The sequence below is a fragment of the Petaurus breviceps genome, unplaced genomic scaffold (assembly GCF_028583685.1).
Source record: "Petaurus breviceps papuanus isolate PSGF00001 unplaced genomic scaffold, PetGlider_PUasm1.0 90925, whole genome shotgun sequence".
NCBI classification, from domain to species: Eukaryota; Metazoa; Chordata; class Mammalia; order Diprotodontia; family Petauridae; genus Petaurus; species Petaurus breviceps.
In genome coordinates, this window is record NW_027187380.1 from 17,905,953 (window position 1) to 18,037,653 (window position 131,701).

General features: G+C 36.8%; 2 pseudogenes; one reads left to right on the plus strand and one right to left on the minus strand.

Moving 5' to 3' along the window:
• Positions 1-4,680: 4,680 nt before the first annotated feature.
• On the plus strand, positions 4,681-5,743 carry LOC138152785 (aurora kinase A- and ninein-interacting protein-like; annotated as a pseudogene).
• Positions 5,744-16,926: 11,183 nt separating this feature from the next.
• LOC138152786 (N-acetylgalactosamine kinase pseudogene) lies at positions 16,927-62,087 on the minus strand (annotated as a pseudogene).
• Positions 62,088-131,701: the final 69,614 nt, after the last annotated feature.

The window sequence follows — 131,701 nt, forward strand, 5'->3', positions numbered from 1 at the left end:
CTTTCTTTCTTTCTTTCTTTCTTTCTTTCTTTCTTTCTTTCTTGCCACTGAACAGCTTGGCACTGGTAACTTTGCCTCATAGCTTTGAACTAAGTAGTCTTCTCTCTCCAGAAATGTGGGCATTTAAATGAAATTTTAAAATTATAGACCCATTATTCTCATTCTGATAAAATTCTGCATTGTTAATGCATACATTTATAAGAAATCCTAATAAAGGCATTTATTAAATAATTTATAACAATATATAAAATAATGAAATATATTCATATAGATAATGAATTTTCTATTTATTATGTTTCTATCTCTTATCTATCTATCTATAAATCTATCTATCTATCTATCTATCTATCTATCTATCTATCTATCTATCTATCTATCTATAACTATTTATGATAGAGGAGCTGACAGTTTTCACCAGAAGAGGGAATTAATATATTGGAAGATATGCTCACCTAGTTGCCTGGGTGCACAAAGAGATTAAATGATTTGGCCAAGGTATCTTGGAGGCAAAACTTGAACCCAGGTATTCCTAACCTGGGTTTTTATAGTGGTTTAGCCCACTAGCCACTATACCACACTACCTCTCAGATAAGCTATATGATATTTAGATAGCAATTTAAATCACAATGTTCCATAATCTAGATAAATCAAACATAACTTTTTCATATTCACTATGTTCTGCACAGTTACCTTTGGGTTTTCCTTAAATCTGTTTCTCAATGATGTTTAACTAGTTATTTTTTCAATAGCTAATTAATGCATATCTTGCTAAAAAGTAGTCTTTTATTAATTTAATAATTACAATAGTATTTTCTTAGTTCTTTAAGTTTAGCAAAGCACCTTACAAACATTACCTCATGTTATCTTTACAACATCCCTGGAACATAGGTCCTATTTTTATGGATGTGGAACCTGAGGCAGACAGAATTTAAGTATCTTGTCCAAAGTCATACAACTAGTAAGTATTTGAAGCCAAATTTGAACTTGGGATTTCTGGAATCCAGTTGGTCCACTGTACTTCCTACTTGTTTCTAATTTAAGAGACAGGAATTTTTTTCTTTCTGTGACCTTATGTCCCCAGGTAACATAAAACCAACCCAAACTGATATGGAAAATATGGGTTGTTGACTGCTTTATATGATCCATAAGATTATTTTATATTTGGAAAGTACCTTGGCAGCCATCTAGGCCAACCTGTATCTCATAAGGAATCTTCACTTTAACATATGTGATTAGTTGGCATCCTGCCCCAATGTGAAGATCTCCAATTAATGGAAACCCAGGGTCTTCTGAGGCAGCCCTTCTGTTTTTAGTTAGTTCTAATTGTCAGGAAAAGTTTCTTAATGTTAAACTATTAGGGACAAATGTGATGTCAGTACTGTTTAGTTCAGGTTTGATTTAGGGACCAAATGAAAAACTTGTACATCATTAAATGGCCACAAAAATGAGATGCACTTTGCCTTGTAAAGCAAGTGGCACTTAACATGCCCTCCTTTGTCTCCTTATGGAAACACATCTGATCATCTAGTTCTTGTGCCTGGCACGTAGTAGGTACTTAATAAATTTTTATTAATTGAATGACTGACTGGCCAGCAGGGCCCTCTTGTATGATAAAGTGTGATGACTTAAATGATTTCTGTCAAGGTTGAGAGGTCCAGACATCGTGGGTGAGACTTTTTATGCACTTAAGTGACCAAAAAGCTGCTTCAAGGGTAGCAGGGGTTAACAGGATGCTGGGGACACCTTTGTCACCTTTTAATGAAAACTAATTTCTGTAGAAGGAAAGGGAAAGGCATCAGACTAATCCATGTTGTGGAGAAACAGTGGTAGATTTTAGTCCTTGTACAAAAACTTTAATTTATCTTATTGCCTCTTCCACTAATTATTCATAATTCTGCCCTCTGGGAACAAACAGAACAGGTTGAATCCTTCTTTCACTTGACAGCTCTTCCAATACATGGAAATAATTATCACATCATCCCAGAATCTTCTTTTATCTGGGTGGCTCAGTGGGGCAAAGAACCTGTCCTGGAATCAGGAAGAGCTGAGCTCAAATCAGATCTCAAGACATTTACTATCTTTATGGGTAAGATATTCAGTTGCAATTTGTCTCAGTTTCCTCAACTGTGAACTAGGGATAATAATAGCACTTGTCTCCCAGGGTTGTTGTAAAGATCAAATGAGAAAATAATTAGAAAGTTCTTAGCACAGCTCCTGGCATATAGTAGGCATATTTTTGTATGTATGTATACATATGTATATATGATTCTTCCTTTCCCTTCTTTTATGCTGTACCTTAGATATCCCTCTCAGTTCTGTTATCACCTGGAAATTTGACAAGTCTACTATTTCTGCCTTAATCCAATTCATTATTAAAATTTGAATCCAATCAGTAAAAGAAATGAGCAAGTTAATTTTTCTTGGAAATTTTTGGACTATCTTCAAATATGCCTCAGATAAGTTTTTTTTTTTTTAGTTTTTCTTCTCCTTGCCAGAATTCCTGGATTATCAGAATTGTGTCTTAATTAGAATCCTTTTGGTAACCAAATGATGAAGTATAAACCTAATCTCTTCAAATCAACATGAATACAAATTACAAATCTCTCTCTCTCTGTCTCTCAACATATACAAATATATGTGTGTGTATTTCTATATGTATATATACATACTCCACTTTTTCATCTATTTTCTCTTGTTGCTGAGCTTATCATTCCCACCCTATCCATACACATTTTTTTTAAATAGGGTTAGGAAGTAGTCTTATTTCACTGATATAGAGAATTTCCTGATAAGGAAACTCTTTTTCTATTCCAAGGAACAAAATGCCTCTCCTAGGTTAAGTTCATCACTTCCGGTCTCATTGTTGTTCAGTCTTTTCAGTTCTATGGACTCTTTATGACCCCTTGTGGGACTTTCTTGGCAGAGACACTGGACTGGTTTGCCATTTCTTTCTCTAGCTCATTTTATAGATGGTAAACTGAGGTAAACAGGCTTAAGTGAGTATCCCAGGATCACACAGATACTAAGTGTCTGAAAACCTATTTCAGCTCAGGAAGATGAGTCTTCTTGACTCCCAGTTTGACACTATCCACTTCAGTTAACTCAAGCCTTTACTGACACTACTTTCCTCAGACTTTTCTTCCTTTTGTTGGAGAGGCTGGAAAACAGAGTACCAATGCCCTCCTTTATAGAAGGCAGAGACTTCTCACTCTGCTTTACATCTGCTACCCTCTCTGGTTTCAACTCCATAGAACAAAATGCTCCTGTGCTGGGTCGGTATAACATCTACCCTTACCCCCTTCCTGTCTTTTTTGTGTGTTGTTGTCTCCCCTTTAGGTTATAAATTACTTGAGGGAAGAGACTATCTTTCTTTTTATTAATTGTGTCCCCAATTCTTTGTACAGTACCTGGAACATTGTAAGCACTTAACACATGTTTGTTGGATTGGTTTACATCAGGGCAGGTTGGCTTAAAAATGAAGAAATAAAAAGTCTAATATTCGTAAAGTACAGTTTCTTGCTCAAAAAATCTTCACTGGGTCATTCTTCAATTGATAAATGATCAAAGGATATGAATAGGCAGTTTTCAGATGAAGAAATTGAATCTATAGTTATATGAAAAAAATATTCTAAATCAGTATTGATTAGAGAAATGCAAATTAAAACAACTCTGAGGAATCACATAACACCTGTCAGATTGGCTGACATGACAAAGCAAGAAAATTATAAATGTTGGAGAAGATGTGGGAAAATTGGAGCACTAAAGCATTGTTGGTGCAGTTGTGAACTGATCCAACCATTCTGTAGAACAATTTGCAACTATGCCCAAAAGGCAATAAAAACCGTGCATACCTTTTGACCCAGCAATACCACTTCTAGGTCTGTACCCTAAAGAGATCATAAAAATGGGAAAAGGATACACATATACAAAAACTATTTCTAGCAGTTCTTTTTGTGGTGGCCAAGAATTGGCAATTGAGATGATGCCCATCGATTTGGGAATGACTGAACAAGTTGTGGCATATGAATATAATGGAATACTATTGTCCCTTAAGGGATGATGAGCAGACAGGTTTTCTCAAAAATATTTCTGCAATATTTTTGTGCCTCTTTTGCAAAGTTGTTAATTTTCTTTTCACAGTAACAGTAGCATATGATAACCAATTTTGGTAGACTTAGCTCTTCTCAGCAATGCAATGATCTAAGACAGTTCCAAAAGAGTCATGATAGAAAATGCTATCCACATTCAGAGAAAGAACTATGGAGTCTGAATGCAGGTTGAAGTATACTATCTGTTCTTTTTTCTTCTTCTTTGTCATAGTTTTTCCTTTTGGTTCTAATTTTTCTTTACAACATGACTAATGTGGTATGTTTAATGTGAAATGTTTAATATGATTATACATGTATAACCTATATCAGATTGCACACCATCATGACAAGAGAAAAATGAGGGAAGGGGGAGAAAATTTAGAACTCAAAATCTTAAAGAAGAGAATGCTGGAAATTAAAAAAAAATTTTTTTAAAGCTTCACTGACTTCCAATTTCCTCTAGGATAAAATATAAAATCCTCCATTAATCATTTAAAACCTTGGAAAATCGGGAGCCTCAGCAGGAAGGTCTGTGTAGAGATGCAGCTGACAGCCGGACCCCACCCAGCCAAGACTGCTGGCTCTCCTGACCATGAGAAGAGGGCCTACTGAGGCTGAGGCCTGAGGCTTGTGGCTGATTGCAGCGGCACTAAAGAGATGGAAAGTTCAGATCGATTATCCAATCCCATCACCAGAATGCTGCCTCCATCTAGAGGTGACAGAGAAACTATTATTGGTTTTAGTCAAAGAAGAGCTCAACTTGTGGGTACCAGGAAGACTCTCATTGCATCATTTTCCACTTCAAAGTCAGGAAAGGCAAATGATGGCGGGCAGGGAAGGCCTTCACCTGTTATAGCAAGTCAGAGAAAGAAGGAACAGAAAAAAGATGTGTTGTGGTTGGATCCTCCTCCATTGGTCCCCGGGGATGAGTGTGCCCAGTGTCCTGAAACTGCAGCTGCCCCAGTCACTAAGGAACCTCAGGATCTCATCTGCCCCCCTCCATCTCCCAAAGAGGAGGTATCTGACTGTTGCAGAGAGGCAAGACCAGCTATGCTCAGTAGCCAAGACCAGAACCTACCTCTGCCCAAGTTAGACATTGTAGGCTCTACTGAGATGGGTTTTGCTTTCACACAGAATTCTGAAGGCCTTGGTGTGTTAGCCCATGGAAGAGAGGGTGGGAAAATACATTATAGACAAGGGAAAGAGACCAAGTGTCTAGTGGACAGGGCAGAATTGGAAAGGACAGTATTTTCCAAAGAAAAGGAACAGTTCCCTATCCTTCCCCAAGGCCACCAAGAAGACAAAGCAGGGAAGAGAGAAAACAGGGAGCCCCAGTGGGGAGGGGACACAGAATTAGTGGAACAAAGACCTCACCCCAGCCAGGCCTTTTCTTGGGATAGTGAGAGGTGTGACCCAGACTTGAGAAGCCAGTTGTTCACAGAAGATTCCCAGAGCCAGAGGGTCATTGCTCACCCTCCTCGAGCTGCTATCCAAGATATAGCCAACCTTCTAAGGAAGCCCCTGCATATGTCCCTTAGTTCTCAGGTTCAGTGCCAGGGCAGGTCTGTCTTGGGCACCTCTCAGTTAATTCCCAGCCGGATATGCTCTTTACCCAGGACTCTCAAGGTAACAGAGTTATCAAGCACTGCTTGTGAACTTCTGTTTTGGTGACAGGGCATTAGGCCCTTAAGTATCCAGATGACAGAAAAACTGGGTTGTGTAGTCAATTGGTGAGGGTGGGTGGTGGTCTCCATATGGGCCCTAATTCTGGATTTGAGGGAATGGAGGCAGTCAAGTGTTTACAGCTTCATCTTAATTTATGAGCATTTTCATTGTGAATGTAAATAAAACAGGCACTTTCACTTATTGAGGAAGTAGTTTTGGAATGATGGGGGACGGGATCCCAATAGGTTCAGCAGGAATTCTGATCTTATCTAAGACCAGAAAACCTGCAATATTGTCTGGAAAGAATTCAATGTCTCAGGCTTAATTGGAGTGAGAGTTGTAGAAGTTTATTGTAACGCTACCATGAGAAGCGGGTGAGAGTCCTTTAGGGGACCTGCAAGTGAGAGGGGTACATGCTTTTACCTTTAAAGGGTAGGGCTGCCATTGTCAGGGCTGACCAGATGGGAGGGGCCTCAGTGCATAGACAAAGGTCAGAGCTGACCAAGAGGAGAATGTGAATAGATAGTTTAGATAAGATTTGGGCCAGGTCAAAGGAAACAAAAGGCAAGGATAAAGGAGGGTGTGGGCCAGGCCCAGAAGAAATGAAGAGATTAAGTAAGAACAAAGGGGTCACAAGGTGTTGCCTAGGTGGAGTGTGGGATAGGGAGAAGGGGCAGATCTCAAGGGTAGGAAAGGACAAGTTGCAGTTACAACTTCACAGACTGGTTTTACAAGTTGGTTTGACCTAGACCCCAGGTACCCCATCAGGAAGAGACAGGTTGGCAGGTAACCTTTCTGTGAGAATTATTGATCTCTTAGCTCTTCTTGAAAGAGAATTACCATATTGCTCTGAACATAGCTGCATCTTCTCCTAAATCTAGTTAATATTAAAACTGAGTGTGGCCTATCATTGGTGTTATTTTTCAGTATATGCTTTTATGCCATTTTCTTTCAAAGAGATCTGTGGAGTGACCATGGTAATTATTCAAAGCAAAACACTTTCGTGTACAGACTTCTCTTAATCTGCAGAGAAACCGCAAGGTTGAACTTGAACCTTTCAAGTGCTTTGTGTCCAACTTCTGGCTTGGTCACAAATTGGGTTCACATCTGGCTGCAATTCCATCAGTATATCCCTCATCCATAAACCCAGAGCCTTGATCTCTAGAACTTTGTGTTTGTTTTAATCTCTGGTGAAAAGTGGCTCAGGGCTTTGAGGATCAGTTGGAACTCAGGTGCAAAGTGTGGTCTGTGATTCTCCCTTATTTGTTTTTAGTAAACTACTTTGTGGGATTGGAGTCATAATAAGCTAAAGTGAACCAAACAATTCAAGCACTTTGAAATGCTGGGGGGACAATGGCAGCCCCAGGGAGAATGCTTGAATATATAGGAGGTGCTGGGCTTCCAAAAGGCACACTTACCCAACAGCTTTGTGAGGCAAATTAGGGCATATGTCCAGAGGGAGATAAAGTGATTTGTCCAATAGTCACACTGTGTGCACCTAGGGCCAGACTATCATAATCCAAATCTCTTAGCCCCACTATTTAGTAATGCCAGATTTGTGGAGTGGGTATTTGGTTCAGGCCCCAAGTACAAAGTCTCCCTTACAATAGTATATTTCAGACTTGTGTGTCATAAAATTATAATCTCTTATCTGTTCCAACTCCGTGCTGGTTTGTAAATGTGTAGCTTGCACAAAGACAACAAAACTTTGTACAAAGATTAGAAGAAAAAGCAAATTATTTTGGAAAGTTTGTTTTTTAAAATGTACAGTTATGGTTTTAAGGTTTGGTTTGCTATTCAATTCCATATTGTTTGTTGAATTTGTAATAAAAATTTTGAAAATAAATAAACAAATAAAACCTTGGACAATCTGACCCCAGTCTTATTTTTCCCAGAAAAAAACTGGTCTACTTACAAACAGCCAATTACTCAAACCAGAAACAAATCAATCAATTGATCAACAAACATTTATTAAGGGTCTATTATGTGCCAGGCTCTATGCTAAGCACTGAGGATTAGAGCAAAAAGCTAAATATTCCTATGCTCCAAGAGCCTACATTCTAGCTAGAGAGAGATAATATGTAAATATACAAAGAAAAATGATAAATATAAGTATTATCAATGAATGATTTAGTGAGTATAAAAAAGTCATTTATTAAACACTTACTATGTACCAAGTGCTGCACTAAGCACTAGTTATTCAAATATCCCCTTCCGTACCTATTCCCCTGTTGGATAAGATGGATTTCTATACACAAAAGGGTATATTCCTTCCAGTGTATCCCTGTTTCTCACCCCTATAAATTTCTTTCTTTTTTTTTTTTTTGAGATTATCCCAACATAATCAACTTGCACCTGTGCCCTCTGTCCACGTAGCCTCCTTCTAACTGCCCTAATAATGATAATGTTCTTGGGAGTTACATGTATCATTTTCCGAAAAAGGAATGTAAACATTTTCATGTTATTGAGTCCTTTATGATTACTCTTTCATGTTTACCTTTTCATGTTCCTCTTGAGTCTTAGTTTCGATGTCATATTTTCTGTTCAGCTCTGGTCTTTTCATTAGGAATGCTTGGAAGTCCTTTATTTCATTAGATATCCAGTTTCCCCCAGAAGTATTTGCCTTCTGAAATATCATATTCCCAGCTTTCTGATTCTTTAGAGTGGAAGCTACTAAATTTTGTGTGATCCTGGTTTTGGTTCCATGATATCTGAAGTGTTTCTTTCTGGATGCTTACAATATTTTCTCCTTGATTTCGGAGTTTGGGAATTTGGCTACAAGATTTCTGTGAGTTTTCATTTTGTGATCTCTTCTAGGAAGTGATTGGTGGAGTATTTTAATTTCTACTTTACCCTATGGATCTATCAAGGCAGTTTTCCTTGATAATCTTTCCAAATATGATGTCTTTTTATAATCATGGCTTTCAGGTAGTTCTATAATTCTTAAATTATCTCTCCTTGTTATATTTTCAAAGTAAGTTGTTTTTCCAACAAGTTATTTCACATTTTCTTGTTTATTTTTTTCATTCTTTTTACTTTCTTTTATTGTTTCTTGCACTTTTTTGGCATCATTAGCTCACACTTACCGAATTCTAATTTTTAAACAATTATTTTCTTCAATGAGCTTTTGTACTTTTTTCCACTTGACCAATTATGCTTTTAAAGAAATTCTTGGGGCAGCTAAGTGGCATAGTGACTAGACCAACAGCTTTGGAGTCAGGAGGACCTGAATTCAAATCTGACCTCAGACACTTAATACTTACTAGCTGTGTGACCTTGGGCAAGTCACTTAACCCCAATTACCCTGCCCTCCCCCCTCCAAAAAGAAAAAAAAATTCTTTTCTTCCTTGACTTTTTTTGTACTTAAAAAAAAAACATTATGGCAATTCTCCTTTTTTATGTTGTTATTTTCTGCAGCATTTTTGTGCCTCTTTTATAAAGTTGTTAATTCTCTTTTCAAAATTTTGTTGCATCTCTCTCATTTATTTTTCTATTTTTTTCTTTACCACTCTTATCTCTTTCTTTAACTCTTCCAGAAATTCTTGTGAGTTGGTTCCAATTAGCATTTTTGTTAATGCTTTGCCTGTAGCTTTTTTTATATTGTTATCTTCTTCCAAGTTGATGTTGTACTATTCCCTGCCACCTTAGTAACATTTTATGACCAAATTCTTTTTGTTGTTGTTATTTCTGCTTGCATAGTTCCACAGTCTATTTCTTTGACTTTGAACTTTATATTTAAAGTTGAATTCTGCTTATTTGGAGTTGGAAAGCACTCTGCCAAATGTCAGACTTTTTTGGTTGCTTTTTTCAGAGATAGTTCTGTGGAGTCTCCAAGTATTCATTGCTTCCAAGGTGGTGTTATCCTTAGAGAGATATGGTCACCATACTCCTGTTCTGTACTCTGGTCTTTACACAGGAAGGGCCCCTGATCCCTTGCAGTCATAAATACTAATATTCTTCTTGGCCCTGGGACTATGACCAGTATCTCTGCTCCATTGTGTTCAATCACAAGTACTCTTCTTTGCCCTGGAACTGTTATGCAGAACTGGTTTTGAGGAATACATTTGCCAATAAGTGTCAGCTGCACCCAGTGACAGGAAAGGGTTCCCTCTTATCTCTTTTTGACCAGTTGTCCAATCCCGGTATCCTTTTTGGACTGAGAACTTCCAAAGCTGCTATAGTAGCTGCTTCTGTCACCTCCAAGTACCACCACTGGTACTTCTACCATGCTCCAGAATTGCACCCATCCTGGTGTTATAAATCTCCCCTGTCAACCTCCTGAGTTCTCTTAGGCTCTATAATTTTCTCTCTCTGACCTTTCATTATTTATGTGGATCTCAATTGTATTTGAGGTGTTATTTTATAGTTGTTTTGAGAGCTGGGGGAGTTCACCAGGGTTCTGACCTATACTCTGAAATCTTGTCTCCATTGCCTATCAAAATGAGAAATTTTAAAGAGGGGAAGAATGGAAAAAAAGGTTCAAAAGAGAGTTTTGGGTTAGAACCAGAAATAGCAGGCATGATATGAATGAGGATCCAGCAAAACAGACTTTTTAAGGAGTCGTCAGATAGATAGGAAGAGAATGATGTTATGAAAATCCATAAAGGAAAGAGTATTTAGGAGTTGAGCATGACCAATAGTGTCAGATTTTGTAATTGAATGATCATTGATTCTTTTGGAAAGAGCAGTTTCAATTGAGTGATGAAGTTGGAAGACATTATAGATGGCTAAAATAATGGTAGGAAGAAGAAGTGGAAGCATTAAGTATGAAAGACTTTCTCAAAGATTTTGGCTGAGAAAGGCCCATGGGTAGATATAAGGTGATGGTAGGGATGATAGGATATAGTGAAGCTTTTTTAAGTATGGGGGAGATTTGAATGGGTTTGTAGAAAGTAGAGAAGAAATCAAATTGAGGATTAGGGAGAGAAGAGGTAAAATTGTTGGGATGATATGATGGAATAGAGAGGAAGAGATCAGTTATATATATAGAGAGGGTGGTGTTGATGAGGATAAGTGTTACCTCTTTGTCAGAAGATTGATATAGTTGAAGAAATACTAGAAGGTAGACTTAAGAGGTTGTAAAATGTTGAAAAGGTAAAACTGGGAGCCTGTGTTGTCATATGACAGGATGATGGAAGTGCTTTGGGAAGCTTGAGGGCAGAAGAGTATATCTGGAAAAACCTCTGTGGTGGGTAGGTTAGAGAATTCATTAGAGAAGAGTAAAAGTATTTACCTTGATGCAATAAGAGCCCAGTGGAGAGTAGAAAATATAAACCTGTAGTGGACTCAGTCAGCATAGTCAACTCTAGCTTGGGCCAGTACCACATGAGTAGGATCACATGAAGTTGATATGGGAATAATCCATGGTTGGGGTTTGGCATGACAGAGCACAGGGACAAAGTTTTTGAGAGTAAAGCATATTATAGAGTTGAAATGACTGAAGTTTTAAGATTAGGAATGAAGGAGAGTATAGCTAGAGCAGAGGAAATGGCCCTAAAATAACTGGAAATTGGAGGAAATAGAGGTTAGAGTTAAAATGAAAAAATAAGTTTAGAAAGATTAAGGCTTAGGGAAGGATCAAAGAATAGAAGACTAGAAAATCATTGAAGTTCATTGTTCATGATCGTATATATGAAGCACTTATATGAGATGGTAAAATCAAGGTTTTGATCATCCCTGTGTGTAAATTAGATGAAAGATAGATAAAGGAAATTGAGCAGATTAAGAAACTCAGAATTTTGAATGTTTGAAGAAATATCAGACATAGAGAAAGAAAATTATATCTCAATAAATCTAATAGTGTCAAAATGTTGAATAAAATACTCAGAATCTGCAATGTAAAAACAAATTTCAGTATGACCAGGTTGCATTTATGCCAAGGAAGATAGATAGGTTTAACACTATGGAAATTATAAATATTATGGAATGTATCAATAATGAACTGGACCCAAAATTGAACAGGAGGAAGAGTGTAAGCTGGATTGATTTTTGGAAATTGTTCAATGCTTTTAATGAACCTACATTTCTCCCTGAAGCAAACCATTGAGTAGTTCTTCATGATGGTGAGTCAGAGATTATCAGTCCCCAAAGAATACAAATTGAATTAAAGGTCAACAAAATGGCAGTTGAAAGCCCTATGGTGTAAGAAGGTTGCAACATATCACAATATCACAATCACAAAGTAAAAGTGGAATAAAGGATTTCCTCAGAGAGATGTCTGTACAGGAAAAGGTGGGCAAACATTAAGAATAACATGGACAGTCCATATGATCCATTTGGATCCATACAAAATCAAAAGATACAGAGGAAGAGCTCCAACATGTTGGGTAATCAACTTTTAGGACATTTATAGGGGGAATTTGCCAGGATGAGAGAACATAGATAGTCCTGTATTATTGTGAGTGAAATTATTATTTTTCTTTTGTATCAATAACTAATTATTGAATTAGGATCAAGGTTTTCTCCCTTTTCTATTTCCTCATCCAGAAAGCAACCAGTGTGGGAAATATCTCTCAAATACTTACCCAGCCAGAAGGGCTGAAATCAAGACAGTGAAAGAAATTCTAAGTTGAAATATTGCAAATATGGAACCATAGTCACTCTCCTCTCCATTCTCCTTAAAGTAATTAACTAAAGCCTCTCCCACTGCTTCCCAATCAGGTCCTCTGATCTGAGAGCCACTAGGGAACCATGGGGCCTGATAGACTATTTAAAAAAATTTTTTTCAAAATCTGTTTCTTAACTGAAACCCATTTCTTACACACTACAAGTTGTAATATTCTCAGATCTTTTCCTTCATCTTTTAAGCCCTTCACTAAGCTTTCTCCCATACTTCGTCTCTGTGAGCTCTGAGCTTGAAAAATTGAGTGTGCTGATGTGAATGCCCTTCTAGAGCTTTCCCCTTACCTTGAAAGAAATCCATTGTCCTTCAGATTTCATGTGAGCCTGCTTCCTGCTGGAAAATCCTGGGGGTCCTTTGCTAGAGACTCAATTAGCAGTCCTGATGCCCCATGTTGGGCACTACTTTCTGCGGCCAGCGCAGTTGGTGGGCTAGCGAGCAGTAAGAATAACAAGACAGGGGTGTAATCAATAGTCTGTTTATTATAGGACTATTTCATACAGATACAAAGATGCAAGGAGCTCACAGAGTTTTTATGCCCCCCCAGAGAATGTAGACACCCCAAAAGAATGCAGACAACGTAGAAAGATCCTCCCTCAAGGGAATGCAGACAATGTAGAAGGACCCTCCTTTAATCTTGTTTACTATTTACCTTAATAGGTATTATTTAGGTTAAATTTTATTGTTATATATTATTATTATATTATATATAAATATATTATTATATTATTTAGCTTAAGGTTAGTTATTTATTAGGGTATTATTCTAGGACCATATCCTGATGCATAAACACAAAAAGATTACATGCCCTCTTGCTTTTCTGCCCTGTAACCTTGCAGGCAGGAGAAAATATCTCAAGGGACCCCAAAACATCCTCCATAATACATCCTCCTGTTTGTCTGCCCTGTAACCTTTCAGGTAATAATATAGGGGAGGGGAACATTTCATTAGTGAAGCCAGGGGACTTCTGAAAGTTCTCTACAGGCGTCTTCCTTCGTCACTGTGTTTGCTCAGCCAGGTCTGGGAAAATGTTAATTTTCCCTTTTATTAGACAGGTGATATGGAAATTGATAAGTCTCTTTGACCAAGATTTGGGTGATCCACATCACAAACCCCAAGACAGGTGTCTCATTGTAATATAGACCACTCCTCATTGCTATATCCATTCTCACATTAATTGTTAAACAACCAGAACCGATTGCCATGCTTAGGAACACTTAGTCTTCCCAGAGCATATAAACTGAGAGCCCACTACCATGAAATGTCTTTGGCATTTGAGGGGGCCACTGACCTCTTTTAATTAATAAACATGCTAACATTATTAATAAAATGATTAAATTACCCAGAAATTATGTCTTTTGAACTTTTTAATCAGCACAATTGGAAGCAGTATCCAGATCAATGAGAACAACAGTCCAAGAAAATGTTGAAGTTTCAGAACATATCACTTAAGATGCCAAAAAATATGTCCTTTGATGAGTTACTTAACATTCCACAGCTAGTAAGTCATAGAATATTAGAATTAGGAAGCAATTTAGAGTTAAAAGAAAAAGCCAGAGCAATTGAGGATCTCATTTAGGAAGCTCTACAGTGTCTGTGGACTTGAAGCAGTCACTATAATATCATCTGGAAACTGAAGCTTCAGGAGGACCCTACTATCCATAGAGAAACCCTCTTCTATTTGGACTGTGTATTGGCTATCTGTCAGGGTGGGAAAATACTTTGATGGCATGTCTTATATTATGACTCACTTGATAATAATAGGTGAAGCTTAATAGGTACCAAATTAAAAAAAGAATTTTTTTCTTTATCTCTAGAGCAAGAGTGTGAGGTATTATGTGTAAAATAAACTACCTCCCCCCACCAAATAATAAGACAGAAGGCACAAAAATGAAAACTCATGACTTGCTCAATAAAGTTAGTTCTGCTATTTTATCTTTCAAAACATATTTTCTGTTTTCTTGACATTCACTGAAGACACCAAATTGGCAACAGTTTTGGAAAGATGTAGTCTCACTCTTAAGGAAAAAAAATGCTTTTAAAAAATATTAAACAAAAACTAAGTGTAACAGTGTCTTTCCTGTTCCTTTTAGGAACCCTTGAAATCATACTTTATCTATTCATAATTCTAACCTTGAAAGTACTCCTGCAGGCAGAAGAAGTCTGCAAAGATCACTAAAGATCTTGCCATTTGTAGCTATGACCTTCCTGGAGAACATTGGAGAGTGATCACAGATTGTTGCATTGGAAGGCAGAGGATGGTTTTATTTCTCTTTTTTTGTCCTTTTTGGAGGGCAATTGGGGTTAAGTGACTTGCCCAAGGTCACATGGCTAGTTTTGGGGTTAAATGTGTGAGGCCAAATTTGAACTCAGGTCCTCCTTACTCCAGGGCCAGTGCTCTATTCACTGCGCCACTTAGCCACCCTGGTTTTATTTCTTTTTTACACCATACGGGGAGGTTTTATAGTGTTATAAAAGAGAAGGGGGAACAGAGAAAGACTAAGATGAAGCTTACAGGTTGAGCAACAGAAATGACAGTAGGAGCATCTGCCATCCAGAGACTTAACTGAGTTGCAATAGTAGTGAAGGAAGTAGCATCTTCTACTGATAGCCTAGCAGCAGGAGAAGATAACGACCTAACCTAACTGCAAGGATAATATAAACACTTGCTGACTCTGCTGATACAAACAATTGTGACATTTTACTCCTCCTCCTCCTCCTCCTCTTTCTCAGACTCTGCCTCTATCTCTTTGTGTCTCTCTCTGTCTCTATAGCTCTCTGTCTTTAATTCTCTCTGAGTAGCACATCCATTTTTTTTTTGTTCTTTAAAGTTGTATTTATATTTTCTGTTTTCGTTAGTCACAAAATTGGCTTTCTGATGGATAAATATAAAGTTATTTTCATTGTTTTGGGATTGTATATCTTTCTTAATAGAATGTAGATGGGGAGAAGTCAGTGATCATTTTAATACATAGTATGTAACAGGTTGGAGATCTTCATCTGTGGCCTCATGACTACAGATATCTATGATTTAACTGTTTTAAACTTTTGTGATTTTCATTAATAATCTCTATTTTTAAACTTTCCAACTTCGTAGAGAACAAAATCCATGTGGATTCTGGCAAATTTACCTCTATACTAAAACTGAGCTTCTTGTCTACAATGAGTTGACTTACTTGACTTCAGGTTAGGCAAATTCTACTGCCTCCCCTCCATCCTCCAACATGCAAAAAGGGAAGGGAGAAGAATGTAAGGAAAGGTTCATGGCTAAAAGCAAGGTCCTTTCCATAGTCTGCCCAATGTGATGGGATATCCGAGGGCTACAAATAATTAGGTTCTTTTACTCTTAGAAGGAGGGGGCAAATATCTTTCTCAGAAAAGTTCTAATGCAGAGTGACACCTACTGGTTACATAACTGGGATCTTTATTCTTGACATGATTCAGTCAATTATGTCACTGTATAGAAAAGATATCCTGTTGAATAATGGAAAAATCTGTTTGTATCAGTCCCATCCTTTTGTCAAATATGGATTCAGTATATACAGAAATTATTCTTATGAAGATTTTGTATTAGTGGGAAAGAAGGCATATGACCCAGTTCATATTGTTATTTCCATTTATCATTTTTGTTAATGTTTGATAAAGTTTGATTTATTTTCAGGTATAGGACAGCTATTTATTAGGGCCTGTGATTTTTCCCTCAAGTATCTCATGAAAATCATTTCTGTCAGATACCTTGCAAATTGATCCACCAATATCTCCAAAATTATCTCCTTCAACCTTGATTGCTGTATATATTTTTATCTAGTACAATGACTCTTCATATCTTTTTCTTTTCCATTACTTCTATTTCACAATGCAAATGACTGTCCAAACTTGACTTCTCTCTGTATTTCACATATGATATTCTATTTCTTATCTCCACATCTTTGCATTGGTTAGCCCACTCCAATATTCAATAATGACGGCAGTATACTCCCTAACATTTGCCTCAGAGAATACATTTTTTCCTTCAAAACTCTTCAGGCACAACCATCTGCATGAAGTTTTTCTGATCTCTTCAATTATTTATTCTTTCTCTCCAATTTACCTTCTATTTATGTTGTCTCCTCAAAGAGAATATAACCTCTTTGTGTCACCATTCCTTACCACCAGAATGGCTGAGTAGTAGATACTTAATAAATATTGATTGATTGATATAGCACATAGGAGTCTGTGTTGTTGTTGTTGTTTGATAAGCACGTTTTTATTTGCACCACTGATCTTTTAAATCTTTGACATTTTCACATTGGTAAGGTTCACTTAATCATTAGTCATTAAAAGGTCTATCCCAGCAATATCTTCGCCATTATTTGTAACAAACATTTTTAAGAGGGAAAAAAAGTGTTCATTATAAAGTGCAGAGGGCTTTCAACAATTTCTTTGGAAATATATCTTGATAATAGCAAACATTCACCATAAAAGAAAACAGAGAGGGGATTAATTTACCATGGCATAGGAAGTCCTGCCAGTTCCTAAATGCCCTAAATAGTTTCTCTGTGATTCTTACATTGTTTAGGCCTCAAGGAAAACCAAAGCCTCACCTCCAGGTTTGGTAGCAAATAGACAGCGCTTCTCTACAACTAACATTCCCTTACTGCTTTGGTAATAAGTTTCTTGCACATTTGCTAGAAGGTCAGGCAGCTTGTCAGTAGGTACCAATGATACAGTGCAGCCTCCCCATCCTGCTCCAGTCAGACGTGACCCTTGAGCCCCAAACTGCCGACAGACATCCACCAGCTGATCCAGTTTGAGACAGCTGCACTCATACAAGTTCTTACAGCTCACATGACTCTGGTTCATTAGATCTCCCAGCAGCTGGATAGCATTGGCAGGTGCTTCCTCACATATCTTCTTAAACTGCAACACTCTGGCTGCCTCACCGAACACATGCTTTGCACGCTGGTACAACTTGAAGAAAAGTTCATCTTGAGTGTTCTTGCAAAGGATTTTGGTCTTGAGCTCCTCCAGGCTACTTTCTAGGTAATTGCAGACTTCCACTGCCTCTACGATTCCAAATGAAAGACTTCTTCCACTAGCAGCAGCATTTCCTCCAGACTTAATCCTAGTTGGATCTGCATCTCCTCCAAGCACAGGGCTTTGTTCCATTCCAAGCCTTTGTACTTAGCCAGGAACTTTGCAGCCAGTTGACCCTCCATTACACGAGTATTGAAATGAGAAGTTGCTGCCTTACTCATTGCAACACAACTGTTAGCAATCACAAAACTTGCTTCACTTGGAAGCTGGACATCAGTTGACCTCAGAGGATTGAACTCTATTACCTTGGCCTTTCCTTCCTCTCCAAGAAAAGATATAGACTGATCCATGCCTCCTTCAACTGTCATTGAAGAAAAAAGTTAATTTTAGAAATCTTGACCTATTTATTCTATTTCTCATTTCACCTTGCTCTTCCTGGTCTATCTGTAAAAACCTTCAAAATGATTTGCCTTAGTTGGATCTCTTGCCATATTTTCTGAAAATGTGTTTATCCTCTTAGTGCTTCGCATTGCTTTTTGAGGTGATACTACTCACAATATTCTACTGCGCTCTTCTGCAAGAGTTGACAAATGAACTTATATTCTGAATTGACGTTGCCCTTGGCTATTATATCTCTTTTCTTGTCAAACTGATCAAACATTATTGAACTTGTTTTACATCTCTTTTGATCTTCCCATTGTAGTAAGTTATGTATTCTGCTTAATTTTCCTTTGGACATGGTAACAATCTGTATTAATGTCAATTTAAAAAATCTGTTTCTGATTTTTTAGCACAAACAACTTGTTGAAATAGTTAGTTTGAAGTTACCTTTATTATGTGACATATTTCCTTTTTTTTTTCTGATTCCTATAATTTGTGAATGACTTTGATCTATGTTCTGCTGAATTCATTACCCAACTTTGCATAGGTAGCTGATTTGGAAATGACTGCCATATTGATAACTGATTATTTTCCATACATTAGAATACAACCAATTTTACTTGTGGGAGGGCACTTTATCACTCACAATGTCCATTCGGTTCTTTCAAATTCTCTCATAAACAAAAAAAGTCATGGTGTATTGCATACTCCAAAAGCCTCAGTGCAGTTTCAAGCTATTAAAGCTGAAAATTATTAATATTTTAAAGCTTAATCCTGAATTAAAACTTTTGAGACATAGGAGTGAAGTTCCTATATGATTACAAACTTTCTCAAGGTCCTAATCTGATACCTCAACATAATGTAGAGCTAACCCATAGTTCTTTATGGCCATGATAGTGGAGTGAATAGTGTCTTCTTATTTTTCAAATTAAATTATTTTAATTTTCAACATTCACTTCCATGAGTTTTCAATTTTCTTCCCCCTCCTTCCCCATTCCCTCCCCAAGATGACTTGCAATCTTACATGGGCTCTACACTTACATTCCTATTAAACACATTTTCACATTAGTCATGTTGCATAGAAGAATTATATTGAATGAGAAAAACCATGAGAAAGAAAAATAAAAGAACAAAATAAAACAAAATAAAAAAGAAAATAGTCTGCTTTGTTCTGCATTCCCACTCCATAGTTCTGTCTCTGGATGTGGCTGCATTTTCCATCATGTGTCCTTTAGAATTGTTTTAGGTCCTTGCATAGCTGAGAAGGGTCTATAAAAATCAGTCCTTGTACATTGTAGCTGTTACTGTGTACAATGTTCTCCTGGTTCTGCTCCCCTCACTCAGCATCAGTTCATGTAAGTTTCTCTGAAGTCTGCCTGTTCTTCATCTCTTATAGCACAATAGCATTCCATTACATTCATATACCACAACTTGTTTAGCCATTCTGCAATTGATTGAACAGTGTCTTCTAAGCTAGTTTTTCTAGCATTGGACTAGGTCTGTTTTCTTTTCTTTTCTTTTCTTTTTTTTTTTTTTAAAGCAATTGGGGTTAAGTAACTTGCTCAAGGTTACACGGCCAGTTATTTCTGGGTGTGGTGCTGAGTATGCCAGCCCGGATTTGATCCAGGTCATCCCGACACTGGAGCCAGTGCTCTTACTCGCTGAGCCACCTGGCCGCCCCTAAGAAATTGGGGTTAAGTAACTTGCTCAAGGTTACACGCTCAGGTGTTTCTGGGTGGATGCTAAGTGTCTGAGCCCGGGATTCGATCTCCAGGTCTTCTCAACACTGGAGCCAGTGCTTTTACTCTCTGTGCTACCTGGCCGCCCCCAGACTAGGTCTGTTTTCTAAGGAAAAGCCTAGCTAAGTACTGAGGTGTTCATCCCCAGTAGGCTGACTATTTAATAGTGGGATTTTTAGTTATAGAATCTCATGGAATATAAACAAATATAAAATCACTCAAATCTTTGCGAGTTCCCTTTGCTTCTGCATGAATAGTGGCAGAAAAATGGATTGTGGATGCTAAGAATCATTCAATTTCTAAATCATATAAAAATATTAACTCTTGCCAATTTAAAGAAAGTGTACATGTTCTCCTTGGTGTGGCAATGAAATGATTTGGCAGAGTAGGTTTTCTTAAGTGTCCAAAGGCAGTAAGGAACACCATTTCATGGTATATCTGGTCATCTCTTTTTGAAGTACTCATGGTAAGCATTCACAAATATAAACTCCCATGAAAATAGTTTTGTTTTATGCAATAATACATGTTGGCAAGATAAAAGATAAACATTATTTATAAATAACTATAAGAACCTACAAGTTAAGTCAATATATACCTTAATATTGGTGAGTTAAAATCAAAGGTGAGTATTGGAGAAAATGGGGGGAAAACACTATTAGAAATCATTGTTCAGGTGTAAGAAATGAGAGGGCAAAGGCAAACCTTGAAGTATTATATGTCATTATTGTTATATAATCTTATTAGTTTGTGTGATAAGTGCCATGCTGACTGTGAATAGAAGTTTCTATAAGGTAAATCTGTACCATATGGATATTCTGACAAGGCACTAATCTCTAATATCTCATCAAATATTAAACAATAGTAATTTGTTTGGCCATATCAAAAGAAATAATAAAGTAAGGGACAGTGAGTAGAACACCAGCCCTGGAGTCAGGTGGACCTGAGTTCAAATCTGGCCTGAGACACCTAACACAAAAACTGGCTGTGTGACCTTGGGTAAGTCACTTAACCAAATTGCCCTCCAAAAAGAAAAACAAACAAACAAAAAGAAATAATAAAGTAACCTGGAGTTAACATTGCAGAAGATCTGTGTTATCTCAGTGGGTTAGAATGTGATGTTAATTAGTCAGGGTCATAGACTTCATTTCCCACATGAGTCAGTTGGTTTTACCAGATTTCATTTCCACAGGCTGTCTTCTCACTCTGGTCATCTAGATTGAAAATTAGTATTATTGGTCATGCAGCAATAGAAATAAGGGAATGTAGATGAGTCAGCACAACTCTTCAAATAACTCCTGTGCATGTTTTCTGATAGATTATGATAGGCATGTTGTTGTGAAGTCATTTTAGTTTTGTCTGACTCTTCATGATGCTGTTTGTTACTTTCTTGGCAAAGATACTTGGAGCGGTTTGTCATTTGCTTTTCCAGCTCACTTTACAGATCAGGAAACTGAAGCAAATGGGATTAAGTAACTTGCTCAGGGTCACACAGTAAATGTTTGAGCCCAGATTTGAACGCAGGAAGATAAGTCTTCTTCATTCTAGTCCTGGCACTGTAGTACCTAGCTTTCCATGATGAGTATATAGGTTGTTAGATAGAAGAATATTAGAGAATTTATTAAGTGCTAAAATACATCATACATTGTGCTATATGTTGGGAATGAGAAGCAATCAAATAAGAGAAGACAATTTATAAAGGGGAATTGTGCAGGAGAAAGGTTTATAGTGGCACAATGTGGAGATGGTTAGGAAGCGGAATAGAGGCCTAGTAACTGGCAAGATAAGGTGAAGGAAGACTCATCTATCAGAACCTGGGAAGAGTCAAAGGCTGAGAATAGGAAAGCCATCTGGAGAGAACAAGAACCATGACTCCCATCATCTTGTTGTTCAGTTATTTCAGTCATGTCTGACTCTTTGTGACCCCATTTGGGGTTTTCCTTGGAAAAGATACTAGAGTGGTTTGCCATTTCCTTCTCCAGCTCATTTTGCAGATGAAGAACTGAGACAAACAGGGTTAAATGACTTACCCAGGGTCACACAACTAGTAAGTGTCTGAGGTTGGATTTGAGTTCATTAAGATGAGTCTTCCTGATTCCAAGTCCTGTGCTCTATCCATTGTGCCAATTAGCTGCTCCTGTCATTATTCCATGCAGATATTTATATTGCGTCAACAAAAGATTTGTGTCATAGAATCAAATAGTCTTGGGTGAGAAGTTGAGGACAAAAATCATTAAAAAAAAACCTATTCCAATCAAGGATGCTATAGATGGACTCTCAAGCTGGCAGCCTTTTTTAATGTGAGTGTGGAGTTGTTTCCATGACAGAATCAGGGAAGATTTATCTGAGTCAGAAAGAAGAGTTAGGGGGAGGGTGGCAGTGAGGATTTAGTGCTGGGGGACTAGAGTTTGGCATCTTAGTTGTCTCCTTGTTAATGTTTTCATCAAATGTGCTAGTTTTGAAACACCAAATGAACAAAGCAGAGTTTTCATTCCAGCATCCCACTCCATTAATCAGAATATTGAAAATACTATATTAAAATAAATAATGTATCTGGGGATGGGCTTATGATCACTCAAATATTTTTTAACCAAAGAAATTATAGAGGCAAATAATTCCACCAGAGAGGGTAAGTTAGTGGTCTAAGACTCAAGTTAGAGCTGCACTCACTGAAACCAGAATTTGAGATTCCAGCTATGGTGACTCACCCTTTTGTCTTTCTGAAGTAGATAAATTGGGTTCCATTTGTTTTATGGTAGGCAGGACTTTCAGATGAGACCTTTAAACACCTAAGCCCTGTCTACTCTGCTTAGGCTATTATAGACCTGAGAATGAATCTGTATGTGCATTTAATATACGTATACGTGTGCATGTGTCTAAGAAAAGGAGGTTACTCTAACGTACTTGGCCCCAAAGACTGGTACTTGAATAAAAATGTTGGGAAAGCAGAGAACCAGCTTCTCCCTACAGTGTGTTAGTCACTCAATAAAATTCAGATGATTATGTGACCCTTTGCTCTTTCCAGCTGATGGCTTCAATTCCAGATGAAAACCTGGGGTTGGATGGGGAACACATGGAAAAGGAATGGGGTGAAAAAACTGAAGGATAGTGATGCCTGGAAAACAGGACTTTGTGTCTGGATTTTTTTTTTGTTGGAAAATCCACCCTCTGAAATTTCTTCATGGCAAGTGCCGAGACATAGAAACTTGAGGGCATTTATCTTCATAGAGATTATAGAAAAAGGAGAGTTTTTTGGATGCTTTCCTTTCTCTCTGTCTCTGGGATCAATAAAGAACAAGTTCTAAATTCAACCAAAGGAAAGGGAGCAGGACTGGACCTTCAACTTAAATGGTATAGGGAATTTCCATGTCAGGAAATTCTTGATTGCAATGCATGTCAGCACCTTCTTTGCAATTTAATAATAGAGAACTGCCTAGAGAAGCATGTGTTAGAAGGAGGGTTCTTATATCCAAATCTTCCTGGTTCTGAGGCCAGCTCTCTTCAATTATAAGATGTTGCCTCTCTGCCCCTCCCCCCCAAAAAGAATAACCTAATGAATAAGACAGTTGCAGTCTTTAGTTCATGGACAGTTTTCTATCTAAGTTTGTTTTGCTTGACAGAGAATTTTTTGAGTAGTAGCCAGGAGAAATAGAAAGTGAAGTTCACCTATTGAGAAAGTCAGACACATTTTGGGTAATTGTAGGAAAATAGATTGATTACTAGAAGGGATTCCTTGACTTTCTGAAATTTCATCAGTTAATTGTGTGAAAGAAAATCGTCCATTACCTTCTTATCCAAGGTGCTTAAAGTAGGAAGTCCCATTATGGAAGAGAATCTTCCTTCTAATCAGACATGAGATCATTTCTTCTCTAGGTGATTTATGTGAATTACAAATTTAAACTCTCATAAATCAAGCTTTAATAATCAGCTGTATCACTGGCCCATCCATGCCTCATTTTTTGAACTTGAACATGATTTTATCCATGTATAAAGGTGTGATAGTTTTGTAGATGGTATTCCTTGGATTATAAAATGCTAGTGCCAAAAAACCCTCCAGGGGGCCATCTGGTTCATCATCTTGCCTCTAATCAGGCTCCATCTAACCCAACCCAAATGGTTTTCTGGCTCTTAAAAGATCTCCAGAAACAGTGATTCAACATTCTTCCTTAATGATTTGTTTCACTATTTTCATTACCTCAAAGTCGTCAAGCTCTGGCTTTAAAGGATACCAAGAGCTTAGAGCTAGACACATAAAGAAAACTTGAAGGTTTCCCTAGTGGTCATCATTTTACAGATGAGGAAACTGAGACCCTTAAAAATAAAAAGCAGCAAATTAACAGCAGAGTTGGCATTAGGACTCATGTCTGTTGACTCCTAGTTCAATGCTCCTATCTAGTGTTCTTTTTCTGAATGAACCCCTGATAAATGCTGCTACAATAAATATGAGTAAGAATAGTTTTCTTACCCATACTTATGTAGCATCCCCTCTGGCCTCACTCTTCCAACTTACATGGCACTGACATGCTAGGTTCCCACAAGAAAGAATACTACTTCTACCCTTAGGATTCCAGAGATAACCTTGAGGGATTGTGACTTTTAGTGTTGTCACTTATGAACCCTAATCCAGCACCAAGATTACTCAACCAATTGCTATCATTAACTTGGACAAAAGTGATACTTACTGAAATGTTATGGCAAGAATGTAGGTTAGCAAAACATCCCCTAAATTGGAATTCACTCTCTTATTTACACACACCAAGTCCCTAGGGAGAGTGGGTTTGAATTTGTGACAAAACATTTTTCATACAGTGGGGACATTTAGTTGGTACAATGGATGGAGCATCGGGAAGACCTGACTTCAGATCTGGTCTCAGATACTAGCTATGTGACTGTGGGCAAGTCACTTAACACTGCTGGCTTCAGTTTTCTCATTTGTAAAATGAGCTGTAGAAGGAAATGGGGTCATGAAGAGTTGGACATGACTGAAATGATTAACAACAACAGCAGCAACACAACAAGAAAATTCTAGTTATCTAGGGAAATCATGATATATCTAAGATACAGGATGGTATAAGGTGGAGTCCTGGCCATGGAGTTAGGAAGACTGGGATATAAATCCCACATGTAACTGCTTCACCTCCCCCTTTATCTATTTATTTCCCAAGGTGAAAAAATAGTATTGTTCATTACTTCAATGAGGATGTTGAAAAGAGTTACAAAACATGATCCCCGTCCTCTAAGAATATATAATCTAGTATAATCATAATCTTGACAGGCAGTCCATTTCAGCATCAAAGTGTTTCAGAGCTTCAAAAGACCCCAATGCCATCTAGTACAATGTCTGTCTGACCAGCATCCTTTCAGCAAAGCCACAAGAAGTCATCTATCTTCTGCTTTTAAATCTCCTGCCTTGGGGACTCCACTATTTGCATTTGATCCATAGCATTTACTGGATCGTACTATCCTTATATAAATATAGTGCCTATGTTGGTAAAGTTGGAGCAGTTTTATGATGAAAGAGGCCAAAGAGATTGTCAAAGCTACCATCCTGAAGCATAAGTTCTTAGTAAACAGCCTTTTCTTCCTTTGAGAGGGTAGCTTTGATTTGAGTGTACTCTAGAGATGCAATGGCAGGCAACAGAACCCCAACACAAAAGGCAATATTAGCATATGATTAGGTCCATAGGTTTTTGGTTTGGAGTTCATGGGGTTTAAAACTGGAAGAACTAAGTAAACTCCATCAGTCCAATGGTCATCTGGTTGAATATAGTGCTTTATTACCCAACAGTAGTCTGGAAGAAAGTTGAAGGAAAAAATAGCTAAAGGGGGGAATATTTGTCAAATTAATGAATGCTTAATATTATGTAGTTATAAACATTTGGATTTTTCTCTGAATTGTTTAATTTTCCCAAGAGATTTTATGTAGAATCTCCCCTGAGTTGAAAATAAGTCCTTAAAGATTATTAGCCTGCTACAATGAATCGTTATCCTATATTTTCCCTAGGAAAAACACAGATCTTCAAATAATTTTAATAATCAAATTTTTTTCTTAACCAAAAATATATTCTGAATTCTAGAGAAATGGGCTAGAAGTTGTATAAACCATACCACCACCATATTGTATACTCCTAAATAAAATGAAAGTCTCAGTAAAATAGAATTCAAATAGCCAGTGAGGCCATTCATCCCACTCTGCTTGATGGGAATCCATTGGTCTACAAATACGGTTTTTGGGAGAACTGCTAACCTCTGACAAAAAAAGTCATAGAATTAAATTTGTGTGCATTTATGTAAACATATATGGATATATAAATGTGTATGTACATAAAATATATACAGACATACTCCAATATATTGTAATACCTATATGCATTTATATTTATAACTTAATCTATATATTATACATGTGCATTATATGTACATATGTACTAATGCATATATATGTATGTACATGTTATATATATGTGTGTGAATGTATATGTGTATATTTGTGTGTATATATGTATATACACAACACACACATATAGTCCACTCTTATTATTCATGGATTCCAAATGTGTAAATTCACCTACTCAAAATTTCTTTTTGACACCAACATTGAGGTGTTTTCTACATCATTCATGGACATGTGCAGAGTGGTGAAAAATTTGAGTCATGTGCACATTCTGAACTGAGATTAACCAAGGGGATGCTCTGCCTTCTTGTTTCAGCTCTCATTCTGTAAGTAAGTGGGTTTTTTCCAGGTCTATTTAGTGTCATGTCATTTACATTTTTTGTGCTTTTGGTTGGTAATTTCAATATTTAAAATGGTCCCCAAGTATAGTTTTGTCTAGTTCCTAATGAAGGCTGAGCTGCGCCTTGCAGAAAAAATACTTAAGTTAGATAAGCTCTATTCAGGCATGAGTTTATAGTTAATGAGTCAATAATATTGTACACCCAGAAAAAGTGAGAGAAAATTTGTCAGTCTGTATGTGAGGATGCTCTGGAAACTGCTAAAGTAAATGTTATGACCAGAGGCTCATGGGAATGTAGCCTTGTATTTACCCAAGGAGAGAGGGTTCAGTATTTGCCAGTTCAGTGTTTATGTTGACTGTATAGAACATAATTACAAAGACATGGAAGAATCAATTATGTCCATATGCATGTATAAATTTAGGCATATACAGTATAAGCATGCATACAAATGCATATCTGTATATACACATATATATGTATATATGTCTATTTGCATATACACAATATATACATGTACATATACATCTCTTTGTCTCTCTCTCTGTCTCTGTCTCCCTCTCTCCCTCTCTCCTTATGTCCAGTTGTTTCTGATTCTTCATGACCCTGTTTGGAGTTTTCATGGTAAAGATACTGGAATGGTTTGCCCTTTCCCTTCTCCAGTTCATCGTACAAATGAAGAAACTGAGGCAAACAGGGTTAAGTGACTTGCCCAGGGTCAAACAGCTAGTAAGTGTCTGAGGCCAGAATCTTCCTGACTCTAGGCCTGGTGCTATTTCCACTGTGCTCCCAGTTACCTTACCTCTTCCAATACCTATACCTGTACCTATACATATACCTATAGATATACCAATACCTATACTTATATGTAAATGTAAATGTCTAGAATAGGACCAGGAAGGGATCTTAGAAGTCACTGGGGTCAAACCCCTCATGTTACAAAAATGGAAATTGAAGCATCGAAAGATTAAGTAATTATCCCATGTTCCCCAAAATAGTAAGGAGTAGTTTTGAGAATTGAACTCAAGTCTTCTGATTCCAAGTATAGTGTTCCTTCCATTGTGCCAGAATCATATTTGAATCTCAAGTCTGCTACTTCCTATTTGTGTAATCTGGGAAAATTATTTGACCTCTTTGAGGCTCTTTTTCTTTATCTCTAAACTATAAAAATATAGCAAATATAAAAATAAATCTCTTGGAACCAAGAAAATTTAATTTCTCCTCTAGTTCTAAATTTGGATTCTAAATACATGCAAACATATTCGTAGGCACTTTCTAGCTGAGTGACCTTGGACAAGTCACTTGACCTCTATGTGCTTCAAACAACTCAAACAAGGAATGAAAATCATGAAGTGAGAGAAGAGGAAAGTGTCTAAGACATAGCAAGGCAGCAAGCATTTATTCAGTACAATGAGGTAAACACTTGAGGATACAAGCACAAAGGAAGTTAATACACGGCTTCAATAAGCTTACATTTTGGGGCGGCTAAGTGGTGCAATGAATAAAGCACTGGCCCTGGAGTCGGGAGGACCTGAGTTCAAATCTGGCCACAGACGCTTAACACAAAAATCTAGCTGTGTGACCTTGGGCAAATCATTTAACCCCAATTTCCTACCCTCCCCCCTCCAAAAAGGAAAAAAAAAAGAAGCTTACATTCTAATGAAGGAAGAAAATACACAAAAATCAATGGAAAAGTTGGGGAGAAAATAAAGGAAATAATGATAGTTGACCTTGTGGTTCAATCCTTTCTGATTCTTTATGACACCATTTGGGGTTTTCTTGGCAAAGATACTGCTATTTCCTTCTCCAGCTTATTTTACAGATGAGGAAGCTGAGGCAAACAGGGTCAAGTGACTTACCCAGGGTTACACAGCTACTAAGTGTCCGAGACTAAATTTGAACTCAGGAAGGTGAATCTTCCTGACTTCAGGGAAGCTATGTGACACTCTATCCACTGTACCACATGGCTTCCCTGGGTTGGCTTTGATCCCTCTTCAAAATGGAGACCCCAGGAGGAATTTACCAATAGGAATAAAAGCTCAAAGGACAAATGTTCCAGGATAACTATATCATAATCACCGAGGTATGTTCCAGGATAAATTAAAATGCAGCACAGGTGTAGTGTTGAAATCTGGAAAATCAGAAGCCTAACTAAGATAGAAATGATTTCAGGAGCCATCTAGTCCAACTTGTACATTCAAACTTAACTTACATTCTGAACAAAATAATCCCTTTGTCTCAAATGCCCTACTAAGTCATCAATGACCTGGGTAATTTGTATTTTTCCCTAATTGATAAGAGAGCAGACCCTTTCTGAGTACTTGCCAATTATCTATTTATGCTAAAGTACACAAACACTCTTCTAGTCTTTATATCTTTTATCATCCCTATCTAACAAGTTTAGTTAAACCATCTTCCAAAAATATATGCTTGTTAGATGCATCTTTTTTTTTTTTTTTTGCTTTTTCCTGCATGTACATCTATTGCTCCTTTTCAAGTTCAAGCTGTTTGAGGGAAGGAAAAATAACTTACTTGTCTTGGTGTCTACTCCAGCACTTATCACAGTACACCATTTGTCAAATGAATAACTTTGAATTTCAGTCTCAATTGTGGAGCTGCTCGTAGTGTGGGAAATTCCAAAGACACCAGCTTTCAGAAACTTTGGTGTGATGCTACTATTAGCAAATTTCCCATCACATAATTTTTCCTGATTAAATAAATGAAAAGAACATTTTTCCTATGTTTCCAAACAGTTTGGTTAAAAAAACTCCAATAAATATTCTCCATTAAGAAAACTTCAGATGACAATAAAGAGTAATAAGAGAGGGGGGAAAAAAGAGAAAGATAAAGGACATTCAAAAATTTTGCTGTTCTCTCTGCCAACATGTACAGAATATCTTCAAATAACATCTTAATTACATGCCTGTTAATTTTTTTTTCTGTCTATCTAAAGATTGAGCCCATTCTTAGCCCTTCCCCATTCTAACAAAAAAAGATAGAAAGATAAAGAAAAATATGACCATGCTAAACTGTTTTAATGTCTATCATCATGCCCATAACCCTCTCCATTAAAATTGATTCACTTACCACTGAAAGATTTATATGTGAATCACTCAAGAAAAGGATGCTCCCAGATTCTATTAACTAAAACGCATGCATTTTCTCTTAATAATTGTGTTTTTTTCCTTACGTGCATTTTGATTTAGAAGTTCAAATTCCTTCTCTATTGGTTTTGCAGAATTTCAAACAATTTACAGAATTTATAATTTGTAAGTGACCTCAAGAGTCAGCTAATGTAATGCATACCTCTCAAAAATCCCATTTATCATTAGATTAGATAAAACATTTATTAAGTGCTTACAATATTCCAGGTGCTATGCCAAGTGTTAGGAATAGCAATACAACCAAAAAAAGAAATACAACCAAAAAAACCTCTAAGAATTTTCCTTCTAATGGAAAAAGACAACACCTAAAAAGGAGGCTGAAAACTGGAAGGGTGAGGGACACACCCAAGAGGTCAAAAAGTCTAGAAAGTTAGGTGCTGAGCCAAGTTGGAGGTGAGCATAGATGTGTGAGGGCTTCCTCAAATGGAGGTTCCAAAGAGGAACTCTCCAGTCATTCCCCACAGGTTGTCATTGCCCTTCACCCTGAAGATCTCCAGTGAAGATGGGACATGTTTTCTTCGGAGGCCCTCCAACCTACCTCTAGGCAGCTCTAATTGCTAGGAAATTTCTCCTGACATCAAACTCAATTGACCTTATTGCTACTGTGTCTGCCTTCTGAGGCCAGAAAAAACAAACTTAATCAATTCCTCTTCTATATAATAGACAATAAAAACCATGAACATTACTATTCCACCCCCCACCCACATCCTTCTTCTCTCTCCTCAGGGCTAAACATTCCCAGCTTCATCAGATGGTACTTATATGTCATGGACTCAAGGGCCTTAACTTTTTTGGTTACTTTTCCAAAGATGTTTTCGAGCCTATTAATATCCTTCATAAAATATGATGCCCATAACTGAATACAATATTCTAGACATGCTCTAATTAGAGCAGACTGTTGTTTAGACATTTTAGTTTTATCTGACTTTTTATTACCTCATTTGGGGTTTTCTTGGCAAAGGTACTGAAGTAGTTGACCATTTCTTTCTCCAGTTCATTTTACAGATGAGGAAACAGAGGCAAATAGAGTTAAGTGACTTCTCCAGGGTAACATAGCTAATAAATGAATTAGGTCAGATTTTAACTCAGGCCTTCCTGACTTCAGGCCCAGTGCTTCTTCCACTGAACACCTAGCAGTCCAGCACAGAGTGATTGTTATTCTTTTTTCCTGAAGTGAACATAAATCACATTGCTACGTTGTGGTCAAGGTACAGTGTGTGTGATCAGACAAATATAATCCCAGAAGGCTCTACTACATGTTGGGCACAAATAATGCATATGAATATTTGGAGTGGAGATTTCTCTAAATTTGTGCATCTCATGTTTTTTGAGACTGATTGATTCATGTAATTTGCCATTTTCCCCTGATATTATTGTTTTTGGGGTCACTTTCAGTTTTTATTGGATTTTTTATAGCTAATTATATTGGTAAGTCAAAGTTTTTCTAAGAACATTCCAAATCCTTGGGTCCTCTCACGTTCCATAGTATGAGATGGTTTTTGTCTTGTGACTGGCCTCCATTGACTCTAGAGGAGAGAGTGAGGTTGATGACTTTCTGCAGCTCTTCCTCATTTAAGCGCAATTCACAGGCAAGTCAAGACATGATCCTAGTGATGCCATTGGTACTCTTCAAGAATGAAGAGTATAGCAACAACAACAAACAAGAATCTATGATGACCCTATACAAGAGACATCTAGTCTACCGACCCCTATTGGTAAAGAATGGTATGACACTCAGATCCAGGAGGAAAAAAGAGATTGCCTATATGTTGTAGACATAGAAGTAGAATAGGTAAGATGGAGGAGTATAAAAATAATTTCTGGGTTTTGAGGATGGGCTTGAGGGGTGAGAAGACAGAGAAGTTGACTATTTTGTAATGGACATTCAAGAATCAGAAACGTCATGGCATTCTGAAAAAGCATTCCTAATAACCACAACATTCCTTCATCACAGAAAATTTTTGATTCAGGAGGGCTTTCCCAGTTTCATAATAGAAGTCCAGGGGAATGATTCATTTGACATAACTTTACAGTTAAGTAGATTGTAATGTATTCATTTGGCAAAAGAGATGATGGGGCAATAGAAATAAAAGTCCTTAAAAATTATAAAATGTTAAATTCATGGCCATAGAATGTCAGATATGAAAAGACTTTTAAAGTCCAAATCCATCATTTTTCAGATGAAGAAACTGAGTCCCAGAAAGGAAATATGGTCTGATCAATGTCAGTGTGACAGAACTGGAACTATAAGCTTTCTTATTAGTTATCAAATCCATTTTTAAAAAAATCACTACTGCATAGTGGTTTCAGTCTTAATAGGTTTTTTTGTCATTTTTAATTATGGATAGATTTTAATAGGGATACAGCTTCAATCCCTTAAAATTACTTTGATTTACTCAAATTACTCAATCCAGTAGCATTTAATAATTTCTTACTATGTCCTAGACACTGTGTGATACAAAGACAAAGATGAAACAGTTCTTTCTCTAAAAAGGAGTTTATATTCTAGTCAAGAGAGAACATAATTACATATATAAATATATACAAAACACATATGAAAAATACGAAGAAATTCGAGAGGCAACTAGATAGGGCAGTAAGAGCAGCTATGTGGTACAGTGGAGAGAGTACCAGCCCTGGTGTCAAGAGGTCCTGAGTTCACATCCAGCCTCAGGCACTTACTAGCTATGTGACCCTGAGCAAGTCACTTAACCCCAACTGCCTCCCCCCCCAAAACAAACAAAAACAGCAATAACAACAAAAATTGGGGTGGGGGGGAAGGTACTAGGACTTAGAGTAGAAGGGATGGAAGAAGATGGAAAGACTTTGTATAGAAGATAGAATTTGAACTGAGTTTTCAAAAAAACTAAGAAAAACTGTCAGAGGTGAGAAAGAAATGAATTCTAGGAATTAAAGCCTGTCAGTGCAAAGGTATGGCAACAGCACACAATGTATTATGTATGATAAATAACAAGAAAGCTAGTTTAGGGAGATCACAGGACTGAAGAGTATAGGAAGGACAGTCCTGGAAATTAGGTTGTGAATGGGTTAAATGTAAAGAAGAGGAGTTGATATATGCCTCAATAGGCAGTAGGGAGTGGTTGGAGCTCATTGGGTAGAGGAATAACATGATCAGAAATGCTCTTAAGGAAAATCACTTTGGTATATCTGTAGAGCAATTAACAAGTTATTGCCATGATCCAAGTTAGAGGTGATGAAGACCAGAACAAGAGAGGTAGCTTTAGGAATGGAGAGGAGGCGTACATGGGAGACAAGTTGTAGAGCTAGAAGTAATGAGATTGGACAGATGATTGACTGGATATGTGGCATGAGGGAGTTTGAGCAATTGATAAATCCAGGTGAATAGAACGTCAAACCTCTGACAGAAGTAAGGAAGTTTCCCAAAGTGTTGGATTTTTGGGGAAAATAATGACTGTTTCGAACATGCTGTGATTGAGAAGCCTATAGAACAGCCATTTCAAAATATCTAGTAAATAATTGGTGATTTGCAAGTAGAACTCATGAGATAAATTAAGATTAGACATATAGATTTGGCAGTGTTCTTAACCCATGTGAGCTGATTAAATCTCTAGGAGAGAGAGTGGGAAATAGAAAGAAAAGGGGGACAAAGCTTTGTGATATACCCACAGTTGGGAACATGCTTTGTATGATGAAGCTGGAAATGATACTGAGGAATGGTCAGGCAAAAGTAAGAGAGAAAAATCACAATAACCTGGAGAATAGAAATTATTCCGGAGGAGGGGGCAATTAACAATGTTAAATGTAGCAGAGAAGATAAGAAGAAGGAACAGTGTGAAAAAGGACATCAATTTTGTCAATTATGAGGTCACTGGTGTGTATGAGATCACCTTTGGAAAGAGTTGTTCATTTTGAATAATGTGGGTTTTTAGGAGAGTAGGAAAGGGATGAGGGCACTGAACAGAGACAATTTTTTTTAAGGAGCTGGCCTGAGAAAGAGAATAGCAGTAGGAGACATTTGCTAGCAGTGATGGCTTAGGTTTGTTTGTAGTCATCAGGAAAAGGAACCAGAAGATGAGGAGACAGATTAGAGAGAGAGGGGGAAATATACTGGAGAAAATGGGAGGCGATGAAGTCAAGGTACATGTAGAGGGTGGGCCTTGTTAAAGAAAGAGCTGTCTTCATCAAAGATTAGGGGGGTGGGAATGAAACATTATATCAAGGAGTTTTGAGACAGAGAGAAGGGAAGAAGAGGGTGTTCATGATTCATGTCCATGATTTTCTCTTTATATTGGGGGGTGACATCCTCAATTCTGAGAAAGTTGGGAGAAGAAGGAGTGAGGGGTTTGGGGAGAGGAGAATTTTAAATGCTCTTTTGTGGCAAGTAAGATAAAGAATCAATCAAATGGGCGGCCAGGTGGGTCAGCGAGTAAGAGCATTGGCTCCAGTGTCGGGATGACCTGGATCAAATCTGGGCTCAGATACTCAGCACCACACCCAGAAATAACTGGCCGTGTAACCTTGAGCAAGTTACTTAACCCCGCTTGCTTAAAAAAAAAACAAAAGAATCAAATGGGAGAGCTTGCCACAGTGAGGGCTCAATTGATTTATAATTTAGTATAAATTAGCATGTGGAGGAGTTGGATAGTGTAGTTAATGTGGAGTTAGTGTATAGCAAGGCATGAAAGACTATAAGACAAGGAGACAAGGGAGTTGAGAGTGGAGGAAAGGATAGAATTGAGCTGATTAATTACAAAATTGAGGTTGAGAAGGGAGCAGAGTGAAACCAGAGTAGGGTAGAATGGTCCAGGGAGGCACTGGAAGATCTAGAGTTTATAGTGAGGGTAAACTTTAAAAAGGAGTATAACATATAGAGAATTGGAATATTAGGAGGTTATGATCAGATAGTGGGACTTGAATAATGGAAAAGAAACATTTGTAGCTGATGGTGGCATCAACGGCATATCCCTGTATTTTACTGATTTAAGGTAAAGGAATAAGTAGTAGCAATTCAGGCAACTGAGGAACTAAGGTCACAGTGTTTGAAAGAACATGAACATCTACGTTGAATTCCCCTAAAGGAAAAAATTGGGGGTATAAAATAATGTGAACACAATGTCAAACTTATTAGAAAGGAGGCAGAGCAACTTAGTGGTCAATAAATAGCTACCATTAGAATATGGATTGCTTGCTAAATTAGATGGATCAAACCTCAAAATATGAGAAGTTACTAAGGGATAACTATAGAGAGAGAAACCTGTAGTGGTGAAGAGGAGAAAGTATTCCAACTTTCTGTGTAGGATCAATCTGTTAGAAGGTATAAGAGGAGGCATAAATGGAATTGGAAAAGACAGAGATGCAGTATCATCTGGGATGATTCATGTTTTGTGAGTACTAGAAGATAGAAGGACCATGAGAGGAAGAGATATGAAATGAAGATGTTTGTTCATTATAGAATTGGAATTCCAGAAAGAGAAATAGAAGGAGAAGGGGTGAAAGTTTGAAAGTCATTATGATAAGTCTGGATTTAAATAGGAGTAGACAGGAGTAGTTCTATTTATGAGGTCAGATGAGTAGAACATTCCTTGGGATGAACATAGCAAAGAGATACTTTCAAAAAGCTACACAACATAACAGTGCAATTTTCTGGGAGGAACAAAAGTTCCTCAAGAAAACTCAAGAGAAAAAATGACAAAAAATATGAACATTAGAGGAAGTCTTATTTACACACTATATTTTGTCATATCCCTGTATTTTACTGAGTTGAGGTGGAGGAGTAGGTAGTGGCAATTCAGGCAAATAGTTTCTTTGCCAGAACTATTTGTACCGGTAAAAAAAAAAAAGAAAAGAAAAGTTGATCAGAAGAACAGCATAGGGTAAGGAAAATATAAAAAATAGGGGACTCAAGAATACATTGCTCAAAAAACATAAAAACAAATAATCTACCTGTAAACTTTCTTTTGTTACAAGGATTTCTGGGAAAATTGGAAAACATTGTGGCAGAAATTGGGTTTAGATCAGTATCTTACACTGCCCTTCAGTCAGCAAGCAGCCCACAAAACTCAGTGAAACCCAACACAGATTAATATGTAATTGGGAAATGTTTTACAAAATCAATAAAAATGAAATACAACATAGATTATGTTAACTTATGGTTTTCCAAGTCAACATGCTGCTCGCAAGGATTCAATTTGAGTTTGATTTCACTGTACAACAAACACAAAAAAGACATGTGACCGATTATTAAAGGTCATACAATATGTGCATATACATTACATGATATTTAATAAATGCATATATATATACATATGCAGATGCTTATATACATATGTACACAATACACACACATACATATTTAGATTAGAACTCTGTTAAGTAACTTACACAGTTATGTCTGGTAAGTGAATTCTTTTTTTTTCTTTTGGGTGGGGGGAAGGCAAGGCAATTGGGGTTAAGTGACTTGCCCAAGGTCACACAGCTAGGAAATGGTAGGTGAATTCTTAATCAAGCAAGCAAGAGATTGCTATGATTATTACTGACCTTTCTGTCATCAGCCACCATGTTCCTTGGACCAGAGACCATGGCATGTGGGACATCACTCTTTAACAAACTTTTTCAATATATTTCTTTCTTTTTTTTTTTTTTTTGCTTTTTGAAAGGCAATTGGGTTAAGTGACTTGCCCAAGGTCACAGGCTAATTTTTGTATTAGCATCTGAGGCTACACTTGAACCCAGGTCCTCCTGACTCCAGGGCCAGTGCTCTATTCACTGCACCACCTAGCTGCCCCCAATACCAATATATTTCTTAGTTTTGTTGAAACTCCATGTTTATGGAAATGCCCATATTTATTGATGATTTTCTAGCATATAACAAAGCATTTAAAAATATTTTTAAAATAATAGGAAGGAGTTGTTAAGGGCTAGTTGACTTCTAAGGTCTCTTCTTGATTCAAATTTAGAACCTTGCGACACATGGCAAGGTAGTGTTGCTTGATAATAAGAGGTCAGAATGTTTGCAAGGTAGTTTCTAGACAACATACTTCTGAGTGTAACAGAGTCTGTGATGCACAATATTCTTCCTTTGTTGTCCTTCTATTATACTCCAAAATAATCTAAATACACTGTGATATTACTTATGATTAGCTCGCACTTGATTTCCAATAGGGCCTATTCTTTTTTTTTTTTTTTTAAAGCAATTGGGGTTAAGTAACTTGCTCAAGGTTACACGGCCAGTTATTATTTCTGGGTGGGTGCTGAGTATCTGAGCCTGGGATTCGATCTCCAGGTCTTCTCAACACTGGAGCCGGTGCTCTTACTCGCTGTGCTACCTGGCCGCCCCTAATAGGGCCTATTCTTGGGTGCTATCAGCAATAGCATTTTTGAATGATGTTAGCCTATTCTTTGTAGGTACAGGTGGTCTACACTCTTCACTATAGAGACTTCAAATACTGATGCTATTCTTTAATAGTATTACAGTGACTGTGGGAGACTTTACCAGAATTTGAGAATCCTTTGGTTAGAGCACCTTTTGAGAATAGTTCAGTTTCTTCAAGAGACATCAGTTTGTTTTGGTGTTCCAGCAGTCTTAAGGAAGGTACTTTCACCAAGTTAAAGAGCACCATTCAGGGATATAGATAGAGAGCACTATAAAAGGAGAGGTAAAAGGGATGAAAATACATGGGTATGATAGTGTAAAGGAATAGAGCTTAAGCAGGGTCCACCCAGTGTTTGTGACTGGTATTGAAAGCAAAGTCCAGTGTTTAGTTTTTCATACCTCAGCTCTCTCTGAACACATAGGATGATTCTGGTTGAAAGCTTCATGGTAGCTTTCATAGATTCTATAAATGTTTATTTTTATTTGTATGTATTAGATTTTATTCTGCCAGTAAATTCTAGTGCATTGCTAGTAATATTGTTTCTAAGCCTACACAATTATATTTCAAGATTAAAAAAGGCAATTTAATCATGGGAGAAGAGATTTCCCCAGTTTATTATAGGGTGTAAACTGAGATGATGAGAGAAAGATTTCTCTTTTTTATGATTTTAGAAATGTTGGAGAAAATTCAGAAGTCTACCTAATAAACTGCCTTTGAACTCAAATTAAAAAAAAACAACATAAGGAGACAAGCCAGTCGCAGCCATAGGGATGGGTGTTTGGTCCATAGGGATGCTTGTTCCTAAGTATCCCTGAGAAGCACTGTTCAGAACTTGCTGTTATATACCAATTCTTCACATATTTGTATGCTTGGTATTGGACAAACCACATTATCTATAAATTTTAATGAAGAGAGGAGCAATAAATAAGATAAGATTATTTTGGTCTTAGCCCTCATATGGTCCTGGCAAACAATCATTAATTTTGTCCCTGTCTCCTGCTATGGCTCCCAGTGTTTCAAGGAGTACACAGCTCAAACCTATCTCCTTGGGATCTCTTTGAGATGATTCTGTTTGCTGCTTGTATTATGACAAGCGAGGGCCAAGATTTGGCCTCAGGTGCTGGACTGTATAAATTGATGCTGGCTTGAGATGCCCTTGTTAAGAGTGCTGGCTGCCTTCAGGTCTATTTGCCAGGGATTGTACTGATTTCGCTATCCTCAGCCACTTCTGTTTTTACCTGAGCTGGCACTGGTTTATGGCACCCATATTCAGAGTGCTGGCAGTTTCAAGTCCTTTTGTTGAAGTTTAGGTTGGCTCCTGTCTTCTCTCTGTTTCTGATAGCTTCTGGCCTGGAAACTAGAGATAGTTTCCCTAGTAAAACTCTCCCTACCTCTACAGCTTCCAAATTTACCTTAACTAGACTACTCCAGTTTGAACCTTCTTTCAGCCTCTGCCATCTTTTTGTGCAATTCTGGACTGGACAGCAGACATTGCTTTTGCTTCTTTTGGGTGGTCATTTTCAGAAATTTGCTGAAGAGCTGATCTTTTCTGGGACCTTTTATGATTACATCTTAACTAGAATCTGACCACTGCATTTTATAGGTGAGGAACTTGGGCCCAAAGAAGTTAAGCTAATTGTTTAAGATAACAAGGGTAGCTATTGGCAAAGATGAGATTTGAACTCAGTTTTTCTGATTGCACAACCAACCCTGTTTCTAGTATATAATGCTGTTTTTTTTCAATATTTATTGTCTTTGTTAGAGAATTGAATGGAGAAAAAATGTAAACGTATAGGTAATAACTGTGAGAGTTATGGAATTGGCCTTGCTTTAGAGAATCAAAGATTATGGTTCAGGTTGCTTTTTTAAAGGATTCTGCTATAACTTCTTTTGAGGTATTTTCATTATGGCTGGCTTCAGAGCTGTCATTTTAGGGGTAAAACCATAGTCCCAAATCATTGTAGGGCTAAATATCAGAGGCTAAACCCTTCTTTCTGTCACCAAAAAAAATATATTTTTGTGTATAAATGTGTATGCACATACATATATGTATATATGTAAAGGAAATTAATAGGACTTGACAAAGGAATAAAAGAAGATGTGAGATGTGAAAGAGAGGAAAGAATCAAATGTGATTCCAGGGTTTATAGTCAAAACTAGTAACAATAGGAATTAAGGAAGGAAGCATTTAGTAAGCACCTACTGTATGCCAAGCACTGTGGAAAATACTTTGTAAATATCTTATTTGATCCTTCCAACAACCCTGAGAAGTAGCTGCTATTATTATTCCCATTTGACAATTGAGGGAACTGAGGCAGACAGAGTTTAAGTGACTTGCCCAGTGTTATTCAGTTAGTGTTTGAGGCTAGATTTGAACTCAGATCTTCCTGATTCCAGGTCCATTACCCCTTTCACTGTACTACCTAGAGTCCTCTGGAGAAAGTGGGAGTTGAGAAAGATTTAGGAGAGCAGATTATATAGATGGAAATATCTAGAAGATATGATTATTTAAATGACAGGCTGAAGCTGGCTTTGTAGATTTGGGAGCTATCTGAATAGAGGTAAAAATTGAATCTGTGGGATAGGATAAAATCATAAAAGGGAGATAGTACAGAGGGAGGACCTGAAAGAAAATCTTGGGGGACATCTACTCTTAGGAAGCAGAATTGGAATGCACCAGAAAAGGGGACCAAGGAGGACTGTGGAAGTTAGGCAAAAAGTTGTGGGAGAACAGCAGCATAGAAAACTAGAGGAAAAAGAGGAGCTTGTGGTTCACAGTGTAAAATGCTACATAAACATAAAAGAACATAAGCACTGAGAAAAGGTTATTGGTTTTAACAGTTAAGACATGCTCTCAACCTAGTATCTAGGGTTTCTAAGATGCAATCCAACTATAAAATTTATTCACAAGAGGTTAAATAGACATCGTGGAATTTTTCCCAAAATTAGCCTTTTTCAGTGAAAGCATTATTTATATCCAAATATGGGAATTTATTGAAATTCTTCTTTAATAATACCACATCAGCATATGAACAGAATTTTATTTATATGGTGTAATTGAGAGAAAGACCTGGGGATAAGGGTTGAGGAATATAGGCTGACAGTCTATAAATACCTTCAGGGAAATGATATAAATGAATAATGGGAATTCACAGTCTCCAAATATGGTAGGAGTAGGAATAATGGCCTGATACAAAAGAAAGCATGGTTTGTGGACTAGACATGAAAATCTCTTTCCAATCATTGAGAGCATCTGGACTGTGATGTAAACTCCCTGGAGGGGAAGTTGAGGCTTCACCACAAAAAGCTCAGTCAAGAGAAGTACTTAGTGGACATGACCTAAAGAAGACTCTTGAAGTTATGAGCAGGCCATGATGGTGAGTATTCACGATAAAAGCGAGCAGTAGTTTGCTTAATGAGAGCACAGATCTAGTGGTGCCAATGAGATGAATGACCAAATTTTTAGCTAATGATTCAGGTGGGGCTCCAATATCCAGAGACTTTCTGTAGCAATAATAACAATAAAAGTATTTGCTATGCAAACTAGACCAGTTCCCTGCACCCACTCCCTCCAAATAAATAGGTAGGGAATCTGTCACTAAAAATTCATTGGTCTGAGAAGATAACCTAGAGTCATATTCAATGCTTACTAGTTGCTTAAGACATAAAAGGTCAGCCCATGAGGAATCAGTGCCCTTCAAACTTGGTAGATACCCCACTTCAGTGTTGCTTCTGTTTAGTTGTTTTCAGCTGTGTCCAGTTCTTCATGACTCCATTTGGGGTTTTCTTGACAAAGATACTGGAGTGGTTTGTCATTTCTTTCTCCAGCTCATTTTATAGATGAGGAAACTGAGGCCAACAAGGTTAATTGACTTGTTCAGAGTCACACAGCTAGTAAGTGTCTGAAGCCAGATTTGAACTCAGGTCTTTGTGAATCCAGGCCTGGCATCTGATCCACTGTGCTACCTAGATGCCCACCTCAGTGCTGTACTAGTGACTATTCAACACAGTCTATTGATCTGATGAAATTCCCGGAGTATGTATAGAAACTAATGTTATATCCTCACTGAGTACCATTTGTTTATAGCTAAATAAACCTTTTGCTAATTATTAGATGATACATGAGTATCTTATTTTATCCCAGTCGCAGATATGAACTACAGGATAAGCCTAAGTCAAACCTGGCCTACAGCACTGTGTCCCCTGTCCCTCTCCTCCCCGCCAGAATATTTCATTTGTCATCACCAAACAATAAGGGAAACAGAACCCTTACTTTCTAGACCAACGGTCACCAAAGTAGAGATTAGGGTTTCCCTCTAAGCCTGTGGAATCATATCATATCCCAATTCTGAGTTGAGTGCCAACCCCTCAGGGCAATTATAACCTAAATTAAAGTCTATCAGGAACAGAAAAGTAGATTCCACCAGCCACTGGGAAAATTTGCTCCTACCCTTGCCCCCAGGTGAACTGTGACAGTGGCATTATTTTATATTCTGTTGCAGTGATTAGTAGGTAAGGGCTTTGTCTTTCTCCTTTTTGTTTTGAATGTGACCAAGGGAATCACAGGGGATAAGTAGACATGGATGGAATAGGATATGGATTGAAGCTTATCCCACTTGGGATAATCCCAAAGATTATGCCATCATATCACATCTAACCCATTCATTTTCCAAACTTTCCTATTAACTTCTGATGATAACACATCCTTCTAGTTACCCAAGTTTTCCAACCTCAATGTCACTTTCAACTCCTCACTTTTCCTCATTTCCACATCTGCAGTTTCATTTAGTTTGCTAAATCTTGTTAGTTCTATCTTCACATCTTTCACATCCAGGGGTGTACTGGAGCCAGTTCACACCAGCTTACAAATCAAGACTTGATTTATGTTTTCTTGATTGTCTCAACTTTAGAAAATGATGGGGAAATATTAAAAAATGTATATTAAAACTAAAAGAGTTGTGCATTCATTTAAAAAAGAAAGCCATTTGTTAAACATCTACCAGAACAATACTGCTCACATTTGCTCCCTTCTCTCTATAGACAGCCACTACACTGGTTTAGGCTCTTTTCACTTCTCACCTGGAGGCAATGACCTTCTCATTGTTCTCATTGCCTCACACATCATTGCACACTAATCTATAGTTCACATAGCTGTCAAAGTGATTTTCATAAAATGAAAGTCTAACCATAACACATACGTGCGTACACACACACATACACACACACACACATACCCTTAATAAATTCCACTGGTTCCCTATTGACTCTTGGGTTAAATATAATTTCATAATTGTCTCATCTCATTCCAATTTCTATTTTTGTATAAATTTTATAATGCATATGATTAATAGTATGGTAGTACACACATATCCTATAAATATGTAGACACATATTTTTTTGGGGGGGGTGATCATAAATTTAGAAGCTTCTGCAATCCTGCAATACCAAAGTGGTTTTAGATGCCCACAGGGCATGGTTAGAAGTTTTCAGGAAGAACCACTGTCTTACTTGGGTATTAGTCACACTGGTGGAATATTTCTTTTTAGCAAAGCATATTTCTGTTTAATTCCATTCCAAAAGATGGTGAAGGTACAGGCCTGCTTTAGATCTTCTCTTTGATCTCATCCACTGGGTTAACTATTTCTTCCAGGTTTCTGTCATTGAAAATTGGAGAAGGATACCATATTAGACTTTATTCAAGTCATTGATTAAAATGTGATGAAGAGGCAGCCAGGTGGCTCAGTGAGCTAGAGCACTGGCTCCAGAGTCGGGATGACCTGGGATCAAATCCAGGCTCATACTTAGAACCCAGACAGAAACACCTGGCTGTGTAACCTTGAGCAAGTTACTTAACCCCAATTGCTTTAAAAATTATTTAATTAATTAAAATAAAATTTGATGAAGCCTAAGGTCAAGCACAGGTCACTGTGCCATTCCATTGCAGACCTCTTTCCATGATGGCATGCAACCATTAACAACTACTCTTTGACTCTAGTTATTTAAATAGTTCTGAATGAATCTAATTGTAACTATTTTCTAGTGGTTCATAGCTCTCCATCTTTTCTATAAGAATAATATCAAATTAATTTATCAAACAATCCTGTAAAATTATGGTAAATTGGATCTATCACATTTTCCTTATCTAATTGTTTAGTAGACCTATTGTGCCACAATGGAAAAACAAGTAGTTTTGAAGTCATAGGAATCCAGAGGGTTTAAATTGCACTTTTGATGCTTACTACTGATTTATAACCTTGGGCTCCTCACTTAGCCTTCAAGTTTAACCTTGGCAAGTCATTCGCCCTCAATTATTTTTATCTATAGAATTGAGGTATTAGACTCTACAGACTGTAATACTCCTCATAACTCTAGAGCTACGTTATTCTGAAAATAAGATTTTTTTTATGACCTGTTCTTGAAGATGTCATGATGTCTTTTTATTATCATGAACTAATATGCAAATCACATGCAAGTATACATGTGCATACATACATACATACTCATTGTGAGCAAAATAGAATAAGTCTAATTACTTTTCCACAAACAGCCCTTCAAATACTTGGACGATTATTACAAATACCCACATAAACTACAAAGGACTTAGAAGGAAGATACTATCTGCATCCAGAGAAAGATCTGATAAATAGAAATATGTAAAGAATGATTTTATATACATTCATAATCCATATATACATAAATATACATATACATATTTGTGTCTAATGGTAGGCATCTCTAGGGAAAAGGGGAAAATTTATATGATAGCTTTATTGTATACTTAAAAGGAAGAGCAAGCTTTATATAATAGATTTGCAGTTTCATATGCAATTATCTTTTTTTAAAACAATTCTACTGTTATGGAAATTCTTGTTTTATTTCACAAATTAAATTCAAAGAGCAAATATTTGAACTGTCACATTATGCTCCATGAATCTTTGCTTTTCAAGAGCAAACCTCCCTATTTTCTTCAACATATCTTCAAATGATATTAACTCCAGAATTTTACCAATCTTATTTTTTTAAGGGGGGAAAGCAAGGCATCTGGGGTTAAGTGACTTGCCCAAGGTCACACAGCTAACAAGCATCAAGTGTCTGAGGCCAAATTTGAACTCAGGTCCTCCTGAGTCCAGGGCTAGTTCTCTATTCACAGCATCTCCTAACTACCCCAATCTCATTGTCTTAATCTCAATTTTTCCCCAGATTATTATGTACTACACTATAGCATAATGTAATGTAGTATAAACTGTGATGCTTAGCACTCATTGTAGTACTCACAGATGTGTTCAAATGGGTCAAAGTGAGGTCTTTAGCAAACGCTTTCAATGGTAGAAGGCATTTTCCAAAGAAACTTAAGTAGTCACTTCTGGGATTTAGAATTGCAAGGCAGTTTACAAGTGATTCAGTCGAATCTCCTCATTAAAGTCTTCTTAGAGCAGACCTGTCTTTTTCTAGAATAAAGCAGTAAATGATGTTTTTTAGTTCAGAATATTAAGGGGGAATGAAGAATTTGTAGTCGGAGGAGTCAGGGTGCCAAGTAGTAGCTAAGGAAAAACAATGTAAGCATAAAGAAGGTAGCTTCCAAAGAGCTTAGACACTGAGCAAGAGTTTAATTTCTGGGAGCTCATTGAAATAAAGTTTCATACTGCCTATTCACTCAATACATCAAATTTAATTCAATTAAAATATTTATGAGCACCTCTCATAATACCATGTATTATACCACAATACCACCTCTCATGTACCAGGCACTGTACTAGACATTGGGGATATAAAGGAAAAAAAAATAAAAAGAAAGCTCTATCTCAAAGTTTATTTTTGACTGGTACCAAAACAAATTTTACCTTACTCTGCACCCATTTCTTTCTTTTTACTCTTGGCCCAGTGGCCAAAGGGGCTAAACTTTTGGTCTGTATTATTTCCAGGCATGTTCAGATTGCTTACAAAGCAGCAACTCGTACTCAGCCAGGTAATACCTTGAAGGATCTACTTGATCATAACAAGAAATTCATACAAAATTAAGTTTAGAACCAAGAAGCCACTTACATTCTCAAAATGTCAGTTATGATAGTGTTTTTTTGTGAGTCATTCTCTTTTTCAGGGAATGGAGCTATTTCCCAAGGGGGATAATGAGACCCAGCACACTGGCGCCCATGGTACTAACACAATGGGCAGATGTCTGAACATTACTGGCTGTGACCCAGATGCAAACAATAGAAGACTGGCCAACTTCTACTAAAAGAGTTTCTGAAGCCATGGTATTGCTTGGTCCAGCCAAAAATGCATTACAGAGACCACAGTTATCCACAACAGTCTCACTTCATAAAGAAGGAAGGGAGGTGGGGAGGGGAACAAACAACATGAGCTTATATCCTCTGATGTAGTTTGAAAATTAAATGTTCAAAAATGTCTCTCTGTTCTTTCTGTTGATGGATGGGCTTAAGGTCTATGAAATTTGGGGCTAGGCCCTTTCTGGATTTGATATATGTGAATGTTAAATGATCTTAAATAAGAATGGTGTGGCTTTGCTCAGTGCTTATGCAGGACAGACACCATATACAGATGTTTCCAGGTTCGTTGTGATTTTTAAAGGAATTTATTAATGCTGGAGGTTCTAGCATAGCACATGATTTGGTGAAATGGGGAAGAAGGCATAAAGGAGAAGGAAAAGATCATGGAGAGTGATGATTTTAGTAATAATTACTGGTTATTTTGTTCCTAATATGTGCATCATGTTATAGTACCATGATTACATTAGCTTAATTAATTTTTTTAGTCACTTAACTTTTTTGCCTCAATTTCCTCATCTGTAAAATGAGCTAGAGAAGGAAATGGCAAATCCACTGTCTTTGCCAAGGAAACCCCTAAAGGGATCACGACTGAAAAGATTTGGACACGACTGAAAAAAACAACGAAAAACAATTTTTTATACTTTAAAATTACAGTGAAATTTAAAGTATTTTTTTAAAATAAATCTTGGCATAGAAAACTGAATGCAGCATAGTAGATAAAATGCTAGATTTTGAATCAGGAATATCTGGGTCCAAATATTGCCTTAAATATTTACTAGTTGATACTTGAACAACTCACTTAACCTTGTACAACTTAATTTTTTTTTGGAGGGGGTAAGGCAGGGCAATTGGGGTTAAGTGACTTGTCCAAAGGTCATGTGGCTAGTAAGTGTTGTGTCTGAGGCTGAATTTGAACTCAGGTCCTCTTGATTCCAGGGCTGGTGCTCTATTCACGGTGCCACCTAGCATCCCCCAATCTAATTTTTTTAATCTACAAAATGGAGGTAATAAGATAATAATAGCTATAACATTTATTTTGCAGGATTTTGTAAGGATCAATCACATACAATGTCATGTACTATGCAAAATTTAAAGTGATTCAATAAATAACAATTATTATTATACCTATAATAACTATCGTTATCATAATTATCATTTTGTATTCCTCTCAGCTTCCTCCTCTTCTACCTTATCTACTCTACCAGGATCCAAGCAACACGTAGTACCAATTTTGGTATATAAATTTAAGACAAAAATTACTTGTCTTGAAGAATTGAAATTTCTGGAAACTAAACTATTTATTGTCACAATAAAAGATATTAAAGATAAAAATCATGATTTAAAAAATTCTACTGTGTTATGGAAATGCCAGTTAAGTTGATGACAGGGAAGAAGAACATAGAGAAATGATAAAATCAAAGAGAAATGGGTCAATTCCTCCTCCTAGTGTAGAACTATAGAAAAAAACATGACCCAAAGTAGAATGAAGGTGGGACAGGAATTGGGCCAGAGAAATCATGGTGTACCATGCATGAACTCCAGTGAAAAGACCAAAAACTGTCAGAGACTTGGGAGAGGGGGTTGATTCATTGTAAACTCACCCCAACTGGCTTAAAACCAGGCAGTGCTTTGAAAAGGGGTTCCCAATTCAGTATCAGTTTAATGCAACCCTTTTAGATGTAGGAATTGGCAACCTAATGGCATAGAGCAGCCTGACTTGTTTCCATAGATCACTGATAAGGGAGATAGGGCCATCCCGAATACTCCTGGAAATATTAGGAATCATAGCAAGAGGTGTGTTCAATTTAGTTCCTGAGCCACTGTTCTGGGGGAACTTTTCATAAGGTCTGAGACCAGAATGATTTCCAACATTTGACTGAGACCTGTTGAAAGGAAATTAAATACTAACTGGAGATTATGTGAATAAGAATGAGACAGAGACCAGTTGAGACTAGAACCTACAGTGGGGCAGCAGGAGACTGAGACAGAAGTCAGGAACTGAGGCAGAGGGTGAAGACCTAGTACCAGGCACCTCATTTATATATATATCAAATTACTTGTTTTCTCAAGTAGGAAGTGGGGTGTGAGTAAGGAAGAAAATTTAGAACTCAATTTTTTTGAAAAGCATTGTTAAAAAAGAGTTTGTTTATAGAAGTAGACAAAATAGTAGTAACTTTCATCTCAAGGACTAGGAAATCAAGGATCTCACAGAAAATAATGCAAGAATGTAGGAAGGACAGGTATCCAGAAGTACCAGATCTCAAAATATAATCCAATTTATAATCATCAAAGCATTTTGCTACTAGTTTGAATAAAAAGGTGATCAATGGAGCATATTAAGAGCAATAAAACTCAGAAACAATGTATCATAGTATAATAATGCTTTATAAACCTAGGAACTCTACTAAGCTATGCACTCATCATTTGACAAAAAACTCGTGGCTAAATGCTAATGTAGTATGGTAAAAATGAGGTGTAGACCTACATCTTACACCCTATATATTTCAAATCAATACATAACTTAGGTACAAAAGATTATATAGTAAACATATTAGAGGTAGATACCTTTTACATCTAGGATTATGGAACATGTGTTGATCTATTAAGAGTTAAGGAAGATCACAGGTGATAAAATTGGTAATTTTAATTAGATAAAAAATGTTTGTTTTTTTAGTAGTATTTTTTATTTTTTGAAGAGGGTAAAGCATGGCAATTAGGGTTAAGTGACTTGCCCAAGGTCACACAGCTATTAAGTGTTAAGTGTCTGAGGCCAGATTTGAACTCAGGTTCTTCTGACTCAGGCGCCAGTGCTCTCTTCACTGTGCTACTTAGCTACCCCTAAAAAAGTTTTTTAAGTTTTTGTACAAATAACATAAGTGCAGTACTAATGGGGGAATAATTAAGAAAAATATTTCCTTACAAATTTCTTAAAGACTTGATGTCCAAGATATATAGGGAAGTGAAGCAATACAAATATGAAAGTATAAAACCTATACAACAATAAAAAAATGGTCATGGGATATAAACATGCAGTTCCCAAGAGAAAAAAGACTAGCTATCAACAACCATGAAAACAAAGTCTAAATCAAACACATAGCCTGCAGACCACATGTGGCCTGCATTGCTCCTGAGTACACCTGAACTAGATTAAAATGTAATTGGGAAATAGTTAACAAAATAAATAAAAGTGCAATAAAACATAAACAATATTACATTTTAAAAACGGTGTGATCCATAGGGATCCTTATGTATGGGTGGTGACTCCTATTGATATTTGAGACTGATACCACTACTCTAAATCACTAATAACAAGAGAAGTACAAATTAAAATGACTTCAAGGTTTTACCTTATATCTCTCAGATTGACAAATATAGAAAGTTACATTTGTTGGAGAAGCTTTGGAAGGATAGGTACGGGTGTTGCTGATAATTGATCCAACCACTTTGAATGATATTTGGAATTATATCGCCAAAATAATTAAGTACACATACCCTTTTACCTCATAACACCATGGCTGAGTATATGCAAAATAATTTATAGTAGTGTTTTTATTTGTCATAAGAAAGAATTGTAAACAAAATGGATGTCTATCAATTGGGGAACAGCTGAACAAATTAGGGTACCTAAATGTAATGAAATGATATATTTGATAAAGGGACAGATCCAGAGGAACCTATGAGGACATGTATAAACTGATATAGAGGGAAGTAAAGAGTGAAAAACAGAAAGAACAATTTATGCAATGACTTTAACGTTGAAATATAAAACATCCATGAAAGATGGCCAAATGCTACTAGAAAAGATTGATGATGGATTATATTTTCTGCAATTTGGGAGAGATGTGATTAACTAAGAGGTGCAGAGTGAAGCCTATACTTCTGCACACAGATAATGTAGAAGTCTATTTTGATTAACTATTTTGATTAAGATGTTATTGGAGGAGCAGTCATGGAGGAGGCAGTCATGGGGAGTAAGGATAATAGTATCCCCCCAAAAAAAGTAGAAGAAGGAAAAAATCAATGTCATCAAAAGAATGTAGAGCAAAGAAATAAATTCAGAAGGGGACACAGACAAGTAGGGAACTGGTAGAACTTCGATGTGAAACAGGAAATATGTTTTTAAAATACTATAGAGAGGAGATTTACCATTTTTATACCACCTTTTATTTTTCTTTTAATAGTGAAATACTTGCTTTTTCTATATTTTTCAATCTCATAATAACAAAATGAGAAAAAATATTGTTTAATCTGAAATCTGGAAGGTTTGTCAAGGATGGTTTGGTTCAACCTATACCTGAATAGGTACCCTTTCAGTCCCCAATTGTAGTCATTTAGGTTGTATATGAAGACTTTCAGTGACAAGGAAATCACTAATTCCTGAAATAGTTCATTAAATTTTAGGACAAATCTAACTGTCCTAAAAATGTTTTTCCTTGTAGCCACCTCTCTTCTTCTATTTATTCTCTCCAGTTGTACATTTTATAGTAAGGCAGTCAATAAAATGTATGAAGTACTTACTATGTACCAGGCAACGTGTTAGTTACATGCTGGGATTAAAGAAAGAGGCAAAAGGCAGTTTCTGCTCTCAAGGAGTTCACAATCTAATGTGGATACAATAAGAAAATACATCTGTACAAACAAGGTAGATATACAACAAATACACTGCAATTTAAAGAAGGAAGGCATTAGAACTTATAGCAATCCACATATACTAATTATATACATTAATTAATATATAAATCCTATTCCACACAAAACGATTTCATTTTTCTAGGATCATCAATTTAAGAGATTAATGGAATCTTGGAAGTTAAAATTCCAACTCCCTATTTTACATATGAGGAAACTGAGCCCCAGGGTCTCATTGCTGGGAGATATCAGAGGTGAAATTTGTGCCCAGGTTTGCTGACTTTAAATGCAACATCCTATTCATTGTAATGACAGATGTCATATTCCACATACCCCTTCTCTTCTTCAGAATAAATAGTAATTAATATATTAAAAACATAAAGGAACCAAAGACATATCTCTAGGGTACTCTACTAGAAACTCTTTCCAGGTTGATCAACTTATTTCTTAGTACGCTTTTCATTCTATTAGTTCAAAATACACTTTTGCTGAGAGATGGTTAAGGAATATGGAATTTGTCATTAAATATATTTTTCCTTACAGTAACATATCTATTTTTTAAAATTATCAATACTACATTGTGCTGGATTGACAAAAATTGTGTATACAATACAATGTATATATAATAATTATCAATTATATATAGGCATATATGGACTCATAAATTATCTGTCTGTTAATTCTTCAAAGAATTTTGTTTTCACTGGAATCACTGGTATCTATCCACTCTTGGAAAAACTCTGAAAACCAAAATATCTTCAAAAACCAGAAGGTTCAAGCTCAGGTTGAAATTTCTATTCCATGCAATTAACTGAGGTAACCCTGGCAAAAAGGAAATCACCCATCTTTTTTGAAAGTATTGAAAGATAATTATTTACAACTGTCCAAAGACTTGAAGCCTAAACATATGTGGCTTCACGTCTGAACCTTTATAAGATCTGCCAGTTAAAAGAAATAACCAAATGGATATCAGACACTTAAGAAACAAGCTTAGTCTCAATGAGTACATGAAGTCAGTTCAATAAAGGTTACAATAACATGTGAACAAAGGATGTCTTTCCATTGACAATACATAGAGGCAGCTCATATTTTTGGTAAGGGTGAAGTGTTCTTTGGCTATTAAGAGATATTAAAGAAGGTAAAAAAAAAAGCAGAGAAAATCTCATTTTCTTCCTTTTAATCTCTTGCTTCCACACTAGGACTGTGTTTTGTGACCTTAGAAGGCATTAACATCTTAAAAAGAGAATAACAATGTATTCTGTGAAATTAGAGACCTTAACTACAAGGTGCTAATTTCCCTTAATCTGAGTCAAGGGACTAGAGCAAGTAACAAGCAGAGTAAGGAAATGATGGCTTTTCCATCACCAAGAGATTATCAGGGGTAGGTTTGCTTACCAAAATGTAAAAGTACTTACAGATCAGATAATATATTAATCCAATTTGGAGGTCTCCAGTGAGCAGAAGCAAATTAACTAGTTCTAATAGACTCATTGGACCACAATTTAGAAAGGATCCCTTAAATGGCCAGTGGTCTGGTAGAATATTGAAACTGAGTCATGTGTGAGTGTGTGTGTGTGTGTGTATGTGTGTGTAAGAGAGAGAGAGACAGACAGAGAGAGAAGACTGATGTTTGCCTCTATTTCGCCATCTCCTTACCCCCCCCCACCACACCCCAAGCCCTACCCTTTTTAAGTACTTCCCTCTCTGCCTTTGGGAATTTGACAGTATTATAATCAGTCTCCAAATATTAAAATTCTATGGCCAAACTCCTTTCCTCCCACTTAATCATACTCAGAATATTATATATTATACTACTGGGTTCAAAAGACAATATCTGGGATGGCTGCACAGGTGCACAGGCAGACAGAGCTGGACAAGTCTGGGCAAGCTGATTCACCAACCACAGGAGCGATTTCCAGGCCTATCACCACAGGACTTGGAATCTGTCACAACTGGGTAAGAGACAAATACAGGGCCCACATCAGTGACAGCAGCTACTCCAGGGGCTATTAACCTACAGACTGGAAGTTTAAAAATCATCTACCTGAACTTCCAGGGACTAAGATGGCACAGTAGACACCAGCTGCTCTAATCCTCCCCTCTGATCCTGAAAACCCAAAGAATATTGCCCCAGAGTAAAATCCTAAAATAGTGTAACCAACTGATGGCTTGGGAGTCCTATAGGAAGGGAGTGGCTAAGGCTGTGCCTCAAAATGAAGAAAAACAGATTACAAAGAAAAAGACTTTAAAAATTGTGAGCAGGAAGAGCCAAATTCAGAAGAAAACAGCATTGATTTTACATGCACAACTGAAGCCTCAAAAGGGACTATTAACAGGTCTCAAGCCCAGAAAGAATTCTTGGAAGAGTTCATGAAGGATTTTATAAACCAAATTAGAGAGGCAGATGACAAGTTGACCAATTCTTTTAAAATTACAATTGAGAAAATTAAAAAAACATTTCATTGAAGAGAACAGCTCCTTAAAAACTAAAATGTGTGCAATGGAAAAATAGGTTCAGAATCTAACTGGAGAAAACAAATCCCTAAAAATGAACTCTTAAAATATGATTTTAATACTCTACAAATTATTTGGGAAAATTGGAGAAGGACTCCTACCAAATTCTTTTTATGACACAAATATGGTACTGATACCTGAATCAGGAAGAGACAAAATGGAGAAAGAAAATTATAGACCAATTTCCCTCATAAAAATAGATGCAAAAATTTTAAATGAAATATTAGCAAAAAGACTACAGCAACTTATCACAAGAATAATACACTTTGATCAGGTAGATTTTATTCCAGGAATTTAAGGATAGTTCAATATTAGGAAAAACATCAGTATAAATGATCATATCAACAATAAGAATAGCAAAAACAGGGGCATCTAGGTGGTGCAGTGAATAGAGCACTGGCCCAGGTGTCAGGAGGTGCTGAGTTAAATCTGGCCTCAGACACAACACAAAAAAATAGCCATGTGAGGCAGGCCTGGAAGGCGCGGCCAGCAGAGGCAGGCCTGGAAGGGGCCTAATCAACTCAGAGGGCAAGTCTTCCCACCAACCACAAGGGCCACTACCAGGCCTATCACCAAAGGGCTGGGACTGGAAAGAACAAGGTAAATACAGGGGCCCTTGTCCTGGACAGCAAACACCCCTGGGGCTACCACTTCATAGCCCAGAAATAAAAAAAAAAAGCCCCTTTTAGGACCTCCAAAGACCAGGATGACAGAGTGAACCTCACTTGCTCCAAACCCCTCCTCTGACCCTGAAAACATAGTAACTCTTGCCACAGGGAAAAACCCTCTACAGTAAAGGCTTGGGATCCTACAGGAAGGGCGTGGCTAGGACCCTGCCTCAAAATGGGTAGAAAGAAGATTACAAAGACTCTGCAGTCCTACTATCCTCAGAGGGAGGAACCAAATTCAGAGGGAGACAATGTGGACTCCTCACCCACAGCTGAAACTTCAACAGGAAATGGGTCCGAAGCACAGAAGGCTCTCCTAGATGAGATCAAAAGGAACTTTGAAAATAAAATGAGAGATAGAAGACAAAATGAATAATTCTCTCAAAACCAAAATAGCAGAATTAGAAAAACATTATAATGAGGAAAACATCTCTCCTTAAAGAAAAGTGTATGATATGGAAAAGGAGATCCAAAAATTAGCCAAGGATAATGATTTGCTAAAAACTAGAATGAACCAAATGGAAACAAATAACTCTATGAGGAACCAAGAATTAGTCAAGCAAAACAACAAGAATGAAAAATTAGAAAAAGAGGTAAAATACCTCAAAGAAAAAATAACTGACCTGGAAAACAGATCCAGGAGAGGTAATCTGAGAATCATAGGCCTACCAGAAAATCATGATGAAAAAATGAGCCTGGACAACATTCTCCAAGAGTTCTTTAAGGAAAACTGCCCTGAGACACTAGAACCTGAGGGTAAAATAGAAATCGAGAGAATCCACCAGACACCTGCTGAAAGAGATTCCAAACTGAAAAGTCCTCGAAATGTTGTGGCGAAACTCCAGAATTACCAGGTAAAACAGAAAATACTTCAAGTGGACAGAAAGAAACAATTCAAATATTGAGGGTCCGCAGCGAGGATTGCACAGGATTTGGCAGCTCTACACTGAAAGAGTGGAGGCAGTGGAATACAATTTTCCATAAGGCAAAAGAGCTTGGGTTACAACCAAGGATCACATACTGTAATGGGAATGTAAATGTAAAGATCTTCCCTGCCCCTAGGCTAAAGTGCACCTGGAGCCTGGGGTGGGAGGCTTGTTTTTCAGTAGATACTTTTTGATTGGCCAGTGGGTCCAAAAGGTTGTTACATTCTCTAAGCCAGGAGAAGGTTATATAAGCCCTGATGTGAGGCTTTGTTTTGGGGTTCACTTTGAGAAGTGTTCTGTGATTTGATATGTATTCTGGGAAGCTATTGTCCAGAGTCCCCCGGCTTTGAAAAACCCAGATGTTGAAACCCAGATGGTGATTTGGTATGTATATAATGACTGGGCAGTTTGGAAAGCTGTCTACTTTATCTGTTTCTGTCTTGATAATTCTGCCTGTATACTTTGAAGTTCAGGGTGCTGACCTTTCCCCCTGAACGAGGTAAACGATATATGTTTGACTGATTAAAGTAAGCTTGTTAACCCATTTTGAGTTGCTTTCCTTTATCAGAGCAGATCCAAGAACCTGAATTGGCAGCAAACCCTGAGGATGCTTGGGGTGCTTGCTGCTACACATACCCAGCAAGACTGAGCATATTCTTACAGGCAAAAAGATGGTCATTCAATAATATAACAGAGTTCCAGATCTTCTTGATAAAAAAGCCAGAACTCAATGGAAAATTCATCCTCCAATTACTAGATGCAACAGTGACTTAGAAAGGTGAACAAGGAAAACACACACACGCACACACACCTTGCTATTTGATAAGAGCACACTGGTTATAGACAAGTAGAGGGTATGAGTATAAAATACACAACATGATGATTTAAAAAATCTTATTAAGGGCTACTAAGAGACTGCAATGCAAGAAAAGGAATAAACAAAGTGGAAAATGGTAAATTATGACACACATAGAGGCATAAAAACCGTATAGCAGAGGAAAAGAAGAGAGGGAGATGGGAATCATATGAGCTTTTCCCTCATTGGTTCTGGTACAACAAGGGAATAACAACCAGTTAAGCATAGGACTTTATGGAGAAGAAATGCAAAAAGTATCATTTTAGAGGGAAAGAAGGGAATGAGAGGAGCTTTGCATGATATTTGTTCGTGTCACTCTTGGTGCAAAGAAGAAATACCATACTTCATTAAATGTAAAAATATCCTACAGGCAGTAGGAGGGGAAAGGGGCTAGGAAAGAGGGGTGGGAGTGGTTTGTAGTGAGGGAAGAAATAAGAGGAAACTGGAGGAAAAGGGAGGGGGAGGCTGATAAGGGAATACTGAGGGAGGCAGTGGTCTAAAGGAAAACTATTAATGGAGGGAAGGGAGAAGGGGGGACATATGATCATTAACAAGGGCAGGAATGGGATGGAGGGAAAGAAACAGATAACAATCATAACTGTAAATGTGAATGGAATAAACTCTCTAATAAAATGGAGACAGATGGCAGAAAGGATTAGAAATCATAATCCTACAATAGGCTGTTTACAAGAAACACATCTGAGACAGATACACACAGGGTAAAGGTAAAAGGCTGGAGTAAAATATATCATGCCTCAGCTAAAGTAAAAAAAAAAAGCAGGAGTAGCAATCCTTATCTCAGATAAAGCAAAAGCAAAAATTGACCTAATTAAAAGAGATAAGTAAGGAAACTATATCTTGTTAAAAGGCACCATCAAGAATGAAGCAATATCATTACTTAACATATATGCACCAAGTGGTGTAGCATCCAAATTCCTAGAGGAGAAGGTAAAGGAATTAGAAGAAGAAATAGATAGCCAAAGTATACTAGTGGGAGACCTCAATCTCCCCCTCTCTGACCTTGATAAATCCAACCTCAAAATAAACAATAAAGAAGTTAAGGAGGTGAACAGGATTTTAGAGAAGATAGGTATGATAGATCTCTGGAAAAAACTGAATGGGGATAAAAAGGAATATACTTTCTTCTCAGTGGTTCATGGCACATACTCAAAAATTGACCACGTTCTAGAAAATAAAAACCTCACAAGTCTATGCTGTAACACAGAAATATTAAATACATCCTTCTCAGATCATGATGCAATAAAAAATATATGCAAAAAAGGGCCAGGGAAAGACAGACTAAAGACTAATTGGAAATTGAACAATTAAATCCTAAAAAATGAGTGGGTCAAACAATAAATTATAGAAACAATCAGTAAATGAAAAGAGAATGATAATAATGAGACAACATAACAAAATTTGTGGGATACATTAAAGGCAGGTCTTAGGGGAAGTTTTATATCCCTGAATGCATAACATGATTAAATTAGAGAAAAGGTAGCTCAACGAATTGGGCATGCAATTGAAAAACCTAGAAAAAGAACAAATTCAAAATCCCCAATTAAATACTAAATTAGAAATATTGAACACCAAAGGAGAGATTAATAAAATTGAAATTAAGAAAACTATTGAATTAATAAATAAAACCAATATTTGGCTTTATTAAAAAACCAACAAAATTGATAGACCCTTAGTCAATATGATAAAAAAAAGAAAACAAAATAAAATTATGAGTATTAAAAATGAAAAGGGTGAATCTACCTCGAATGAAGAGGAAATCAAAACAATAATTAGAAATTATTTTTCCCAATTGTATGCACATAAATTTGACAATCTTAGGGAAATGGATGAATATTTACAAACATACATGTTGCCTGAAGATGAAGTAAATTACTTAAATCATCCCATCACATAAAAAGAAATTGAACAAGCCATCAGTCAACTCCCTAGGAAAAAATCTCCAAGGCCAGATGGATTCACTAGTGAATTCTGTCAAACATTTAAAGAACAATTGATTCCAATACTCTAAAAACTATTTGGGAAAATTAGTGAAGGAGCCCTACCAAATTCTTTTTATGACACAAATATGGCACTGATACCTAAATCAGGAAGAGATAAAACAGAGAAAGAAAATTATAGACCAATCTCCCTCATGAATATAGATGCAAAAATTCTAAATAAAATACTAGCAAAAAGACTACAGCAAATTATTTCAAGAATAATACACTTTGATCAGTTAGGATTTATTCCAGGAATGCAAGGATGATTTAATATTAGGAAAACCATCAGTATAATTGATCATATCAACAATAAAACTCACAAAAACCACATAATCATCTCAATAGATGCAGAAAAGGCTTTTGACAAAATGAAACATACATTCTTATTAAAAACATTAGAAAGTATAGGAATAAATGGAGCCTTCCTTAAAATAATAGTTAGAATCTATTTAAAGCCATCAGCAAGTATTATATTTAATGGGGAGAAGCTGGAAGCATTTCCCATAAGATCAGGGGTGAAACAAGGGTGTCCACTATCACCCCCCTTATTCAATCTGATTCTAGAAATGGTAGCAGTAGCAATTAGAGAAGAAAAAGAAATCAAAGGAATCAAATTAGTCAAAGAAGAGACCAAGAAATCACTCTTTGCAGATGATATGATGATATACTTAAAAAATCCTAGAGAATCAAGTAAAAAACTCTTTGAGATAATAAATAAATTTGGCAAAGTTGCAGGATATAAAATAAACCCACATAAATCCTTGGCATTCCTGTATATTTCCAATGAAATTCAACAGCAAGAGATAGAAAGAGAAATCCCATTTAAAGTTACTGTAGAAATTATAAAATATTTGGGAATCTACCTGCCATAACAAACCCAGGACCTATATGACCACAAATACAAAACACTTTTCTCACAAATAAAGTCAGATCTAACTAATTGGAAGAATATAAATTGCTCATGGCTGGGTCGAACTAATATAATAAAAATGACAATTTTACCTAAATCAAATTATACATTTAGTGCCCTACCAATTAATTTACCAAAAAACTACTTTATAGAGCTAGAAAAAATAGTAACCAAATTCATTTGGAAGAATAAACGGTCCAGAATATTAAGGAAATTAATGACAAGAAATGCTAGGGAAGGTGGACTAGCTATACCAGATTTCAATCTGTATTATAAAGCAGCAATCATCAAAAGTACTTGGTACTGGCTGAGGAATAGAGGAGTGGATCAATGGAATAGGCACACTAGATTCAAAAGTCAATGACTATAGTAATTTAGTTTGATAAACCCCCAGACCCTGGTTTTGGCGATAGGAACTCACTATTTGACAAAAATGGCTTGGAAAACTGGAATATAGAATGGCACGAACTGGGCATAGACTATTATCTAACACCATATACCAAAATCAAGTCCAAATGGGCGCATGACCTAGGTATAAAGGTTATTGCTGTAAGCAGTCTCGTAAAACAAGGAATAGTTTACCTGTCAGATTCCTGGAGAGGGAAAGACTTTATGACTAAACAAGAATTAGAGAACATTATAAAATGTAAAATGGATAATTTTGACTACATGAAATTTAAAAGCTTCTGTAGAAACAAAGCCAATATAACCAAGATTAAAAGGGATGTGGGAAATTGGGAAAGAATCTTTACAATCTATGTCTCTGTCAAAGGGCTCATTTCTAAAATATACAGAGAATTGAGTCAAACTTATAAGAATACAAGTCATTCCCCAATTCATAAATGGTCAAAGGATATGAACAGGCAGTTTTCAGAGAAAGAAATTAAAAATATCTATAAGAACATGAAGAAATGCTCTAATTTACTATTGATTAGAGAAATGCAAATCAAAACAACTCTGAGGTACTACATCTCACAGTCAGATTGGCTAACATGGCAAAACAGGAAAATGATAAATGCTGGAGAGCATGTGGGCAAATTGGAACACTAATGCATTGCTGGTGGAGTTGTGAATTGATCCAGCCTTTCTGGAGAGCAATCTGGAATTATGCCCAAAGGGCTATAAATACTTTCATACCCTTTGATCCAGCAATACCACTCTTAGTGTTATATCCCAAAGAGATCATAGAAGTGGGAGAAAGATCCATATGTACAAACATATTTATAGTAGCTCTTTTTGTTGTGGCAAAGAATTGGAAGTTAAGGGGGTGCCCATCAATTGAGGAATGGCTGAACAAGTTGTGCTATATGCATTTTATGGAATACTATTGTGCTATAAGAAACGAGGAGCAGACGGTCTTCATATTTACCTGGAGAGGCTTATACAAACTGATGCTGAGTGAGAAGAGTAGAACCAGGAGAAATTTGTACATAATTACAGATACAACGTATGTGTGATGACCAACTTTCATAGACTGGACTCCTCTCAGCAATGCAGTGATATATGTCAATCCCAAAAGACTCTTGATGGAGAGAAATATGTGCATCCAGAGAAAGAAGTAGAAAGAACTGAGTTTATATACAGGTGGAAGCAAAATACCTCATCTTTTTCCTTCTTTTATTTGGTTCTATGTCCTCTTTACCATTTTTCATTCCAGCTGATACAATCCGTCTTTATATCCTGACTAATGTATAATATGAAAGTATTTTCAGATCCTATACTTGACTATATGCTGGCATGGGGGGGAAGGGTAGGGAGGGGGAAAAATGTGAAACTCAAGGAATTGTGTAATTGAATCCTGTAAACTTAAAGGAAACAAACAAATTAATTAAAAAAAAAACCTAGCCATGTGTCCTTGGCCAAGTCTCTTAACCCCAATTTTCTTCCAAAAAAGCAAAAAAAAAAAAACAGTAAAAACCATATGATTATCTCAATATATGCAGAAAAGACTTTTGACAAAATACGACTCCCATTCCTATTAAAAACACTAGAAAGTATAGGAATAAATGGAGTGTTCCTTAAAATAATTAGTAGCATCTATCTAAAACCATCAGCAAATATTATGTGCAATGGGGATAACCTAAAAACATTTCCAATAAGATCAGAGGTGAAACAAGGATGTCCATTATCACCCATCTTCTTCAATTTGCTACTAGGAACATTAGTGGTAGCTAGAAAAGAAAAAGAAATTGAAGTAAATCAGATTAGGCAAATAAGAGACTAAGTTATCATTCTTTACAGAAGATATGATGATATACTTAGAGAATCAAATAAAAAAGTACTTGAGATGATAAATTTAGCGAAGTTGAAGGATATAAAATAAACCCACATAAATCCTCAGTTTCTTTATATATTTCTAATGAAATTCAGCAAGAAGAAATAGAGAGAGAAATTCCATTTAAAGTTACTGTAGATATTATAAAATATCTGAATATCTGCCTGCCAAAACAAACCTGGGATCTATATGAACAAAATTACCAAACACTTTTCACACAAATAAAGTCAGATCTAAATAATTGGAAAAACATCAGTTGCTCATGGCTAGGTCTAGCTAATATAACAGAAATGACAATTTTACCTAAATTAAATTACATATTTAGTGCCATAAAATCAATGTACCAAAAAATTATTTTATGGAGCTAGAAAAAATAGTAACAAATTCGTCTGGAAAAACAAAAGGTCCAGTATACCAAGGGAATTAATGAAAAGAAATGCTAGGGAAGGTGGCCTAGCCATACCAGATTTTAATCTGTATTATAAAACAGCAGTCATGAAAACTACTTGGTATTGGCAGAGGAATAGTGTAGTAGATCAGTGGAATAGATTAAGTACAAGAAACACAGCAAGTCAATGACTATGTTAATCTACTGTTTGATAAACCCCAAAACCCCAGCTTCTAGGATAAGAACTCACTATTTGACAAAAACTGTAGGGAAAACTGGAAAATAGTATGGCAGAAACTGGGCAAAGACCAATAGCTAACACTGTATACCAAAATCAAGTTTAAATGGGTGAACAAATGATTCAGGTATAAAGACTGATACTGTAAGCAATCTGGGAAAGCAAGGAATAGTTTACCTGTCACATTTATGGAGAAAGGAAGATTTTATGACCAAACAAGAGTTAGAGAGCATTATAAAATGTAAAATGGATAATTTTCATTACACTAAAATGAAAAGTTTCTATACAAACAAATCCAGTGTAACCAAAATTAAGAGGGAAGTGTAAAATTGGAAAAGAATTTTTACAACCAGTGTCTCTGATAAAGGCCTAATTTCGAAAATATACAGAGAATTTAGTCAGATCTATAAGAATACATGTAATTTCTCTTGATAAATGGTCAGAGGATATGGACAGACAGCTTTCAGAGGAAGAAATTAGAGATATCTATAAGCATATGAAAAAATGCTCTAAATCCCTATTGATTAGAGAAATGCAAATCAATACAACCTGAGGTACCACATCTCACTGGTAGATTGGCTAAGATGACAAAACAGGAAAATGATAAATGCTGGATTAGGATGTGGAAAAATTGAAACACTAATGCATTGTTGGTGGAGTTATTAACTTATCCAACCATTCTGGAGAGTAATCTGGAACTCTGCCCAAAGGGTTATACAAAAGTGCATTCCCTTTGACCCAGAAATACCACTTCTAGGGCTGTATCCCAATATAATTACAGAAGTGGGAAAAGGACCCCGTAAAGCCAAACACAAGCAGCTTTCCAGAGGAAAGCTGTGAACTGCTTTCAAGGTTCTGATTACATAGTATATCGGACTCTCCACTTACTCAAGAACAAATCAGAGAAAAACATTTACAGAAAATCAATGTACAGCTTTCACAATGTTACAACTTATCACAGAAAATCAAAATACAACATTCACCATGTCACTACTCAACAACTTATCACTAAAAGGGCCACATAGTTTTCACCAAAGTGGTCAAATTTAGTAACTCAATTATTCAACCATCCTTAAGGAGGTTTGCCTCCTTCAGGGACAGAAAGTACAATAGTCAAAGTACTCCACCCCTGTGTAGTACATTCATTTAGTCAATTACAGAGTCCTTAATTCAATCACACAGTACAATCACAAATAAATTACAATTCCATCAGTCAATACTCAGTCATCAGTCACTACTCAGTGTACATGGAGAGGTCTTTTCATCTTGACTCGGGGAGGCTTTCAGCTTTCATGGTTTCCCTTCCAGGGTCCTAGCTCCCACCTGAATCTAACCAACTGCCCCCTGAGTTGAAAGGCATAAAGCTCCCAGCTCTTTGTCCAGTTGTCTTTGCAGGTCCTGCTCCATATGGAAGCTCACATTGTTTAGTCCACCTCAAGTCCTTCACAGTTTTTGTTCCTGGGAAGAGAAAACTTAATAGAGCCACAGACTGAAAAAGTACCAATGCCATGGTAATGCTTCCTCTGACAGCTCTGGCTGGTCCTTGGAAATCCTCAGCAGCTTCAGAAGCTCTAGTTGGCCCTTGGAAGTCTTCAGTGCCATAAGCTCCATTCGCAAAATCAAAATCACTTTCTCCCATTCTCAAAATCAAAATCACTTTCCTCATAGAAGTTCCAGTCCAGCAGCAGCAGCCAGCCTTTAGGTGCTAATACCAGGAAGTTCTTTTAAGAAGATCTGCAAGAAGTTCTGACTTTTGGGGAGGCTAGGTGGCACAGTGAATAGAGTACCTGCCCTGAAGTCAGGAGGACCTGAGTTCAAATCCAGATTCAGACACTTAACAGAAAACTAGCCATGTGACATTGGGCAAGTCACTTAACCCCAATTTCCCTACCTTCCCCCTGGAAGAGAAGAAGAAGGAAGAAGGAAGAAGAAGGAAGAAGGAGAAGAAGGAAGAAGGAGAAGAAGAAGGAAGAAGAAGGAAGAAGGAGAAGAAGAAGAAGAAGAAGAAGAAGAAGAAGAAGAAGAAGAAGAAGAAGAAGAAGAAGAAGAAGAAGAAGAAGAAGAAGAAGAAGAGTTCTGACTTTCCCAGCTGGTGTTTTTCCTTATATGCCATTTGCTCCTCTCTCTTCAGCCCCTTCCTACATCACCAACAGGGGTTCATACCTTCTGTTTATTTCACAGACGCTTAATTTGAAACTAGGTGCTAACTACCTGTCAGCTTAGCAATACAAAGGGATCTTCACATTTCATTACTATTATAGACCTTTATGTACAAAAATATTTATAGCAGCTCTATTTGTGGTGGAAGACAATTGGACATCAAGGGGATGCCCATCAGTTGGGAATGGCTAAACAAGTTGTGGTATATGAATATAATGGAGTAGTATTTTGCTATAAAAAATGAGCAGCAGGTGGACTTCATAATAATTTGGAGAGACTTATATAAACTGAAGCTGAGTGAGGAGAGCAGAACATATTGTATGTATGATAACTAACTTTCATAGACTGGACTCCTCTCAGCAATTCAAGGTTGGAAGACAACTACAAAAGATTTATGAGGGAAAAGGATATCCATATGCAGAGAAAGAACTACAGAGTCTGCAGATTGAAGCAAACTATTGGCTCTCTCTCATTTGCGTTTGGTTTTGTTTTGTCCCTTCTTTCTCACTGTTCACCCCATTGGTTGTAATCCTTCTTTACAACATGATCAATGATCAACATGAATGTATTTGTAGAACCTATATTTGATTACATGCCACTATGGGGGAGAAGGGGGGAGGATGAGGAGGGGGAGAAAATTTGGAACTCAAGAGATTGTGGAACTGAATATTGTAAATGAAAAGTAAAAAAAAAATAAAAAAAGACAGCATATGCTTGAAGTGGTTTCAAAGACAAATTCTTATAACATCCAAGGAGTAGAAAGAAAAAGAAAAATTTGCTATAACTAATAAATTATTCCAAATTTTCATTAGGCCTGTTGATAGACTGCCTGAGATCTAATTGTCTTTCTTTTTCTTGTACTGGAACAGATGTTTCTTATAATTAAGGCTTGAGTGAAAATAGATGGCATAGCATTTAAGAGGCAGCACATGAGATGGAACATCAATAATAATTTTCATAATTTCTGATGTGTTTATCATTCTTTAAGGACTGCAGGGGAAGCATATCATCTCATCTGACTCACAATACTTTTGTGAGATGGGCACAGTTAGCACAATTAACCTATTCTAGAGGTTTGGAAATTAAGTTTCAGGAAAGTTAAGTACTTTTCACTGTGTCACATAGTCAACAAGTAGCTTGGATATTTCTATCTTAACATGTAACTGTAAATCCATTATCCTGGGCAGAATATAATGACAGAGTCCTGTGTTGGGGGACCAAGGACCCCATTATAAGTCAAAGTTCTCCTGTATATAGCATGTGTGACCTCAAGCAAAGTCAATCAACTTCTCTAGACCTGTTTTCTTATCTGTAAAGTGAGGGCATTGGGTGAAATGACCTCTAAGACCCCTTTCTTGTCTAAATTTATTATCATGAATTCTTCTAAATATAGGTCTGTTTTTAGTTACAGTATAACCTCTGATAAGCTTTGTTAAACTTGAATCTCCGTGCTTTCCTTCTGAGGGAATTGGAGACAATGATATGTTTGAAGTAAATTGGCTTTAGTTTGATTAAAATGTGATTGACCCATTGATCCACAAGAAAGAATTAAGAAGGGGCAGCTAGGTGACAAAGTGAATAGAACACCTGCTTTGTAATTAGGAGGACCTGAGTTTAAATTCAGCCTCAGACAATTGACACTTCCTAACTGTGTGTCCTTGGGCAAGTCACTTAACTCTGATTGCCTTGCCTCCCCCTTCCAAAAAAAAAGAATAAACTAAGGGCCTACTATGGGCCCTACACTATGCTAGGTACTGGGAATACAAAAATAAATAAACAAGACTTTACTTTCTTCAAGAAACTTAAATTCAATTGAGGAAGGCTTGTATTTACTGTTGTTCAGTCATTGCAGTTGTGTCTGACTCTTCATGACCCCATTTGGGATTTTCTTAGCAGAAACTGCTAAAACTGAAGTAGTTTGCTATTTCCTTTTTCCAGCTCATTTTACAGATGAGAAAACTGAGGCAAACAGGGTTAAGTAACTTGTCCAGGGTCACACAGCCACTGAGTATCTGAGGCCAGATTTAAGCTCAGGAAGATGAGTCTTCCTGACTTCAGGCCCAGCACTCTGTCCTTGGAGCCACCTATCTGCCCTGTAATTACCTAAATATGAAATGGATATGAGATGACAGGTGCCTGAGCTGAGTTTTGACAGAAGTTGTGGAATCTAAAAGGAGGAGGTCAGGTATGAGGGGACATGATGGAGATGAGAGACATGATTTTCAATACCATTCAGAAGCATTTATATTCTGTTTCTAGGGATAGTAGGGAGTTGGTGAAGTTTATTGAGGATAAGAAGGATATGGTTAGATCTACACGTGATCAGACTAGAAGACAGGAGAGCCTTAGGCCTGAGGATGCTGCTCACTTGCTGTGTACACTTAGAGAAGTCATTCTATTTTCCTTGGTCTCATATGTAAAATAATGAGACTTTGCTAAATGATTATAAAGTTTCTTTGCAGTTCTGACAGTTTAGGATTATGAGGAAATTGCTTTACCTCACCTGAAATTCTTCCTTCTAGTAGGATACATGTTGACTCATTATCACAGCTGATTTGTAATAAAAGAACAATGCTTATTGTTCACACAGCTGCATCTCTGGGTGGGAGTTCTTTAAATAAACTGACCTATTAATAAGTAAGGATTATCCCACTTTTAGCTGCCTTATTTTATGGATGAAGAAACTGAGGGTCAGAGAGAGCCAATGGCCTACTCAGGGCTGGAGAGATTGTGGTAGTGCCAAGATGAGATCCTAGGTCTACTAAGTCACAGTCCTAGGAAATAGCATTTAAACATTAGTTTAAGGTTTGCAAAGCACTTTATTACTTTATATTATTACATCTAATCCTCACGATAGGAGAGAAGGTAGTAGAGTGGATAGAGTTCCAGGCCTGAATTCAGGAAGACTCATCTTCCCTAGTTCAATTTCAGCCTCAAACACTTACTAGCTGGGTGACTTTGGAGCAGTCACTTAACTTTGTTTGCCTTAATTCCTTATCTATAGAAAGAATTGGAAAAGGAAATGGCAAACTTCTCAGTATCTTTGCCAAGAAAACCCCAAATGAGGTCACAAAGAGTGACATGACTGGAAAAAAAAAGAAAAGAAAAATCAACTGAAGCAACTGAAGCAATCCTCACAACAACCTTAGGTGCTATTATCCCTACCACTTTTCAGATGAGAAGAATGAGGCTCATTGAGCCATTCAGGATCACACAGCTACTGTTTGTGATTGGATTTGAATTGAGGACTTTGTGACTGCAGGTTCAACACTTTATCCACTGCACCACCCAGATACCTAAGTAGACATGGCAAGTGTCCTGCTTAGATGCCTCAACCACTTGAGCAAGTCAGTGAGTTTGAATGGAAAAATACCTATTTATTTAGATGGAAGTGATGGTTAGGAATAACCCAGGGCCTTGGCTGAACAACTTGGAAGAAAACTGATGCTGTATACATAGTTAGTGGCTCAAGTTTCTTTAAAAATCATTTTCCCCCCACAAATCCAGAAGTTACATCACTGATTTTTGGTTTTCCATCTACCCATCATTCCCAAACAGAAAGCCCAGAAAATTTTTAGATTGGCCTTTTATTGCTCAGATAGAAAAGGTAATTTGTTCTTGGATGAAACCAATTTAAATAAAAACAAGGAACCTATTTCCAAAGCATCCAGTTTATTTTATTTTATTTTTCCACAATTCAGGCAAGGTATTAAACACTGTCAGATAATAGCAAAATCCCCCAATCCAAGGGAAGTGTATGACTCATGAAAGAAGAACAATTTTTTTTAAACATAATAGATGATTTTTGTCAGATCCTCTTTTTAGTAACTAATAAGAGTTTGAATTAAACATTAGAAAGTGTGGATTGGATAAGCTCTATGATCTTTTCCAACTCTGAGTTAAGATGAAAAGAAACTTCCTTGAAATGATGTCTTAAGTCTTCCATTGTCCTGGATGGAGAGACAGTAAACATGAAACTATTCTCATGCAAACCATCTGTAGTTTTTTATTCCTCTGTAAAAAAAAAAAAATCCTTTTGACCTATCTTTCTATTTTGTTTATTCATTCATTAATCAATTATCAAGCATTTATTAGGAATATTCTATGTGCCCAGCTAGCAGAGAGGATACAAATACAAAGAATGAAACAAAACTAATATGCAATGAGCTTACATTCTAATGGGGAAACAAGAAGTACGTGTGAAATATTTATAGCGTATATACAACTATATTCAGAGTCGTTGAATAAAAGATAATCTGGGAGGGAAGGAAATAGTTTATGGGATAAAGAAAGGCTTCATATAGAATATGGTGCTTGAATGGCATCAAAAAAGGAAGAGAGGAGATGTAGTAGGGGAGGGAACAAGTGTATTCAAACAGTTGCTGTTGTTTAGTTGTGTCTGACTCTTTGTGTGATCCCATTTGGGGTTTTCTTGGTAAAGATACTAGAGTGTTTTGTCATTTCCTTCTTCAGTTCATTTTACAGATGAGAAAACTGAGGGAAACAAGATTATGACTTGTCCAGGGTCACATAGTTACTGTCTGAGGACAGATTTGAACTCAGAAAGATAAGTCTTCCTGACTCTAGGCCTGACATTCTCTCCACTGTGCCTCGGAGGGAAAGGCTAAATGTAAAGGAATAAAGGGGGAAAATGGGCAAAGCCTTGAGTGAGAAATAGCTAGATGAAACAGTGGAACATTAAACCTACATTCAGGAATATTTGAATTCAAATTTAGCCTTAGACATGTATTAGCTATGTGTCACTGGGCAAATCACTTAACCTTTCTGCTTCTGTTTTTTCATCTGTAAAATAAAAATAATAACAACAATAACAATAATAGTTCCTACTACCCAGTGTCATTGTGAATATAAAATAATGTGCTATCTATAAAGCATTTTGCAAACCTTAAAGCACTATATAAATGTTAGCTATTAGAATACTCATGAGACTTCTCATGGAATGTTGCATCAACCCCAGAACTAGACCATAAAACAGTGACTTTTTTTTACTCCTAAGACTTTTCAGGGAACCCTGTGTTAGTTCAGGATCCAGCCTTCAGACCTCAGGCCTCTGTCTTTTGGCTAGGGCCTATTTTAGTGTTTTGGAAACCTTTCCAGTATCAGGCATACCTCAAATGTCCAAATCCTGCTTCCTGTTTTCATTCTCCTATACTGAATCTTCAATTACCTCCTTCTTGCTGTGAGTCAAGCCTTTTAGACCTTATAGGACACACTATCATCACTTAATACTAGGTTGAACATCAGGGATTGACTTTCATTGCCTAATCACCTCCCTCCCTCAATGGTCTTCAATTCACCCACTGAAAAATTTTGGGGTGCCATTTCTTAATGGGTTCATACTCTCTAAGCATCTTACTTTCCCAAACTCAGTGATTTTTGAACGTTGATGATCACTGCAGAAACCCCAATTTCTACCCTAGGCTCTCCTACTCCCATTCCTCTTCTAACACTACCCTCACCAAAGTTTCAGTCCAGGTCTACCCACTTCTTTCATTGAACTCTTTGAAATGTTTGTTCCATAGTAAAACAAAGCAAAACACAACAAAACAAAAAACTCACTTTCATCTTAAACCCTTGTCTTTCCCACTCCAATTTCTGTCTCTCACTGAAACCTAGCTCCTTGATGACAGCATTTCTGATCATACTTTCTTGTAGTGGCTACATTTTCATTCATATTAATTGATTCAAAGATTATGGTAGGGGAGTCAGAAAACTCCTTGTTTCCTATCGTCACTTCCAAACTTTCCATTTACCCCTGTCACTCAGTAACTTTTCCTTCTTTCATGTTCATTCAATCCATGTTCAAAACCCTATCAAGATTCTAGTAGAGATTGTGCATACCCAGGACATTCTCCTTTCCTCAGTGAGATCAGTGCCTGACTAACAATATTTCTCTCTGCCTTTATTCCTGCCCTCATATGAGGAGGCTTCAATTTTATACTCCCTCACATAGCCTTACTTCCCACTTCCTCAGATAACTTACTTTTCATGATCCATCCTACTCCATCTCATATATACATAGATATCATGATACCCTTGATCCTGCCTTCACTCAGAAGTATCCCACTTCAGTGTTCATGCACTCTGAAATCCTTTTATCTTATAATCTTTTATCACTCTATCATTCCCTTTGCTTTGCATTCTCTAATCATGTTCTTCAGCTTCATTGTGACCCCAATCCCTCACTGTCTTGCTTCTTTCCCAAGTCATCACTCCACATTCTCCTTCCTTCCCTATCTTAATTACTTCATAGACCACTTCAACTCTCCGTACTCTCTAAGCTTGAGTCAATTGCTCCTCTAATATTTCACTGATCATGACTTGTCACAACCTTGTATGACTTCTGCCATCTGTATTCTCTACTATTCATGTACAGCTATATACAATTAGAGAAAATCATGAAGCTATGCTGACTGGGTCAGTACAAATTTAGATTTTTATAATCTCAAGTGGGCTCTCTCCAAAGCAAGGGAATCCTTTTACATCTCTTTAACCAATTAACTATCCCATTTATCCCAGTGGCTATTCTAAACATTCTGTCTCCTCAAGCCTTCTATGACACTCCTAACTTCTGCCTTCTAAGATGAGAAATTTGCCTTATTTGTTGTTGTTGTTCAGGCATTTTTCAGTCATGTCTAGTTATTTGTGACCCCTTTGGGGATTTTCTTGCCAAAGATACTGGAGTGGTTTACCATTTCCTTCTTCACCTCTTTTTAGAGATGAGGAATTAAAGCAAGCAGGGTTAAATGACTTGCCCAGGGTCACCCAGCTAGTAAGTGTCTGAGGAAAGATTTGAACTCAGGAAGATGAGTCTTCCTGACTTCAGTGTCACCTAGTTGCCCATCCAAAAAAAACTGAAGCCATTCACTGAATATTCTCTTGTCTCCTCTTTTTACCTAACCCCTCAAATGTCTTTCCCCAATATCTTCTTCTTTACCACTATTTCATGTGAAAAGGTGGCCCTTCTTGACAAAGCAAACCCCTCCACATTCACAATTGATCCCATTCCATCTAATTTTGGCAGATGGCCCCCTCTCTCACTCTTACTGTCTCACTAATCTTCAATTTCTCCCTGCCACTAATAGCTTTATTGCTGCCTAGAATAGTCTCTTTTCTCCCCCATTCTTTAAAAAATAAACAAAATGAAACAAAGAAACAAAAAAACCTCTTCCTTGACCATGCCCACTAACTGTTGTCCTATATCTCTATATTTTTTTCATGGCTAAACTTCTTGAAAAAGTTATCTATGATTACAGTCTCTACTTCCCTTCTGACTCAATTCTATACTCTCTTCATTCTAGTTTGCAACCTTATCACTTAACTAAAATAACTCTCTCCGAATAAACTCTCCCCAGAATCTTAATGGCCAAACCTAACAGTCTTTTATCAGTCCTCATCTTTCTTGACCTCTTTTTTAGCCTTTGATGATATTGATCATACTCTTCTCCTAAGATACTCTCTGCTCTCTGGGTTTTCATGACACTGTTTCCCTTAGTTCTCTTTCTACATATCTGACTGTTACCTCTCAGTCTTCTGGATCATTATGCAAGTCATGCTTAGTAACTATGGGTGTCTCTCTGGGGCCTGTCTTTGATTTTCTTATCATCTCCCTCTATACTATCTAGTTTGGTGATCTTGCAAGTTCCCATGCATTCAAATATCATCTCTATGTAGATGATTCTTAGATCTATATATCCAGCCCCACATTTCTCCTGAGCTACAATTTCTCAAAACTACTTTCCTGTTGAACATCTTAAACTAGGTGTTCCCTAGATAACTTTAATTCAACCAGTCCAAAGTAGACCTCATTATTCTCTCACCTGCCCCCAAAAATCTTTCTGTCTTCCAAATTTTCACACTGTAGTTGAGAGCACCATCACCCTCTCAGCCACCTAGGTTCACAACCTAGTAATCCTTGACTCTCCATACCCACTGACCCCACATATCCAAAATGATGCCGAGTCCTTTCGTTTCTACCTTCATACTGTCTGTCTCCTATGCCTGGAATTCTTTCTGCCCTAGCCTCTGCATCTTGACTTCCCTGATTTTCTTCAAGACTCAAGTCAAGTCCTCAAACCCCCCCCCCTTTTTTCCCCTACAAAATGGCTTTCTCAGCTTCTGCATCTTCCCATCCTCCCAACAACTAATGTCTTCCCTCTGAAATTATATCTCATTTACATTTGCATAGACATCATCATTTGCAAGTGTTCTCCTCAATTAGAATTTAAACTCCCTGAAAGTCAGATTTGTGTGTGTGTGCATTCTAACCGCAATGCCTTTAATATAGTAGGTGCTTAACAGTTTGCTTGCTTGAAGAACACAGAGAAGACCAGTTAGGTTGGATGGCAGAACTTAGAGGACATTGCAATGTCCAGTGGAGGCTTAAAGGATAGGTTGGGGTGAAGAATGAGGTGCTCTAAAAATTAAATAGAGGAGTGCAGATGAATGCACTAGAGAGACAATGGATTTTTTGAGGATGGGAGAGGTTACACTTACAAAAAATTATTTTGGTAGAGCTATGTAACATACATAGATAGGAATAATGATAGCCTTGATACAGGGAGATCAATTAGGAGACTCTTGCAGTAACTTAGGGCCTGAACCAAAGTATAAGCTGTATTTTGGAAGGAGACATGGAAATATTCGTCAGCTAATTAGATATATTGGTGAGATTAGACTCTAATGTAAAGATATTGAACCTGTGAGGTTAGAGGGACTGTCATGACTTCTATATAAACAGAGAAATTTGGAAGACAGCAACATTTAGTGGAAAGATAATAAATTTTAGATATATTGATTTTAAAATTTCTCAATCATCCAGTTTGAAATATCCAATAGGCAATTGGGGATGCTGGACTGAATTTCACTAGAAAGATCTAGAGTAGGTGTATAGGCTGAGAATCATCTGTATAGAAATGACAATTTAGCCCAGGAGAACTGATAAGGTCTGAAAAATGAGCGTTTATTCAGAATAACTTTTATGCATAGTACTGGCTTAAGGACTGTGGGGAAAAAAGAAAAACAAGTATTAAATATGACTCTGTCCTGCATGATCCAATTATTTTGAAGCATGGACAAGAGTATATTTACAACATCATTAAAAGTTTGTTGCTTTGAATTGTTCATTAGAATAGGTTGGGGCCCCTTATTATCCCATTACTATTGAAGACATTTTAGATTCTGCTGGGAAAAAAAAATGTGACCCTGATCTTTCCAAAGCATTAAGTTAAGGTAACTTAGCTTTCTTCATTGTCTGTTTTCCAGAGAACTTCACGGAGTTCAGTAGTGAATGTATTATTTATCCATCTATCATTTCAAAGTGTCTAGGGAAAAGGGAATGTCATTTCTATGTTGCAGATGGGGAAAAATCAGGCTCAGAGAATTTTAGTGAATTTTTCAAGATCATAGTGATAATCCAAATTGATTTTAGGTTCTTATACCTAATTCTCTATTATGAAATCAACAAAGTTCTTAAAAGCAAGTTCTTAAAAACAACAAAAAAAGACAGGTAAAATATTTAGTATTATAAAGATGTAACTAAATAAATATACATTTTTCCTGACAAATGTATCTGAAACAAGACTGAAATGTTTTAAACTTCATCTAAACCTGAGACTTTGTTAAAATAAATTAGGAGACAAGTCACTGGGTAGTTTGTTCAATCAGAAGCCAGGAAAACACTTTTTTTTCTTGTTTGAGTTTGTTGTAATGGGCATGAAAATCACAACAGAGATGTACTTGTACATTTACACATTTCCAGTACATGAATCAAGACACTGGTAAGTTTCTGATTCATTACATACCATGGAGTGAACCAGGGGCCTTACAGCAATCCATGAGGTCTCCAGCTTGCTTGAATTGGCTTTACTAAGGAAACCACAGCTCCCTGCTTTGGTCAACACACTCAGCAGGAAGACCAAAGGAGCATGGGTGAAAAAATTCCCCCAAGAACCAAAGCTTTCATTAGAGATCCCTGTGACAAAGCTGCCTCTAATAGTAGGAGAACGTGTCTTGGCTTCTGACATTATTAAATATCCCCATTTTCCTTTACCCACCCTTCCTCACACTCCTAAAGTAGGAGTATGGTGTGGTAGGAAAGGAGACAACTTGGCAAAGACACTACTGTGGGGAAGGGAGAATTTATTGAAATACTCCTAAATTCAGTAGATTATAGACTCTCCTTACACTAGTCCTTCATAGCTGGTTAAGCCTTTGATAACTTGAACTTTTCATCATATTGAAAAAGGTTCCTCTAGAGCTTGGAGTCAGAGAGGTTAGTAGGTCCAATGATAACCTGCTTGAGAGAAACAAAATCAGATTTAAAGCTGGAAGGATAGCATAACAGAGTTTAATGTAGAGTGAATCTCAGAGGCCAGCTAATCCAACTCTCTCATTTTATAGATGGGGAAACTGAGGCTCAAGGAGGTTGTGGCTTACCCAAGGTCACACACATAGAGTGAAAGGCAGAATTTGAGCTCAAGTCCTCTGACTCTAAATCAAGTGCTTCCTTATCGCACCTCAATAAGAACATAGGAAAGTGTAGAGATCATCTCACTCAACTCCATCATTTTAGAAATGAAGGCACTGAGTCTCAGAAAGACTAAGTAACAACATCTCAGGGAAAGAGGAGGGAGGGAGAGAATTTGGAACTCAAAACTTTAAAAACAACCAAATGTTCTTAAATGTTTTAACATGTAATTAGGAAAAATAAAATAGTATTTTTAAAAAAGAATACAATTAAGAAAAAGAAAGACTAAATAATTTGGTTCAGGTCACACTGTAATGAGGCTTCTCTGAATTTTTAAATCCAGGGCTTTTTTCACCACATAAGCTACAAATATTGACTCAAGGAAGCTGGTTATACTAAGAGAATGGAGGAGAAACAGAAAGGCAGATAAGAATTAAATCGACATATGAGGGTAACATTTATATAAAATATTAAGGTTGGTAAAGAACTTTATATACATTATTTTATTTTATGCATAGGCAGAAAGATGCTATTATTACATCCATGTTACAAAAAAAGAAACTGAGGCCGAGTAAGTTTAAGTGACTTGCTCAGAGTCATAGAGATAGTGTGTGTGTGTGTGTGTGTGTGTGTGAATCTGATGTAAGATTCAAATTCAAGTCTTCCTGATTCCAAGTTCCACTTCATGTATTGTACCACCTACTTTCCTCTTTCAAGGATGTTGACTACTAATGGCTGATGAATCTCAGCTATCCTTTCAACCCTTAGAGCATATAAGCCCCAAATGACATTTAACATTTTCTATACAACATTTCTACAGTAAATCTAGTTGGGTCCATGAATGTCTATGACCTAGAAATACTTGGGCATCTCCCTTTTTCTCCTTAGTCAGGGCACAAAAAGCACTAAGAGATGAAGATCAAGTGAAACTAAAGTAAATATACTTTAAATATAACTCTCTGGTGAGAGTTATAGGGTTGAAGCTCATCTTGCTTTTATCAGAGCTAGCTACATGAAGATGAGGAGGAAAGTGGATAAGGTAGGATGAGGATTATTTTAGGCAATAAGCATGTTTCTTAATATCCAATCTAATCCAATAAACATTTATTAAGTGCTGACTATGTACCAGGTATGGTGCTAAGTGCTGGAGATAAAATGGCTAAAAATTGTTAAATTTTTACTAAATACTAAAATTACTAAAAAGAAAGCCTCAACCCTCAAGGAGCTTATGGTGTAATGGGAGGAGAAAGCACCTAAAGGGAGGTGGGAAATTGAAGGTTTGGGCATGGGAGACACTAGGGGCACAATACAGGGGCATCTTGTTAAGAGAAATTGAAATCAGACAGAAGAGCAGATGCAAAGTAGAGTGGACTGAGAGACCAGTTTCTGCCATCTATAAAGGAAGGCATTGAGGGGAGTTTTATACTCCACTCTCTAGCTCTCCAATCAGAGGGAAGAGGAGACTGAGGGAGGTGGTGTCAGTCAAGGTTTGAGTTAGCTACAGGATATTGAGGTTAGAAGTAGTGAGCTTAACCCAGGAGGGGCAGATGCAAAGTGAAGAATAGGAATTAGTCTTATAGACAGCCACTCTTGGAAGTGTCAGGGTGCTTGTGTGTGAGTTCTGATAGCTGTGCATTTGACAGGAGAGGATGAGGCTGAGCAGCCCATTGCTGTCTTGGTAGAGAAGTCCTGGGAAGCATCTTTACTGTAGCTTACTCTCAGTCATTCACCTCCTGTCTACTCAGTCTGCAAAACAAATGACTCTAAGGCAGACAAGCTCCTATTTGCCAAGGGCAAATAGCTCATGATATCACTAACACTAAACATTATTTCTCATAAGGGAACTCATAGGATAGTATAGGGTTGATTTATATATTGCATGACATTGCTTGGAAGAGGAAAAAACACTTTCTTGTTGGCATTGAAGGGTCTCTTCTTGTTTGGAGCTAGAATTCTTTAGATGGGTCACAGAGGTAAATATGTTACTTCTTGACTCCTCCCTAAGGAGCAGGGGTTTGCCTGAAATAGGCATATATATGGAGGTGAAGAAGAGCAGAATTGGGAGGCATGAGAAGAAGTCATGTGGGATAAAAGTTATAGAGACACACAGAAGAGGGAGAAATGAAGAGTCTAACTTATTAAAATATAAATAAATTCAGATAACCTTCTGTATGTCCTCAATGTAGTGAGGAAAATGGAAACAAAAAGCATGCCGACATTATATTTAAGGGATACCCAGAGAACTGGGTAGAGATGCAGCTTCCCATTTTAACATTCGATATTCCAACTGTCATGGAGGTAAATTAGACTCTGAAAAGATCTTTGTATTTGTGTGCTTTATAGGTGTTATGGCAAACACCCTTGGATGCAACCTCTCCTGAAATATAAAATAAACACCAACGCCCAGTTTTTTCCCATCAACAGAAGTGAGAAAATGATGGAACTGCTGTCTCTTTCCTTTGAGTTGTTGGTTAGAGAAATGCCAAACAATCTCTATGACTCACTCTCCATGATTTACTCCTCAGAGGGCATTAAGTTGAGGATCTGTTTACACAAAAGAGATTTCCATCTTTGACATGAATCTAATCACAGCTGTGATCCTCACTCTTCAGTTGGTCTGCAAATGCCCAATGCACTTCTTCACTACTATTAACTAAATACAGGTAGGTGCTTGGGTATTTGGGGCAAATTGAGAATAAATTTCATTTTCTGAGATACTATTGGGAAAACAATAAATAGTTGTGAAGGGAAAGGGACTGTCTTCATAATGGGGCAGGGTCTATAACTGAGCAGTCAATGACATAACTGTCAGGATCAGAGACAGTGTGTTATATCAAGGAACTGGGTTTGAGGGCAGGCTCTACTACTCACTAGCTTTGTGACTTTGAGCATGCCACTTCATGTATATAAAAAGATCAGTCTTCTGTTTTATATGTAGTTTTTTTTAACAAGAAGATATATATGTTCTGGGAATAAATATCTGCCATCAGAGACAGAAATTCTTCAATCTGTTTTGATCTACTGACTAAAAAGGGCTTGTATTTTAAAGGCATTGTGTTGTATTTTTCTGGAGGAAATCTTGTGACTGTATGTGCATGGAGGGATGAGGCTGAATGTAGAAACTAGAGGTAACATGGAAAAGGAAAGTAAGGAATGCTGGGGATCAATACTGCTGCTGTTGTCATTACTGTCCCCCCTGACATAATGTATATGTGAGTTCCCTAAACCTTACAGGTGCCACCCAAAACTGATATGGGGGTGGCAGGAAGGAAAGATAGAGAAGAGGAGAGAGAGAGAGAGAGAGAGAGAGAGAGAGAGAGAGAGAGAGAGAGAGAGAGAGAGAGAGAGAGAGTGTGTGAGAGAGATAGAGAGAGAGAGACAGAGAGAGAGAGAGAGAGAGAGAGAGAGAGAGATTAGTCACCTGTGTTTGCTGATAATGATGCAGCTTTCCCTCTCCCCTTTTCATCTCTTCTTTCTCTTTCCCAGGGTGAGTTATCTATTGCAAAGCTTATCTTTGTTCTTTAAAGTTTGTTTACAGTCACATTGTGTTAGTATTGACTTCTACCTTAAGATAAAGTATGATTGATCACAACAGTTTCTGATTTTCTCTTGAGAATGGGAAGACAAAGAGAAAGTAATTATATACATGGCACGGAGAGAGGAAAAAGAGGGACAAATGAAATTTTTAGGGTCTTTCCCCTTGTTTGGAGCTCTGAAGCTACATGATAACCTTATTGACTAAAATAAATTCCCTGATCTATCAAGTGTGGCAACAAAGCAATGACTATGGACCATTAAACATAGGTAATACTTTCGCCATGAGTCAACAGTGACATTAGAGTTAGATTGAATATTCTTATTGTTCTCCAGACATGATCTAGGGGATTCTATTCTGTGGAGGTGGAACTGGGTATAGTATCTAGAGGGTAGTTCTCCTCTGCAGGAAAGAAAAGGGAAGTGGGGGTGGGGTCTGGAAAAGAGCGACAATGACCACACTCTAAGAGTAGGGGCCAACCATGAAGGAGTGACTAGCTTTCCAGTTAAAATCTTAACACTGTGACTGCCCTATTCCCTTTCTCCACTCTTGCCTAATAAAATGACTTAAACTTTATCAAAATATCTTGAGAGGCCACATGGTAGATCTGGTAGACAGCTGATTTTGAAGCCAGCCTAGGTTCAAGTCTGATCTCTGATACCTTCTGGTAAGGTAACTAGGGAAAATAATTTTACTTTTCAATTCTTTAGACAACTCTAAAAAACTCCAGGTTATGGAAGTGTAACCTTGCATTAGGGGATAGAGTTTCCTCACATGGGAGATTTCTATAACAAAGAAATTATAGATTTACTCCCTATTGATACCTCACAGAGTTATTAGGAGGATCAAAATAAAGAACAAATGTGAAAAATAATTTGTAAAATATAAAGTCCTATACAAAAATAAGATCTTTTTTTCCTTTTCTCCTTTTTTTCTTCTTTTTCTTCTGTCTTTTTCTCCTAGACCTTAACCTGAGCAATTTCTTACAATAGCTCTTCTAAGTATTACTATTTAGAGAACTGAGTTGAATTTATCAGAATACAAATCATTCCTCATTTGATAAATGGTCAGAGAATATGAACAGGCAGTTTGCAGACAAAGAAGTTAAAACTATCTATAGTCATATTTTTAAAAAATGCTTTAAATTACTATTGATTAGAAAAAGGTAAATTCAAACAACTCTTAAGTTACTACTTCACATCTACCAGATTAACTAATATGGCAGAAAAGGAAAATGATAAATGTTGGAAGGGATGTGGGAAAATTGGGAAACTAGTGCACTGTTGGTGGAGTTGTGCATTAATCCAATCATTCCAAAGAGCAATTTTGAACTACTCCCAAAGGGCTATAATGTGCATACTCGTTGATGATCCAGCAATACCTCTACTAGGTCTATATCCCAAAGAGATCAAAGAAAAGGGGGAAAGGACCTATTTGTACAAAACAATATTGATAGCAGTTCTTTTTGTGGTGGCAAAGAATTAGAAATTGAGGAGATGCCCATCAATTGAGGAATGGCTGAACAAGTGATACGTGATTGTGATGGAATACTATTGTGCTATGAGAAATGAAGAGAAGGATGCTCTCAGTAGAAACCTGGACTTACATGAATTGATGCAAAGTGAAGTGGGCAGAACAAGGAGAACAGTGTATATAGTAACAACAGTACTGCATGAAGATTAGCTTTGAATGACAGCCATTCCCAGCAATATAATGATCCAAGATAATTTTAAAGTTTTGATGAAAAATGCTATTCATCTTCAGAGAAAGAACTAATGGAGTCTGAATGCAGATAGAAGCATGCTTTTTAAAAACTTTATTTTTGTCTATATTTTCATTTATAGCATGACTAATATGGAAATATGTTTTCCTTGACTGTACATGTATAACCTATTTCAAATTGCTGGAGGGAGGGGGAAGGAGAGGAAAGGAGAAAGAGAATTTGGAATGAAAAATTTTTTTAGTGTTAAAATTGTTTTTATGTGTAATTGGAAAAATAAAATATTTAAAACAATAGTAATTATTGCCATTCTATAGATGAACACATTGATGATCAGGATTTCTCTAGAGTGATATTTCTTTTTTTTTTTCTTAAAGCAATCCAGGTTAAGTAACTTCCTCAAGGTTACACGGCCAGTTATTTCTGGGTGTGGTGCTAAGTATCTGAGCCCAGATTTGATCCCCAGGTCATCCTGACACTGGAGCCATACTCGCTGAGCCACCTGGCCTCCCCTAAGCAATTGGGGTTAAGTAACTTGCTCAAGGTTACACAGCCAGGTGTTTCTGGGTAGGTGCTAAATGTCTGAGCCTGGATTTGATCCCCAGGTCATCCCGACACTGGAGCCGGTGCTCTTACTTGCTGTGCTACCTGGCTGCCCCTCTAGAGTGATATTTCAAATCACATTAGCTCAGTGGTATTCTGAAATCTGGGTGACTTGTGTAGATTCATGATAACTTATAACTATAGGCATTTTTGAACGTTTCTTGAAACATGCCTGAAGTATTACGAAGTGTGTGTTCAGTGCAATATATATATATATATATATATATATATATATATATATATACACACATAAAACTTCTTTAATAGTGGTTAGATATTTTACTATTAAAGTCTTAACTCTAGTTATGTTAACAAAAGATATCTATCCTTTAAAGTATTTTCATTCCTGTGAGGTTTGAACTCTATAAACAGAGAAGCATTTTGCCATGTCTCTAGAAGACTGACTTCAGAATCAGGAAAACCTAGGTTTAATTCCTACTGGCTATGTGAACATGGGTATATTAGTGAACATTTGAGAAACAGGCAAATGGAACTATAGATACAAAGTTGCATGAAGAATGACAAAGACAAGTTTAAATCTGGTTTCAGACACTTAACTCGTTATGTGCCCTCTTTCTGCCTCAGTTTCCTTATCTCCAAAATGAGGAAAATAATAGAACTACCTTTTAGGGTTGTTGTGAGGATAAAATGAGGTATTTTAAAAGTGAATTACAACCCTTAAAGAATATATTTATTTTTAAGAGTAAATATTATTTTTATTTAAAATAATCTCAAAATAGATTATTTAAGAGTATATATGTATATTTAGGAATATATATTCTCTTAAATATGAGTACTTTAAGTAACATTTATGTGAGATTAATATTTTATAGAGATCCCAGACTACATGGGTAAAGGAATTTCCATACCAGAAGTTCATTACATTACAAAATCACAAATCCAGCTCCCCCAAATTATAAACTTCATCTCAATTAAAACATATTTTTTCAAATATAAAAAAGGACTCTTTAAAGCTTTTTTACTCCACTTCCTTCAAAATTGTTGTATCCTATGTTTAGTCTCTTCTTCTCCCCTTGACCATAACTCCTAAGTTTCCATAACTTTTTTTGTCTTATAACCTTTAAAAATGTCTTCTAGAGAATTTATTATATATTATACATGAACTTAAAAAATGTAACATGTATATGGCTCTCTATATATGTATGTATATATATATGCACACACAATGGGTATTTGTATATGTGTACCTATGAAATGCATATGTACATAAACACAAGTGCATATATGAATCTATAAATATATCTATTTATGAAAGAGAGTGGAACATTATACCACAGAACTACCTTAAATTCCAAGGAAATCAGAAAGTAACCCTTTTCCATTTGAAAACCTGAGTACGAGCCATAATTACCCTGCAGATCTGTATGTCATTAGCTGGACCACAATATTTTTCTTTCTCACTATGCTTCCTTACTCAAAGACAAATTTGTTCTCTTAATGAAGACATAAGTTATCCCTTCAAAATCTCTCCATTTTTTTTAATATAAAGGATTTCGGAAAAAAAAACTAGGTGAAGCCAACATAGCATATCAATTTTTCCCCTTCAGCATTAAGATGGTATCCTTGTCCATGGGTGACATTTAGCCCTGCTAAAATTAGGAAACCGGACAAAACATAGTGAGTACTGGTGAAGGTCCTCATGTAGAATGAGAGATAACTTGAAATTTTAGTTATTGACCAGACATATTATTTGAATTGACTTCCCTATTCACTGCAGCTTCCCTTTGGGGAAAAAAAAATCGTCTGTTCTAAAACACCTCAGCTTACAGCTTAACACTAAAATGATTGGTATGATCTTTTTTCCCCCTGGGTGATTTTCCTCAGGAGACATGTTTGTGTTATATTCTCTTGTGTGCATGACAATAGGTCTCCCAGAGTTGCTAGAAATTTCTTTTGCTTACATCTATACTATCAGTTAAACTTATTGAAAGATTTTAAAATGTCAGTATGGAAGTGATAAGACTAATATCTGCCCGTGTTTTCCTGTCACAGCTTTCTTCTCCTCATTCTCAAAGCAGGGCAGGGGCAGGTACTCCTCTGCAAGGGCCTTCCCTAAAGAAGACAAAACTGTTCAGGGCCTTTTCTGAAAAACTCTGGCTTTTCTGATGCAGTCTCCTGGTCAACAAATAGTATAAAAAGTCTTAGGCACAAGGAATCTAGGCCTCTCAGACTTGTTGGGTGACTGACACAATCAAGTCACCATATTTTTCACCATACCATGCCCTGCTGACCAGATGAATTTCTATATGATGTTGAGGGAGGCCACATTCAGGGAAGGTAAGTACCATTGTATCCTTGCTGCATATTCTTTTTTTTTTCTTTTTGGTCTTTATTAATTTGTTTGTTTACTTTTAGTTTCTAAGATTTAGTTCCACAATTGCTTGACTTTCAAATTTTCTCTCCCTCCCTCCTCTCCCCCCCCACCCCCCATGGTGGCATACAATCAAGTATAGGATGTGAAAATACTTTCACATTAGACATTAGTCAGGTTATAAAGAAGGATTGTATCAGATGGAATGAAAATGGTAAAAAGGACATGAAACCAAACAAGATAAAGAAAAAGAGCAGGTAGTTTGCTTCAATCTGGATTCAAACTCTCTTCTTTCTAGTTAGTTCTCTGAATGTAGACATCTCTCTCCATCATGAGTCTTTTGGAGTTGACTTATAACCCTGCATTGCTGAGAAGAGCCCAGTTTATCAAAGATGGCCATCATAAATATATTGTTTCTGTAATTGTATACAAATTTCTGCTGGTTCTGCTCATTTCACTCAGCATCAGTTCATATATCCTATCCAGGTAAATATGAAGTCCATCTGTTGCTCGTTTCTTTCTATGTCTCTCTTATGTCTCATAATTGGAGGTTGGATTTTCCCTTAAGCTCTGGCTTTTTCATCAGGAAGGTCTGGAAATCCATTATATCATTGAATGACCATCTCCTTGCCTGGAAGAATATGTTCAGTTTCGCTGAATAGGTGATCTTTGGTTGTAACCCAAGTTCTTTTGCCTTGAGAAAAATCATTTTCCAGTTCCTCCAATCTTTCAGTATAGAAGCTGCCAGATCCTGTGCGATGCTCACTGTGGTTCAGAGATATTTGAATGGTTTCCTTCTGGCTGCTTGTAGTATTAAAATACTACATCCTTTAAATACAAATTTATTATTTATTAAAATACAAAACTATCCTTTACTTGATAGTTCTGGAGTTTGGCCACAACATTTTGTGGACTTTTCAATTTGGGATCTCTTTCAGGAGGTGACTGGTAGATTCTTTTGATTTCTATTTTATCCCCTGGTTCTAGTATCTCAAGGGAGTTTTCCTTGATGAGCTCTTGGAAGATGTTGTCCAGGCTCATTTTTTCATCATGATTTTCTGGTAGGCCTATGATTCTCAGATTATCTCTCCTGGATCTGTTTTCCATGTCAGTTATTTTTCCATTGAGATATTTTACCTCTTTTTCTAATTTTTCACTCTTGATGTTTTGTTTGACTAATTCTTGGTTCCTCGTAGAGTTGTTCACTTCAGTTTGGTTGAGCCTAGTTTTTAGTGAATTATATTCCTCAGTTAGTTTTTGAAGCTCGTTTCCATATCACACATTTTTCTTTTTAAGGAGCCATTTTCTTCATTATAATGTTTTTCTTATTTTACAATTTTGATTTTAAAAGAATTATTCATTTTATCTTCTATCTCTCTAATTTGGTTTTTAAAGTTTTTTTTGAGCTCATCTAAGAATGCTTTCTGTGCTTAAGACCAGTTCCCTGTTGAGGCTTCAGCTGTGGATGTGGAGTCAACACTGTCTCCCTCTGAATTTGGTTCCTCCCTCTCACAGTAGTAGGACTTGGTAATCTCCTTTTTACCCATTTTGAGGCAGGGCCCTAGCCACATCCTTCTTCTAAGCCTTTACTGCTTAAAATTTTGCTTTGGGGCAATAATTACTACGTTTTCAGGGTCAGAAGGGGGGATTGGAGTAGCTGGGGTTCACTCTGCCATCCTGGTCCCTGGAAGTCCAGCTAGGGGGTTTTAAATTTCCAGGCTGTGGGTTGGTAGTCCCAGGAGCAGCTGCTGCCACTGCCAGGGGCCCTGCATTTGAATCTTACCCAGCTCCGTCCAGTCCCAGCCCTGCAGTGCTATCACTTCAGCCTGGCAATGGCCATTGGGGTTGGTGGGTCAACTTGCTGCCACGTTGATCAGGCCTTGTTCGGGCCTCTGTGTGCCCCAGCATCCGGGCCTCTGTGCTGGCCCCCGTTGTCTTCCAGGCTTCTGTGCCAGTCCCCGTTGTCTTCTGGGCCTCCTTGCTGCATATCCTTGTTGAGTTCAGGCAAAGTAAACTTCCTTTTAACTATTTGATGACTTTTGAGAGTCCCTAGTTTTATCCCGATATTAAACCTGAACTAAGAGAATGCTGTCATTAGACCATCTCCCATAACAAGCTATTAAAACCATTGCTTTCCTTTTCATTTGTCCCTCCAAGGGGAAGTCTATAAAAACAATAAAGAAGCAAAGTTTCTTATTTCAATGAGAAGGAAAAATTTCATAATGTCAGGAGGATGAATTTTAACCAAAATTTAACTTGGCCTGTGACCAAGAGGAAAGAAAGAAACAAAATACAAATATATCCTGAAATTGATACCAATAAACCAGTTGTAAGGGAAAATATAATAATTTAGCAAAATCTGCCTTGGAAGTCTTCTGGAGAGTTAATTGGGAGTCTCAATTTAGCGGGGTTAATACCATAAAATGAGCTTAGGAGGAAGTTGTTTACTCCTTTCCCCAACCTACTAGCTATAATCCTAGAAAATGAGAGGTATACCTGGGGTAAAGATGTGTTAATGTGATGAATGAGTGCAATGATGTATCTTTGTGTTTATCCCTTTATGTGTGAAAACATTTCCTCAGGAATCAATGTGTTCTTGATTTGAGAAACAGTTTCAGAAAGCTGTTATAATTTGTATTATTTGAGAAAGCAGGTCTCCCTCTGGAAGTTCTGCTCCTCCTGCACCTTTCAGAGAACATGGCAAATCTTGTAAACACAGATCATGCTGTTACTTTGAAGGAACAGCCTGCTGCAGGCCATGTGGAAAACTTTTACTTCTGAGATTGAGAACAGAATGTTCCCAGAATCATTCCTATATGTTGACAGCATAGTTCACATCACCTAGGGTGAAACTGATCATAAAATCAGAGCTGGAAAAGCCATCAAAGATCATCCAGTCATAGGGTCTTAGAGTAGATAGGAAACTTTTTTTAAGCAATTGGGGTTAAGTAACTTGCTCAAGGTTACACAGCCAGTTATTTCTGGGTGTGGTGCTGAGTATCTGAGCCCAGATTTGATCCTCAGGTCATCCCGACACTGGAGCCGGCGCTCTTACTTGCTGAGCCACCTGGCTACCCCAAGATAAGAAACTTTGAGACCACCCAATTCAATCCACTCATTGAAGAGATGAGGAAATTAAAGTCAAAAGAGGTGAATTCATTTGCTCAAAATCACACTTCACACAAATCACACACTTCAGTGGCTCAGATTAGAATTCTTGTCTTTTGATTTTTCCTTTAGAATTTTTCCCAAGTTAGTCTGGAGCAGCCTTGCCACAACAAATTTGATGTGTCTTAATACAGCAAATTTAAGTGGGCTTTGGTTAATGGGACCCATATAACATTCTTCTTAATTTACAATATATATTGCATGATATCTGGGCAAGTCATAACCTTTCAGTACTCCAGACAAATTTCTGAGACCGTAAGTTGTAGAGAAGATATTGACTTGCTTTGATAAGAGAAATTTCCTCATCTGAAAGTTCCCCATACTAACTAAATCACAGGTCCAGTCATTATCCCTGTTTCTTACTGTGTGATGCTCAGGGTGACTAATTTAACTTTCCTTCAGTCCTCATTTACAATAATTTCTGCCTAACATTTAAAAACCTTAACAATCTGATGATTCCTACCTTTCTGCTGACCCTCCAGCCTTGGATTTCCAACTATCCTTTGAAAATCTCAAGGAGGATGTCTTGTAGACATCTTAAACTCAACATATCTAACACTGAACTCATTATTTTTTCTTCAAAAACTTTACCTCCTCATGACTTTTTAAATACACCCCTAATATTGGTAAGTACAGCAACATCTTCCCAGTCAATGATGGTTGGGGGTTCAGTGGGTAGAACATTGGGTCTGGAGTCAGGAAGACCAGAGTACAAATCCAGCCTCAGACATTTACTAGCTAAGTGACATTTTACAAATCACTTAACCTCTGTTTTCTCAACTGCAAAATGGGGATAATATTGGTATCCTTCCCATAGGGTTGTTGTAAGAGTCAAATGAAACAATATTTATAAAAGGCACTTAGCACAGTGTAGGCACTCTATGAATATTTATTCATTTTCTCCTTTCTTTCCTGACATCTAGGCTCTAGACCTAAGTATTTCACACACACACACACACACACACACACACACACACACACACACACACACACATATATATATACATATATATATGTATATATATATACATATACACACACACACACACACATATATATATATGTAAAGTCTTTATTTTCCATTATTAAACTACTATGGTTCCATAGGAGCACAACACTTGTACATACAGTCAAAACACAGGCTAAGGTCTTTTCAGGTTCTCACTTTGAGTGAGATAATGCCCATTCAGTGAACAGGCCTGTTTAAGAAGCTAATCAAAGGGTTGACCCCTTTAATCCAGAAAAAAAAAATCCAACTGGGAAGGGGTCATAAGACACAGCAGTGTCAAATCTGAGCTAAGGGGTTTCTGGCAGTGTTTATTGGTGATACATGGCATCGTCGCATGATCTGTGCAAAGTGCACATCATATGTGTTCAGAACCAATGCTGCAGTAAAGTCACAGGATGCAATATGAGCAATTACTGTCAGAAACATCTCACAAAGGAGCATCATCTTTCATTCCTTGCTCTCTCTTCCCCCAGCCCATCAATCTGTTGCCAAGGCCTGTCAATTTTACCTTTGTACTATCTTGTGAATATTCTTCTGTTTATTAAACAAAGTCAAAACACTGGGGAAAAAAGAGCATAATATATAAGTACATATATAAGAATATATATGATATATGTATATAATATAAGAATATATATAAGATATAATATATCTACTGTTAAAAATAATTGACCTAGAAGAAAGATTTTTCTTGTTGTTGTTGTTGTCATTTTTCAATTGTGTCTAACTCTTTGTGACCCCATTTGGGGTTTTCTTGGCAAAGATACTTGATTGGCTTGCCATTCCTTCTCCAGTTCATTTTACAGAGGAGGAAACTGAAGAAAAAAGGGTTAAGTGATATGCCCAGGGCCACACAGCTAGTAAGTGTATGAGGCTTGATTTGAATTCAGGTCTTTCTGATTCCAGGCATGGTCTCATATGCACTTTGCCACCTAGTTGCCTCGGAAAGACAAATGAGGCAGACAATTTAAGTCACTGAACTTGAAAACCATAACCAAACAAAAAAAGCTTGATATCATATTTCAAGAAAACATCAAAATAAAACTACTCAGATAACAATAATTAAGTCAAGTCAACAAGCATTTTAAGTACTTACGTGTCAAGTATTATGATAAAGATATAAAGATAAAGATAAGAGCTTGATATAAGTTGAAGCAAAAAGAAATAGAATATCTGCACTTAAGAGAGCTTATATTTTAATTGGGGAGGACAATAGATAAAGGAAATTTTAAAGTGATGAGAAGGATGAACAAAAAAGTCTTCATGCAAAAAGAACATAGTAGTAGTCTTCTAATCATCTCTTGAAAGAAAGAAAAAATAAAAAAAAGAGTTATGTCAAAATTTGTAACTTCCAGGTCAAAGAAAATAAAAATACTACAACTGGTCAGAAAGAAATCATTCAAATAATAAGGAACCATAGTCAAAATCACACAAGATAATGATGGAACTAATACAAAAGAGGAGAAAAATCTTATAATATAACATTTCAAAAGCAAAAACAACAACTATAGAGTGTGCAATGAAGTGGAGGTAGCATGCGATGAGGCAAACACTGGGGGAAAGTGATCCACCTACAAAAGGAACCATTCCCGGTCCTATCACTGCAAGACTGGGGATCTTTCAGAGCTGGGAAAGAGACAAACATAGGACCCACAGCAGGGACAGCAACTACTCCTGGGACTACCAATCCACAGCCTGGAAATCTAGAAATCACCTACCTGAACTTCCAGGGACCAGGATGGTGGAGTGAACCCTGGCTGCTCTAATATCCCTGCTCTGACCCTGAAAACCCAGAAATTATTGCCCCAGAATACAATCCTAAAATAGTGGAGCCAACTGAAGGCTTGGGAGTCCTAGAGGAAGGGTGTGGCTAAGGCTGTGCCTCAAAATCAGATTGCAAATATGAAGATTTTAGAATCCTTTTATTGTGAGCATGACAAAATAAATTCAGAAGGAGACAGCATTAACTCTACACCCAGAGCTGAAGCCTCAAAAGGGAATATAAACTGGTATCAAGGTCAGAAAGCATTCTTTTTTTTCCCTCTGGGGCTAAAATTGTTTATTAAAATTACTCAAAGTTCAATTTTCTTTTTCTTCACATGATTATAGTCATGTCTATTTTTCTACTGTTTCTGCTTACTTCGTTTTATATTAGTATATACCAGTCTTCCCACATTTCTCATAGTTGTAATTTCTTATGGTACATTACATTTGTACCATATTGCACTGTCAACTTCCAACACCAACTGATCTAGCAGTGAAATGTTTACATTTAGCAATGACAAGTGTCTTGTACATAGTAGACATTTAAAACATTTGTTAACTATAAAATAGATTGCATTGGAGAAGAAACCCTTGAAATGCAGAAGCTGCCTGAATCATAGAGGTGATAGAATCTCATAATTGGACCCAAAGTCTAAAATCCCACCCAGTTTAAGAATCCCTTTCTTCACCATCCTTGAGAGATAGATGACCATCTACTCTCTTCTTTCCTACTTCCCATGATGAAGAATGGTACTTTAGGAAATAGCTCATTTCATTATTGAAAAGCCCTAATTGTTGTAAACTTTCAGAAAGCATTCTTAGAAGAGGTTCAAGAAGGACTTTAAAAACCAAATTAGAGAGGTAGAAGACAAACTGAACAATTCTTTTAAAATTACAATTGTGAAAATAGAAAACAGTTCAGTGAATAAAGTAGCTCCTTAAAAAGTAAAATGTGTGGGGCAGCTAAGTGGCACAATGAATAGAGTACCAGCCCTAGAGTCAGGAGGACCTGAATTCAAATCCAGCCTCAGACACTTAACACTTACTCTCTGTGTGACTTTGGATAAGACACTCGACCCCAATTGACCTGCCTTCTTCCCTCCCAAAAGAAACAACAACAAAAAATTGAAAATGTGTGAAAAGGAAAAAGAGATTCAAAATCTAACTGGAGAAAATAAATCTCTAAAAATGAAATATTAACATATAGAAAAACAGCTCCAAAAATTAGCTGAGGAAAATAATTCACTAAAAATTAGATTCAGCAAAATTGCAGCTAATGACTCTGTGATGAATCAAGAATCAGCCAAAGAAAACCTTAAGAATGAGAAATTAGAAAAAGAAGTAAAACTTTTCAATGGAAAAATAACTGACTGGAGAACAGATTCAGGAGAGACAATCTAAGAGTTACTGGTCTCTCAGAAAGTCATGATGAAAAAAGAGCATAGAAAACATTCTCCAAGAAATCATCAAGGAAAACTTCCCTGAGTTCCCAGAATCAGAAGATAAAATAATTATCAAAATAGTCCACCGTGCACCTCCTGAAAGAGATCTCAAATTGAAAACTCCAAGAAATGTTGCAGCCAAATTCCAGAACTATCAGGTAAAGGAGAAAATACTGCAGGCAGACAGAAAGAAACAATTCAAATATTGTAGAATTCCAGTCAGGATCACACAGGTCTTAGCAGCTTGTGCATTGAAAGATTGGAGTAACTAGAATATGATGTTTCATATGGCAAAGGACCTCAGGCTACCACCAAGGATCAGCTATCCAGCAAAACTGAACATAATCTTTCAGGCAAGGAAATGGTCATTCAATGAAATAAGGGATTTTCAGACCTTCCTGATGAAAAAGCCAGAGCTCAGTGGAAAATTCAATCTCCAAATATAAGACTCAAGAGAGACATAGAAAGGTAAACAGGGGAAACATACACGCAACTTGTTATTTAATAAGAGCAAAATGTTTACATACTTATATGGGAAGCTGATACCTGTTAATATCATAAATTCTATACCTATGGTGACATCTAAAAGGGATATAGATAAATAGTGGGTATGGGTATGAAGTGCACAAAATGATGATATAAAAAAACCTTATTAAGGGCTGCAAAGGGACTGCAACAGAAGAAGAAGAAAGAAACACAAAAGGGTAAATTATACCACACAAAGAGGCATAAAAACATTGTAGTAGAGGAAAAGAAGGGAGGGAGATGAGCATTATATGAGCTTTTCCCTCATTGGTTCTGGTGTAAGGAGGAAATAACATAATCTGTTAACTATAGGACTCTATCAAGAAGAGACATAAAACTTATCATAATAGAGGGAAAGAGGGGAGGGAGAGGAGCATTGCATGAGATCTATTTTTGTCAATCTTAGTTTGAGGAAGAAATAACATACTACATTAAGTATAAAAATCTATCATACTCTACAGGCAGTAGGAGGGGAAAGGGGTAAGTAAGAAAGGGGAGGTGTTTAGAAGGGAGGGAAGAAGTTGTAAGGGGGAAGGGTAGGAAAAGGGAGGGGTCTGATAAGAAGGGAATACTGAGGGAGGTGGTGTCAAAAGGAAAACTTTTAATGAGGGGAAAGGAGAAGGGGGAAAATAAAAGCATAAACAGGGGAGGTAATAGGATGGAGGGAAAGATACAGATAGTAATCCTAACTGTGAATGTGAATGGGTTGAACTCTCTCATAAAACAGAGGTGGATAGCAGAATGGGTTAAAAATCATAACCCTACAATATGCCATTTACAGAAAAAACACATTTGAAACAGGGGGATACACACAGGGTAAAGGTAAGAGGCTTAAGTAAAATATATCATGCCTCAGCTAAATTAAAAAAAAGCAGGGGTAGCAATTCTTATCTCAGACAAAGCAAAATGAAAAATATATCTAATTAAAAGAGATTAGGAAGGAAACTATATCCTGCTAAAAGGCACCATTGAAAATGAAGCAATATCATTATTAAAAATTTATGCACAGTGGTACAGCATCCAAATTCCTAAAGGAGAAGTTAAGGATGTTAGAGGAAAAAATAGATAGCAAAACTATACTAGTGGGGGACTTCAATCTCCCCTTCTCTGAGCTTGATAAATCTAACCTCCCAATAAACAAGAAAGAAGTTAAGGAGGTAAATAAAATCTTAGAGAATAGAGACATGGTAGACCCCTGGAGAAAATCAATGGGGATAAAAAGGAATATACCTTCTTTGCAGCAGTACATGGCACATATAAAGAAATTGACCATGTACTAAGGTATAAAAACCTCACAATTCAGTGCAAAAAGGCAGAAATATTAAATGCATCCTCCTCAGATCATGATGCAATAAAAATTATATGTAACAAAGGGCCATGGAAGGATAGACTAAAAAACAATTGGAAACTAAATAACTTAATCCTAAATAATGAGTGGGTGACAATAATGACAATAATGTGACAACATACCAAAACTTGTGGGATACAGCAAAAGCAGTTCTTAAGGGAAATTTTTATCCCTGAATGGATACACAAACAAAATAGAGAAAATTGGGGTCAATGAATTGGGCATGCAAATGAAAAAGCTAGAAAAAGAACAAATGGAAAATCTCCAACTAAATACTAAATTAGAAATAATGAAAACCAAAGGAGAGGTTAATAAAATTGAATTTAAGAAAACTATTGAATTAATAAATAAAACTAAGAGCTGGTATTATGAAAAATAAACCAATAAAATTAATAGACTTTTAGTCAATATGATAAAAAAGAAAGAAGAAAAACAAATTACAAGTATCAAAAATGAAAAAGGTGAATCTACCTCCAATGAAGAGGAAATTAAAACAATAATTAGGAATTATTTTGTCCAATTGTATGCACATAAATTTAACAATATTATTGAAATGGATGAAATTTTTTACAACCAGTGTCTCTGATAAAGGCCTCATTTCTAAAATATACAAAGAATTGAGTCAAGTATATAAGAATACAAGCCACTCCCCAATTGATAAATGGTCAAAGTATATGAACAGGCAGTTCTCAGAAGATGAAATTAAATATATCTATCAGTATATGAAAAAATGTTCTAAATTACTAGTGATTAGAGAAATGCAAATCAAAACAGCTCTGAGGCACCACATCTCACGGGCCAGATTTGCTAAGATGACAAAACAGGGAAATGATAAATGCTGGAGAAGATGTGGAAAAATTGAAGCACTAATGCACTTTTGCTAGAGTTGTGAACTGATCCAGACATTCTGGAGAGCAATCTGGAACTATGCCCAAAGGTTTAGAAATAAATGCATAACCTTTGACCCAGCAATACTACTTCTAGGGTTACATACCAAAGAGATCAGAGAAGTGGGAGGACCCATATGTACAAAAATATATATAGTGGCTCTTTTTGTGGTGGCAAAGAATTGGAAATCAAGGGGATGCCCATCAATTGGGGAATGGCTGAATTATGAATGTAATGGAATAATACTGTGCTATAAGAAATGAGGAGTATACAGACTTAATAATAACCTGGAGAGACTTATATAAAGTGATGCTGAGCAAGAAGAGCAGAACCAGGAGAAATCTGTACACAATCACAGACACAACATATATATGATGACTAACTTCAATAGACTGGGCTCCTCTCTTTTGATCATGAGTCTTTTGGAATTGTCTTATAACCTTACTTATGATTGAAAAAAATATCCACACCCAGAGAAAGAGACACGGAGACTGAATGCAGATTGATACAAAATACTTGCTGTGTTTCTTTTTCTTTTTTGTACTGTTTCTTCTTTCCCACTGATAATTCCATCAGTTATAACCCTTCTTTACAACCTGAATAATGATTACTGTTAAGATATTTGTAGATCCTATATTTGAGGGCACACCACCCTGATGGGGCGGGGCGAGGGAGGGGTAGAAAATTTGAAACTCGAGGATCTGTAGAAATGAATGTTGCAAACTAAAAGTAAATAAACTAATCAATTCAATTTAAAAAAAAACAAGAGTACAGAAACTTATCACCAGAATAATATACTTTGGTCTGGTAGGATTTATCCCAGGAATGCAAGGATGGTTCAATATTTGAAAAACTAGCAGTATAATTGATCATATAAACAATAAAACTAGTAAAAACCATATGATTATGTCAATAAATGGAAGAAAATCTTTTGACAAACTTCAATACCCATCCCTATTGAAAACACTAGAGAGCATAGGAATAAATGGAGTCTTCCTTAAAATAATAAGTAACATCTATCTAAAACCATCAGCAAGTATTATAAATAATGGGGATAAGCTAGAAGCATTTCCAATAATATTGGGGGTGAAACAAGAATGTCCACTGTCACCCCTCTTATTAAATTTGTTCTAGAAATGTTAGCTATAATAATAAGAAAAAAATAGAAGGAATCAGGTTAGACAAAGAGACTGAGCTATCATTCTTTGCAGATGATATGATGACATACTTAGAGATTTAAAGTTACTGTAGACATTATAAAATATTTGGGATTCTACCTGCCAAAATGAACCCAGGACCTATATGAACACAATTACCAAACACTTTTCACACAAATAAAGTCAGATCTTAATATTTGGGGAAAAAAAAATCAGTTGCTCATGGCTAGGTTGAGCTAATATAATAAAAATGACAATTTTACCTAAATTAAATTACATATTTAGTGCCATAAGAATCGATCTGCCAAAAAATTATTTTATAGAGCTAGAAAAAATAGTAACAAAATTCATTTGATAGAACAAAATGTCTAGAATACCAAGGGAATTAATGAAAAGAAATTCTAGGGAAGGAGGCCTGCCTATACCAGATTTCAATCTTTATTATAAAGCAGCAGTTATCAAAACTACTTGGTACTGACTGAGGAATAGAGTAGTGGATCAGTGGAATAGATTAAATACATGAGACACAGCAGTCAATGACTACAGTAATCTACTGTTTGATGAACCCAACGACCCCAGCTTCTGGAATAAGAGCTCACTATTTGACAAAAACTGCTGGGAAAACTGGAAAATAGTATGGAAGAAACTGGGGATAGATCAGGATTTTACATAGTATACCAAAATCAAGTCTAAATGGGTGCATTATCTAGGTATTATTGCTGATGCTCTAAGAATTTGGGAGAAAAAGGAATAGTTTACCTATCAGATTTATGGAGAAGGGAAGATTTAAGGGAAGACTTTATGACCAAATAAGAGTTAGAGAGCATTATGAAATGCAAAATGGATAATTTTTATTAAATTAAATTGAAAATTTTTTGTACAAAAGGGTCAATGTAACCAATGTTAGGAGGGAAGTGGGAAACTGTGAAAAGATTTTTACATCCAATGTTTCTGATAAAGGCCTCATTTCTAAAATATACTGAGAATTGAGTTCAATATATAAGAATACAAGTCATTTCCCAGTTGATAAATGGCCAAAGGATATGGACAGACAGTTTTCAGAGGAAGAAATTAAAGAAATTTATAGGCATATGAAAAAGTGCTTTAAATGGCTATTGATTAGAGAAATGCAGATTAAAACAACTTTGAAGTACTACATCTCACTGGTCAGATTAGCTAAAATGACAAAACAGGAAATTAACAAATGCTGGAGAGGATGTGGAAAAATTAGAACACTAATGCCTTGTTGGTGGAGTTGTGAACTAATCCAACCATTCTGGAGAACAATTTGGAACTATGCCCAAAGGTCTATAAATAAGTGCATACCCTTTGTCCCAGCAATATAACTTCTGGGGCTGTATCCCAAAGGAATCACAGAAGTGGAAAAAAGACCTGTATGTACAAAAATACTTATAGCAGCTCTTTTTTTGTGGGGGCAAAGAATTGGAAGTCAAGGGGTTGCCCATCAATTGAGGAATGGCTAAACAAGTTGTGGTGTATGAATGTAGTGGAATACTACTGGGCTATAAGAAATGAGGAACAGATGGACTTCATAATAACTTGGAGAGACTTTTATAACCTGGTGCTGAGTCAGGAGGGAAGAACCAGGAGAACTTTGTACACAATTACAGACATATCATATTGTGACAACTAACTTTGATAGACTGGACTACTCTCAGGAATATAAATTTAGAAGACATCTACAAAAGACTCATTATGGAAAGGAATATCTACAACCAGAGAGAGAACTCCAGTGTCTGAAGATTGAAGCAACCTATTTGCTCTCTCTCGTTTGTGTTTCGTTTTGTTTTATCCCCTCTTTTTCATTGTTCAGCCCATGGTGATAATCCTTCACAACATGACTAACATTCAACGTGAAGGTATTTGTAGAACCTATATTTTAACCATGCTGCTATGGGAGAGGGAGGGGGTGAAAATTAGAAACTGAAGGGATTGTGGAACTGAATGTTGTAAACAAAAAGTAAATGAAAAGACATAAATTTAAATATAAATATAAATATATATATATATATATATATATATATATATATATATATATATAAAAGTATATAACCAAGCATAGTTTATGCTTCAAGACTGAGTATTATCCTACAGGGAAACAAATATGTTGTAAATAGAATAGGACTTTGAAGCATTCCCATCGAATATATGAGGAAGAATCTTTTAAATACAAACACAAGAATCCAGATATACCTAGAAAAGTAAAACAAAAATAACAAAAAAAAATATTGAATACTTGGAAAGGGTTAAAAGGTGAAGAAGTACATCTATTCTAATAGAGGGAGAAATGATATGCCCCTTCATAGTCTCCCTTTTTTCTAGGGTACAGAGGGAGGAAAGAAAAGTAAATACAAAGTTTGCAGGAAATTTTGTTCCATAGTATAATTTTTTATAAATAATTTTTTTCATTTTTAGTTTACAACATTCAGTTCCAAAAGTTTATGAGTTCCAAATTTTCTCCCCTTTCCTCCCCTCCCCCCTCACTCCCAAGATGGCATACTAATAAAGCTTCTATATATACTTTCACATTAAACATATTTTCACTTTAGTCATGTTGTAAAGGAAAATTCCATAGTATAATAACTTTTTTTAAAGCAATCTGGTTAAGTAACTTGCTCAAAGTTACATGGCCAGTTATTTCTCGGTGTGGTGCTGAGTATCTGAGCCCAAATTTGATTCCCCAGGTCATCCCAACACTGGAGCCTGTGCTCTTACTTGCTGTGCTACCTGGCCGTCCCATATAATAACTTTTAAGGAAAGAGAAAACAGGTAGGGGAAGAAGAATACAATAGGGCAGAAATGAAGATGATAAAAACAAAACCTTCTCTCTATATAATTACTGAAATTTGTGAAAACAACAATTTGTAAAAATGGAGAAAGAGGTTGGGGGATTTTGGTATTTACCAAGAGATGAACAACAGTATCTATTATTGATCATTTACAATCTTTATTCATTCCATCCTTTATGTCAAAGGTGTCAAACACACAGTTTGGAAGTCACATTTAGCCCATAACGTTTCCTAATGTGGCTACAACCTAGTTAAAATGTAATTTGGAAATGCTTAACAAAATAAAGAAAAATACAATGGACCATTAATAATATTACCACATGGTTTAATGAATTAATAAGTTCTCATGGAGATCTTTATGCACAACTTAGTAGCCCTTGTTTCTATTGCAGTTTGATACCACTGTTCTACATGACAGCACCTAAACTATTTCACAATTGGTCTCATATTACATGTTCTGTCATCCATATCAAAGCTAAATGATCAGTTCAGGTTAATTCAACACATTTCTGGCTGAAAATAAGAGGGATGACATAGATCAAGCAAATGTAGAATATAAAAAAGACACTATAATTTATATGTTGGCAGATACTAAGAGCAGTGAAGTAAAATGAAAAGATCCCTAAATTTAGAGTCACAGAAGCTGCATTTAAATCATGGGCATGTAATACTCCTTGAATCTCAGGTTTGGTTTAGTTTTTTAAATCTATAAAATAAGGGAAGTGGGTGAAATGGCTTGTAAAATCTCTTTCAGCACTGAAACTATGATTCTACTGGATTTGCAGATGCAGTGACTGGAGCTCATCCTCTAGAGGATGAGCAAACCCATTTCCCTATTAAAAATAGAAACAGCAGTATGTTGAATTAGAAATTATTAGAAATTGAAAAACTGACATAAAGTTATATTGACCAGTAGCACAAGCATCTAGCCCAGGATGGTGCTGAGTGAACTGGCAGACATGATTAATGAGCACATGAACCATCATGAAAAATGAGGAAGGTGCCATAAGATTCAGAAGGTTGCAGATTTCCATATCTAATTTTGTGTAAAATATATTTTGATACTCTCTCAACCACCCTAATCTCCCTTTTCCTCAACATGTTCATTTCACAGGAGTCAAGATGGTGGAGTAGAACAAGGACTTCCATGGGGCTCTGGCTTCCACATCCCCAATCCATGTAAAAGGGGATGCTGAACAAACTGTGGAGCTACAGAACCCATAAAATGACACAGAGAAGCTAACCTCTTGCTGAGGTTAGTTCGGCAGGCCCACATGAATCAGCCAGCTCAGCACACTGAGAGCTGAGCCCAACCCCTCATGAGCCAGAAGTTTTAGCCCCAGGGCAGGCCTAAGCAACCACTGGTGGGACTTCAGATCACTAGCAGCTGTGGCGGGTTTCCAGAATTATCAACAAATAGATGCGAAGGACAAAGTCAGAGGTCAGTGCAGTGCGGGATCCAGTAGTTGGGAGTGCAGTTGGCCTTTGCCCCCAGGGAGGGAAGTTGCTGAGGCACCAGTGGCTGTGTAGCCACCCCCACATGGCAACTTCAGCTCCTGACCTGCATAGTGTAGGGGGACCAAGTGACCAGTCTGAGGGGTAATCACTCTTGCTTTAACCTGCTTGGATCTTGATTATGGTTTAGGGTAGAGGTCCTGGCATTTGCGACCAGCTTACCACAGCATGTGGAAGCTTCAGAGAAGGCACCCAACTAATAATTTTGGCAGCTGAGAAAGCCCCAGCATTTGGGACAAAGGTCCCCTGTCTGGTGGCAGAGTCCTACTGTGACAAAAAGCCCTGGGGTCAAGTTATTGAGTGGTGATATGAGCAGGCAAAGGAGGCAAAATAAACAGAGCAACCCAACTTTACACTCCTATTTTGGTGACAAAAAGGATCAAAGAATGGAACAGGAGGAAGACAAAGATGTCAGAAATCCTGCACCAAAAGCTTCCGAGAAAAATACAAGCTGATTGCAGGAAATAGAGGACCTTAAGAAGCAAATAAGAGAAGTGGATGAAAAATTGGGAAGAGAAATGAGAACGATATAAGAAAATTATGAAATGAGTCAATAGACTGACTGAGGAAAATAGCACCTTAAAAAATAGACTAACTCAAATGCAAAAGAGGCTCAAAAAGCCAGTGTGGAGAAGAATGCCTTAAAAAGCCAAATTTAGCAGATGGAAAAAGAATCTCAAAAGCTTACTAAGGAGAATCATTCCTTCAGAATTTGATTGGAGCAAATGGAAGCTAGTGACTTTATGAGAAATCAAGATGCTGTTAAACAGTTCCAAGCAAATGAAAGAATAGAAGGCAATGAGAAATATCTCATTGGAAAAACCACTGACCTGGAAAATAGATCCAGGAGAGATAATTTTAAAATTATTGGACTACCTGAAAGCCATGATCAAAGAAAAAACCTAGAAATCATTTTCCAAGAAATTCTCAAGAAAAACTGCCCTGATGTTTTCAAACCAGAGGGCAAAACAGAGGTTGAAAGAATCCACCCATCACTTCCTGAAAAAGACCCAAAAAAGAAAACTCCTAGGAATATTATAGCCAGGTTCCAAAATTCCCAGATCAAGGAGAGAATATTACAATCAACCAGGAAAAAACAATTTGAATATTGTAGAAACACAATCAGGATAACACAGGATCTGGCAGCTTCTGCTCGGAGGGATAGAACAGTTTGGAATATGATATTCTGGAGGTCAAAGGAGTTGGGATTAAAACCAAGAGTCACCTACCCAACAAAACTGAGTATCACGGTTCAGGGGAAACTATGGTCATTCAGTGGAATAGAGGACTTTCAAGTATTCTTGATGAAAAAACCAGAGTTGAATAGAAAATTTGACATTTAGATAGAAGAAGCAAGAGAAGCATGAGAAGGTAAACAGGGAAAAGAAATCATAAGGAACTCATCAAAGTTGAACTATTTACATTCCTACATGAAAAAATGATAATTGTAACTGATGAAACTTTTCTCAGTATGAAAAATAGTTGAAGGGAATATATATATATATATATATGTGTGTGTGTGTGTGTGTGTCTATAAGAGGGTATATGGGCATATGAATACATATGTGAATGTGTGTATATATGTTTACAGGTATACATAGATAGAGGGCACACGACCAATTCAATAGGAAGAGATGATATTTAAAAGGTGAAATTAAGAGGTGAGAGAAAAATATAATGAAAAATGGGAAGAGATAGAATGTGGTAAACTATCTCATATAGAAGAGGCAAGGGAAAATGGTTACAATGGAGGGAAAGAACAGGAAGGTATAGCAGCAAGCACCCCAGCATTCCCAGGGTGTCTGCCAACACAGGTTCTTAGATCTGCTTTGATAAAGGAAAGCAACTCAAAATGGGTTAACAAGCTTACTTTAATCAGTCAAATATGTATCCTTTACCTAGTTCAGGGGAAAGAGGTTAACACCCCGAACTTCAGAATACACAGACAGAATTATCAAGACAGAGAAACAGATAAAGTAGTACGTTTCCAAACTGTACAACCATTACATCCAGAACAAATCAACATCTGTGTTTTTCAACAACATCTGGGTTTTTCAAAGCCCGGGGACCCTTGACAACGGCCTCCCAGAGTCTCATCAAATAACAGAACACTTCTCAAAGTAAGCCCCAAAACAAAGCTACACATCAGGGTTTATATAGCCTACTCCTGGCTCAGAGAATGTAACAACCTTATTGACTCATTGGCCAATCAAGAAATATTTACTGAAAAACAAGCCTCCCACCCCAGGCTCCAGGTGCACTTTAGTCTAGGGGCAGGGAAGATCTTTAAATTTGCATTTCCATTACAGAAGGCAAAAGGGAATGCATCAACCTTATTCTCATTGAATTTGGCTCAGGGAAGGAATGACATATATACTAAATAGGTATTTCACACTACTGGTGAATAAGGGGGAAGGGGATGAGGAAGGGAGGGGAGGCTGGGGGGGAGGGAAGTTGGAAACACCCACTTTTGAAAAGGGACAGGATCAAAGTATAGAATAGAACAAGTGGGAGGTGGGATAGGATGGAGGGAAATATAGTCAGTCTTTTACAATATATCTACTCTGGTAATGTTTTGCATAGCTACAACCTATACTGAATTGCTTAGCTTCCCAGTAAGGGTGGATGACAAGGGAGGAAGGCAGTGAATCTGGAATTCAGAGTTTTAAAATCAAATGTTTAAATATATATACTATTGTTAATACTATTTTACATGTAATTCGGAAATATGCAGGTACTGGGGCACAGAGATCCACCATGCCCTACTGGAAAATTCTAAGGGGGTATGGAAGAAGATATGGGAGAGAGCAGATTGGAGGAGGGGATATCCTGTGGGACCGCTATTTTATGGCAGTGGGTAGGGGGAAAAAAGGGAGAAAATTTGTAACTCAAAATCTGGCGTAGATGAATGATTTATACCTGAAGTTAATAAAGCATTCGAAAAAAAAATGATTCAAAAGGTTGTCTTGATTTTCAGCAAAGACAATGGAATAGAATTTGCAAACAAGAAGCTACTGAGCTTTACTTTGAATCTTTGTGAAAATTCTAGAAAATATGATTAAATAAATAGCTAGAAAATATTGAGAAAAGAAGTGATTTTTAAAGAGTCAACATGGCTTCATTAAGAATAGATCATGCCAAATTAGCTTTATTTCTCCTTCCTCCTCCTCCTTGTCTTCCTCATCTTTCTCCTCTTCCTCCTCTTCCTTCTCCTCTTCCTCCTCCTCCTCCTCTTCTTCTTCTCCTTCTGCTCCTCCTTCTCCTTCTTCTCCTTCTTCTCCTCCTTCTTCTTCTCCTTCTTCTTCTTCTTTTACATCTCCTCCTCCTCTTCCTCCTCCTAATCCTTCTTCTAATGATTACTAAATTAATAGATGAGAGGAATTCTAGGGATATAGTCTATCAGTCACTAAGCTTTAATTAAACATTTTCTATCTGACAGCATTGTGCTATGGGCTAGATACAGAAAAGGCATCATATACATGTAGTTTTGGTAAAACTTTTTCAAAAGCCTTGCCCAGGCTTCTGTTCTTGGAGATACATGGATTCAATGATAATATAATAGGATAGATTCAAAACTTGTTGAATGGCCAGATTAAAAAATACTTGTTATAGGTTCAACATCAGTGTTACCAAATGTCTCTGAAAGAATAACGTAGGAATTTATGCTTGTTCCTGGACTGTAGCACTTTTAACAATGAGTTGGATAAAAAATACATATGATAGGCTCAACAAATTTGCAGCTGAAACAAAGGCGGTAGTAAATATCTAACATGATTTATAGCAGAGTTAGGATCCAAAAGAACCTTGACAGATTAGAGATTTGGGTTCAGTCTAATAAAATGAATTTGGTATGCCTTGGATTTCATTAGAAAAATCAATTTCACAAGTATAAAGTGGAGGAGGCACAGATAGATACCAATACTTCTGGGATGGGGGGAGCAGGGTTTTTGAAAATTAAAAAGATCAGGTATTTTGCTTCCATCTGGATATAAACTCAGTTCTTTCTAGTTCTTGATCTGGATGCACACATTTCTCTCCATCATGAGTCTTTTGGGATGATAACTTATAACACTGCATTGCTGAGAAGAGTCCAGCCTATCAAAGTTGGTCATCACACATATGTTGTCTCTGTAGTTGTGTACAAATTTCTACTGGTTCTACTCTTCTCACTCAGCATCAGTTTGTATAAGCCTCTCCAGGTAAATATGAAGACGATCTGCTCCTTGTTTCTTATAGCACAATTAGTATTCCATAATATGCATACACCAATACTTGTTCTGCCATTCCTCACTTGATGGGCACCCCCTTAATTTCCAATTCTTTGCCACCACAAAAAAGAGCTGCTATAAACATTTTTGTACATATAGGTCTTCCTCCCACTTCTATGATATCTTTGCGATATAAAGCTAGGAGTGGTATTGCTGGGTCAAAGGATATGAAAGTATTTATAGCCCTTTGGGCATAATTCCAGATTGCTCTCCAGAAAGGCTGGATCAGTTGACAACTCCACCAGCAATGCATTAGTGTTCCAATTTGCCCACATGCTCTCTAGCATTTGTCATTTTCTAGTTTTGTCATTTTGGCTAATCTGACTAGTGAGATGTGGTACCTCAAAGTTGTTTTGATTTGCATTTCTCTAATCAATAGTGATTTAGAGCATTTCTTCATGTGCTTATAGATATCTTTGATTTCTTTCTCTGAAAACTGCCTGTTCATATTCTTTGACCATATATCAATTGGGGAATGACTTGTATTCTTATAAATTTGACTCAATTCTCTGTATATTTTAGAAATGAGTCCTTTGTCAGACAGAAAATCAGTCCTTTACAACATAGGTTGTAAAGATTCTTTCCCAATTTCGCACCTCCCTCTTAATCTTGGTTACATTGGCTTTGTTTGTACAGAAGCTTTTCAATTTCATGTAGTCAAAATTATCCATTTTACATTTTATAATGTTCTCTAATTCTTGTTTAGTCATAAAGTCTTTCCTTCTCCACAAATCTGACAGGTAAACTATTCCTTGTTTTACGAGACTGCTTATAGCATCAACCTTTATACCTAGATCATATACCCATTTAGACTTGATTTTGGTATATGGTATTAGATTATATTCTGCTATTCATCTCTGTTTTATGGGAGAGTCTATGCCCAGTTTGTGCCATACTATATTCCAGTTTTCCCAGCAGTGTTTTCAAGTAATGAGTTCTTATCCCAAAAACTAGGGTCTTGGGGTTTATCAAATAATAGATTACTATAGTTGTTTACTTCTGAATCTTGTGTGCCTAATCTATTCCATTGATCCTCTCCTCTATTCCTCAGCCAGTACCAAGGAGTTTTGATGACTGCTGCTTTATAATGCAGATTTAAATCTGGTATAGCTAGTCCACCTTCCCTAGCATTTCTTTTCATTAATCCCCTTGGTATTGTGGACCATTTATTCTTCCAGATGAATTTTGTTATTATTTTTTCTACCACTATAAAGTATTTTTTGGGTAAATTAATTGGCATGGCACTAAATATAATTTAACTTAGGTAAAACTGTCATTTTTATTATATTAGCTCAACCCAGCCACAAGCAATTGATATTTTTCCAATTAGTTAGATTTGACTTTATTTGTGTGAAAAGTGTTTTGTAGTTGTGGTCATATAGGTCCTGGGTTTCTTTTGGCAGGTAGATTGCCAAATATTTCATAATGTCTACAGTAACTTTAAATGGGATTTCTCTTTCTATCTCTTGCTGTTGAATTTCATTGGAAATATATAGGAATGCCGAGGATTTTTGTGGGTTTATTTTATATCCTGAAATTTTGACAAATTCATTTATTATTGCAAGTAGTTTTTCACTTGCTTCTCTAGGATTCTCTAAGTATATCATCATATGATCTGCAAACAGTGATAGCTTGGTCTCTTCTTTGCCTAATTTGACTCCATTGATTTCTTTTTCTTCTCTAATTGCTACTGCTAACATTTCTAGTACCAGATCGAATAAGAGGGATGATAGTGGACACCCTTGTTTCACCCTGATCTTATGGGAAATGCTTCTAGCTTCTCCCCCTTACATATAATACTTGCTGATGGCTTTAAATAGATGCTACCTATTATTTTAAGGAAGGCTCCATTTATTCCTATACTTTCTAATGTTTTTAATAGGGATGGATAATTTTATTTTGTCAAAAGCCTTTTCTGCATCTATTGAGATGATCATGTAGTTTTTGTCAGCTTTATTATTTATATGATCAATTATACTGATGGTTTTCCTAATATTAAACCATCTTTGTATTCCTGGAATAAATCCTGCCTGATCAAAGTGTATTGTTCTTGAGATAAGTTGCTGTAGTCTTTTTGCTAGTATTTTATTTAGAATTTTGCATCTATATTCATGAGGGAAATTGGTCTTAGGTTTTCTTTCTCTGTTTTATCTCTTTCTGATTTAGGTATCAGTACAATATTTGTGTCATAATAAGAATTTGCTAGGACTCCTTCTTCACTAATTTCCCCAAATAGTTTGTAGAGTATGGGAATCAATTGTTCTTTAAATGTTTGATAGAATTCACTAGTAAATCCATCTGGCCCTGGAGATTTTTTCCTAGGGAGTTGACTGATGGCTTGTTCAATTTCTTTTTCTGAGATGGGATTATTTAAGTAATTTACTTCCTCTTCAGTTTATCTGGGCAACTTGTATTTTTGTAAATATACATCCATTTCCCTAAGATTGTCAAATTTATGTGCATACGGTTGGGAAAAATAATTCCTAATTATTGTTTTGATTTCCTCTTCATTGGAGGTTGATTCAACCTTTTCATTTTTGATACTCATAATTTGGTTTTCTTCTTTCTTTTTTTTTATTATATTGACTAAGTGTCTATCAATTTTGTTGTTTTTTTCATAAAACCATCTTTCTGTTTTATTTATTATTTTTTCTTCATTTCAATTTTATTAATCTCTCCTTTAGTTTTCAATATTTCTAATTTAGTATTTAATTGGGGATTTTGAATTTGGTCTTTTCCTAGGTATTTCAATTGCATGCCCAATTCATTGATCTCCCTTTTCTCTAATTTAATCATGTATGCACTCAGGGATATAAAACTTCCCCTAAGAACTGCCTTTAATGCATCCCACAAAATTTGGTATGTTGTCTCATTATTATCATTCTCTTGAATGAAATAACTGATTGCTTCTATAATTTCTTGTTTGACCCACTTATTCTTTAGGATTAAATTGTTTAATTTCCAATTAGTTTTTAGTCTGTCTTTCTATGGCCCTTTATTGCATATAATTTTTATTGTAACATGATCTGAAAAGGATGCATTTTATATTTCTACCTTACTGCATAGAATTGTGAGGCTTTTATACCCTAGTACATGGTCAATTTTTGATTATGTGCTATGGACCTCTGAGAAGAAAGTATATTTCTTTTTATCCCCATTCAGTTTTCTCCAGAGATCTAGCATACCTATCCTCTCTAAAATCCTGTTCACCTCCTTAACTTCTTTCTTGTTTATTTTTAGGTTAAATTTATTAAGTTCAGAGAGGGGGAGATTAAGGTCTCCCACTAGTATCGTTTTGGTATCTCTTTCTTCCTCTAATTCCTTTACCTTCTCCTCTAGGAATTTGGATGCTTTACCACTTAGTGCATATATGTTAAGTAATGATATTGCTTCATTCTTGATGGTGCCTTTTAACAGGATATAGTTTCCTTCCTTATCTCTTTTAATTAGATAAATTTTTGCTTTTGCTTTATTTGAGATAAGGATTGGTACCCCTGCTTTAAAAAAAAAAAAAACCTGAGGCATGATATATTTTATTGCAGCCTTTTACCTTTACCCTGTGTGTATCCCTCTGTTTCAGATGTGTTTCTTGTAACCAGCATATTGTAGGATTATGATTTCTAATCTATTCTGCTATCCATCTCCGTTTTATGGGAGAGTTCATTCCATTCACATTTACAGTTATGATTATTATCTGTTTCTTTCCCTTCATCCTTTTCCCACCCCTGTTAATGCACATATTTCCTTCCCTTATCCCTTCCCCTTCTTAATAGTTTTCCTTTTGAACAAAGCCTCTGTAATGGGAATGCAAATTTGGAAGATCTTCCCTGCCCCTAGGCTAAAGTGCACCTGAAGCCTGGGGTGGGAGGCTTGTTTTTCAGTAGATACTTCTTGATTGGCCAGTGAGTCAATAAGGTTGTTACATTCTCTGAGCCAGGAGAAGGCTATATAAGCCCTGATTTTTAGCTTTGTTTTGGGGCTCACTTTGAGAAGTGTTCTGTGCTTTGATGAAACTCTGGGCTAGCCGTTGTCCAGAGCCCCCTGGCTTTGAAACCCAGATGTTGTTTGGTATGGATGTAATGGTTGCACAGTTTGGAAAGCTGTGTACTTGATCTGTTTCTGTCTTGATAATTCTGCCTGTATACTTTGAAGTTCGGGGTGCTGACCTTTTTCCCCTGAACTAGGTGAACGATACATGTTTGACTGATTGAAGTAAGCTTGTTAGCCCATTTTGAGTTGCTTTCCTTTATCAAAGCAGATCCAAGAACCTGTATGGGCAGCAAACCCTGAGGACGTGCTTGGGGTGCTTGCTGCTACAGCCTCCCTCAGTATTCCCTTATCAGCCCCCCTCCCTTTTCCTCCCCTTTCCCCTTACTTTGTCCCTCCCTACTAACCACCCCCTGCCCTTTTATAGCCCTTTCCTCCTCCTACTGCCTGTAGGATATTTTTATACTTAATGAAGTATGTTATTTCTTCTTTGCACCAAGAGTGACAAGAACGAATCTCATTCGAAGCTCCTCTCCCTCCCCTCTTTCCCTCTAAAATGATAATTTTTTTGCGTTTCTTCTCCATAGAGTCCTATGCTTATTTGGTTGTTATTCCCTCCTTGCACCAGAAACAATGAGGGAAAAGCTCATATGATTCCTAACTCCTTCCCTTCTTTTGCTCTGGTATACTGTTTTTATGCCTCTTTGTGTGGCATAATTTACCATTTTCCACTTCATTCATTCCCTTTCTTCCATTGCATACCTTTCACTTGTCTATAACCAGTTTGCTGTTATCAAATAGCAGGGTGTGTGTGTTTTCCTTGTTTACCTTTTTATGTCACTGTTTCATCTTGTAATTGGAGATTAAATTTTTCATTGAGTTCTGGCTTTTTTAACAGGAAGGTCTGGAACTCTGTTATATCATTGAATGACCATCTCTTTGCCTGGAAGAATATATTCAGTCTTGCTGGTTATGTGACCCTTGGTTGTAACTCGAGCTCTTTTGCCTTCCAGAAAATTTTATTCCACTGCCTCCGATCTTTCAGTGTAGAAGCTGCCAAATCCTGTGCAATCCTCACTGTGGACCCTCGATATTTGAATTGTTTCTTTCTGGCTGCTTGAAGTATTTTCTCTTTTATCTGGTAGTTCTGGACTTTGGCCACAACGTTTCGAGGACTTTTCGTTTTGGTATCTCTTTCAGTAGTTGTCCGGTGGTTTCTCTCGATTTCTCTTTTACCCTTGGGTTCTAGTTTGTCAGGGCAGTTTTCCTTAATGAGCACTTGGAGAATATTGTCCAGGCTCATTTTTTCATCATGATTTTCAGGTAAGCTTATGATTTTCAGATTATCTCTCCTGGATCTGTTTTCCAGGTCAGTTATTTTTTCTTTGAGGTATTTTACCTCTTTTTCTAATTTTTCATTTTGTTATTTTGTTTGACTAATTCTTGGTTCCTTATAGAGTTATTTGTTTCAATTTGGTTGATTCTACTTTTTAGCAAATCACTTTTCTTGGTTAATTTTTGGAGCTCCTTTTCTATGTCTTTTTAGAGAGACGTTTTCTTCATTATAATGCTTTTTCTAATTCTGCTATTTTTGTTTTGAAAAAATTATTCATTTTGTCTTCTATCTCTCTCATTTGGTTTTCAAACTTCCTTTTATCTCATCTAGGGGAGCTTTCTGTGCTTAGGACCCATTCTCTATTGATGTTTCAGTGTGGGTGTGGAGTTCACATTGTCTCCCTCTCAGTTTGGTTCCTCCCTCTGAGGACTCCAGAGTCTTTGTCTTTGTAATCTGCTTTCTACCCATTTTGAGGCAGGGCCCTAGCCATGTCCTTCCTCTAGGGATCCCAAGCCTTTACTGTAGAGGGTTTTGCCCTGGGGCAACAGTTACTATGTTTTCAGGGTCAGAGGTGGGGGGGGGTGTTGGAGCAGGTGTGGTTCACTCTGTCATCCTGGTCTTTGGAGGTCCTGTAAGGGGCTTTTTTTTTTTTTAATTTCTGGGCTATGAAGTCTAGCCCCAGGAGTATTTGCTGTCTGAGACAGGGGCCCCTGTATTTTCTTCTTACCTTGCTCTTTCCAGTCCCAGCCCTTTGGTGATAGGACTGGTAGTGGCCCTTGTGGTTGGTGGGAATACTTGCCTTCCAAGTTGATCAGGCCCCTTCCAGAACTGCGTCTGCCGGCCATGCCTTTTGGGCCAGTGTCTGCATCTAGGGAGCAGGGATTTTAATAGAGAGCAAGCTCAATATAAATCAAGAGTGTGATGGTGCAGACAAAAAACAAAAGCAAACATGACCATGGACTATATTAAAAGAGGCACCACTTCTAAGAAAATTTGATTAGTCCCTTTGGTCTCTACTCTCATCAGGTAATCTCTATAATATACTCAAGATGCTATGATTTTTTTTCTTTTCTTTTTTGAATCTCTTTTTATTTTATTTTTTCCATTGTCAAATGCTATATTAACTTCTCATTTACATCAATCATTTACACAAGATTTTGAGCTACACGTTTTCTCCCTATTTCTCCCCTACCCACCACCCCAAAATATGGATCCTAATGAAGGAACCCTCTTCCAATCTGTTCTCTCCCATATCTTCCCCTATCCCCCCTCCAGTTTTCCAATAGGGCATGATGGATCTCTATGCCCCAGTACCTGTATATCTTATTTACCAGTTACATGTAAAATAATATTAATAATAGTATATATATATATTCACATTTGATTTTGTAGCTTTGAATTCCAGATTCATTCCCATCCTCCCTTGCACCCACCATTACTGGAAAGATAAGCAATTCAATATAGGTTGTACTTGTGTAACTATGCAAAACATTTATATAGAGGAAATATGGTAAAAGACTGACTATATTTCCCTCCATCATATCCCACCTCTCACTTGTTTTATTCTCTACTTTGATTATGTCCCTTTTCAGATGTGTGTACTTCCAACTTCCCTCCCCCTCGCCCAACGTACTGTCCCTTCCATCATTCCCCCTCTCATCCCTTTCCCCCCTAATCCCCTATAGGGTGAGATGCCAGATTTAGTGTGTATGTCATTCCCTCCCTAAGCCAAATTCTATCAGAATAAGGACCCATTCTCTTTTATGTTCCTGTTCTTCCCCTCCATTGTAACAGTTTTCTCTTGCCTCTTCTATATGAGATAATTTGCCCCATTCTGTCTCTCCCCATCTCTTCTCATTATATTCCTCTCTCACCTCTTAATTTCACCTTTTAAGCATCATCCATTCCTATTCAATTGGTCCTGTGTACTCTATATATATCTGTACCCATGCATACACACTCACATATGTATTCATATGCCTATATGCCCTCCTATAAAGACATATATATATATATATATATAGATAGATAGATAGATAGATAGATAGATAGATAGATAGACATAAAGATAGATATACATTTATATTCCCTTCAACTATTCTCATCCTGAGAAAAGTTTCATAAGGTACAAATTACCATTTTTCCATGTAGGAATGTAGGTAGTTCAACTGTGATAAGTTTCTTATGTTTTCATTTCCCTGTTTACCTTCTCATGCTTCTCTTGCTTCTTGTAACTGAATGTCAAATTTTCTATTCAACTCTGGTTTTTCATCAAGAATGCTTGAAAGTCCTCTATTCCATTGAATAACCATATTTTCCCCTGAAAAAAATGATACTCAGTTTTGTTGGGTAGGTGATTCTTGGTTTTAATCCCAGATCCTTTGACCTCTGGAATATCATATCCCAAGCCCTTCCATCCCTCAGTGTAGAAGCTGCCAGATACTGTGTTATCCTTATTGTGTTTCAACAGTATTCAAATTGTTTCTTCCTGGCTGCTTGTTAAATTTTCTCCTTGATCTGAGATTTCCAGAAGTTGGCTATAATATTTCTGAGTTTTTTTTTGGGGGGGGGTCTTTTTTTGGGAGGTGATGGATGGATTCTTTCAACCTCTATTTCACCCTCTGGTTCTAAAACATCAAGGCAATTTTCCTTGAGAATTTCTTGAAGAATGGTTTCTAGGTTCTTTTTTGATCATGGCTTTTAGGTAGTCCAATAATTTTTAAATTATCTCTTCTGGATCCATTTTCTGGGTCAGTGGTTTTCCCAATGAGATATTTCACATTGCCTTATATTTTTTTCATGAGTTTAGATCTATTCAATAGTATCTTGATTCCTCATAAAGTCACTAGCTTCTGTTTGCTGCAATCTAATTCTGAAGGAATGATTCTCCTCAGTGAGCTTTTGAGATTCATTTTCCATCTGGCAAATTTGTCTTTTTAAGACCTTCTTCTCCTCATTGCCTTTTTGGGCCTCTTTTGCCATTTGAGTTAGTCTGTTTTTTAAGTTATTATTTTCTTCAGTCAGTTTGTTGACTCTCATTTCATAACTTTCTTGCATCGTTATCATTTCTCTTCACAATTTTTCCTCCACTTCTCTTATTTGATTTTCAGAATCCTTCTTAAGGTCCTCTATGTTCTGCAACCAGCTTTTATTTTTCTTGGAAGCTTTTGGTGCAGGAGTTCTGACTTCCTTGTCTTCCTCCTGTTCCAGGCCTTAATCCTTTTTGTCCCCCAAATAGGAGTATAAAGTTGTGTTGCTCTGCTTGCTTTGCTTCCCTCATTTGTTCATGTTGCCAATAAACTACTTGACTTTTGAGCTTTTTGCCACAGTAGGTCTCTGCTACCAGACAGGGGAGCTTTATCCCAAATGCTTGGGTTTTCTCAGTTGCTGGAGCTGTTATTTGGGTGCCCTCCCTGAAGCCTCAACATGCTCTGGCAAGCTGTTCATGCACCCCAGGACCTCCACCCTAGACCACAATCCAGATCCAAGCAAGTTCAAGCAAGAGAAATTACCCCTCAGACTGGTTGCTTGGTCCCCCTACAATCTGCAGTCCAGGAGCTGAAGCTGCCACATGGCAGTGGCTACATGGCCACAGCGCCTTAGCAGCTTTTCTCTCCAGGGGATAAAGGCCAGACCACACTCCTGGACTACCGGATCCCAAAGTCCACACTGCACTGACCTCTCACTTTGTCCTTAGTATCTATGTGTTGATAAATCTGGAAACTGCCACAGCTGCTGGTGTTCTGAAGTCTCTCCACCCAGCGGCTGGTCAGGGCCACCCTGCGGCTAAAACCTCTGGCTTGCAGGGGGCTGGCATAGGCTCCCAGAGTGCTGTGCTTGTCTCTTCCTGCTGGCCTGCCAGGCTTTTCTCAGTCAGAGGTTAGCTTCTTTGTGTCCTTTTGTGGGTTCTGTAGCTCCAAAGTTTTCTAGAGTCGTTTTTTTTTTTTTACATGAATTAGAGGAGTTGGAAGCCTGCGCCCTGCAGAAATCCTGTTTCTACTCCTCTATCTTGACTCTTCCCCCTTGGTGCTATGATTTAAGGACAGTAATAACCTGGAGGGTGCCTAGAGGAAGGCAATGAGGATGGTGAAAGGCCTTGAGTCCATGGAATGCTCGAATTGATCTAAGAACTTCAACACATTTTATCTAAAGAAAAAAAGCGTCTGAATGTCATGTGGAAGAGGGATTCAATTTACTCTTTTTGAACCCAGTGGGTACAACCAGGAACAACAGGAATAAACTGACAAAAGATCAATTTAGGTCTTTATATAAGAAAACTTTGCTAACAATTAGATCTGTCCAAAGGTGAAATGGGATGTCCTGAAACGTCATGCTTGTCCTTCCCTCTGAGGTCTAGAAGCAGAACCTGCACAATAAACCAATCGACCATGATATAACAGGGATTCCTTTGGGGAATATAATCAGACTGATGCACTATTATTGATGAGCCTGTCAAGTAGTTCAATTATTCTGTATATCAATGAGGAAATACACAGGAAAAATGAGAAGACTGTACATACACTTTGACCTATAAAACTTACTTCAGGGCACAGACTTCCAAGGAAGATAAAGATAGAAATCAATGTCCAATCCATAACAAAATATTTATAGCAGTTCTTTTTGTAGTAGCAAAATAAACAAGCAAACAAGCCAGAAACAAAATTAGTGTTTGTTGATTAGAGAATGACAAAAAATCAAACAAAACCAAAAGAAACAAACAAAAAGTAACCCTAAGGTTTATAAAAGTATTAGAATATCATTATGAAGTAAGATGTAACAAAGCATTCTCAAATATGAGAACTATGGAAAGATACAAACACACTCACACTCACACACACACACACACACACACGAATGAATACAGATAGAAGTGTTCAGAACCCAGATTACTATCACTACATTTACTTTGACTACAACAATCTAACAGAAATGAGTAGGAGCGCTGGCCCTGGAGTCAGGAGGACCCTGGATCCCTTCCGGCCTCAGATACTTAACAACCGCACAAAGAAAACTGTCCCTGTAACCTTGAGCAAGTTACTTAACCCCAATTACTTAAAAAAAAAAACAATGTAACAGAAAAAATTACTTAAAGGATCTCTGACTTCAGTTTATGGGACCACATATTCTTGGATAAGTGATAATTAAATCTGCTTCTTTATCAGGATAGAGTGATGATAGAGTGAAAGAAATCGTGAATATAAGGATTCAATATTGTATGCATTGTTGTTGTTCAGTCATGTCTGCATTATACCAAATGTATCACTTTACTCCACTTACCTTGATACTTCTTTTGCTCTCACTTTTGAAAAATACTAGTGATCACCAAGCCTATCATCTCACAGACTTTTCTGCACCCCAAAAAACTGCAACCCAAATAGAGAAATTTACTAAGAATGTTGTTGAAGAATCAGTTCCTGGGTAAATCATTCATTAGGATAAATTCTCATCTTTTATGAGAATTAAGAATGATTTGGTCTTTTTATACAGGTTAACCTAGGATGTCTTGATTAAACATAACACAGGAAGATATATGTGTGAATACAAACCAACAATGTTTTCCTTGTTAGTGATGCCATAATATTCCCACTAACTAGTTCACAACTCTGTTCAAAGTACAGTAATAAGACTGTTGTCATTGTCGCCAAGGATACCACAATACACATAGAAAATATTTATCTCCCTGGAGATTTGAAGTAACTAGAGTTTCAAAGGTAAATCTAGTCAGATATAGTCAACTCATAGTCGGAAACTCTGATGTCACTCCATTTCAATAGGCAATTCTATATGACCTTGCTATCAATGGTAGAAGATTATTGTATTTGAAAGTCACATTTCTTTTTTAGAAAATTTTGGGAAAACTCCATTGGTTATTGCCCACAGTAGGAAAAGGAAAATTTCATTAAAATTGATGAAATTAGGTTTTGTCTTTTGATAACAGTGACAAAACATGTTTCTGATGTGGTGATCATTTTGTACTTTTGTAAATTCAAGTAAGGAACAGACCTCAAAAGGCAGATACTTAGATCACCATCCTCAGTTTATTTCCTTTGATCTTATAGTATTGAATTATGAAGTATATGTTAAATATGTTAAAACACTTATTATCCTCATTATTAAGGTCCCAGGTAATGGAATTTCTATAGGGCAGCTATTCATCTAAAAAGAAAGGTGAGACACATTAATTATTGGCTTGTATAAAAAACTTCTAGGATTTTTTAAAATAAGATTTTGTTGGTGTCTTTAAAAAAACATTATGATACTATTAGATTTACCTGCTTGGACATGAGTTTTGAAATAGAGAAAAATAGCTTTCACCTCTTACTCTTCAGTCTGCTACATTTATCAATATCAGCCTAACCCCAAACAATCTACCTATCTATGTATGACCAGTCTAATTATACCACATATTAATCATTCTGTAATTTTTAAAAAATAGTTTAGAATAAACATTAACAGTTTCAGTTGGCAGTGAAATCACAGTCTGGGTTTGGTAGACATCATTTGTCTAATAAGTCATTTATAAAATTATTTGTAATCTAGTTTTGTATTCCAACAGATTCCACGTACTGACATAATATTTTTTTTTCTTTAAAATTTGTTACAGCAGCATCTTTTTGGCCAACATACTTTGGGGACAAGTGGGGTTTTACTTTGCCATTCCCTTTAATCAAAAATAAGCCTATAGGATATGTAATCAAAACATGACAGGAAATGTCCAGATTTTCCAAAATCCATGATTCATCACTTTCTATAGAAAAATAAATTTATCAGTTTTCAACAATTGGAAATTCATTTCAAAAAGCTAAGCAAAAAGGAGAGTAAAACCATTTAGTATTTATATATTTAATAGAACAAAGGTAAGAAGTGATGATAACTAACCTTAGACAGTTAGTTATGTCATAAGCAGAAAATCTGAAATGGTAAGGGAAGTTTCACATAAAAAATGGTATTATATTTTCAGAAAAGTCTTACACTAGATACTTACAAAGTATACACTGATACAGAATGGACTTTGTTCTCATGCCAAGTCAGAAATTCTTACTGTGTTACCTTTCCTGCAGCAGCTTAACAGTAGATGTCTGTAGCATCTTTAGGTAATATCCTTTGATGTTCTTAGCTCAGAGAAAAGAGAATATTCTAGAGAAAAGTTTGTTAACATTTTGCAGAAAGGTACCCTTGATCAGTTAACACATACACTACCAAACCGCACCCCCCCCCCCCCATTCACTTGTTGAAATTACATAGTGAACCTTTATCAAAAAGGAGCAACTTTCAGGGAGCTGGGTTTATTTTCTGGTTCTTTATAGAGTGATATATACTTCAGAGGGACAACACAGCAATTCCTCCTTCATCCCCTCTGACTTCCTATGATGAGGTAATTGTGCTAAAGTGGACTCCAAGAGTCAAGAGAATAAACATTATGTGTTACAAAGCTATGGACATAGCATTACCTTCTCTGTTTAAGGGTCTTTGTTTTTAAAGCAATTGGAGTTAAGTAACTTGCTCAAGGTTACATGGCCAGCTTGTGTGTGTGTGTGTGTGTGTGTGTGGCTGTTAAGTATCTGAGGCTGGAACTGATCCCGGGTCCTCCCAACTCTGGGGCTGGCGCTCTTACTCACTGCACCACCTAGCCGCCCCGGGTCTTTCTCTTTGCAACCTTTTACCAGTACTTTTTTCTCCCTCAGACTTTCATCAAAGGAGGAGAAATTTATCACTCCCACTCCCAGCCTCGATAGTAGTCATAAGCACCAGGTAGTGGGAATGAATACTTATTTATGTGATCTCAAGTTCCTGTTTTCTTTGTTCTGTTTTTCTTTTTCTTCTTTCTGTTTCTCTCCTCAGGAATTGAACTCCTGAAACCTTAGCATTTACTTGCGGACCAGAAGCAAGAATATTCTTTAGTCATATGACAGATGACAAAAAAAGGAGAATTTCTAGGAGGAGAAAGTATCCATCACCAGATCACACTGGTGATTGACTAGAAGCTACAGACGTTAGGTGTTCCACCAACAGCGCAAATCTGAGGTGAAATTAAATTGTTTTTTCTTATGTAACACAAAGGATATTTATCCTTCTGTGGGAGTATGAGGAGTTACTTGGGATTTGGGAATTTTATGGTTTCTTGATTTCCTTGTGCATACCTAGGAGTATTTAACATTACTGTTCTATAATGGATGCTCATATTGCATTGAAATATCTTTTCCATAGGACACCCCATTACCCAGGTTTTTAGGATCCTCTAGTGACGAGGCATACCTAAGCTTTGTTTTAGAGATTTCTCTGGAGTTTTACTCTGGGTTGGAATCAATGAATGGGGATAGCTCTGTGTGTGTGTTTGTGTGTGTGTGTGTGTGTGTGTGTGTGTGTGTGTGTGTGAGTGAGTGAGTGACTGAGAGAGACAGACAGACTGACCGACCGAGAGAGACACAGAGAAACACAGAGAGAGAGAAATGGAGGGAGGGAGGAGGAAAGCAAGAGGGAAAGGGTGGAGGCAGAGGGAGAGAGAGAATAAATACTTCATTACTATGCAATAATAGACTTCACCTGATCACAGAACCAATTATGAAGGCAATTGAGGACAGCTCTAGTATTCATTGTGAAATTAATGTCAGTAACCATGAGATCAGATAGATTGCAAATTAGAAGTATGGTATAGTTATAGCTAAAGTCAGTACACTGATCCAGCCTAAGGAGATAAGAAGGTCCATGTCCAACTCGTATCAGACAAGCAAACTCTGGATTTTGCCAACAAAATTAGATTGATCTAACCCATACCCATCTAGGCAGTTCCACACACAATAATTGTTTTCTACTGCTACAGCAAAGAAGCGAGTTTAATTGAAACTCTTTTATAAATTATCGCAATGAGACCCAAGTTTATTTAGTGAATTGGTAACTGTGCAAGGACTAGAACACAAGATTTCTCACTCAGCTCAGCAGTCTACTACCTATTAGATTTTCTTTTTGTTCCTTGCCTCACACCTCATTTAACTGCTTTATACTGGCCAGATATTTTCTCCCTTGCTCCCAAGAATCTTCTTGATAAATAACTCTTTGAGTACAAAAGGGAGGCCTCAGAGTCATAGTTTCAGTCATATGGTGGATACAGATAAAATTCACCTGCAGTTATGAGCCATAGGCAATGCCAGACTTCTATCCAAGGTAGGGTTGAGTGGGGAGGTATCATTAGGAACTACTATTAGTATGAGTAGAAAAAGGCCTACACCCTCTTGATGTATGAGGTGCTATACTGTATCTGCCCAGTTTCATCCCTGGACCACATTGTTTAAGACAATTACATACATGACTAATAAAAAAACAGATGCTTGTCTTTGCAAAGAGGATTCTGTAAAATAGATTTGAGCATTCAGCAAATTTTCTCTATTTTCTTGCCACAGTTAAGAAAGAAATCAAGGAAGATCAAAGAGAAAAAAATAATTAAATGAGCTTTCAACTTAAATTAATTCAATTTTATAACTTACAGACTTTTAGGTTACATGTTGAATACTAAAACATCAATTGTAAGATATTATTTTGCCTCTCTTATCCCTTCCTTAGATGGGGTTGACATGTTGTCACCTAAAAAATGTGTTTTCACAAACTTTATGAAAAGCTCTGCTCTTTGTAAGAAAAGGGGCCCTTTTATTAAGGGAAACTTTTCAGACACTTCGGCTATTGGGTGATAGTCCAAAAGGATCCGTGAATGCTGTCTCCTCAAAATGCAATTAGTCTTTTCCTGAAGTGAGACATCTAAATGTTACCTTGTTCAGTGCAATTAGCTCATGCTGGCACTTACTCTTCCAACCATACATGTATGACTTAATTAAGAAACCTTAACTCATGGAAATCCAATTTATTTTGGAAACATAATTAGCTTGATTAATACAAAAATAATCTTTAATGACAACTTGGGTTTGACTGAGAAATGTGTTGAGAATTCTTTCTTGTCTAAATACAACTATATATCACGCATCTAAGCCAACCAAATAGATGCATGTGTCTCATTATAACCATATTTTATATTTTTGCCATTTTTGCATGTTTCATTTATCTAATCTAACTGCTACACAGCTGCCAAAGTAATACTACTAAAGTAGACATCTAACTATACGCCAATAAGCTCCAATGGGTTCCTATTATCTCTAGGATCAAACGCAAATTCATTTGTTGGACATTTAAATTTCTAAACAGCCTGATTTCTACTTAACTTTTCAGGCTTCTTATGCCTTATTTTTCTTCATGCACTCTATGATGCAGCCAGATTGGCCTGGCTCATGACATTCTATATTCCATCTCCGTGCCTTTGCACAGATTGACCCTCATACAAGGAATGCATTCCCTCTTCATCTCTGCCTCTTAACATCCCTAATGTCTTTCAAAGCTCAACTAAAATCCAACCTCTTCAAAGAGTTTGCCTGATCCCCTAGCTTCTAGTGCCTCAAAATGTGTGTATGTACACACACATGTATGTAAGTATATGCACATATAATGAATTTATTCATATACTTATATGTATATATGTTTTCTCCTCTAATAGAATGTAAGGATTTCCAGTACAAGGACTCTTCTATTTTTTGTCTTTGTATCCTCAGTAGCCTAGCATAGTTCCAGGCACAAAAAGTACTTAATATGTGCTTGCTAATTAATTAATTGGTTGATTCTTTTGAAGTATCATAAATTAGAAAAAGAAACTGCAAAGATAGAAACTTTCAAATGGCTTATTGTATGGTTGTATAAGTCTTAATGTAACTATTAACTTTAGAACCACTGTGGCAAAACATGGAGTAACTTCTGAATAAATGAATTATTTTTATGAACAGCTCATTGGAAAATAAAGCTCTCTGAAACTGTTTTTTAAAGATTATGCATAGGCAATCCAGTGACATAATTTGTTTTAAAAATAGATATATAGTTGTAGTATCTATTTATCTGGGAAAACATAAAATGAGGTCATTAATAAATAAACATATTTTGGGGAAATATAATTCTGTACACCTTGGATATTTTTGTCTTTTCCACAACTTTTTTTAAAAATAGGTATGTATTGATATATCCGATTTTTACACTACCTAGATTTTCCCATGTATATCTCTTTACCTACCCCTCACAGAGAGTCATCCCCTTTAACAAAGATAAAAAAGAATAGAAAATAAAAAAAGAGAATATTCACTAAAACTTATTAGTACATTTAAAAAAAATCGAGGGTTATATGAAAAATATTACATACCTGTGAACCTTCCATCTGTGCTAAGGAGTTGGGTTGGAAGTTGTATCTTCCCATATTTCTTCTTTGGAAACAAGTTTGTAATTCTTTATAATTTTGTGACATTTATTTTCAATTGTTTCTATGGCTGTTATTTCCATAGTTGTCATCAGTGTGCAAGTTGTTTTCTGCTCTGCTTATTTCACTTTCTCTAGTTTATGTATATCCTACCATGCTTCTAGGTATTCATCACATTCTTTTTTTCTCATAGCACAGGAATATCTCACTACATTAATGTGCCATAATTTGTTTAGCCATTCTCTAATGAATGATTATCAAATTTGTTTTTAATTCTTTGTTACTACAACTGCTGCTAGAAATATTTTGTTAACTGTGGAGTTTTTCTGTCAATGATTTCCTTGGCATATATGTCTAACATTGGGATCTATGAGTGAACACACTGTCATTTTCTGTAATAGAGAGAAAGCCTGGACCCATGGTTTTGTTAGTATAGAAACTGAAAGCTGAGGGGCTTGCCCAAGGTCACACAACCAGAATCAGAGAAAAAATTTGAATCCAAATCTTCTAGATGTCTATCTTCCTGTTCTCTATTCACTATACCCTATATTTCAGTTTTTAATTCATTTTCTCTTCTGCTTTGATTTAATTAATTGTGATTGATTCTTTCTGAATTTCTACATTAACTCCCTCCACACAATTCCCATTTCTGAAGTCATTAGATCTCACATGATGGGATCTTTGAGAATAAAAGTCAGGGCAATGTCTTTTCTGGCTAAGAAAAAAGAGACAAAGACCTCTTCTAAGAGATCCTTGACATATGCCACCTTTGATTACATGCCATAAAATTTTATACGTTATGTATGGTGTATTCTCTTCTGTTGAGAGATCCTCCCAAATTGTTTAGGTAACAGAAATGTTGCAGTTTTTCAGATCTCTCTCTCTCTCTCTCTCTCTCTCTCTCTCTCTCTCTCTCTCTCTCTCTCTCTCTCTCTCTCTCTCTCTCTCTCTCTGTCTCTCCCTCTCTGTCTCTCTCTCTCTCTCTCAAGAATTAAAGGCTGAAAGTAAAAGTAATTAATTAGGACATACTATAAAATATCCAACTGAAACTACAGGGAGTATTAACATAAAGGCAGATTGAAGAAACTGGGCAAGATCAGTAGGGCAAAGTTTAATTATGAAATATGTGACAAAGATGAAGTTTTGTTTTAATTATTTGTGAATGCTTTTTTTATTTTAAAACTTTGGACAAACAAAAAGATTTACCAAAACTTGGTATTATATGTTGCAACATACTCCAAATAAGAATTTTTAAATTAAAAAATAATATTATATATTTATATGGGTGTGTTGTCTCTTCTGATAGAATAAGATCCCTGAATTTAAATAAAAGCTCTTTATAATTTTATTCTCAAGAAATTTTAAGAAAGTAGCTCACTTTCCTCCTTTGAACTTAAATTTTAGTCATGGTTTTAAGATTTAATATATGAATCCATTATAATGTTCTTTATATGTCTATTTCTCTCAATAGCAGACATTTTACCCCTTTGCTTGTAGAAATTAATTGCATATTAAGCATATTTTATTAGATATATTTGGAATTCCACAAAAGTTAAATGTGCTCTCAGGAATTCAAATGGCTTGGCTTATCCAAATGACCACCAACCAAGAATTTGTATACTGAAAGGCACCAATTTCCATAGGAAGTTGCTATGAGCACTGGGGAAGGTAAACCATGATAGGTATTTTTATATTTTTGAATGGCCCTCCTGTGGAAGAAGGCTTAGACTTCTACCAGTATTTAGAGGGCAGAAAAGAAGCAATGGGTGGAAGATACAAAGAAGTAGATTTAATTGTGATATAATGAAAAATATCAAAGAGATTCTCTTTCTGTCATGGTTGGATTCAATGGTATTTAAGATCACTTCCAATCTGAGATTCTATGATAGAAAAGTACAGCCTAGTCTAGAGAAAAAATCACTATACTAGAAGCTGAAAAACCTAATTTTCATATTTGCTGTGATTCCAGGTTTATTTTACATTCAATCAGCAGTGTCTTACATGCAGAAATATGTGTATTCCTTTTTTGGTTGTTATTTACATTAATTTTTAAATTAAATTTTATTTTTATTTTTAGTTTACATCATTCATTTCCACAAGATTTTGAGTTACAAATTTTCTCCCCATCTTTCCCCTACCCACCACCCCAAAACAAATATGCCACTGAATAACCCCTCCTCCAATCTGCTCTCTCCTATATCCTCCCCCATGACCCCTCCAACTTTCCAGTAGGGCAAGATGAATCTCTGTGCCCCAGTGCCTATATATCTTATTTCCCAGTTGCAGGTTAATAATAATAATGATGATAATGATAATAAATACATATTTTAAAAGTTTGATTTTAAAACTTTGAATTCCAGATTTTTTCCCTATCTCCATCATCACCCACCCTTACTGGGAAAACAAGCAATTCAATATAAGCTGCACATGTGTAGCTATGAAAAAATTCCATAGTGGATATATTGTGAAAGACTGACTATATTTCCCTCCATATATATAAAACTTTTAAATTTCATAACACTTTGGGATAAGTGTTATCCTTGTTTTCCTGAGGAGAAAACTGGTTTTGAGAGACTTATCCAGGGTCATTCAGCTGAGAAGTTTCTGATGTAGGATTTTAAATCAGGTCTTCTGATCTCTAAGTGCAGTGTTCCATTAACCACACCACCTAGTTGATATTTAGAATTAGGAAGTCTTACTTTTAAAACTTAGAAGATCTTGAAATTCTTTGGATTCAGGAACCTCAGAAACCAATCCATACCTCCCTCAAAATTTCTTTCTATAATATCTCTGATGAGTGGCCATGAAGCCTTGGCTTGAATACTTCTACTGATAAGAAATTCCCTATTTTATGAGGTAACCCAATCCATTTTTGAACACTGCCAACTGTTAAGGTTTTTTTTTTTCTTTTCTGTTGACACTAAACTGAAATCTTCTTCTGTAACTTCTACCCATTATTCTTCATACTACCCTATGGGGACAAGTAGAACAAATCTAATCCCCTTTCTGGTTGACAGACTTTAAATACTTGAAAAATAGCTTTCTCTACCTTCCATTACTACCTCCTACTGCCCTGTCATCTAAATCTTCTCCAGGCTGAATATCTAGAGGGCATACTACTTGATCCTAGTAAGGTATGATCTCCATGTTTCTCACTATCAGGCTGGTCCTCTTTGGGGGACATATTTTAGCTTGCTAAAGTCTTTCCTAAAATATAGTGTGCAGAAATGATCACAGGTGTGGTTTAACCAAAGCAAGTAGAGAATTCCATTGTTCCACATTATTAAACACAGCAGATTTATCATCTCTCTCCCTTACATCTTGGCTTGCTTTATTCATTCAAATATTGTATCAGGAGCTGCTATATGGCTCTGGTAACTCATATTGATCTTGCAATCCAACAGTCTGAATGTTTTTCACATAAATTGCTATTTATTGCTGTCCCACTGGGACAGCTTATACCAGTGCCACTGACCTCCCAGTGTAGCACCTTATGTTCATCCCTATTAAGTTGTATTTTATTAGATTTAGCTGATCACTTCAACCTATGCAGATAATTTTAGCTCCAGTCTGTCAACTACCATGTTAGGAATTCTGTGACATCTGTCAATTTTATGATCATATTGTCTATACCTTTATCCAAGTATGATCGAAATGTTGAACACAGAAAAATTGGCTAATGCCTGGGGAACTCCAGTAGTGATCTCTTTACAAGTTGATGTAGGTTCATTTTTAACTATCCTTTGGGACTAGCCAGTCAAAAAAACCATTTGTGCAACTGTATTGTCATCTAGCCAATGTCTCCATCTTGTCCAGGAAGATAAAGGCTTTGTCAAATGCTTTGCTCAAATGTATACATTACCAGGTCTACAGTTTTCTCTTTGTTTACCCTTGTATTTCATGTTAAAAAAGAAAATTGAGTGAGTCTAGTATGATTTATTGTGATAGACATTATGATTCTTAGTGATCGCCCTTTTTTTTTTTACCAAATACACATAAACTATTTATGTAATATTTAACTTCAGTATTTCCTAATCTATTTAATTAAAGCAACTACACATCTTCCTTCCTTACAGTCAATTATCAAATGTTAAGTGTGCTAGTTTGAGGAAGGGCACAATGTGGTTTTAAGGGATATTTTTGCATGATCTTTGTACCTTATGTTTACAGGGCATTCATGTCTTCCATTTCTGGAATCATCATACATAGTGAGCACTTGACAGACTTTGGAATCCTTTCTTACACTGCATGTTCTTTTGACACAAATCTTCCAAGTACGGTATTATGAGTATAAGATAGTCTGAATCCAAATTAATTTTGCTTTGATGCTCTTGTAGTGCTCCTTGTGATCATTGGTATAACCCTAGTGAGTCACAGAATTAGAGTTCTCTTATGTAATGATGTGGAGTTTGAGGCAATGTGCTACAGTGGCAATTACACTAGGCTATGACTTAGGAAACTTGGTTTGGGCTCTTTTCACTTAGAAACTTTGTGACCTTGAACAAAATACTTTCTATGAGTACCTGTTTCCTCATCTATAAAATGGAATTAATTAGATACTTATAGTGTTGTGAGAAATGAGTGAGATGACAAGGTGAAACCCCTTCACAGCCACAAATTCTTTATTTTTATCTTTTTTTTTCTTTTTGGAGGGGGCAAGGCAGGGCAATTGGGGTTAAGACTTGCCCAAGGTCACACAGCTAGTAAGTGTGTAAGTGTTTGAATCTGGATTTGAACTCAGGTTCTCCTGATTCCAGGGCTGGTGCTTTATTCACTGTGTCACCTAGCTGCCCCACAAACACACAATTTTATTTAAATATAAATAGTATTTGTTATTTTGTTGTGAAAATGTTTGCTGATTCTCGTCAGGGCTACTATGATCATGGAGGAGCTCAATGTATGCTTACAAATTGAAAAAGAAATAAATCTATGCTAGTTTGTTTTATAGAAAAAAGCTGGGATCTATCCATAGAAATAAACTGGGAGAGAGGGTCTAGACACTAGAGCCTGTGTTCTACAATTGAATATGTACAAATATGCAGCACACTTATTTGACTAGTGTAAAGTCAAGTATGAGCAGCTCTCCAGAGGACTGCTGCTGTGAATAGCTCTAAGGTTTTGATCACATAGTATAGTGAACTCTCTATTCAGCAGTAAACTAAAGCAAAACATTCATAGAAACCAAATTACAGCTTTCACAATGATATAACATAACTTATCACTAAAGTGGCCACATAGTTTTAAACAAAAGAAATCATTCAGGAGACAAAGCACACAAGTCTCCCACCCTTAGGTCACATTGTTTTAATCTCTCACTCAGAAAGTCTTCTTTCTTCTTGATTAGAGACTAGCTTCCAATCTTCCTTAACTCAATCATCCTTAAAGGGTACAAGGTACAAAGTACAAAGTTCTCCTACACCTAGGTCATAGTAAATAATGATCTTGTCAGTCAGCACTAAGTACCCCAGGAGAGGTCTTTTCATCTTTGCTCAAGGCTGGCTCCAAAATTCCATGGTTCCTCTTCCATGGTCCCAGCATTTGCCTGAATTCACCCATCACCTGGATTCACAGGAAGGCAGCTCTCAGCTCTTCATCCAGCTCCTCATCCAGTTCTTTATCCAGTTCCTCATCCAGTTCCTATTTTATATTGAAGGTCACAGTGTCCAGTCCATCTCAAGTCCTTCACAGTTTCTGTTTCTGGGAAGACAAAGCTTAATGGAGCTACAACAACATTCGTACACATTGCTGGCCCTATCATCAATTCACTATCTGCCTGTGAAATCAACGCAGATCCACAAACAAGGTCTGAGAACTCAACACAAATTATCAGTGTAATACCAGGACCTCTGAAACCCTCCTCCAGGACTTCTGTAAACAGACAACAAAAAAATCCTCTTTCAGGGCTTCTGAACCAGCAGTAAGTTCCCAGGGCTTCTGTACAAAGTATCACAAACACAAATCATCACAGACAGAACAGACAGTGCCAGGAACCACAAGTTTTCTCCTTCTCAGTTTGTTCTCCTCCTTTTATATGGTGGTTCTCCTTGCTATCCTACCCTTCCTGTTTCATCAGCAAGTTCGTCCCACCTTCAAATCACAAGGAGGGGTTCAAAAAAGGAGCTAATTATTAATTAACTGAAACAAGGCACTAAATACCCTTTTGCTTGCCATTACAACTTTGACCTCTAAGGTACTTTTATCACCTAAACTAATGTCCTATTAGGCTTTTTTCCTTAGTAAAATTCTCTTGCTAGATGCTCTCTGTACTGTTTTCTTAGTTGCTTTTGGCCATGTGGAGACCCAGCTGCTGAGAGAACAGTTTCAGTGGGGCAGGAGTTCAAGTGATTTTAATATGACCCTCAATAGTCAGTCCATCACTACATGTAGATAAAGAAACTGAGACTTACAAAGATAAAATTATCTTTCTTACATCACACAGTATTAAATGTCAGATATAGAACTCTAGTTTTCTGAGTGAGCAAATCAGGTTCTCATAGCAAGAGGATTTTTAGCAGACTTTATGAACAGCATGATCAGCCTTTCATGGAGCCAGTGTTGATTTTGAATTATAAAAAGCTATCTCACATGAATTAAAGCCCAACAGTGCTTTGGAGTATGAGAGAGATTAATGGAAAGATATTTGCAAAATTCTTTTTTATAAATCCTATACCCTCAAAATCAAACATTCCTGCTGAGAATCCATTTCCAATGTGTGGGCACTAACTGCTGTGTCTGGAATTTGACTGTATATAGGAAGGATGATATATGTTAGTTTTAGGAAATATGATATCAGGCACAGATAAGTAAGGGAATACCAGTCAGTTTATTTTCTTTCAGAATTTCTTTCTTTCTGAAAACCTTGAGCCTTGAAACAGGATAAGACCTTCCTGTTCCACTCTGCCTCTCTCTCCCAGGAATATATTTTATTGTGAGAAGAACTCAGTCTTCTAAATTTCCCCATGAAATTCTGGAGTTGGGATAAAGATGGAAAAGACTATTTTATTTTCGAATGGGTCAGATTGGTCTAAGGCACAGACGGTAAGCTCCTAGCTTGTCAGCAAAACTGTGGAGTGCTGTGTGAACCAGATTAAAATGTAATTTTAAAAATGTTTAGCAAAATAAATATAAAACAGGATACAACACAAATATTAATTTGTGAATTTTTAAGTCAATATTGGCCCACAGAGATCATTTCTGTTTGAGATTAAAGTTTAGAACCATTCAAGAAAGTCAGGTACAATAGCAACCTCACATTTTCCCTTTTAATTAAAATTTACCACTGGGGGCAGAGTCAAGATGGTGTAGTAGAAGCAGTACCTTCACTGGGCTCCACCTTCCACCTTCCCCAATCCATGTAAAAAGATGACTCTGAACAAACTTTGGAGCTGAAGAACCCACAAAATGACAAATAGAAGCCAACCTCAGACTGAGGGCAGCCTGGCAGGAGTTGGCCAGCACAGCGCTCTGGGAGCCAAGCCCAGGCCCACATGAGCTGGAGGTTTTAGCCTCAGTGAGGGCATGAACAGGCACTGGCCGGAGGGAATCCAGATCACCAGCATCTGTGGCTGTTTCCAGATTTATCAACACATAGAAGCAAAGGACAAAGTAAGAGGTCAGTGCAGTGTGGACTTTGGGACCAGTAGTTGGGAAAGTGTCGGATTTTGCCCCCAGAGTGAGAAGCCACTGAGCTGTCTTGGCTCAGCCAGTGCCATATTGCAGCTTCAGCTCCTGGCCTGCAGAGTGTAGGAGGACGAAGTGACAAGTCTGAAGGGTAATCGCTCTTGCTTTAACCTGCTTGGATCTGGATTACAGTCTAGGGTGGAGGTCCTGGGGTGTGTGACCAGCTTTCCAGAGCATGTGGAGGCTTCAGAGAGGGCACCCAACTAATACCTCTGGCAGCTGAGAAAACCCCAGCATTTGGGACAAAAGCTCCCCTGTCTGGTTGTAGAGTCCTACTGTGGCAAAAAGCCAGGGGTCAAATGACTGAGGGCGACATGACCAGGCAAAGGAAACAAAGCAAACAGAAGAATACAACATTAGACTCCTATTTTGGGGACAAAAAGGAACAAAGCATGAAACAGGAGGAAGACAATGAAGTCAGAACTCCTGCACAAAACCTTAAAAGAAAATACGAGCTGGTTATAGGCCATAGAGGACCTTAAGAAGCACATAAGAGAAGTGGAGGAAAAATTGGGAAGAGAAAGGAGAACAATGCAAGAAAATTACCAAATGAGGGCCAACAGCTTGACTGAGGAAAATAACACCTTAAAAAACAAACTAACTCAATAGGCAAAAGAGGCTTAAAAAGGCAATGAGGAGAGTAATGCCTTAAAAAGCCGAATTTGCCAAATGGAAAAAGAAGCTCAAAAGCTCAATGAGGAGAATCATTCCCTCAGATTTAGAATGGAGCAAAGGGAAGCTAGTGACATTATGAGAAATCAAGATGCTGTTAAACATATCCAAACAAATGAAAGAATAGAAGGCAATGTGAAATATCTCATGGGAAAAACCACTGACCTGGAAAATAGATCCAGGGGAGAGAATTTAAAAATTATTGGACTACCTGAAAGCCATGACCAAAGAAAGAACCTAGAAAGCATCCTCCAAGAAATTCTCAAAGAAAATTACCATGATGTTTTAGAACCAGAGGGCAAAATAGAGGTTGAAAGAATCTACCCAACACCTCCTGAAAAAGATCCCCAAAAGTAAACTTCTAGGAATATTATAGCCAGGTTCCGGAATTCCTGGATCAAGAAGAGAATATTATGAGCAACCAGGAAGAAACAATCTGAACATTGTAGAACCAAAATCGAGATAACACAGGATCTGTCAGCTTCTACACTGAAGGATCAAAGGGCCTGGAATAGGATATTCCAGAGGGCAGAGGAGCTGGGATTAAACCAACAATCACCTACCCAGCAAAACTGAGTATCATGTTTCAGGGGAAAATATGGTCATTCAGTGGAACAGAAGACTTTCAAGCATTCTTAATGAAAAAACTAGAGTAGAATAGAAAATTTGACATTCAGATACAAGAAGCAAGAGAATTTTGAGAAGGTAAACAGGTAAAAGAAATCATAAGCCACTGATCAAAGTTGAACTATTAACATTCCTATATGGAAAAGCAATAATTGTAACTGATGAAACTTTTCTCAGTATGAAAATAGTTGAAAAGAATATATATATGGGAGTGTATATGGGCATATGAATACATATGTGAATGTGTGTATATATGTTTACAGGTATACATAGAGGGCACAGGGCCAAGTTAATAGGAAGGGATGATACTTAAAAGGTGAAATTAAGAGGTGAGAGAGGAATATAATGAGAGGAGATGGAGAAAGACAGAATGGGGTAAACTATCTCGTATAGAAGAGGCAAGGGAAAATGGTTGCCATGGAGGGGAAGAATAGGAAGGCAAAAGGGAATGGGTCAACCTTAGTCTCATTGAATTTGGCTCAGGGAGGGAATGACATAAACACTAAATAGGGTATCTCACCCTACAGAAGAATAGGGGGGAAGGGGATGAGAGGGGGGATGATGGAAGGGAGGGCAGGCTGGAGGGGGGAATTTGGAAGCACTCACTTTTGGAAAGGGATGGGATCAAAATAGAGAATAGAACTAGTGGGTGGTGGGATAGGAGGGAAGGAAATATAGTCATTCTTTTACAATATATCTTCTATGCTAATGCAAAACATTAGCAATACATGTACAACCTATACTGAACTGTTTATCTTCCCAGTAAGGGTAGGTGACAAGGGAGGAAGGGAATGAATCTGGAATTCAAAGTTTTAAAATCAAATGTTTAAAATTATATATATATATATATGGCAGCCAGGTGGTGCAGTGAGTAAGAACTCCAGCCCCAGGGTCGGGAGACCTGGGATTGGTTCCGGCCTCATATACTTAACACCCACACAAAATAACTGGCCATGTAACCATGAGGAAGTTACTTAACACCGATTATTTAAAAAAAATTTTATATATATATATATGTGTGTGTGTGTGTGTGTGTGTGTGTGTGTGTATACATACATATACATATATATATTATTAATACTAATTTACATGTAATTGGGAAAGAAGATATACAGGCACTGGGGCATAGAGATCCACCATGCCCTACTGGAAAAGTCGAAGTTGGTATGGGAGAGAGTAAATTGGAGCAGGGGATATCCTGTGGGGCTGCTATTTTGGGGTGGTGGGCAGGGGAAAAACGGGGAGAAAATTTGTAACTCAAAAATCTGGTGGAAATAAATGATGTAAATCAGAAGTTAATAAAACATTTGAAAAATGCAAAAAAAAATAAATAAATAAGTAAAAAAATTGACCACTAGTTCACTTTGTGATTTAGAAGAATTTATATATTCCCTCTGCCCAAGTTTCTCTAGCTATTAAAAAAGAATGGGAACTACCACTACCCACTTCTTCAGGTTGAATTGAAGACTAATGGACAAAGAGCAAGTGAAATTTGCTAGATTTGGAATCAGACAATCTCTGTGAACCACAGTTTTATCACTAACTAGATAATAACTTTGGAAAAAATTATTAAGCATCTCTAAACTTGTTTCCTTCTATGTAAAATGGAATTAATTTTATTTATACTTCCTAGTTCCCATGATTGCTGTGAAGAAAACCTTTTGTAAACCTTAACATGCTATAAAAAAAAGTTAATGTCCGTGGTCTCTCCATCTACCATAATTTAATGCTTGTGTGAGGTTGCCTATAGCCATCATGTAGTGTTTCCTACTCTTCACATGCATAAATGAAAAATCTATTCAATCTCTGGGCTGACTCATTTATCCTAATCCGTTCTTGCAGTGGGATGTCCAGGCCTCAAGAGAACTACTATTTAATAGTTATACTCAAATTCTCTTCATTCCTATGGGTAACTTGGTTGTGGGAAAATATTCTCCTTCTAACCACTTTAGCTCTTGAGCCCCAAGCAGTGTACATGTATTTATACAAACTTGCCACTCGCAATGAAAGTACTTTTAGATCTTAAACATAACCTTCTAGTTAGCAATAAAGCAAAAAGAAAGTATATCATTATAGGTGTCCATATATTAAACAAATTCAGAAATAATAAATCCTTTATAATTCATGCATGCACCTGGGTCATACTCTCCCACCAATGCTTTAGTGTCTTGGTGGGGATGGGAATGGGAGAGGGAGAGACATGAAATAAGAGTACAGAAATATACATTTAGGGATAGAGAGGAAAAATGAGAATGTTGTATGCCAAAGGCAAATGAAGAATCTGATTAATGGGAGAGGTGAACAATATTAAGAATATCAAGGTCAAGTAAGCCAATAAGATAAGGATATTGAGAAAGGAAGGGCTAGACATCCAATATTCTTGTATAAGGAATGAACAAGTTCCAAGATGATGTATTAATATCTTGGAAAGGAATGCATTTTTGTCTCTGAGAAGAAAGTCATACAGAACCTGAATATTTACATCTCTCTCTGTTCTCTCTGTCTGTCTCTTTCTCACTGTCTCTGTCTCCTGTCTCTTTCTCTCTGTCTCTTTCTCTCTGTCTCTGTCTGTCTGTCTCTCCCACACAACTATAAATATAAATCAGATCTATGAAATCCTACTTAGATGACATATATGACATGATTTTGTATGTAAAAAGAGGTGAGTGGGAGGTAAAAATGGTTCATAGTTTTTCTTGTGAGATACAGAAATGTGTGATTGGCAAGAAAGCTGAATAGTTGTTTTCCTAACTCCCTGCCCTGCCACTCCGCTCCGCCCCCCCCAAGCCAGATGGGGCAGGGGAGGGGGCGGAATTAAAATTGAATCCACACAAATTCCAAAAGAGGTTTAAAAAATGCAACAGGATACTGAAATGAGTCTGTAATCTCACTGATTTGTATGAGACCTGTTCAGTAATGGAGCCACTAGGAAGGCAACAAACATTTATTATTATTTGGGTTACAAATACAAGCAATAAAAAAAGCTAGTCCCTGCCCTCAAGAAACTGACATTCTAATGGGGGAAGGCAACACTTAAAGAGGAGGTGGAAGGTAGGGGTAGGGAGGAGAAAGTATATGTGTGGAGTCATGATAAAAAAAAATAAAGTGTGGGGATTGTGAAGTACAGCTGGAGGGGGAATAACGTATGACTGATTTCCTGGAAGAAATCACCAGTATTAGAAGCGACCCTGGGCAAGGTACAGAGATGTTCCAGGGCAGGAAGGTCCCAGGCCCTGAGGGAAATTCTAGAGTGAGAAGGTGTTGAGAATCGAGTGTAACACTTTGTTTATGTACTTGTGATCTCTTTTGTCACATTACCAGCTCATCTTTTTCTATCATTTGATGCATTTGATCCAGTGAGAACTGCACTCCTCAAAGGTTATATGCTGCACCTTGCTCACACTTACACTTACTTTGCCTTTCCTATACATGTGTGTATGTGTGTGTGTATATATGCATACATATATACATACACACATATGTATATATATATATATATATATATATATATATATACACACACATACTAAGTAAAGCTTATTTTTAGTTTTCTGGAGATAGTAATGTTCCACATTTTGCTGCTATATGGTAACACCAATAAAATGTTAGACTTAAAAAGGTGGTCTTTTGTTTTTATTGTAAGATTGGGATCACAATGTGTGTGTGTGTGTGTGTGTGTGTGTGAATGCATAAGCAAAATTCTGAATGCAATTGAGCCCACTCAACTTCTTTTGTTCCACTCTGGGCCCGTATAATTTTCTAACTTTACGATCCATTCAATGTATATATGCTGTTGAACAGATTGTAAAGAGGGTCCATCCAAATATATGCTGAAATCTACAATAGAAAATTTTCATTTACTTGTCCTTCCCTATATGGAGAGACTGAACAAACTCTTTGAGGGATTATAGATTCAAATCTCTTCTAAGGAGTATTGCAGTTTTTAGCAGAAGTAAAAAGGGGCTATATTGGATTGAGGGCCATTTTTCTATTTTTCTTTGTTTCAGTGGTTGCCATGATTGAAAGAAAATAAAACCATCACAAGGTGGTCCACTTCCTGAGAGTCTCTTTTTTTAAGTTTCTGTTTTAGTGTTTAGTAAATCTTTGCTTTTTTTTTCTGTCACTTGACTTTTGCCAGTATTCTTCCTTTGATGAGAGTCAACAATGTTAATGGAAAATTTTTGAAAATAAGAAAATGAGAAAAATTCTGCAAAACCAATACATACATCAAGAAAAATCTGACCTCAGATACTATGATCTATACTCATGGACCTCAAAAGAGTGGGGAAATAGGAGAAGGTATCATTCTCTTATCTATTTTGGAACTGAGTTTGTTCTTTATAATTTTATGATTCCTTTTTAAAATGTTTACTTTTTTTTTTTTTACCAATTAACAATCATTTAGATTCTCTTTCTCACTCTCTACCCCTCAACTTAAACAACAGCAACAACAAAAAATAAAATCCTTATATCAAAACTTTAGTCTGGTGAAGCAAATTTTCTCATTGTTCATGAGCCAAAATGTATATAGTTGTGACCTGGATGTATATCCAGCAAAGGAAACTGAGAACTAGTCAGCCAGTTATGAGAAAAACCGGGAAAGAGCAGTGTATCAAAAACCTAAAAAGAAAAGAGTATGAAGAAGGTGACAAACAGTGTCAAATTCTTCAGAGAGATCAAAAAGGATGAGGATTGAAAAATTCCATTAGATATGGCAATTAAAAGATTGTGTCCTATATTCACACTCTGTTCTGGTTCAACCTCTCCTGGCATCACTCTTTCCCACTTTGGATTCATTAAGTTTTTTGTCACCATGCAATGGTGTAATGGAAATGTAAATTTTAAAGATCTTCCCTGCCCCTAGGCTAATGTGCACCTGAAGCCTGGGGTGGGAGGCTTGTTTTTCAGTAGATACTTCTTGATTGGCCAGTGAGTCA